At 37.6% G+C, this 119,283-nt stretch overlaps 3 protein-coding genes across 7 annotated transcripts; 2 read left to right on the forward strand and 1 right to left on the reverse strand.

Annotated features, from left to right (window-relative positions):
- Positions 1–1,005: 1,005 nt before the first annotated feature.
- Positions 1,006–10,635, reverse strand: LOC139117315 (ralA-binding protein 1-like). Of its 2 annotated transcripts, none has more exons than XM_070680322.1 (14): positions 10,429–10,635; positions 9,559–9,667; positions 8,396–8,682; positions 7,919–8,038; positions 7,180–7,383; positions 6,600–6,718; positions 5,975–6,105; positions 5,254–5,319; positions 4,848–4,929; positions 4,512–4,568; positions 3,448–3,748; positions 2,665–2,885; positions 1,888–1,950; positions 1,006–1,672 (listed from the first exon to the last, which is right to left on the reverse strand). In XM_070680322.1, the coding sequence occupies exons 1-14, from the start codon at positions 10,499–10,501 to the stop codon at positions 1,505–1,507; spliced, it is 2,001 nt and encodes a 666-aa protein (XP_070536423.1). In that variant the 5' UTR covers positions 10,502–10,635; the 3' UTR covers positions 1,006–1,504. The 2 variants fall into 2 exon arrangements, with proteins under 2 accessions (XP_070536423.1, XP_070536424.1); XM_070680323.1 differs by lacking the exon at positions 10,429–10,635 and adding an exon at positions 10,095–10,234.
- Positions 10,584–61,048, forward strand: LOC139117313 (centrosomal protein of 152 kDa-like). 4 transcript variants are annotated; one of them, XM_070680318.1, is made up of 26 exons: positions 10,584–10,725; positions 14,299–14,440; positions 31,847–31,968; positions 32,544–32,757; positions 38,133–38,934; positions 40,791–40,946; positions 42,607–42,746; positions 43,219–43,419; positions 44,548–44,695; positions 45,301–45,392; positions 46,633–46,796; positions 47,535–47,733; positions 48,099–48,367; positions 48,684–48,812; positions 49,188–49,323; positions 50,747–50,896; positions 51,465–51,612; positions 51,837–52,522; positions 52,984–53,139; positions 53,540–53,779; positions 54,130–54,279; positions 54,696–54,827; positions 55,366–55,857; positions 56,145–56,235; positions 56,666–56,828; positions 57,031–61,048. In XM_070680318.1, the coding sequence occupies exons 2-26, from the start codon at positions 14,342–14,344 to the stop codon at positions 58,751–58,753; spliced, it is 7,002 nt and encodes a 2,333-aa protein (XP_070536419.1). In that variant the 5' UTR covers positions 10,584–10,725; positions 14,299–14,341; the 3' UTR covers positions 58,754–61,048. The 4 variants fall into 4 exon arrangements, with proteins under 4 accessions (XP_070536419.1, XP_070536421.1, XP_070536420.1 ...); XM_070680320.1 differs by having other exon boundaries at positions 56,148–56,235; XM_070680319.1 differs by lacking the exon at positions 10,584–10,725 and adding an exon at positions 10,727–10,862.
- An 11,331-nt stretch (positions 61,049–72,379) lies between these two features.
- On the forward strand, positions 72,380–98,760 carry LOC139117317 (synaptic vesicle glycoprotein 2C-like). Its single transcript, XM_070680327.1, has 10 exons — positions 72,380–73,095; positions 86,810–86,990; positions 91,763–91,914; positions 92,432–92,565; positions 92,746–92,823; positions 93,577–93,684; positions 95,489–95,577; positions 96,062–96,564; positions 97,416–97,575; positions 98,058–98,760. Exons 1-10 carry the CDS (start codon positions 72,726–72,728, stop codon positions 98,239–98,241), a joined length of 1,959 nt encoding a protein of 652 aa, XP_070536428.1. The 5' UTR covers positions 72,380–72,725; the 3' UTR covers positions 98,242–98,760.
- The last annotated feature ends 20,523 nt before the right edge of the window (positions 98,761–119,283 follow it).

Below are 119,283 nucleotides of genomic sequence, written 5' to 3' on the forward strand. Positions count from 1 at the left end.
CCTCAGGGCACTTTAGGTGTAACATAGTATAAAAGCTAAACAATTGTCAACTAGAGAATGATTATTTCTTGTGAGACAAAGACAATCACTATTGCTATACTCACTGAAATACAGCCCATCTATTGGGAGTTTATATTCCAATATGAACACAACAGCATGGTTGGTTGATCAAAGAGGTCTTCTTTAAAATTCCAAAAAATCAAATGGTAGAGTATAAATGGAGCATGGAACAAAACCAAAGTTAACCAGTGAGGGCAGGCTAACAGAAAAGTACGATTACTCAAAACATTCTTTGCTATAATACACCTTTTAAGGGGCAATTTTGAAACCAAACAGACATGTTCAGCTTTCTGCCCATCAAGTGAACACAGAATGGTGGCTGGATTTCGAATGCCAGTGTTAGATGGCTTGTCTCTTGTTCACCAATTTGCACAGGGATTTCCCATCTAATATATTTTCTTGTTCTATACATGTATGGCATTGTGTACTACTGGTGAGTGATGGAAGAACATAGAATATTTCAACAGTTAACCCTTTGAGAGCCAAAGTCAATTTTTGCCACCTTTATAAATTACGTCCTAGTCAATTTTTTTTTCAGATTTCTGCCAAAATTTTGATAGGAAACTGCATGTAGTCAATGAAATGTTATGTCCATTTGGTCCAAAATTATCAAAAGAATCCAGAAAATTCATAAAAATTGGTAATATGTTACACTAAAATTTTGGTGCGAAAAATTACAGCACTCAAAGGGTGAATCAGATCAGAATTACTGGAACTCATACTGGGTACGAAAGACAACAATCAGTAGTACTGTGGTGTTCTTTTGGTCTAGTCTACCTTTCAAGTATGTTGAAATTTCAGCAAAAATAGTATGCCAAGTCTTCAATGCAAGTTTGTAGGGGTATACCGATTCAATACCAGATGACGGACTATGACCAGGATGAGAGTGACACTACCTGTCCAGCCATTCATGGCAGAAAACAGAACTCATCAAAAAACACAAAATGCAATACTGTTTCACTTTAATTTATTTAAACTTTGATAAAATAACATAACGAAGACAATACTTTAGTTATTAATTTTATGTCGCTATTACAGTTGGAGAAAATTTTTCATGCATATATAATACAGTAATGACATATATTTTGTGGAACAGCCATTTAAAACAAAATGATTTGACTGTGACAGCAATACTGTTAAGTAAATTGTCATTCCATTCAGCTTTGTGGATGTGTTTTATTTTATGCAAGAGGGTGATGCTGGCATTTGGTACGGTTCACAAGCCACAAAGACATTTTATTTCCAGCCGGGCAAGGTATGAGAAATGCTGAGATTGTACATAGAGGCTGGACATACACGTACACACCCACTGTCTGTAGATAACATAACGCAATGGGTGCCGGGCAGACATTTCTGTGAAGTAAGGGTTTTGCCTTGTCACACTGCAGTCTCTGCTATTTCTGGGTTGAGGAGTTTCATGCTGGCATTTTGATCTAGGGAAATATTATACAGTGGTCTCTGCTGTTTCTGGATGAGGAGTGCCATACTGTGGTGTCGTCTCCTCGACTTTCACGTCCAGCTGACTGCTCTGCGCCAGCTGTACCTGTGACTTGAGGCGTATGCAGTGAAGTCTCTCTTCATGTATTGCAATGCTCAGTTCATCGTTCTTAGCCTGTCGGTCAAAGGAAACTCAGATTGTGATGTGGAACTGTGACATAATAAATCAAAAACTTCATTGTACTGCATCACTCATGTTCACTACCTTGTTCAAACTCACTACAAGTGGAAAAAAGATTGCCTGAGTCAACTCTCCACTGTCCAGTTGCTTTAGTTCAAATTTCTTATTTTGTTGCACTGGTTTTTCAAAAAATGTCATTTCTGACTTACCTCCAGTTCTTCATTCTGTTTCAGCAAGTCATCCAGTATATTCTGAAGTTGTTCATCATTTTCCTGAATGCGTTGTCAAGGAAAAAGTTGGTCATACTGTAAATACTGGACTCACTATGAAGACACTCACATGAGTGTGTTGTCCCATAACACATAAATTATACCATGGAAGCACTCCTATTTGAGAATATTACATGTGCATGTACACACACATACCATACATTCATTCATATTCTCCCTCACCCCCCTTCCCACACCCTCTGTCTCTCTCTCTCTCTGTCTCTCTCTCTCTCTGTCTCTCTGTCTCTCTCTCTCTCTCTCTCTCTCTCTCTCTCTCTCTCTCTCTCTCTCTTCCCTCACCCCCTTCCCTCACCTCTCTCTCTCTCTCTCTCTCTCTCCTCTCTCTCTCTCTCTCTCTCTCTCTCTCTCTCTCTCTCTCTCTCTCTCTCAACTCTGAACTAAACCCTGGAGATCAATCATTGTTGTCAATAATTATCATAGGATTGACTCCAGGATGAACTTGAGCACACTGTATCACACAACTTAAGAGTGTTGTTTCCTACTAGTACATCACCAATCAAATACTATGATGTTAAAAAACACATCGCTAGCTACTAAAAAAATGTCTGCAAATAATTTTTTCACAACTAAGGCTGTTTTGTCCATCACACAAGTAAGCTATCATTTACCTTCTGATAGTTGGACCAGAGAAGGCAAGGGAATGTTAATAGACTAAGATGGATGCAAGGTGATTTCTTGTAACTCTTTAAAGGATACGCTCTCACTATCTGAAGACTCATCAGATTGTGATGCAACGTCTTCTGAGTTGCTAGGCGACTGGCGTCTCTCATCTTGGATTGTACTGATCTCTGCTTTCAGTCTGTCCACTTCGTTTCTTTCGTTCTCTATCCGTTTCATCAGTTCATTTTTCAGAACAATCAGTTCCTGTTCTTCCGTCAGGTACAAACTTTCAGTTGCCAGGAGACAGTCCAGAGAATCTGGAAATAGCGGTGATTACAAAAGTAAACCCATGTGCAATTTCCTCAGAAAGAGGTACTTTCAATTTTTTGAACTGATGAAATCGGCGACACAAAATCTTTGCTTCACATATCAGTGATGTCAACACTGCAACTACATTGGTCTCTTCAGCAGAAGGACTGTGCATTCAGGTTCACCACTTAATGGTTAGCCCTTACAGTGGGTAAATAAATCCCTGTGATCACTGCACAGAGAGAACGCCAGACCTTGACACTTGCATAAGCTTTATTTATACGAATTCCTCATTACAGTTAAATTCTTTTCATGATGAGTGTGATTTCCTAATGAAAATCAAACTGTCACAGTTTCAGATTTTCTCCGTTATTCCCCCTTTCAGTATAACTGGCTAATGAGATGACGATACCACAAAAGCGTTACCATACTTTTAGTTCCAATCCCCTGCACAAAAATCCTGTATGTTAACCTGTTAACCCCATTCCCTATAAGCAGGTCCAAAATTACCATTGGTTAACAATGGATTTGGGCAAAACTATAGTGATAAAAGGGTTGTAAATTCCATACCATCATCAGATTCAGATTCCACAACCTGGACTTCCTCATTTTCTTTCTTATCTTCTTCCTCTACTTTCACTTCCTCCGTCTTTTCAGAAACTGTTTCCTCCTTGCTTGGTTCTGCATCTTTTCCTTTACTCTCATCCTTCTCAAGATCTTTCTCTTTCTCTTTTTCTTTTTCTTTTTCCTTTGTTTTCTCTTTTTCTTTTTCCTTTGTTTTCTCTTTTTCTTTCTCCTTGTCCTTCTCTTCCATTTCCGGTATCTTTTCCGTTGTTGCTTTGGCTGCTTGCTGCTTTTTGCTTTGTCTGATCTGTGTGTATCAGAAGGTTGAGACATTAGAAAGCTGTCAGGCATTCAAAAAAACACCATTTCCTAATGACTGCAATATCACTCATTTAAAAAATGTACTCGTTTTGAACACTGATATTCACTCTGTATAAATTAACCCTTTGAGCGCTGTAATTTTTTCCCACCAAAATTTGAGTGCCACATTTTACCAATTTTTATGAAGTTTTCTGTTAATTTTGAACCAAATGGACATAAAATCTCATTGGCTACAGTTTTCTATCAAAATTTTGGTAAAATCTGAAAAAATTGACAGGGGTACATTTTATAAAGACGACAAAAATTGACTTTGGCGCTAAAAGGATTAATTGCAATGTTTAGAGCAAGAAGCCATGTGCCATGGTGTGGTCCCGTGGCAATGAGAAAATCGGGAAATGTTCATAAAGATTTCTGATAGTTGTGTGCCATTCAACTTGAAATGATAGCATTATAACATCCATTACACGATTCCACACCAAAATATGAAACTGTGCCCGCAATGTTCAATAAAATATTTTGATATGAAGGCACATGATGGAAACTTGTAATTTGAAAATAAAGCAATGCGTGATAAGTTACTGAATGCCATTGGCATAGAATTTTTTTTAAAAGTTTACCTCATTTATACAATTCAACATTTCCCAGCCTTTCTGGATTGTGACCATTGTCTTAAAAGCATTTTTTGTAATCTATATTGCTTACTCTGAAAAACTAAAAACTCTAGATGAAATGATAGCCATGTATCTCACCTTTCTCTTCAATGTTGTGACAATTCTCTGAACTTCCCACAATTTTTCTTCAGTTTCCTGCAGAAATGAAAGATGATTTGGACTCAATTGATTTTGCCTTTGTTTTATCTTGAAGTAATCTTTGTTCGCATTATGGTAGCTCAGTAAACTGAGATATATCTTGCTTAAAGAACTTTGACAGACTTTCCCAGCCATCTTATTTGTTTGATGGAGCTGCAGTAAGGAATATGGAAATACTGAACATTTATTTTAAATCCACTCTCAGCACTGCAAAGTCAGGTTTACTTCAAGACAATGTGCTTGTATTGGCCTTCCTGTTTATTACAAACCAATTACCTTATCACCGATACCACGGTTCATGTCTTCATGAAGCTTGGCAAGGATGGCTTCCTGTCTGGACAGCTCCTCCTCTAAACTCCTGTTATCATAGAAATGAAAAAAATTCAGGGTAAACGACAGTGGTTAACTTCATCACCTAACATTTCAGTATATTATCAATATTCTTATGGTGAAGATGAATATGACATTGAGATATATTGTGTACATTCAAGTTTACTTTCTGTCTTAGTATTCATGGCAACAGGATCACTAGTACCAAGGTTTGGAATACACATTTTGCTTTTATGTCGATTTCCTTTCATCCTAATTCTAAATGCATAATTTGCATAAGGGCTCCCTGGGCATTGGTAAATGAATCCACTATGGCACCCCTAGCATTGGTCAGAAAATCTCTGTCACTTACACTGCTGTATCACTTGGTAATTCCAGTGAGGTCCTTGAAGACTGCCATCTCAGTGGCTTGGTTGCTCTGAAATTGAAAATGCATGGGTCCATTGTCAACATTGTTGAAATGAAAAGACACGCATTTCTGTCCTCACTCCCTCAGATTCATTAGCTTCTTTCTTGGATACACTTTCAATGATGTTTCAGATTATCACAGATAAGTCTACATCTCTCTACTTCATTCTCACGAACACTGAAGGAAATCCATCAAACATACTTTCACTGGACAGTCAGAACACAAATAAAATACAGGATTAATTACACTGCCACAGTTCTTATTTCCAAACTTTACATTTTTCAGTCTTTGCCGACCATCGATTTCAACTCATGCAAGTGCTGTTTACACAGACGGTTCACGTGTAAAACTGTCAATATATGCCCAAGTATGAATTTTATCAATAGTAATTAACAGTTTCTTTCCATCCTGTCTTAATTAATTTCAATTCAATAATATGAATGAATGCCAAACTGCAGGATGCAGTATCCACTATCCATTATCTAGAGAAGCGATAAGGAGTAAAATGCCTTGCTATAGGGCAGAACACAAAAATCCAAAACTTGCCATTGTCCAATCATACTAACTACATGTATACCACATTGCCTATCGAAACGAAAACAGCCTCTACCAAGTGAAAACTGAACATAGTACATCAAAGTACAAACCACTGTTGAAAACTTACTTTTTCAGAGTGACATCCTTGAAGAATATCTTGCGATATTTGAAGAGAATGGACAAGACTCTGTGGTTGATATGCATTGTGGGGCTTAGCACAATGGCAACATTCTGCAAACTCATCTTGTTTTCTGGCTCCTGGGCATGAATACAATCATCATATCAACAGAGAGATGAGGAGGGGATAGAAAGAAAAAATAAACAGCATCTGCATTAGAAAGAAGTCTCATAAATTAGCATAACTTACTTCTTCAACTTAAAGAGTATTTTTTTGGTAGTTCAGCTGCTTTTGGAAAAACTCTTGAGTACATGCAGACAAAATTGGCCATGGTTCAATGACTCTACTTCACTAAACTGTCAAGAGCTATCGACAACGACATAATAAATACCACACATCACTGTGCGGGAAATGAGATTCTGGTTTGTATTATAGAAACATTTTTATGATGGGTCTGAGTCACAAAGTTTGAGCCATACACCTTGCTCTGTGGTGCCCTCTCATTAGATGAAAGATTGATGGTTTATATGCTATAAATGCATGACTGCCTACAAGACATCAGAATTAGGTCAGGAGGGTAGATCTATATGTTGTATCTGTCATAAAAACCTAGCCAATTTCCAATTCAACTTACTTTTTCAATGACATGTGACATGTGTACAAAGACCCACGTCAGTAAAGTTCTGTTACACTCTGGCAGTTCATTGAGTAACTTCTGAAATGCTTCAATCCTGGCTTTCTCATCTGTTATTGCTAAAATATGGAAAATGGGATAAAAATGCTCAAAAACTTCATTTCAAATTTTAAATCTAGATGACAATAAAACAGTTGAAATAGTTCTTTTTTAAACAACAGTACCATAAATTTGTGCAAATTGAGACCATTGCCATGTGATTTTGAAGATCAAGAAAAATTTTCATATTAGGGGAAATCTAATCAAGAGCTGCCCCATTACATGGATGTTTGCTATGTCTACTGACCCCTCAGTGACCAGGTATATCTGTCTGTCTGTCAGTCAGTCTGTCAGTCTGTCTGTCAGTCTGTCTGTCAGTCTGTCATCTGTCTCTACCGCCCCCTCTCTCTCTCCTCTCTCTCTCTCTCTCTCTCTCTCTCTCTCTCTCTCTCTCTCTCTCTCTCTCTCTCACACCACACACACACACACACACACACACACACACACACACACACACACAACATCAAAGTTCAAATCTTACTTGAAGCTTCTTCAAACTTAGGCATCAATGCTGTGGTAAGTACAGGCTCTGGTATCTCTCTCAGGAACTGTTTCAAGAGTGCAGCCACTGCATGGGGATCGTACTCCTCCAGGTTGACTGGCTGTTTTTTGTCATACTGCTGTCTGAGAAAGCTCACCTGTGATTTGACCGCGGATATTCTGTAGATACCTTGCACAGTGAGTGCTGACAAAAGCAATAGATATGGTCACTGTTACAGCATTCAACTGAATCAAATGTGTCCACACAACTCATTATCATGTACACTGATTGGATTATTCACTGGTATACTTGCCATGACAATGGATTCAAAGCAAGAAACATGAGATATGGATGATGTCAACAGACGATGAAAAGTCCAACGAAAAACATGAAGCTCCCTTCTGATTGCTGGGAAACATGCTGTCTATTTGTTTATCACATTCCAAAAATAAAGGCTCTAATCTTGCTTGTATGTTCATCTGAGAGTATGGTGCATTTGATGATAAATGTACAGACAGATAGCCTGAAGGATAACATTGTAGAAACACTATTCTACTATCCTGCATGTTCTTTATCAAGGATATCACAGAACAGTGCATCAGTCTCATTTGCACAGTATTGTAGAGTGGAGCAATCTGATGACTGCCCGTAATTCATGTATAATACATGTATACATACATATACAGGAATGGCATGCAGGTGCAAGTTCAAAGGTTAGAGTTCATCATTCTCTACTCACCATTTGATTCCACATAAGTGATGCAGTCTCTGACAACTGCAGGTAGCTCCACACCATCATAGAGTTTACTGTTCTCCACGGCAACTGCCAACGGCACGCCAAACACACCTTTTGACTTGCCTGCAATTAAGACAAAGTTGTAGAGTAGTGACATGGTTTATTTTCATCATCATGGTGTCAGATTTCTTTTGATACGGTATGAACAGAACTGCAATTGATCCTTCTGAACACATTAAATTCAAAGGAAAACTCAATGTTATTTGGTAAATTTGTAATGTCTTCATAGACATCTTCAATTATTTAATTTCTGTTATGCCCCATTTTGGATGCCACTAAACCATTAGAATGACCAAATTACATACTAGGATATCAGTATTGCAATGACATCTGAGAATAAGTCAATGGTGACTCGAATTTCAAATTTCACTGTACTTTTACCAAGCCAACATCTCCGGATCACACACATGTATTTTATACCTTTATCTTGTCTCGTTGAACCCTCCTCTGGCTGTTCAACACTTTGAGCTGATTTCTTTCTTGACTTTTCTTTCTCTTTTCTCTCAGCTTTGCTTTCTTTATCTTTCTCCTTCTTTTCCACCTTGGCTTCTCTTTCTTTTCTCTCCGTTTTGAAGTGTTTTTCTTTCTCCCTCTTCTCCGCTTTGCTGTCCTCTTTCTTCTTGGCCTTGCTGTCTTTCTCCTTCTCCTTCTCTTTGGTTTTTGCTAGACCTCGTCGAAAAAGCCCTTTTGTTCTTTTGGCTTTACCCCTTGGGAGCAGAGAATGTAAAGTATTTGTCAGGTTTTGCTCCAACTTTACTCTAACATTATTCAGTTATTGTTATATGTAAAGTGAGGTCACATTATTGCCTTAAAATATGTAAGGCCCCAAAAAGATTGTTTCTGGTCACCGCATGCGTCATTTCAGAACCTGTGCATCAAGGCCTTTTTGGGGGGGTTACATACTCATCAGTATAGCTATCCTTAATATTCCTGTTTGCATGTTTAAAAAATGCTAAAAAGAAAATGGAAGTATCATGCAGCCAGTGATAAAAGGCAATAACTGTAGCATCAACAGTACCAAACCAGCATTGTTAGGAATAAAAAAAAAAGAAACGAAAAAAAAAAAAAAAAGAAAACCACTTCACCGCATCATTTTTGCTGAATGTCAAGGACCAGAAACACACTTTTTTAGCCTAATATATGATTGTTGTTTGAAGTGACAGAGTGATGAACAATGTAAAGGGAAATTTACAAAATAACATCTGCAGTAATTACTGTAATTCTCACAGACAGCTACTCAAGAGTTCAAATTACCTGCCGCAATGATGGCAAGTTCACATAAAGCAAAATGGTGAAAATGTGAGTCATAGGTTACATGTATACTCTTCTGTATATGATATATTTTCTATGAGCCCTTGAAACCATCCTCAGATGTCCCATGGGAATCCTTTGAGACGAAATCCTACAGGAACCCAATGGACATTTGCAGGATTTAAGTGACAACGATTGAACATTCTCAATGCTGTCTGCTGTCTCATAGAAATGCCAAAGCAATCCTAAAAGGACAACTTTTAGTACCATAGTAATTTCATAGCATCCATATGGGATATTTTTGTAAAGATACATTCCATTATCTATCGCACCTCTCATCATCTTCTTCATAAACCTCGGCAGCCATTGTCTTGTAACCCTTGTCTTTTTTATGTTTGTCCTTCTTCTTCACTTTCAAGAAGTCCCTTTCTTCATCTGAATCTGACAGGCGTTGTTGGGAGGAAGTGACAACATGTTTGCAATTAGTACATTGTTGGGTAACAGTATACATTTATGGTAGGTCTTACCAGTACGGAAATGTTTAAACTAATGCATAAGTTCATCCACTCTTATCATATTTCAATAATAGCGAGGTAAAATAACAATCACATAAGTGACGATTTTTCAAGGATACGAAATTGAAAATAATCTGAACTGGAGACTCAACACCTAAAAATCTGCATCATTTCCTTACACTGTATACTTTCTTCCGAATACTAACACTGCAAAATGTAACCATGAATATCAGATATGACCCACAGGTGTCCCGGAGTTGCCGGTGTATACTACACGGCAACTCCAAGGACCTGTGATATGACCTGTAACCTACAAGGAACCTTATAAAGAAATTGGTTTAACTTTCCCCTACCGTAGATAATACACGATAAACCCCTGTACGCACCCAGCCGTACAGCTACAGGCCTGAAGGTGAAGCACTACTTGGTGTTTGTTGGAACATGCGTATTCACAGGTTTGTTCGCCTGAGGCAAGGAGTGATGACAGCTTCCGTATCATAAATCAAGAAAAATGAATTGTACACTTTGGTCACTTTTAATGTTCAGTTTCACATAATTCTTGGAGAATGTTGGAGTACTTCTCCATTTCGATGACAGGGGGAAGTGCATATTTGTTAGGGAAGCCCTTAGGGGCTAGTATATATCACATTTGCATAACCACGACCGATGTGATCTGGACATGTTTACCTTCGGTGTAGCTATCATTTTCTTCGTCTTGCAAACCTGGATAGTCAGGGTCTCTTTGACTATCAACACTCATCGTGAAAATTCTAATAAAACGAGGTTGGGTTAAATCATCCCTTGTCTGTTCGTGCGAAATCGGCGAAAAACCTGTGCAGTACTTGGAGTATTGGAGGTTTTTCACGCCCAGGGCGCTACCATTTTGACTAGTGCATGTCGGGTAATATTCAAGTCCGCTGTGCAGGTTGGGACACATTCAGTAATGGCGGTACCTTCAAAACAGTGAAGATCGATCGCTCCAAGGTACGTTACATTTCAAGCGCATTCTCTCTTGAAAACGCTGCATTTTGGAGCTAAGCGTTTTTTTCAGTCTTAAAGACCATTATTGTGTTATATGCAATCAACAGTAAGTCTTTGACACTCCGTAAAGCACAATTTTGGTGAGTACAAATTTTAGACTTCCGCCCTTGGCAAGTTTGACTTGTTTTCATAGCCTACACGCGGTTGTGCGGCTCAGGTTTAGTTTATCAGGCATCTACGAACCGCAACAACATTTCGACGTCCTTTCAGATCCATTATACTAATAGTATAATTAGCTGACAAGGCTGCACGACGTATGGATTGACATGTAAGATATCAACAATTTGGAAATTTGTGTGAACGGCGTGTAGTAGAGTCACTCCGTGTGACAGTGAAACGGTCGTTTTGTGATGTGATCGCGAGACACCCTGTTATTCGTCTGTTTAGGATCGGTGAGTTTATTGGATCAGTGAGTTTATATGCCAAGAAGAGTTTCTGTTAAAGCCCGTTTCCTAAACATCAATTCAAAGAGCATCCTGGAAAATTGTTGGTGTTTACTTTAAGTCTTATAAACCGCACAAGAAGCTCACATGTGGAGGCATTTGCAGACCTTGTGATTAAATCGAATGATTAAATGTGTATAGGGTATTTTAACACGACTAGCCTTCTCTGACGTACGTGTGACATTAGGAGGTTGGAAAATATTATAGCCCAATAGTTCGTGTCACTTTGTATTTTTTTTGGCATTTTGAAATTTTATCGCAAACACGCATGAGTAACTTAGATAAATGAGTACTTGGGCTCCTGTTGTTTACGTAAATTCCAACGCAATTCGTTTATCTGTTCCATTGTGCACAAGAATCGAACCAACTTTTATTAAGATGACATTGCTAGGATTTTATGGTCCTTTTATCAACTATAACTGTCCCCAGTCATTCATGTCGAAACAGAGTTTCTGAACAAGTATTCACAAATTTTACAACCCTAGTTCAAAATCATTCGTTTTTATCCAAAACTGCCATTGACATGGGCACTGAACATCCAGGCAAGGTATGTGTTAATCTCACAAAATTTTACCAAAAGCTGGGCTATATGTTATAAGCTGTAGTCCGTCGGTGACCGTTTCTGTTTTTATTATGATTCCATGATTTAATAGTTTCTGTTTTTGATCCTGCTGTGTAATACAGATGATGAAGTGAATGTTTTTATGCACGTCATTATTGTAAACCTGCACTGGCTCCAGTAGCAAGCTGCTTGCAAAGACAGAATTAGTGGATAGTTACTGTGTACTTGTAAAACCCCAGTTATCATGGAGACATCTGTACAGGGCTGATATTGAAATGATAGCTGGCAATACAATCTGTGAGATAAGATTAACTTCACCTATGCAAGGAATAGTTAATATTTGTTTCAGTCAATAAACATCTAAATCATATTTTGTTGTTATCCATCCAACTGTATTCACTGATTTTGATATTTTGCTTTTTTTATAAATGCTATTGCTGCGTTCTTTTTACATGTAATTAACATGTGTTATCTGATTGCAATAGTTTTCATTTTGTGGCCAATAATCAGATAACATTTGTGTTTCAGTGAAAATTTTGTGAAACTTGTAAGTAATTGTCCTGTCGTGTAAGTTTAGTTATTTCTTGAAAGTTAGGCTGATTTTTTTTTCTGTCCTGAGATCCGAATGCACACAACAGTTTTGGAGTTCATCTAGACCAAAGTGCAGCTGCCCTGTAAAGCCCTGCTGCTAGTGCTACTGAAGCGTGCGAAACAGTCAGTTATATTCACAATAACAAATGAGATCACATGGCAAAGTTGTATTTCATTTAAATTTATGGAATAACTGTGAAAGGAAATAGTGAGGTTGCCCAACTGAAAAAATAAGATGACACTGGACATGTTGAGATTTGTACCGTTCATTTTTTTGTCAATCAGACCTATAGTGATGTGTCATAGCTTTATGAATGAATGAAGTCTGAATGAAAGGGCTTTAGCCATTGTTGATATGTAAATAACCCTGGATATACGGGTGTCATAGTTACCTGGCAACATTGCTTGGGAATTTCAGATAGTGGCTCCAATACTACAATGCCTTTTATTTAGTCCATCACATCTCTTGGTTGCTAGGATTTCTCAACCAGTCTCCATGGCACCTCGCACTCAGTGCATGATTATAGGTCAACTTGTTCAGATGAGATGTTAAGCCCCTTGAGTACTTTCGGTGAAGAAGCCATTCACTTAAGTGGAAGGGTGTGCATGCATGGAACTTAATTTACGAAACAATATTATAATTTTCTCAAAGTTATTTTCTCTTGAAAGTCAGCCATAGCTGTTTTTCCTTTGACAAAACAAAGTATAACAGTTAAATATCCACTCTTTTCAATGGTCTTTTGGATTTGGTTAGATCCTGCTTGCATCTATATGGTTAACAGAAAAGTCCCATGACCCCTGCATTAGATAAAATTAAAATAGTTTTGTCTCTTGTGTCAAAGTTAAGGCAAGGGTTATTATGCGGCCAGTGGCAGGATTGTTCATGCTTTTGTAGAAGTGATTTCTCATTAGTATTTATTCAACAGGTAAATGTATGTGATGATACCAGTAGAGCTGACAGAAAACTGTGCTGTCAGAGATGAACACACCCAAACTTCCCAAAGTGCACAAAAGAGGCACATCCCAAGGACATGACTGGTCTTTGATATGTTAAAACATGCCAGGCTCTTTAAAACTTAACATTTCGCAGTGATGTGGTGTCTCTAACAGTTATAGTGCAACGTTTGAAGTTGCATGTACTTTTATGGATTGGTACCTCAAAATTTGATAGTGTCACTGGTAGTTCATTTTTTTGGGATTCATCAAATTAATAAAAAAATTATTTTTAACTTAAATTATTTTCCAACCTGTGTACTGTATATTTTTAATGAAACTGAGATATTCTGCATTTCAGACCGTAGGATTTGTCCTGTTGATTACCTACCATTTGTGTTCCACAATCTTCCACATTTTGCTATGTCTATCTGCATCTATGTCTAAAGTATGAACATTTATCAATCACTAGTTTAATTATTGCAGTTTTCTCATATTCAGGAATTTGCATTCTGAATATATGATTTACGGTTTTTATCTCAGTACCCTGGTTGATTTTGTTATCAAGTAATTTAAACAAAAATTTTTCATGAAACAACTCAAAGGGTAAACCATCTGATGAAAGATATGTGTTTTTAGCTGTGTTATTCTCTTGATATTGTGAAATCATTACTATGTCATGCTGATGTATGTGCCAATATGGGTTCCTAACATGTAAAAGGCATGTCAAAAATGACTAATCAAACTCATTCATTGACGGAAGTCTATTTGTTCTGGAGCTAACAACTAACAAGCCTAGACACACAATTCTATTTGTCATCTCAGCCATCTAGAGGCCAATGTGATTGTCTCCTTACTGCGTAAACCAGAATCATACATGTACTTACGAGCCTGCCTTTGTTCTCGGCTTCATTACTTAATTAACAGTCAATGTTGTTATTTTAATTTAAAAAAGCGCCGCATATTATAATGTGCTTTTCTTGGCAGACTGGATGTTTTTCCTTGTGGTGACAGATACTGTTAAGTCAAGATGATGAACCCAGGGACAAGCATGGACTTTGACGGCCAAGCGCTGGAACAGCAGGATGAAGAGGAATTGGAGAGAGAAGACCAAGAGAGGGAGAAGGAGGTGAGTGGTGTGGGGCTGTGCATTTGTCTGTGCATGTGTAGTGTGTCAGTGTCACTGTGTTTGTGATGTGTGTGAAAGGACATCAATGGTTGTGGCTGGGTAGAAGCAAATTGCATGTGAGAGAATGATTACTGTTGGTGCTAGAGGAGGAGGTTGAAAGCATGTAAAGTGTGTTTTGACCAAGCTATATTACGACTTACACGGTATGTTTATACTGAAATGCATTGTGTGTGAAAACATGTCTCAAATGAGCGAGTACCTCTGTATAGCGTGAATGGTCAGTATTAGTGCATGTACTGTGTTTTCTGTTTGCGTCTGTGTTAAATTGTTAAAGTATACATGCATGGGGGCTGAGCTATGGCATTTTCCACTTATGCACAACTATCTGTTGCTAAGATTTTGTAGTTATCACTGATACAGTGAATTACGTGTATTTATCCATGATCCTGGTTATATTGTCATCAACATTCTCAGCTGACTGTAACAGCTAAATACTCATTAAACTAAAGTTTAATCTGATAACTGTCAGCGGATTACAAGTGCCACATGCTGGATTCAAATCGGTGCAGGTACAGTTTACAGAGAACTTGCAGCCATGCCTGCCCAGTCAGATGTTACAAGGTCAGAACTTTGACCGAAGGTCATGCTCAGACATGCAAAATCAACCAAGCATGACCCATTGGCCCTTCATTCACACATGTGTGCCATACCAATTTACATTCTAGGCATAACAAAGGGCTGATCTCCCGACGCTCGTTGCCTCTACTTGTGTTGTCCGTCATGCACAGGCATGTTTTTGCAAGCGTGCTTGTCACCTGCTGAAGACAAACACAGTCTTTCTGTTGCTGTTAAATTACTGTGTTGAAAACCCTGAGATTTAAATTAAAAGGGCATTGTGGGAACTGTAGCATGTATTTTTTTTGAAGTACAGCATGTAACAGTCGTCAGGATTACTTATCTTTTCATTGTCATCTGTCCTGCTCTGTGTTCAAATCTTGACTGAATGAATGTTTTTAGGGTTTAATCTTTGTCATTCAGAGTTTCTGAGACGAAAGGTTTTGTTTGCCATCACCAATAGCAGAGTGCCAATCATCAGTATGGAAATCATTGAGTTACTAACAGAGTGATTCCTGTTTGTGTTGAATTGTTGTTCAGTTCCATCATGATTGAAAAGTTGTATCATGCACAAATCTATAGACGTATCATAGAAAATGCTTTTTACATACTTGTGAATTTTAATTTATCGAATGTTACATAATGATAATGCCAATATGGTCTACCGTAAATGTAATTATGATTACTGTCGTTGCTGTAATGTGGCATTCTAATCATTTGATGCTGGATTTGTTATTCTAAACCTACACTTAACTTGATATATGTCTGTTTTGTAAAGTCAACCTTTGAGCTCCCAGCTGATCTCTTTGATTTGTGAACATAAATCACATTCATGATAGTGGGATTGTGAACATGCTAGGAAAATTGAAGGCTTTATGCAAATAATGCGATACGTGATTTAAATTAAAGTGCATAATTGTCACAGATGTGCTACAGATGGAAAAATCTGTGCTACAGCTTTGCAATCTCTGAGCATTTTCCTGCTCACACTACGGCTAGTGTTTGCATCAGTAAAATCACCGATTAAACTGAAGATAATATAGTATGAGGTGTTGTAATCCTGTGTGTAGATACCGGTATTTGACAATAAGGTGTAGATGATCCAGGATAAAACCATTGTAAATGTGAAATCATAAAGTCAAGTATCTGGTGAGTATGATGTGCCAATTTCTTTCTTTGTTCAACTGGTCCACAAATGGTCACATTTAACTGTGCATCTTAAACCTAAAGCAAACCATTACAACAGAATCAATGTTTAGAAATGCCCACTTCTTCCAAATTATTATCCTAAACTCTAAAGTTCCCTTTCAGTGTATTTTTTATGCTTTCATTAATCTACATATCCCTCCTCACTGTATTTTTTTTAATTTCATGGTTGAAGAAGGTCACAGTCTCTTTTTTTTGGTTTTGCCATATGGAAAAATTTTACCGTTTGCATACACAATTCCAACCTGTTGATTTTACCACTGGTAGCTCTTGAAAGAAGAGTTGTTGATAAGCGTATTGTTAGATTTTAGTGGTATAACCTCAAGATCTATCAGAAGTCAGTTTCATAATCATGATGTGTTGAAGTTATCAACAATCTCAAATTGAAATTCGTTAAAATTTTTGTGAAATTTACCTTTTTATGTAATCCCATTACATGAAGAAAATGTTCTCTTTGCCATTATTCCTGTAACTCAGAGCGAATTGCTTTCAGTAGAATATTTCAACTGAATCACTCAGCCTTCATCAGCTGTTAAGTTAATGAAGGCTGAGTGGTTCAGTGGAAATATACTAGGAAGCTGACGAAGGCTGAGTGATTCAGTCGAAATATTCTACCTAAAGCAATTGCTCTGAGTTACAGGAATTACGACAAATAGAATATGATTCCAGAGCGAGAAAACACTATTTTTAACACTATTTTAGTGGTATGAAGAAATGGTTCATTGAGTTGGCTATACATTTGTGCATAGATATGCTATATCATTTATTGTTAGCAGTTCAGTATATCTTACCATCAGGTATCCCATCTTACCAGCAGTTGTCCTTGGGTCTCAAATCAGACTGATCTGTGTGCACAGTAACGTCAGACAAAGAGTCTCAGAAGCTTACAATGCGTTGAAAGATGAGTAGATTTCTCCAAACATCTTGCAAATTTTTGAGGCAGTTATTCTCTTGTCTTTGGCAATGGGTGTTGGCAAGGTCACGGATCCATAGAACTTGTGTAACTAAGCATGACATCGTACAGTCCAAAGATCCCAACATCTAATTACATGTATGATGTTGGGTCCAAAACTACTTGTGAACTCTTCTGGGTTTTTAACTATCATTTTTTCTGAAATTGTTCACACATACATGTACCACTGCTTTGTTGCAAATTGTCAACCCTTACATCTTGAGTTGTTTCCACAGCATCAATAGATCATAATAGCTTTTCAATATATAGTATGCATGAAGAATGAGACCCAAAATGCAACAGTGATCAAGCTTTTCCCTCATTTCTTATGACCATCATTCAGTTCTCAGCCTATCCTGGGTATCTACAGTATACATATGCCATCGGTTCCTCAAAGATTAAAGGGGCAGTTTTTATATCAGCTTTATCTCTGAACAAATTGATCCTCTTGAAAACAGCTTACAAAGGAGAAAGAACACAGGATTAAAATCACATACAGTACAGATTGTCAATGTCAACAAGCACTAATGCGAGAACCAGGGATTGAGGACTGTCACTTTACTTGTAAGCATAGGCAGTAGTTCATCATGAAAGAGCTCCCATAAGAAGTACAAAAAATGCACAACTTTAGAAAATCAAGGCAAGTTACAGATATGCCTTGAAATTGTATCACTGTCAGCTTTTGTTTTTATCAAATTTATCAGTATCATTCCTCAAAAGCCTGGAAAACTGCACTTGATCAACTGTGATGCTCAACTGTTCAAGTCATTTTCCACTCTGCAGTCATCTAGTGCTGCAGAAAGTGCATGCTCTGACTGAACTATTGAACTCAAAAACTGCTACCAACTGTGACCTTGACTGTTTTAATCTGCCCTTCCAGTCATGTGCAGTTCACTCAGGTCAGTTTCAAGCAGTTGTTGTCAAAAACCTGATCGGATCCTCTTTGTCATTCAGAATCTTGTAAACGTTCTTCTCTTTGTGCACTTGTATATAATCTAAAGAAAACATCACAGGCTCTCAAATATTTCTATCTGAATGCCACTTTTAGTAAAAAAATCTTTGGATAAACAAAAAACGGTTACCGTATTTTGACTATCTCTATCATACAGTTGTTTCAGTACTGTTGCACATTAGAAGAGAGATCTTATCAGTCATTTTAGCTCTGCCACTCTTATAAATTCTAGCTAACTTTGTTTCGTGCAAAATATGACCACTGTATCCTTTATAAATAAAATGAGTTTTGAAGCAGGAAAATTGAAAGTTATCTTCTTCTATATCGTCGATAATTATACCCAGACAAAAGCATCAAAACCACAGCTTTTGTGAAAATCAAGTTTATGAAATAAGACACATCAAGATGTAATCATAACTCTGAAGATCCATTATATTGAATGTACGTGTCAATGATTAAATCTTGGCAGGTAAATGAATCTATACCACAATAAAAACAAGCTTCAGTACAACACAAGTCAAATCTGCAATGAAGCCAAGGTGTGATAAAGAATTCTATCAACTTCTTGGCATTTATTGAGTAACTAGAAGCCCCATCAATATATTTTATCTATATCAAATTGTATAATAATGAAGGTTGCCATTAAAGGTATACAGTCACCTGTAATCTAAATATGCCCATATATGGTCAAAGGGGCGTTCTTTGGTATTAAAAATGCCCATGTGAGGGAGCTGTTTTTAAAAAGCGGCCACCCGCTTAAAATCTGTGATTGGTTAGACTTTCTCTTTCCATGGTAACTGTGGCAAAATTGGAACAGGTGACAGTATACCATTAATTTCTATACATACTGTAAATGGTACTATTTCAGTTCTAAGGGTGGTTATCATGCATCTGGTGATTTGCAGGTATAAACTATGAAGAAAGAATGTTTTAAAAGCTATTGTTTAATTTTTTGTGTTATGTTTACATGTTTATGTTTGCCAAGACACTTTGACTTCCTTTGAATAATAAACCAGGACAAGGAAACTAGTCATACATGCAGGAATCGTCTTCACTCAAAATTTGCATAAGTGATACATGTAGCTGTGCAGCATTCCTGTCCTTGTATGTCCAACTTTTAATCAGCATTCATATTCATATACTACTTCCATCTTTATTAAAAAGTCCATGTATCAGTGTAATTTTCTGTTGGTTTGAAGTTAATTACCATATGTCCACTCATACAAACAGATCCGAATCGTTGCAGTCAACATGCACCATAAAACTTGAACTCTAGTCTGAAAACTGAAGAGCTCTCAAAGAGTTGAAGAGTTTGGTGAAAGTCTTGACATTGAAAGTGACATTTCTGAAGTACATTTTTGTATTCCATGGTTACCGATCACCTAATTACACATCATTTTCCAATATTAAGAGTAAGACCATAAAACTATCCCTTTCATAAAGATAGGAGTGCAATCAAGTGTGATGGCTTTGTACTATGGTAGTTTGAAACCCGCTGAGCTTACTCATCACTAGTTTTCTGTGGTATAACCCTATCGTTTTCAATACTTTAGTTCAAACCATGCACAAGGAATAGGGATGTGGTAGATAATTTTTTACCACACATGCAAAAAGTGAACTTGTAATCCAGTGAGGAGTAACATAGTGACAATGCCTGACAATAGCATTGTCTGTCCTTCATTCATACATGCAATTGTCCTCCAGGTTATTTCATCGGGGATAGCCTGGCAACCTTGCAAGGTTCCGCTCTTCTCCCCTCCTTTTCCACTCATTTACTCTGAAAGCAAAGCGGACCGCAGAGACCTTCATGCCGCATTATCATCCATTATCTCCCTCACCCGTTGTGTTCAGCAAAGTGACTGGGTGTTTGTGATAGCGGGTAATCATCTATTGTCATACACATCATTTGGTGCACGGTTGGCTCACCTGTTTGTATCGTAAAGTAAACCCAAAGGTTGGTAGGAATTATCTGAACATTGATTGTCTGAAAAAAGGATTGTTCATATTGCCGTGCCTATCTTCATTCTATTTCACTAATCTTGGCAAAGTGATTTTTATTGATGATAATCCTCCATCATCAAGTAGGCATAAGTGTTTTGATGTCTACTCATATCAAGGTTTTATGCAGAAAAGTAATGCTCAAATCATTCTTAATGTTACATGTAAACTAAGTCTGATATAATTTCTTTCGTTTTTATAAGTCTACAAAGCAGTTTTTCCATGCTACTCGTTTATCAAATTTGACGCATATATCAAATAGAAGTGAACAAATTTCAGGGTCAAAAATGAGAATCTTCTGCACAGTGTTTCCAATAATATGTCACGTACAATAGTTTGCTGGATGTATCCAGCTCGCTCGGTACCCACCCTTTGAATCCATCGGTTCACAGCAAGGTCAACCTGGAGCTTTTGTTGACACTCCAAGTTCATGCTCCCATAGAGTGCCACAAATCACAACCTGTAGCTGCAGTGACCACATGTCCTAAAATTCTGCTGGTAAAAAGTTATTCTGAAAACCGTTCATGAAAAAGTCAAACTGCATAATTAGCAAATAACTTTGTGGAATGGTTTATCATAGTGATTATAACCCTCATATTAATTCTGTATGTATGTGGATGCAATGACAATACAAAGAATCTTCTATTGTAAATATTTACTTGGGAACCAAGGTAACTGTAATTACTTTTATTTGTTATTGTCAACGGCTTTCCTGTTTTATGAAAAAGTTCTTTGTACATTGTTACAAACTATCATGCTGTTGTTTTCAAGAAAAAAATGAATAGTACTTGAGGAGGAATGGTGCTTGAAAATTACTGCAGCTGACGTACTTGGCTTTTCTTATGTTAATCAAGATGACAGATGAAAGGACCACACTTGCACCATGGAGGTCTGGCACTGTCACCATGCTGGGTCCTATAATTTATCTTGTGTAAAAAATTTCTGAAGGGTTTTCTGTGTGAGTCTGCCCCCATCAAAACAATTTAGGAAATCTTCTGTTCTGGGTTCAAAACTTCACTTGACTAGACTCTGTAAACACAGAGCGATGGAATGCCAAGCTGACCTCACTGTATCCTCTGAGGACGGAGGACAAAAGTAAATTGTCTTCCTAGCAGGGAAGCTCAGCTTGAGAAATGTCCTAATCAGCTTCCTATTGAGGTATTTACAGAGTATACAGGCAAACACATACCATGGAACATTCAGAGATATTGTTCACCCCAGAATGCAATACCCACTGACTCATTAAATGTACCTGTTGGTAGAGTTGGTGTGGTATCTACTGGGTGATCAGATCCTCCTAGAGGTAGGTTAACCATCTCAGTGCTTGACAGTGGTTTGTACAAGTTCTTTCTCAAAGTTTTTGATCTCAGTTTCTATGATTGAAAATGCAGTGTTTGTGACCAAAGTTTCTGTTTCGGTAAGTCATAGCTTTGGACATGTTCTTTAAGTATGAATAGCAAACCATTATCATTTTACATCTTTTGCTGTGGATAATCTTATCTCTAGCGTTGTTAACAGTTTTGCTCTATATCCTAGTGCATCAAATCTTGATAGAAGATGCTGTTTGATCGTTGTCACGATACTGTGAGATTTGGGCTTTATATACAGCCTGTTATCCTTATTAATGCTGTTCACAATGTTTGAGAAGCTGTTTACTTATGAAGGAGGGGACTTTGTGGCTCATTCACACAAAATTGTGTGGCAATTGATACCTGAATGACAAAAAATGTTCAACTTTAGGTAGGATTGTTTCACCTTTGGGACAGATATGCAGACTGCTAAATTTGTTCAATACTTTATGATCTTCCGCTTGTTGGAGCTCATGTCAAAGCTCTTGGAGTAAGAAAGATTTTCACCGTCTTAGTTTTTGAAACTTGAACATTTTATTTTTCCCCATAGAGTTAAAACAGGAATAGTGGCCATTTTAATTTCAAATATTGATAACTGTTAAGTAATCGGTTTCTCTAGTTCCAAACTTTGCATTGTACCCCATGATTTTTATTCCAGATTGGGTAAGAGAATGGTTAGAATTTTCATTGAGGAGAGTTTGAGCAAAACTTTAAGTCTGTGAACTCTGGGGTACATTCAACCTTAACAAATGTTGACACATTGACTGTAACCGTGTGAATAAATCACAATAATAGTGAAGTTTGGCTACCCATCCTGCTTTACCAGTATTCTGATCAAATCTGGCAAGTTTATTGTAATGTTTTGATAAAGGCTGAATTAAAACCATGTACAATGATCAAGAATTTTTGAACTTATGCAGATGCTCAGTGCTCGATTTTTGAATAAATATGCAGTACCTTTTAAAGAAACCCATAGAATGTAGTGGGATTTCAGAAATGGAAGTGAAACTTAGGAACTGCCAGTACATTATCAATAAACAGAAAGTCAGGATTAAGAATGTCAATTAGTTTTACTTTTGAATATTTTAAGGCTTTGACTGAGCAGTGATACAGGTGCACTCATTAAACACTTGTCATGAGTAAAAGGGTTTCCATGTGTAGTTTTGTCAGACCAGACATACATGTATGGTAGGTTGTGAGTCATAAATCATAAATCAATAACATTGGAAAATGAAACAATTAGGAAATCATGTTACCTTTTAACAGGCACTGCAGGAAATATTGGGTGAAACACCACAATTGGGGAGAACTTTGAAAGAAAAAAACACCTGCTTTAAATTTGCTTTGTAGAGAGAGAGATACCACTGAGTAGACTGCAATATGATGCCATTAAGCGATATTTCCGATTATTAGTTGCCGCACTCTGTCGTCATGGAACACGCATGCATGCTTTTGAATGGCCGCGGTGAATCTAATGGTTCCTACAGAACTGCACCCTGGTTCACTGGAGTGGCAACCTGGCAGGGAGATTTGATTTCTTTCCCTTTGTCTGTTTGGATTGTATTTCACACAGAGAATGAAAAATTCTCTTGATGTGTAACCCAGTATAGATGAGTTAAGCCTACAAGAATCTTTCTAAGGAATGTTTTGGGTTTATTTTGAAGTTGTTATTCCCTTTGCAATCTACTGACAATGTCTATTGCCATCATGACAGGTAAGTTATTCTTATCTTTGCACAAGTTCTCTGTCTATTTATCTCTTTTATCTCCTTATTATTTGATTGCCATATGCATTACCAGTGTACTGTTTTCTAAAAAGCCATCCCATAACTCATAAGAATCCTATGGGATTACCATGGGATTGCAACCTCCCCCTTGACTAACATGGGATTTCTACAAAGACAGTGGGATGTACTTTACATGTATGTTGGATTCAGTTAAGAAATTGTACTGAGACCATGCAAATTTCTACTTACTAAAATAGCTCTGGGACTTAGACTCCATGGAATATAAATATATAAAGAATATAAACGTTCAGAATCCCCACATCTGAGAAGGAAAATTTTTACAGATTCATACATGTATCTGACCAAAGCTGGTTTGTGCCTACCGATACATGTGCAAGAAAAGAATTGGTGCTCTGAATACATTGTGAGGACCATACAGTTAAATATTATATAAATTCCTTATTATTTAACCATTTACCCTGCCAGACCTATTACTTCTTCCATCTAACGAGTCAGTAAAAAATGATATCAGCCAAACCCTATGTGTATTTTTGCCTACATGGCATGATAAAATACAGAATGTTGGATGTGTTCTTCCTTACTGGTTTTAAATGTCTTGACCTGATGGCAACTTTATGCATGAACTTGGCAAGATAAGGCTTAGTTGAGAAAAAATATTTTTGGTTTTCGGCTTGTATCTCAGTGTCAAATATAGATATCATCATTGACCAACTTTGTGTAGGTTGAGGTTATAAAGGTTAGACTGGGATCTGTCATCACAAAACTTTGTTTTGCCCTGGTAAAGTGGGGCACAGTGTATTGACCGTCATTGTTGTTGATACGATTAGATTCCATTCACAGAATTATTTCTTCTCAGAAGAATGACATAACAAATCGTACATCTTTAATGTCATTGACCTTTGCCTGATGTCATCGCAGAAAGAAAGGAAAGTCATCCATTGCCTTGAATAGTAGCATTGCAGGGTTTACAGCTTTCATTGATTGACCCCCAGTGTTTGACAATAGAGGAAGTTCACGTCAGCACACACTCAAGCACCGGTGTGCATCCTACCACAACAACAGCATTACTGGAAAATCAATACCAGCAAGAAACCTACCATGTACTCCCAGTAATTACCAGGATTAGCCAGGCTTTCAATGGGGATGTAAAAGTTTATTTGCTATGATGAAGGGAAATCTCTTTTTTGATGTTGAGATAGTGAAGACATCTTAAGTTGGCATGTATAATAATAGTGATAATAATAATTCTTTATTTTGAGAACTTGCCCATAAAATTAAAGAAAACAAAGATACAAATGATACACTGAAAAACCTCAAAAATAGACATACTTTTCACACAGAACACAAGTAATAAAGAAGTTTAAAAAATCTTGGTATGTTGAATTACATACAGTATAGCCTGGTTAGCAATAAGTTACACCATGATGAATATTTACAGAACAATTCAGACAAAATCAGGTATAGTTTCTTCTTTCCACCTTGTAGTGTACACATGTTTAAAAACTAAAGCCTTTCATTTAAGTCTGTTGAACTCTTGTCAAGTAAATGTTTCACCATTGGTGCTTTAATTTCAGTTCAAGGAATAGATTATTTTCCAAGAGTGAAGTTTTCAAAAGTTCATCCAAGATGAAGATATTCAACAAAAGTTCATTTTGCATCTGATGAAAAATTTGTTCATCAACTGTGTCAGTGTTACACAGTGTCAATAGGGATCGCACAAAGCAAATATTTATTTTGCTTGGATAATACCTCAACTCTGTTGAATGAGAAACAATAACAGCAAATGCTTTCTATTGTCGATGAAACCGGCTAGTTGCATCACAAAAACACGTGGTCCCTCTGACCGTGACAAAAATCAATCTGTGATGATAAAATCAATCTTGACATTACAACCGTATTAAACCAAAGCAAGGGTCGTGTGCGAGAACACGTGAGATTTTCAACACTGAAATCCCGCTTTGTGGCATGCCTCTTATTTCAATGGTGATTTTACAGAAACAAAATATACAATGGAATCAAATTGTTCTAATGTGATGCAATGCCTTCAGGAGATCACTGACCGAAGATTAAAAATTTTCAAAATAAATTTCATGAAAAAGGAAAGCATAAAGGCAAGAACACCAAGCTAATGACCCTGCCGAGTTCCTGTACCTCATCAAAGCATTGATAAACTTCTATTATGGCCACTTTTGGGATTAATTACCCATTATCTCTCTATATTTGCTTTGAGCTATTCCACAAGATGGGTAACCTTGGCAATACTATTGATGGATGCCTTTCATGGAATTAAATTTCAAAAGGATAGGTGTTTCTATCTCAGTTTACTTTTATCTCATTCCCAGTGAGTGTCACGTTTTAGAGTATGTGGCAGTCAAAAGAGCCATGGCATGCATTTATGGCATAATGGGACAGGCATTTTCCAATTGGCTGATACTTACATTTTCATACTGTAAGACTTCATTATTTAGTTGGAGTTCAGCTTGCTGGCAGTCAAACATTGGTGTACTCAGTGGTAAGTAAGAGAATTCCATTTTAGCTGTTTGCTAGATGTTCTTTTACAGTGTCAGATTTCCGTCATACTTACATGTACGTATATAAATGCAATTGTACAATTGCATGTCTGCGACACCATCACTCTTCCCTGCAAGCTGCAATTATTCCGGTTGTTTAGGACTGGGACTGCATACATGTAAATGTCAGATCACAGAATCACATTGGTGGCAATGTGACCTGGAGAAAATTACTGTTGGCCATCCTATGCATTATTTAGTAGGCACTTTGTTTTTGTCCATGTTAATTGATATCCAGTTCAGTATTGTGGGCAAAGGAACATGTACGATGCAATATTCTGGGTGTGATGAGCAGTGAAGATTGATTGTAATCTGAGGTGAAAAGCTGGAGGAGTATGGAGAAGTCTATGAAGTTGTCTTTCCTAAGTTTCTATCATGTACGTAGATTTTTTGTGTTCTTGCCTGAGTCTGTCTTTCACTTTGAAATATGCAGCAGCTCAACTGACGAGCGACACTCCTGCTATACTCTGCTTGTGTTATTGTTGACATGCTTGGTTGATTCTTGTTGAAAATGTGCCATCTGTTGGTAAAAGTGAATGCAAGTTTAGTCGTATCCTCTCTTAAGGTCTTCTGTAGTACTTGCATTTTATACTGTAATGGTATATTTATAAATCATGGCAAATTTATGATGAATCTCAATGTTGTATATTGTCCAAATTATGGTCCAGTCAAGGTATAATAATTAGAAAAAGTCCTTTTCAAAAGCAATGTGCCGGCTTTTATAATCATTATTATCTACTTATTATACCGGTAGAAGTGATTTTTCCTAACAAACACAAAATTGTCGAAAAAAAGCTAAAAACAATATAAAATTTTATATAATATTACATGTACATATGTAAGACATAATTTACAGCTTCAGGTAACATTCAAGGAACACAATATGATATGATTAATCCTGTATATAAAAATTCTATATACAGTAATTCTTGTTTGCGATCCTTTATCCTTCCAAGCAATATTCTCAAGATGCCACTTTAAAACTGCTATATTGCAGTGTAATTATGCATTGTTTAATACAATATGTTGACTGATATTGTATACACTGTTATATGTCCAACATAGCGTTACCATTCATTGTGTAGTGATAACATGATGAAACACCAATTGCCAAGTTACAACAATGGTGCTACAAGAATTTGTGGCCTCCCGAGACATCTGCGGGCTTGTAAATTAATTGCTTTAGACCTGTAATCCTCTCCCAAGGTAATTGTTTTGATGAAGTGCCAGTGTTGGAGGGACTGCATAATACTTTATAAGCTGTCAATTTAGTTTTTTGTCTACCAGTTTTGAACATCAATGTTAAAGTAAGCAAATATTTTTTTCTTAAGATTGTTGAAGAATATCTTTGGGACACTGTGTTGTTACAGATCTTACTGTACAACATGCAACATTTAGATAACTGCCTGATCAAAATACTTGAAGCAGTGCTTTGAGATTTAGTCATTCCATGTGTACAGTATAGATTACCTGCATGTACCTTACATGAAGGAACATTGTGAAGTTAAATTACATGTCCAACAAATGTACTGTCTAGTAAACTTGAAGTTATCCTGTAAAATTAATATTTCTATGGAAAAACAGTATTTCAGAATTTGTGCATCGTGATTGATAAATCTCACCAAAGGTTCAAAACTTCTTATAGGCTTGTGCTTCATAACGTTCGATTTAGCAGTTAGGAACTTAAAAATCAAAATCGTATCAGCTTACTGTACACATCTGCTCAAAGTCTGCCATAGCATCCAGAGATAGTAGGAGGGTAACTAAGGTAAAGTTTTGTTTATTTATTTTGTTTATTTAGAGGCACCTTTGTTTGTTGTGATCATTAGAGTGACGCAAGCAGTAGATCCTCAGAAGCCAATAAGTCAGAGGTACTTGACTGTACTTATGTACGCTGCAGTGAACAATAAAAAACAATAGTCATTCAATGATAAAAATTGAAGAGGATTTCCAGAGAAGCTATTGCGTAAGAGTCCATCATTGACATTTTGTACCTACTGCCCATTGGTAATTTCAAGTCAACGTAAAAGTTATTTATGACCAATAATATGCTTTCATGGTCTGCCACTGTCATATATAGCAGAGGCCTCTGTGTAAACAATGCATACTGCAGTCGGAGCTCCAGAGAGTTGCTGGACAGATTAACCTCAGAGTTTCCCATGTGAATCACTTTCTTTACGTTGGTGGTGGTCTTTTGTGACAATTGCGTCTGAAGATATGTAGTAAGTGTTTGTGTCACTTTTATATCTCTTACTGTCTGAGGTTTGAATGTGATTTAAATTTATTCGATCAAAACTGGTGTGCAGTGGCTGAGAATGTTGCTTTTCACGTATGATCTTTGTCATTGGACTTTAATCAAATATACGGTTGTTTTTGAATAAGCCAAAATTAATTGCTTGAAATTCATCTTCAAGAAATATGAAACTTGAAATTTTCAAAAAAAGATTGTCCAAGTTGTTGTTATTATTGAAGCATAGTAGTGCCACAAATGAGGATTTTTTACTCATGGACTGGTATTGTAACTAACATTCACTGCTCAACTTCATTTGGCAACTTGTTACCATATGTGAAAAAAATAATACTGGATTAGTTGCAGTATGATTTGAGTTTGCAGAAGCAAACATTTCTGAGAACTTCTGTGTATATGCAACATTTCTATGCAAAAGTCTGTTTACACATTGCAAAGAATTGTGGTTAACAGTAATAGCTGATAGAATTAACCTGTGCCTTTTAGTGTACCACGGAGTAACTAGTAATTCTTTGTTGTCTAATGAACTGACGATAGGAAGGTGTTGACAATGGTACAAAGGTGAACACCCACAGTGACATTGACATTCGACGTGATACTCCAACTAGCATAAATTGTTTCTCTGTGTTGTACATGTAGCTGTATAAGGTACCTGACCCATCGGGGTACAAACTGTCTCCAAAACAGTACACTGTACTTAGTGTATAACAATACAACTCAGAGTAGCTTGGTTCTTCAAGCCACAAGTCGTACATGTATCTGAAAGATTATTTCACCTGTAAACTAGAATACTAATATCACAAAATCGTCATCACCATATCAACTGTTGACATGGTAACATTTTTAAAGTGGCGCTTGTGAAATTTCAAAATTTTCTCTCCTAATGCCAATAGTCAATATTTGACCCTGAAATGATATTTAAAAATAGCAAAATAAAAGAAAAGGATGGTTTCTGGGCGTGAACTTGTCTGAATCCTATATTTCAAGATCTTGGTTTAGCAGATGTGATGGAAAGGTTGTTATTGTTATGATTAGTATGTAAAACTGTCGTAGCTAGGGAGTCAGCAAGAAGCAGTGTCTTCTACCATACTGCACCATACTGTACATGTACTTTGTTGAATGTATATGAATGAACTCCCTAACTCAGCTTACAGGAATGCTTGTCACTAATGTTCACTCTTTGGAAACTTAAATTTGCGGGGACTTCTCATTACAAACTTCTGAATGCGCAACTGCTTTTTATTGATTTTTGCAAGTTATCCAACCATTAGCACAAGATCAAATCTTGAGAATAAAAAGGAATAAAATGGTAATAGATGTGACATAAAGATAAGTGCACTTCAAACTCATTTTCTATGACCATACATTTATAGATTATGAGTTTGTTCTTTAATGATACTGATCAGTAATATGTTTTAGATCTGAAGATTATGATCTATTTGTACATGTTAGTGCTGTCAGTAACAGTTACCTACAGTAAGGTGTAATTCCTTCCCATGGGAACTTGATGTATCTCTGCCAAGGTTTTCCACACCTTTCAGCAACTTCAGGTAGATCTGGACATTTGCCAAGTCAGGCTGCTACAGCTCCCATTTTAATAGCTGTTCACTTTTCTGGCATTGATTTAATTGAGACAGGATGCATTTGGCCGTCCAGCCGCTGGTCAGTCAGCCTGTATGGGATGTAGCTTGAGTGAACGTTCAGGTAGAGTGCATTACATGTCTGGCAGAATCATTTGGAGGGTTGTTGGTAGCATTTTTGTACTGTATGTTGCTGACTCTAAGGAGTTCTTGGTTGTTACAGTGGTTGTATAATGCTATGTCAGCAGGATTGTACCCTGCAATCAGATGGTCCTTTAAGTTCACCGCATTACCGCCAGTACAAGTACTTGGCTTTATCACTGAGATGAACACATTGGAAAGTGAATGCAGTTAACTCTTCATCCAAGATACCAGTATCTGCCAATATCACTAACATGTGCCAAACTGGTTTAGTGGCATGGACCCTCACAACTCTCTCCAGTTATTGCTGATGCGACAGTATGGCTGTTGGTACATCGTACCATTCCATTAGGACATGAATGCTGATCAGTAAGGAAACCAAAACAATTAATTAAATGCTGATTTGCATATCATTAACGAAAACCCAAATTGTGTACCATAATGTGAATCAGGAATAGGTAATCAATACTTGATATCAACTGATCAATTATTATAATAGATATTTGATGCTAAATCATCTTGCAGATGATCACTCCTGGAAGATGCTTTAGGGAGTTTTTCTTTGTGCTGGTATTGAAAGAGGCATCGTAGAGCGTCCACCGGTACTTTCAGTGGGTGCATCATTGCTGTGTGTTGCTGAGTGCTATCAGGTGTGTGCAAATCTTGTAGCTGGAGATATGTTGTACGTGTAGAATATGGTGGATTATGAAAAGAAAGCACCTGTGCAAGATGTACATGAAATAGAAGCACTGCTCTATTCGGTAAGTATTCCATTGTGTAGCCTTCCTTGTAGTCATGGTGATGTGTCCATCAACCACAGGCCTGTCTTGAAATTGTATTTCAAAGCCAAGTATGCAAAGATGTGCTTCTTTTGTAGATTGTTGTATTGTCAAATAACTACATTTGTACAATGTATGCGGTGACAGCATACCGTAGAACTTTTATCAGCAGAAAAGTAATTTTTAGAACAGATATGAAGATATCATGTCTGAACATCTGTGATCAAGAAATCAATCTCAACTTTTTGGTCAATGAATTTCAGAAAAAGGTGTTCGGTGATCGGCCATTTGCCATTGAAAACATTTGTCATTTGTCAATTTGCATGTATAGAGATGGAAATACATACTATTACATTGTTCTTCCATTTGAAACTATTGCCATAGCTCAGTCCCAAAGTGTGTGTACGTGTGAAGGAATATATTTATGTGCATGTGTCAGTGCTATATGTATTAATGGTGAATAGAGTCACAGTATGTACATGTATGTTTGTCTATTTGTAACTTTATTCAGTGTACACGTTTTGAGTCTGTTCTCAATCTTTTGAAACAGTTGCTTGACCTTTGGTTGTAGTAGTTCTGTGAACTTTATGTTAAAGCATTTAAAAAAATATGCTATGTAATAAGATGTAAATTGAACAAGTGAAAAATTGAATATGTCAGCAAAGATAAATTTCTTGAATTCCACACAGAAAATGTTCTGTTGGAGTTGAGGTTATGGCAACCTTAGTAGGAAGTCTCTCCAAGGCTCATCAAAACAACCAAGGTAGCCATTTCAATAAACTACAAGAGATTGGTTCATTGTCACCTAGGTGTGATCTATCCATAGTGCAATTAGCCCCCACTCTGCCAGAAATTAGCAGTTCATATTCATTGTCAGGTCACTATATCAACTCTCAGGTAACACAAAAAATGCATCTCCTTGAAGGTTTGTTGGCTAGTACTTCTCCCTTTCTGTACAGAACAAAGAACTCTACTTGCGTTTGGTCTGTTTATATTTATACAGGCACAGAGCTGATCTGATTGTTATAGTTTCTCTATCTAGGCTGTTGCTTTTCCATACAGAGAGGCAGAAAGTTTAATATTTCAGATGTTCATAAACGTAGCGATTATCAACTTGGTGCTCTTTGATTTTAAGTAATTCAATTGTAATTGAGTTTTAAAATTTGCAATTTTGAACATAAAGGATTTTGTACAAGTACAGGGTAAATTATCAATATCATGTACACTGTACTGTATGTGGCTCATCAACACCATTATTCTCTCCTGTAGCTTCGTGAATTGCTTTCAAAAGCGCTCCCTGATGACTTGCTGGAAGATGACACAATATCACTGTCATCTCATGATTCATCACTAATGTCAGAGAAAGATCCAACATCACCAAAGACTGCAAGGTGAGAAATGTCTTCAAGGGTCTCTGAAGCCAAAACAAAGTCATTTTGTTCATCATTGGCACTACAATCTTAAGAGAAAGTTACAGGAGATGAAATCTCAGAAGATCAGAAAGTTTAATTTTGCATATCAGAAGACAGACTAAAGAAAGCTCATCTGAACACTCGTCACATACGCTCTGAAAGCACTCAGGCCATCAATATCAGGAAGAAAGTGATATTACATGATGGCAGGAAGAAAGTATAGTCAGGGCAGTTTGTTTTGTTTGTACAATATCTTCAAACAATGCGTAGTAACATGTTGATGTACATGTACATGTACCTGACTTTTACTGTATGGATTGGTATGTTTATACTGGCTGACTGCCAGTTACACTCATGATCTCAGGTGACAGCTTTTCTCATAAAATGTAGATCACTGTAGAGTTGTGCTCACTTTTATCCCAGTGCCAGAGCAAGATTGTCTTTTCCAATCAGACCAGTGTTCTGAGGATTCCGGTAGAAGTCTACTTTTGGATTGTACATGAAAATAATTGGATAATTTTTAAAGCCATGGCATCCTTCCCTCTCTCAAGCAGCAGTGCTGGCCAGTGGCAGCAGAACCAACAACAACAGCAGAATTCCAAGAAGAAAGGATGGCATGAGCAGATGGTGTCACACAAAGGCAGCCTGCAGCAGCAGACGTCTACACCAATAGACGGCAACAGCCCACCACCTCCTCTAGAGACACCAGGAGGTGTGGCTCAGCAGAACGGCTATGCCGACAAGCATTATGAACACAATGGATACCAGGTGAGTTGATGCGTACTACCCACACAGATGGTGTGTATGTTTATTGGTATTCCATGGATATAAATTCACTTGAGCTAGCAGGGAAGATATCATTGTTTATACTGCTTGAGAATTTATTAAATATTGCCAATTTGTTGTATACTGTTGATATACATTTGTGTCTAAGCATTGTTTACAGCTAAGTTCAATTGTTTTTTTGTTTTTATTCTAGTGAAACCATATTAGGCTGACCAATAATGTCACATCTATTATACAAATTATCATGATTTAATCATTTAAACTCTAGATTGAGTAGAAAAGCCTGATGTGTGATATTGAAATGAAATATAAAATATGAATTTAAGGCAATATTTTCTTGCCTGATAACACATAGAGATTAATTTTAGCTCCGGCTAAACCTATTTTTCATGTTTCCCTTTGATTAAACTTTGCACTTTCTGCAAAAACATGAGACGCTTAGTACACAGATGTACGTAATGTTAGAAACAAAGGATCAACCTCTGTGTAAAGTTTGTACTTTTTGAGAGTATCCATGACAGTGTTTGTGCAGTAAGTGTTGCTGGTAGTCACGTTACATAATGTAATCCCTTGTGTTAAAATAAAACCAAACAAAACACAACAAAAACAAAGCTAGTACTCAAGACAAACACAAAGACAGAGCTTAAACAGGATGCTAATCAAAATTTAGCATTTAACATTTCAGATTTATTCATTTTCAAAAGCACCTTTTCCATCATAATAGATGCATTCAAAAGCATGGTACAGATACCACCGATTAAAATTCAAAGTTATATTTTAAAAATACAGTAAAGTTCAGTGTGTATGCATTGTGATTACATTGTTAAATTATACTGCATGACTTCCTCTATTGCTCAAGGCTAAAGTGACTTGTCAAATGGGTTTAAAGGAATAGTCCACCCAAAATGTAATCTGCTTATACAGGTTCTATGTATGTCATAAAAGCATTTATCATTACTTTTTGCACAGAAACAGCGATTTGTGAAGTTATCTATGAAAATAAATATCAAAATCAGGCAATATGGAGACCTTTTTAGCCGACTGTGCGCGACCATATTGTCGACTTCCTCGCAAAGCATGTCGGGAGAAATGCCCGGATGATGACGTAAAGTTTTCGTGTTTTGGTGCATTGGCTAGGGGGTCTGATCTAGGGAGTCTCATAAATAGCTTATGCCTGCCTCTAAGTATTACGGATGTACCAATAATCGTGAGCGAGATTTCGATAAGGCATTCTGAATAATTCGAAACCCGAAGTGAAAACACCACCTCTAGAAATTGTTGCCGGTAAAGATTGCCACTGACGTAACTTTTCAAAATTATAAGTGTAGTGCATGTTTTTACGTATGCAAGGCCGTTTCCAAGAGAAGGACTTCGTCGGCAGTTTGACGACCCACAATCAAATTTGGATTAGGAAAAGACTTCAAGATGATGCTGTACCACAAACTTACACTGGAAAGCAAATGCATAGGTGAAAAGAGGACATACAAGGGCGATTGTGGGAGAGACTCTCCATAAAAGAAAAGAGGTTCATGGTTTAAATATTTATGATTTTTCTGAACCGCCGGAGAGTTTGTTGAGATCATCTTTCTTACAAAAAGTTTACTTATTATTCTTGTTATTTTTATGACATCGCATTGGTATTTAAAACATAATAAAGTTTGCGTGATCAATTGAAATCAGAAAGTTGTATTTTTGCTCGGGCATGTTTAACCACATCAACGCAACTACCGTATAGCATCCACGCATCAAGTCAACGGAAAAGATCCATATGTTGAAATGAGTTATCTGGAACCAAGAATAGGTTCAAAAGAGTTCGAGAAGAAGTAGACGCGTAGATGACAACTTTCATTGATGTCGGAAAAATTTCAGACATGTCTTTCCTTCCTTTTAGAAAAAAATAGGCACGTCAAAGTAAACTTTATTATCGGGCATCCATGCTGTAAGTTCAATGTTTCTACGATACCACGGCAGCGAGTCATATTTTTTGTGGCGTCGAAAAAAATAATGAGCAATTTTGCCACTAAATTGTAAATGAAAACAAGAAGCAGTAAGTGAAGTTCGTTACTGCGTTGCTAGTGCGGAATTACAAGGGATTTTCCCCAAATATATTATCACATGGATTTCAATAAATGGTCTAAAATGAACCACCGTTTCATATAAGCACGCTGCACGACCGGTCGTACGACCATGTTGCATTGTAGTGAAAACGAGGCTCTCTTTGTGTGGGTTTCTAGAAATTTCCATTCAACTACGCAAAGATTTGAGAGTATCGTATCGTAATTCAAAGACGCCACTCAACCTCAGCAAGCACATAGAATAACATCATTGAGCTAAAGCCTGAAAACTTTAAGTTCCAAAGTGAAAAAAACGGAATCAGATACTCAATATATGTGATCGAAATATTTAACGTTTCTCAGTCAGGCTATTCAGACACCATTGCTCTTGTAGCATCATAGAGTAACCGTGATTCAGATTTGTTTTCTCAGAGCTGTTTCTCTCCATATTGCTATATAATAGTACATGACTTTTTAATTTTGCCATCTTCCCGCTCCTGATCTGTCGAAGGGTAGTTTATTTCATTCCCTTTTTTCTGTAATTTTTCTCTACGACCAGTCGCGAGGTCGTGGGCTGTAACTTTAGTGTTGAATTTTTGCCGACATATTTCTCCAAGACCGGCCGCGAGGTCGTGGCTTTCAGGTTTATTTTTCGGTCGTTTCTCTCCACGACCTGTCGCCTGGACGTTGCTGTAAAGTATTGAATTTTTCCCAAAAGTTTTCCCAATGACTGGTCGTGAAGTCGTAGCTTTCAGATTTTGACCATTCTCAATTATTTTTTTCCAAGATTGCACCTAGTTGACAGCAGCAACGGCTACTAGGATTCGCGATATCTTCCCATGGCGGTTTCTAATTACCGGTAACTTACGTTTAAAGTTCAATGTGAGTTGTGAGAACAGGAAATTTTAGTGTGTTTTATGACTGTACGTTGAAAGGATAAATTGATACTTAGTACTCCTAAAACATGAAAGTGTGTTTGAAGTTTAATTTAGTGCCCCGGAGAATATGAAAGTGTGTATGTATAAATGTTGCTTGTTAGATGAGGGACATACCATTTAGAGTCGGACAGCTGAGCCGTTTCCGGTCGTCCGCTTTGTCTCTCCTCCTCCCCCATGGAGAACGGTGCTTGGAATTTTTTTCTCATTCGTTCATTCTTTTTCTATATGTAACTGAAAAACTAGCACTTTGAATTGGCAATTTTCGCTAATCATTCTTTGTTATAAAAAGAGTTAACCGTATTTTAAAACCAGCGTTGCAATGGCTAAACATGCGGAGCAATGTCGTCATACAGTTCTCTTTGGGAGTTTGAAATCTAACATCGTATTTTTCAAGTGATAACAGCTAGCTTGCAATGCTGATCAAAATGTTCTACCCAAAAGTACAACCATTGTGGGTAAGTTAGAGTTCGTTTCGTCACCAGGCGATATCGAAGATGTGTTCAGCCACGGTGGAGGGACCGTGGTTCAGCTCCAAACATGGCCACGTAACGGTGAGCTACCAAAAGAGCCATGCTTGTACAGCTTCCTTCGGTAACTGGTGGAGCCACGTGGCGTGCCCTTCTTTTACTTCTGAATTTATCGATGTGTCCGTCTTTTCGTCGGAAACACCAAGTTCGAAATCCTGGAGTTCGGAGTCGCTGAATTCCGGTTCAAAGTTATAAGGTTGAAGGCAAAGTGTATCCATGGGGCAGTAGCTCAATACAAACGTACGGTAGACCAGACCCCCTAGCGATACCCCCTAACTTCCTCAACCAAACACGAAAACTTTACGTCATCAAAAGTTAAGCCTCTCTGAGGAATTCCGATAGGTGGCGCTTCCATATCGCGAAAATGGCGTCATACACATCAGTTAATAAAACATTAATTTCTAGGATAATAAACAGCACATTTTTCATCTTTTCATCATCAATGTTACAAAAATAATCTTCTTCAACTTTTAAAGGCAGGTTGTTATTTGGGTGGACTATTCCTTTAATTGAAGCTCACTGAGTCAGTTGTTATTTGTGTGGTAATCCACAAAGCTACCAAAAACATCAACATCTGACCACTGCACAAACGCAGGATCTGAGACAACAACATGCTAACTGCATCCGGTCCAATCATTGACTTTCACAGTACGCGTACTGATGTAGTTAAAGTGACTGTAAACTTGAACATTGAATGTTGAATGACATTACAATACATGTACATGTATTAAAGTGTGATATTACATCTCACTGTTTTCTCAGTGCAATCATAATCACATTTTCCTTAAGAAATTATGCCAATTAAGATTTCATATCACAAGCTGAATATACCGGTATGTAAAAGCCATATGAGGACATTTTACATTCATGAATAAACTTTTAAAATGATTCTGGTCACTGGAAAGATAGGGACATTCCAAACCAATTACTGCCACACTGTGCTTTCACACCAGGCGAAACACTACAAATGTAAGTTACATTAGTACCTGCTTTTATGCTTCACAACACCTGGCACCTAACAAAGTACTTTCCTTGGTATTGATGATAAAAAATTTATGAACTTGTAGTTGTACATGTGTTTCTGCATGAATGCCAGGGTACAAAATTATAAATTGACAGATAAGCATTCTGAGCTAAAGGAGCATTACATCATCTCTCTGACGTGTGAATACCAGTATTTCTTGATCAATATTCAGACTGGGGGGTACCTGCATGTAGTCTTTCTTCAGCAAATTACATAAACAATTACTGCTGTCGTCATAGTCATTTGTTCCTTTGTTCAAATCAGTTTAAAGATGTCAGCTAGTGCATTAGTCCATTGTCTCATCGAACCTCATCAAGTGGTTCAGTGTTATGCTGTAAAGGTAACTGACCGGTGTTCTGGGAGCTGTACTGAAACACAGCATCTCCAGAATGATGTAAAGGAGTCTGTGTATCATCTTAATGATGGAAACCATTGGATAACGCCCTGTATTTATTTCCAAGATATTACTGGTGCTCTGTGTTCAAATATGTTAGAGTGCTTTAAAATGTTTCTGCTTGATGTTAGCTCTCAGTGACCACTACCTGTAGCATACCTGGAGGTATCTTAATGTACAACCAGTATTTGACTCTTCTGTCATGTACCACTTCAGATTGCATTATAGTAAGGAGGGATCCAACATGTGGCTTTTGTAGGTCTCTTCTTTCAATTTATAACCACTGACATTCATGCCAAGTCACCCCATGGCTATGTTCAGAGAAGTGATATTTTGAAATCATTAAATTTGTTTTCTAGATTTGGAGCTTGCCTTTATTTTTGATCGATTTTTTGATCGCAAGTCATCCTTTTTTTCCAGAATGGAGATGTGCATCGACATAATGGATACACTAATGGCTTTGATCGAGATTACGAGTACACTCATGGTAATGATGCAAATTACGAAAACCATGACTACAACCAGCATGCCCCAAATGGCTACACTGAAACCAATGGCTGGCATGGCCACAATGGCTACCATAATGGGAACCTGGATTATGACAGGCAGGTAGATGGCAACCTCGGAGATGAGGAACGCAAGCATGCCAACTACAACATGGGCAACAACAGTGGGGACGCATATAATGGTTACTACCCCCAGCATAATGGTTATGTCCAACAGTATGAAAATGGCATGGAGTACCATGAGATGAGTGATGGACACTACGACGGGTATGTGGAACAGCAAAATGGAAACGACTACATCAACTACAACGGTTCCACAGAGCAGCAGCAGAATGGAAATGAATATATTGACTACAGTGGGTCCACTGATGACCGTGCCAATGGCTCTCACGAACACAATGGCTACCATTACGATGGGTACAACGGACAGGAACACCATAGCCAGCCAGAGAACATGACAAACGGCTACCACAACCCAGGGGAGGGCTTCCATCCCAACATTGGCCCCAAGCAGACAAGCTCCATGCCAGAGTTGAACAAAGCCCATGAAGACTTTGAAAGCTACAAGGTTCAGTACAGGGCACATGTCATGAATGGTCACCCAGAGAATGGCACTGGGAGGCCAGGGGAGCAGTTTGTTCCACCCAAGAAGGTCCTTGTTCAGGACCAAAAAATGGAAGACTTTGAGAGACTACAAAAAGATTTTCTCTCCACCGGTAAGTTTCTCCAATGCAGTAATGTCTTTGCTACAAATTTACTCATTTTAGTTACATTAAAAGAGCCTTTGTTTAAGAATTAATATACATGTACACTGTATGCTATCCTGTCAACAGACCATAATTGGGCTTAATGAGGTCAACAATGAATGGTTAGAAAATATTCTCAAAGTGTGAAAAGTCATTTCGATTGAAAATGAAATTATTGTGTCTTTTGAATTAAAAATCCATATCTTTCTCAAAACTTTTCCTGATTAAATGTCAATAGTGCAAAGTTACCATCTAAAAGTGAAACTAGCATTCAATAATGTGGGACCAATAGTATGTCAAAGCCTGCAGAATATGGCTGGATGGATGATGTTGTTGATCAAAATATCACTGACATTTGTGTATAGATTAAACCCTTATCATAGTACCATGGTCTGGTCTGGTTTTTCCAGATCGCCATGTTGCAAAGACCACTCATGTCCAACCAATCAGATAGAGCTCATGTTTCACTGATCAAAGTTCCAGCCAATCAAAGCGCATGGCCGTTTACAGTGTTGTCAGCATCTTTGCCAAAGTACCAGTCACTCACCCTGCCCTTGAGTTCTTTGAAGTGGATTTTTGCCCCTGCCCTCATGATATCACTCGTTTGAAATTGTGCCTTATTGAGCTTATTGTTTCTTCATGGCCAACTTTTGTTGGGGTACCAATAGTTCATGACAAACTGTTTGCGCTGATCTCGTGGAACCCACAACAACATTCAGTGAAACCGATTGTCTGTATTCTTTCATATCTTTCATATCCTTGAAACAACAATGCTTTACTTAGGCATGGGTGAAATTCATCAATCATTTCTTATTGCCCACTGTGTATTGTCAGTCATTAGAGCTTGTTCATGTGTGCCTGATGTACCTAATGATATGTTTGTGCAAGCTAATGGAACGTATGAACTGTAATTCCATGACCTTCCATTGCTAAATGGCTACTACCGTAATAGCACTTTGCTTCGATAGATAAAAGGCTTGATTAAAATGGAAAGGTTCTATCCTTCTTGTAAAATGTAAATTGTGACGTAAAAAAACAAACAAAATTAAATGAAGTCGTGCTTGTCATGTTTGTTTATACTAAAAGTTGAATTTTGTGGAAAAATAGCTACAAACAGCTTGTGTAATTTTAACTTTTAAAAAATAAACATTCAAAAGCGGACTGGTAATGGGCATCAAAACAGATGGCATGTAAATTCAAATTGAACTTGTAGGAGATAGTTAGGCTATTGAACCCTGTAGCCGGTTGTTTTTGATCACTTACTGCTTTGCTGGGTGAGTAGGGAACATAGGATCTGAGTTGGAATCCAGTTGAAAAATTACTGACTTTGATCTTCAAGTTCGTAAATAGTTTCAGACTTTCTGTCTTGCAACTAAATTCAGTCCATTGAGCAATGAACTCTTGGAAAAAAGATAATTCTGTAAGCAATTAAAGCATACAGCTACTGTGTGCCTTACATGTACCATTACTTCATGCTGTCAACAGGTACAAACATTTGCACATGACAAGTCAGGTGATTAAAAGTGATTGATTATTAGATAAAATTTGATTTAATTCAGGCATAAAAAGTAAAGACCTACTTAAAATTTGGATTAATGGAATATGTAAATTACAATTTCATTGTAGCACTCTGCGTAACAGCAGAGCATTAGAATACATTTACGCCCATGTTTTTTTTTATTTTCCCATCTTTTTTAATGAAGTAACAAAGCACTTCTTGTATCTTCTTGAAAAATGACTTCAAATGAAGAATGATGAGACTAAATTATAATGACAGGGAACAATTAGTGTTTTAAATCGATATCTTTGCTTTGGTTTCTCACAAGGGGGCCTGGGAGATGCCCAGCAGCTTGCTCAGATACAGATCTTGTACAAGGCCAGAGGCAGGAGACTTGAGGAACTGACAAGTGAAGTGGAAATCCTGAAGGAGGAAAAAGGTCGGGAGATCAGAATTCTCAATCATAAACTAGCTGTATCGGAAGGTAGGTTTGCAACAAATGCATCTCTCTGTACTTCAAATTGTAATGGACGTTTGCATGTGGAATTAATATCTCTCCTTCATACCATACTTTGAAATTCTATCAGGGGTCTGTACTACAAAGGTATACAAGATGCAGAACGCTTTTCCTATTGAACTTTGGACTCCAGGTTCAACAATACACAATTAGAATGTTTGTTTTCATTCTTTACTGTTTGATTAGCCGTGATGATACAAACACTTGATAGACGTCAAACTGTTTATCAAAGTTTCAAGGACATTTCAAGTTTAACTATCCAGTGAAAGTAACCACTGGTCTTGCATATTTTTGAGTCTGATAAGTTAGTCGGAGTATCGACTCCAAACAAATTTCACTCTTGATTATGGCCATATGGATTACTATTTAATCTTTCTATTTATCAATAAGGTACTATGAGACCCTCTTCATTGTCATTAAATGAGGGGATTCAATCCAGAGTTAAGGCAGCCGCATTAGGACAGTGTATCAACTGCATGAAAAATTGGTTACAAAGTATTTCGTAGGAAACCGCCCCTGTGTATCGAAAGCAAGTAAATCAGGCCAAAGCCCATAACTCTGGTAATAAAACCCAAGTGTATCATTACCAGAAAATGGTGTATCTTTGTAAAGGTTCCCCTCAAGAATTCCTTTCCTTCTGTGCAACATTACAGTATACAGTGTACAAATCTAGAGGCTGTCTAAAGACAATTCTCTGATTCTTTGAAATTTAGAAAAAAATGATTGATTTTCAAAACAGTGTAATATATTCCAAGTACTGGAGGACTAAAAGTCTGCCTATAAGACTGTCTTGTGTTTCCAGTGAGTGTTCTTGTATACAAAGTCGGCATTCGTTTTATTTTAAAGATTGTGGGACGTTTTATGTCATGACATTGAGCCCAATGAGACACACAGCATATAATTACACCTGTTTACATGGCAACATCACCACTGAGGGAGCTATTCTGCTTTTGTCAATTCATTCCCACTACAATAGGACACAACGTAAACTTCCTCATATTCCCACACAACAAGAGATTGCATTTTCATTCAGGCACAATTCTTACCACTATGTTTTGGGTTGCTTAAAACTTGATATTCTTATTAAAACCTAACAAACCAACATCTTTACACACTACCTCCAGCCCTTCTCTGTCCATCCTTTGATATGCTATACTCTCCAAATTTGTTGGAAAAGAGTCCCCCAATTAAACTTTATGGAGGCATTTTGTCGTTGTAGGGGCAACCATTGTACCAGTGCTGCTAGTTGCCAGTGTTAACAAAGGGATGTCTTTGATATTGGCCCATAACGGCACCCCAGTAGTTAACTTATTGATGATTGTTGACAGAGGGATCAAGTGAAACAATGAACAAGGGATTCTGCAGATCTTTAAAACTTGAAGACATGGGCTTAGTTTTACATGCTGTCATTTTCTTCCATTGTAGTCCAACCACAGTTCATAGTGTAACGCAGCAGTTTGTCATGCTCATTGCAAGTGTCATTTGGCCGCTTGAAAGGTTTCCGTTGTACATTTTTCTATATGCTCCATTCTTATCTTCATTCCTGCCCTTTTGGTTTTCCTTTCTATTCTACAATCATAGGGTTACTTTAATCAGAAGTTTTTTACTGTTTTGTCAATGTTTGCAGGGGAGAGGCAAGGAATGGCCAGTGGTCTACAGCAAGTCAAGCAGCTACTTCAGAACTCAAAGCAGGAGACAGCACTCGTACAGACCAAACTGAATGCTGCTGAGGCACAGATTCATTCCTTGACATCCGCTAAGACAGAGGTAATTTGTAAATTGAATATTTATATCTTTTAATAAGGTCTGAATGGATGCTGGAATGTCCTTATTATAATGGTACATTCTTGTTCAGACACTTACCCTGGCTTATTACAGTAACGATCATTTTTAAAATGTCTCTCATGTTATTATTAATACATGTATTGTCTTACCTATTCCAATATACCTAAATTTTATTGCCATGTCATCAATACTGAAGCTATGTGGATCTTGTCATTTGAAGCTATAATGTAAATTGACTGACCAGTTTTTGTCCATTGAATGTGCAACCTGTGAAGAAACTATAGAGATCTATTGTGTGTCAGTTGGTTTTGACTTTCTTATATTGATGATTACCATTAATCACGAAGATACCTGCAACCTGTGTAAAAATCCAACATTATTTACATGTTAGATACATTTCAAAAATCACTTCAGCCTTTCATCGTTGTTGTTCATCATGACATTTTGGTTTCAGATACTTGGCAAACTTCAATTGGCGGAGGCAACCATAGAGAGTTTGAATCACCAGCTGATGGAACTCGGCAAGTCAGAGTCACTGTCCAGGGCCAGGGATCAGCATGATGCAGTGGTTGCTAGCATGCAGAGGAAATATGAATATGACCTGTGTGAGGTCAGAGAGAAACTAGACCAAGTGAAAGCTGAACTTGAGCAACAGGTATTAGATTTATTCCCAATAATCCTTTCTCCCAAGTTGTATTTATTTCTATGGTTTGTCTATGGAGCCTGGCGAAGAGGATTAATTCTCATTGATAACGATTGGCAAATTTCTTATTTTAGTGATGAAATTTCTAACATACTAATATCTTATATAACAGTCACAATTTACCGTCGCAATTATTTATCAATATTACCTTCTGAAAAAACCATGTTTGGTCATTTCAATTTCAGAGAATTTTGTCTTAAATTTGTCATGTATGCTCGTATTGCTATTTCAGTCATTGTGTTGGTATTATTTAGGTGAGTGACAGAGATCTGCAGATGTTATATTCATGTATATGAAGCAAAACAGTTTGACCACAGAATTGTTATAGGAACTTCAAATTTTTAAAATTTAAGGCGATACCGAAGGATTCAAATTGCTAAGCAACGGTTGCTAAGGGCAATTTCAAAAATCAATCAAAATACGAAGTTTTCATGGTTTTCTTTGCATAATAAAGATTTACAGAACCATACGATTCCAAAAGACGCAGGTTTGTCGCGCGATTGGTCAGTGACGTCTCACATATGCAAATTTTCACAGCTCTAATTTAAATCGTTTCAGCTCCTACAAATTTGCACCAAATATTCTCAAATTTAAGAATGTAACACATGAGAGACCTGTTTAGAGCCCCTAGCATGGATTAGGTTATCTGTTCAAGTACAAACGATTTTTGAACAGGAAAATATCTACTGTGTCATTTTGTGAAATTTTGAAGGGTTTTACGGCGATATCTCAGAAACGGTACGGAATTTTTAGAAACGCATGCTTATCTATATTCTCATGTATGACTTCAATAATCCTGCCAAAAGTCAGCTAAATTGGTTTACAATTGAGAGCGTTGAAAGATTTTGAGCATTTTCAAAATACCGGGAGTCGAAAATCCGTAGAAAACAACGGAACGGTAAGATTTTGCACGTGCAAAAGTGCGCGTTTGGAACGTTGCCAGCGATAGCAACAAACGCGCGCTTTGAATCCTTCGGTATCGCCTTAAAAGATTTCACCCCCATGGCCAAAAACTATGTGTAATTCTTACCATTCTGAGCTCTGTTATATACAATCATATATATACAATCCCAATTGCAGGTTGAGGATAATGGATTATTGAAGAAACAACTGTCAGAGGTAGCCAGAGCCTCAGAAAAATCCCAAATTGATCACACTGAAACTATCAACAAACTGACCAAGAACCTTGAAGACAGTCAAAAACAATGCAGGGAGTTACTGGAAACAGGTGGGTCAACCCTCTATTCAAGCAATGCCTGTGAATTGATGAAATGAACAAGATGAGAATACACTGTGATGATTATTGTGAATTTTAAACCTTATCATTCCTGTCATGGTAAATGAAATTATTGTTTGCATGACTGTGCCTCTACAAGTCTTCAACTTTGAGATTTCAGTTTCTTTACATGAAAATGATCAGTCAAATAGCATGTTTACATCTGTCCAGAAATTAGCAATATACCCAGTCCAGATATTGCTAGTCAATTGCAAATGCTGCAGTTAAGATAGGATGACTCCGTATTGGCTTGTCATCCAAGTCATTTCCATGTAGAGGATATATCAGCAAACATTCAACAAATCATGAAAATGTTTTTAAAATAAAGAAATTTAATCAAATCAAAAAAAGTTGTTTGCAGTTCTGCCTTAGTGTCTACTTTACACTAATCACTGTACATTCCACCAGAACATTCATTACAAAAATATTATTCACCATGAATTGTTTACAACCGGGGTGTAGGAAATGAAGTCTCCTTTTAACTGTGTTGTACATGCACAATCAAACACATAATCTGATGTAAAGATGTAATGCAAACCATGCTTTGTGGATTACAGGCTCTGTTCAAGAGATAAGCCAGCTGAAGATTCAACTACAACAAGCCAACACAGCCAGGAACATCAGTGAGGGAATGTACCAGGCTTTACAGGTAACCTAATTTACATCTAACTGCATTTCATTTCATGTCATTGCATGTCCAGCAGGGCTGTGTTTGATTTCCACTGCATTGTGTCACTGTTTAATCATCAATATATCACTGCCATGTCTCCATTCAGTTCCAAAGCTTCCTCTCTTACCACCTCTTAGCGGTGACAAAAGTCATCAAATGCTTCCCTTGTCCACCCAACTACTGTCTACTTAACACACTGTGTTTGTGGCTCAATTGCAATTCAAGTAAATTACATTACTGTTGTGACTGTTCGATGCCACATTCCCCAGGGTTATTGGTGTAATTAAAGAGAAGACAAAGCCAAAATTAACCCTCGTTTAGACATGACGTCATTACTCCAGAAGAAGACTCAAAAGTCACCTTTCAAAGTAGGATTGACTGCTTTTACATCGCTGCTCACCAACTTTAATGATAAACCAAATTCCTCAGTCCATGAGTGGTGTTTTTTGTTTTAAATTCATCCAAATGGCTTGTTTACATTGACCACCAAGGTTGAATGTAGGCTGTCCAAGTTGCTGTATAAGCCACTTCATCCCTGTCATTAGGTGTACACATCCAATGAGGTTGAACCAAATAGGGATGATGTTTTCAGGAAAGTCAGAAAATGCAGTGTGCCCTCTTTCTTTATTGTTTACCAACCCTTTTAGGATATTCTCTGGTTTACAAAATGTTTTTTATGGCATTGAAGATTATGTATTTAGTGGGTTCTCATGGTACACGTGTATTTATGTTAAAAGTACAAAAATCCAATACACAAGTTTCAATTCTCACATTCCATTTTCTACACAACTATTTATAAATGTTTTTTCAGCAAAGATTGGTCACAAAAAAGGCTCAAATACCTTCAGCTAGCTCATCCCTTATCACCCATTTTCCTCACTGTACAGAACCAGCCAACCCATGGCTGATGTAGCCTGGCTCAGAGAGTTGACATAGCCAGCTTGTAGTCTCACTTTGCTTGGCTCAGTAGTGAAAATATCAGCCAGTGAGGATTGTGAGAGCATGTCTGAAAGAGTTTTAGAACACAACCTGAGTTTCACAAAAATGTTATTGTGCAAGAAATGAGCCCAAAGTTGCAGTGCAAAATACAAGTACTAACCCATCTTAAGATTCTCAGGGAATCTACCCTGTCACCCCCACTACTCTAGTGAAATATTCCATGGCAAACAACAGGATGGCACGAAAACCTGATTGAATACATTAAAATGTATATTTTCAGGATGAACTCTCAGATCTGAAGGAACAGTTACAGCTTTATGAATCAGCAGCCCAGCTAGGTGTGTACAGCAACAACACAGACGAAGGCCTGTCTGATTCCTTTGCTCATCTTAACATTAAACAGAAAGATAACAAGAGTGACTGGAAGACACCTAAACTTCACAGGTGAGTTTTGTCGGATCCATTTAACATTCCTATCCACACCTGTCATTTTAACTAATGCTCCAGGACAAAAAGTGAACTGCTTATTTAGTTTTCTAAATGGCATATCTTCATGTTTGTTCTATGCAGAAATTTTAATCCCAAAGGGTTACATTTGAAATGGGCTATATTTAATAATTTCACTTTATATTTACAATGAACTATATATTAAAACCCATTTTAAACACAAACATTTTTGGATATAATTTATTTCCATTCTTTCCTTCCACATGGGGATTTATTACAATATATTTCATCAAAAACTATAAGTTGATTGAATGAAAAATATGTATGAAAATCAAATCGCGCAAGTAGTAAATTTTTGCTGCTATTGTGCAATCAGCAGATCACCAAATAGAGTGCCCATTGCATTTGGCATAAATGCATGTGCACTACAATATTGAAATATTTCTGTATATTCTGTATCATAGTATGGAGTGCAATAACATTGATTGAACAACAAAACCAATGAATCAATGTGGAACGCTTTTTCACAAGATAGCTCTGCAAGGAATATTCTATGGTAACATCTTTCCCTGGGAGCCAATATTTGGGAACAGAAATCTTCAGAATTCAAATTGTTTACTCTTCCACTTGCAAATATTTTCATCAAGTACCCTGGCTTCTGTTTGTAAAGATCAAGTTTCATGAACACCAAATATAAAGCTCATTCCCCTTTATTTATTTGTTGTCACTGTCCAGGATGAACAACAGTGAAGACATGTCATCAGACGACTTGATAAACGGCTTGAAGACAGAGTTGGAGAGGTCACTCAGCACCATCAGGTCCAAGAGGGGACAGGTGACGCGTCTACAGAATGAAATCAAAACAGCCAGGGCAGAGACTGAAGAACTTAAGAACAAATCTGAGAAATCAGAGAAGCTTGCCAAAGACTGTGAGGTATGGACCCCATCAGCACCCTATCAGCATTGTTTCAAATGGCTACACTAGACTTGTTTACAGAGAAATACCTTGAAAGGCCGGGGTTGAAAAGTAATGTTATACTTTGTAAACATGATACGCTTTGTTCAAAACTTCTTTCAAACAACGCACAGCTACCCTTTAATTACAGTAACAGATGGCATTAGCTACGTACAAATTTTTCTGATTACTAAATGTGTATTCAAATTTATATCTTACACGCTGTCATGGTGCGTTTTCTTCAAAACAATATGAAAAACATCCAAAATCAATCAAAATTTCAAAAACTGTTTCTAGATATCTTGTTTCACACTTATGGTTTGAATCTTTTATGTTTTTTGTAGGTTAAGCTCAGGGCACTTGAAAAAGAAGTTGAGCTGCTGAAACCGGCACCAGGGGTGCTCAGCGAAAAGGAAAGAGAGTTCAAGAAAGAAAGCGACCGCTTAACACAGGTCTACGAGCAACTGAAGAGAGAGCATCAAGAACTGCAGCAGAGATTCAAGGAACTGAGAGACAGCGAAGAGAAACTAAATGAGTTGAATACTGAACTGAAAAAAGAAATGGCTCAGATGGTATCAGAGTATGACGAAGATAAGAGAGTTGCACTAGAAAGGTATGTGTGCCTCTTTCTGACGTGACCACTTTCTCTCACCTGTGGATTTTGATGGCATTATTTTGTTCTGACTGGCTTATTTACTTGTGTAAGATGTGAAAAGGCAATTCTCATACACAGTATATTGAGTATTTCCATCATAAGATGATACATTTGTTTTTTCCAAGCATCACCCTTCCTATCAAATTACTTTGTTCTCGCATATTTACAAGTATAATTGTGATACTTATCAAAGAAGTAGACTCTAAAAGGCAATGTTTTTCTTTTTTGATAATTTTACCCACGTCACATCATGTGTGTAACTATTTTTTTTCAGATGCCAGAATGCATGCCTACAACTCCATGAAGATTCAACTCACAAAATGAGGGAAGAACTGCAGGCACAGCTTGAAAATGAGAAAATGAGCATGCAGGAAACCCATCAGCAACAAGTCACTCACCTCCAGTAAGTCATCTTCATATGCCTACCTCTTGAAAAGCTAAATCTTTCTGCTCTTTCTGCTCCTAAAATGTGAACTCTCTTCGCAAACCATTCTCCTATCTGTCCTTACCTTTTTTTAGCCAGTCACTTAGAATATACACAAAGTTTCCTGCCCATATATTGTATGGACACCAAAGGCCTGACAAATAGAATATCAAGGGATAAGGTTTTAGCTTAAAAACTTTCACTTGATTGTAAATCTTTCTGAGTGCAAATTAAAACTGCATTTTCCCCTAAATTGTAGTTAAGCTTTACACACATGTACATGCAAGATGGTGTTGAAAAATTCATTTGGGATAGACCTGTGAAAAGTGAATTTTAATTTTTTTTTATTGTCAGGTCTGAACTTGAGAATGCCATGAAAGAAGTTGATGATGTCAAGCAGCTTTATATCAACATCTGTGAAGAGAAGACCAAAGTTGAACTCAAACTCAGGGATGAACTGGCAGCTGAACAACAGGAAAAGCTTGCACAGGTAAACACTGCATTGAGTCCCTGTGTGCCTGTATTTGCATCAGCAAAGTCCTCTTGATGTTACATCTACAGGTTTAGCTGTACCATAGAGTGCATGGAAAGTTGCAAGATCAAATCAAATCAAGGCTATTAAAAATCATTTATTCCTTAAACCTTTTGGTGCCAAGTTGAACTTGTTGGAAAGTCTAATTTGACCCTATGACGTGTGACTATGAAAAATTCAAATTGAAAAGAGCTGCTAATACATGTAAGTTGTGTAATTTTGATAATTCAAAAATGATATTCGTGTTCATGTCCAAACAGTTGATGGACATTGAACAGATTACATATCAAATTAAATTAAACATTTAGAAAATGGTTTGATTAGCAAGAAAAATTTGGCAAAGTGTCAAGTAAATTCAAACTGGTAATTGTGAACTTTTTTCTCTTGGAGAAGATGTGCTAAAAGAATGCAAGTTTTCACAAGCCATGATTTTCAATTGACATGCACTCATCCGACCATTGAGTCACAACAATCTGACGCAGATTTCATGACTGTAAATATTTCTTAGTGTCACATCAATATTACATAGGGCTCTACTCTGAAATGAAACGGCTGCCCTGTCTGCCTTTCTTGTAGAAGAAAACCTCTGTAATGTGTTGTTATCAGTCACTTACCCATTAGGTGTGAGCTGTATAATGTACACATCTTTCAGCTGGGATTCGAGTGTCATGTGTATTTGCTTTGGATGACTTAAAGTATTTGCTGTAAATCAATGAAATTACTATTTACGGAGAAGGCTACGGTAGATAGAAGATAATGTGATGTGAGATGTGCTAACAAAATATTTGCTGGTGATTGAAAACTATACCTGTGAAATTCAGTAAAAAGGCAATACTCCAATTGTACTTTCATAATATTGTGAAAGTGAAAAATAAAATGTTTCATTAGTTTTTAAGGTGATTTAAAATGAGACTTCATTTCGCATAGAAGAAGAAACCATACCAGAGTTTCCCAACCCATTACATCTACTGGTGTATTGATTAGTTCACTACCCCAAGCTAAAGCACCATGCAAATGATGCTTGCACCACTACATCACAGCCAGTGCCCCTAGAGATAAATTTTGTTTACCATTCACAAAGACTATACACTATTTATACTGTTAAAGGTATTGTTCATAAGAATTCAAACAAGACTTGTCATATCACTGATGTATTAAGGTTTGCTATTTCAAATATTCCATTGTAATGTATTCAATGAAGAATAATGATATCAGTAAAAATCAAAGCTATACTGAGAAAAAACAAATCCATAAAGTTTCAAACCTGAGGCTGTAATACACACTACATGATACACAGAATGCTTAGATCATTTGAAGTAAATTTTCCCCAGTGGATTGTAAATTTCCTTTATTCTGAGTTGTGTGTCTCTGTTTTTTGCAGGCCAAAGATAAGTTACAGAAGGAGAAAGAGGACGCCCTGGAACAGCTTAGGCAGTCACTTCAAGAAAGCCACAAAGCAGAAATGAAGATAGCAGAAGAGAAATGGCAAGATGATAACAAGGATGAACTTCAGAGACAGCTTGATGCTAAGGTACAGTGTGGCCATATCAATCATAATAATGATTGTTTTTGTAATTGTTAGTGTTTTTGTGTCAAATCAAGATAGGAATCAACATGTTATGGAAATTGAAACTTTTGGTATTGTAGCTTTCATTATAGACCAGTAAAACTGATGTAAATTGTATTTTTATTTGGCATTGTTCCAGTATTTGTTTTGTTTTGATATATTTAATTTTTTAATCACCGGCACATCTCTGAAGAGTTCCAGTTTGCATTCAGCTGCATAGACTAACTATCATGAGAGGGCTTCTATTCCATTTCATGGCAGACAATGACATTTATTTCAGACATGACAGACATGTCATCCAGGATCATTCAGTTATCTTTTGGGGTTTTATTTCTGTCGTTATTGGAGAATAATATTCCGTGCATTCAGTCTTTGCAAATTGTATCAGTATCCCATCATTTTACATATACCAACTATAAATTTGAAATTTGAGTGTCTGTTGTGATACTTTCCAGAGTCTGTACATTCAAGGCTGTGCATCTACCTTTTGACTTACTCACATGCAGACTAATGTCACATGCATTTTTTTCAGGTTGCTTTGGCTAAAGTGGAGTGGCTTGAGGAACACAATCAGCTGAGACAGACTGCAGCAGACAACGCAGTGTCAGTTGCTGAAAGGGAATGGAAAGCCAAACTGGAAACTCAGATTGAGGAAGGAGTACAGAAGAAACTACAGCTGAGTAAGTTGTTGAAGATTGAAAATCACCAGATTGGACTCATACTGAAAGTAGAGTTAAAATGTTGAATTTCTTGTGAACAGATTTTTACACCATTCACCACCGCATTCAGGAAGCAACAGAGTTTTATCAAAATACATTGGTAGTAGGGGAGGCAGGCTACTCTTTACCCTGCTTTTTTGTGACTTTTGAAAAAAATTAAGAATATGCTTTTATTTTTATTACAGTGAAAGAAAATGGTAAGAATGGATTTGACAAAGAGCATCTGATGAGGGCCCTGGATGCTGAGAAGGAGAAAATGAAAACGTCATTTGATGAGGAGAAAAAGAAAGCGGTGGAGACGGCTGTTGCTCTGGCTGAGGTGGAGTGGATGGCCAAGCATCAAGCCAGCGGAAAGCAGCAGCTTGAGTGTGCTCTGAAAGCTGCCAAGGAAAGCTGGAAAGCAGAGAGTGAGAAAGATCTGGTGAGTCGGATTGAGGAAGAAAGAAAGAGGTGGAAAGCTGAACAAGACAAGCTGGCCAGGGACTGTGAAGTGAACGTGAATGAAGATGAAGTGAGAGCTAGAATTGATAGTGCCGTGTCGGCAGCCAAGGACCATTGGAGAAAGACCCATGAACAAGTGTTGAGACTGAAAGCAGAGGAGGCAGTCAGAAAAGCAAAGAATGAATGGAGGATGCAAGGTGTGGAAGACATGAGCACCAAGATCAAGGATGCCCTGAAGGAGGCCAGGGAGAGATGGCATGCCCAAAGCAAGGCAGAGGTGATGGCCAAGATTGATGATGCTGTGAGAAGGGCAAAACTTGAGTGGGAATTAAACAGCAGTACCGATGACAGTGGTATTGATTTGAAAGCTGCTATTGATAAGGCACGACAGGACTGGGATGGAGTAAAACAAACTGATGTCGAAAAACAGGTTTGTGTTTCCTTCTGTGTGTAATAAAACCCCAGTGTCCATGTCTGTATGTGTTTTATCTTTCGAAGGATATGATCCAATTTGACTCTCACTGGCTCTGAATCACATCTAGCAATGTAAGTCAGCTGTATCAGGTTTGGCATGTCCACCATGTGGTGACCTTAGGAGCCATGAAAATACAAGGCAAATTCAAATTCCGACTACCATTTTAATAGTGTTCCGATAAGAACAACTGTGCTTTGATCACATTGTAGCTGCCCAAAACAATACACTTTATTGCAGTGTTGGTCAGTGAATAGAGAATTATATGTATGAAATTAGTTTCCCTGATTGATAAATCAGTTCAGTGGCTTTTCTGAATGTTCCAGGTTTCCGGAGTTAGATTTGAACAAACAATGGTACCCAAAATCGTATATTAAAATGCAGAAATATCTTCACTTATTTCCATTTTACCATTGCAGATTGAGACCGCTGTACAGCAGTGCAGAGAAACTCTAAATAGAGAACACCATGATGAGCTAACCAGGGCAATCTCTGAAGCCAAGGCATCCGTATGGAAAGAAGTGAAATCTACCTCAGATAATAGTCTGAAGACAGCCATGGCTGATCTACAGCAGGTATTGTCACTCTGTGCTATGACTTTCAACTGGGCAATATGTTCTGTGGAATAACAACTCTCTCAAAAAAAGTGTGATGCTTTAACACAAGTTCTACACAAGTATTGGTGATGGAGAGAATAAAAGTGCATTTACGTGTTTATTTGAATGATAAATTTTAGGTTTTGTTTAGTGTTTGAAATTACTGGTACACATTCTATAAACACATACAGACACAGGGAATATAGTTACAGCGGTAGAAAAAAAAGTACATGCATTGATGCACATAAAAGTATGCATATTTATCTGACCTTGAATGCATGTGCTTTCGTTAATACCAACATACGAGTTTCAAATACTTTTGAGAAGAGACGCTGAGTGATGAATACTGTAGTAGAGTGAAATTTTCTATTCTTGACAGGAAATACATCAACTAAGAAACAACCAGGAACACCTGGTGAACAAGAGAGTAACTGAACTCAAGACAAGACTAGAAGAAGAAAAAGCTAACCTCATTGAAGAGAAAAACAGAGAAAAGAAAGATGCTTTGAAGAGAATGCAGGAAAAATGTGATGCGGAGTACTCTGTCTTCTTAGAAGAACATAAAGAAACCTTGAAGAAAACCATCAAGAGATGTAAGGAAGAATTTGAAAAAGAAAAGGTGAGAATTCAGTCACTCTGTTTGTATGTGAAGCCATCATTGCGTCATTGTTAAATTCTCATTCAGAAATAAATAACTAAAATCAGGTTATTTTCAGATAAGATGTAATGCTGAAATCAGAAAAATGTTAATAATTTCTCTTTAAACAAGAATCAATGTTTTCTTCATGCAATCTGTTAACTTCAACTCAGACTGAGGTAGTGATTTATTGCCCACCAGTGTATCGCTATTTCTTTTGTTTCCCTAAATTTATAATGCTACCATTCACTTTTTTATGCGTTCATGGAATAAACTCAAAGTCAGCGCTTGAGTTTCTATATTTTATCAAGTGTTTCCTGTTACTTGTACAGATGGAGTTGCTGCAGCAGAAGGATGCCGATATCAAGGCATTTTTGACAGAGAAAGAGAAGAGGTGGAAAGGAGACTACAGCTCCTTCCTTGAGAAACACAGAAGTATACTGGATGAAACGTTAGACAGCGCTCGCAAAGAGTGGGAGAAAGTGAGTTGATAAAATCCTTTGTTAACTGTAATATTGTGAATGAATCCTTTTCATACTGAGTCCCCATCAGATTAAAAAAAAATATGGCAAATTAAAATTCAATATATCTGCCAGTGCTTTTGTAAATTTTATACTTCAAAAAAAATTTGTGTTCAGACTGTTGATGGGTATTTAATGGATGACACATCAAATCATACTGAACTTGTAATGAGATAGTTTGATTTGGAAGTTTGCCAGAAATTGACCAAACTTTTGTCATAGACATTGTTTCCTCACAGTGAACTGCACCCCACCTTGGAGAAAAAAAGTGATAGTATATATCTGAAATTTGAATTCTCTGTCTATAGAAAGATCAGCAGTAAAGTACACTAATGATGCATCTCCTGAACATTTTCTCAATCTCATTTGTATCACAGGAAACACAGGGTTTGAAGAAGAAGCACAAGGCAGATCTGCAAGCTTTACAGGGAGAATACGATGACAGGAAGAAAACACTTGAAAAGAAATTTGCAGAAAAAATATCAGTTATGAAAGAAGAATTGAATAAGGTAACAGAAATGTAAAGTTTGTCATTTCATATGTTAGGCTCTGTGACACCGAAAGTTGTTGATGGAAGGTTAAAGTCAGTACAGGAACTGTACTGACAACACAAGAAAGTCCATACGTGTTGCACTTTTTCCATCATTGCTTGAAGATTTTTTAGACCCTGAATATATTTAATTTCTGAAAGAATCACCGAGTATTAAACATGTTTACTTCTATTGTGTTGAAGAAACTTCTAATGAATTGGAGAATCAGTAATATTAAATGTTTGCTTTGCCTCTTACACAGTTTAAAAGACTCATAATAGGATCTGAGGAACTCATTCAAATCTTGGGAAGGACATTAGGCAATCCAAGCAAGACAAATTGCATCTGCTTTTAAGATATCAAGATGGTTACCCCTGGACTTTACGGTCCAGACTTTTCCCACTCACCAATTTGGGCTAGGGTAAAAGATAGGTGTAGGGTATTAAAATGTCCAACAGGTTACTGTCTTAGGACCAGTTCTATGTTTTATTAAGGCTTGATAATTGAATTATTTCAGGGTTATGAAGCCAAAGTGAAAAAGACTTGCGATGAGATGATGAAGAAGAAGGAATCACAGTGGCAAGAGGAACGACTTGAACTGCTGAAACAGCTACAGGAGACAGAACAGGAACTGAGAGAGGTAGAAAAACAGCTAAAGGGTGACCTAGACAACCTGAGATACAAACTAGACACTGAACAGTCTCTGTCCCTCTCTGTGGAAGCGTACGAGAAGGAGAGATCCGAACTGAAAGGCAGGCTTGAAAAGGCCAACAGGGAACTTCGGTGCTCTGACGAGAATCTCAGACTAGAGTTGAGTCAGCTACGGGAAAGACTTGAGAAGGAACACAAAGCAGCTGTCAGGAGATTGGAATCCAAACTGGCTGAACAAGAGAGAAAACACACACAGACTGTAGAGGCCCTCACTCAGCAGCTACTCAAAGCCAAGCAGCTTGTAGATAGCATGGAAGAAAAGGAGAGAGATAGACGAACCTCAACTATATCAACTCAGGTTAGCCACACTATCAGTATTGTAAAATTACCCCATTAGAATATAAAGTGAAATGGATCAGAGGTATTTATGCAATCATTCTATAGCTGTAGCTTGGCAGTATGTCTGTCATTGTGCCATGTGAAGCAGTGATTCCTTGAAATTGCTCTTCATTTGTACTAGTGCTCTGCCCTCTGTATATTCAACTATAACATAGGGTCTGTTGATCCCCCTATGCCTGTTTTCACATTCATTATGATTGGCAATGTCAGCGTTTGATTATGGTTTCCATTTGTTTCCATTGTCAGCAGACTGATCAGAAAGACATGCTAGGGATCCATGGAGATGGTCTGCAGGAACTGAGAGAACACTACATTGCAGCTGTCAATAAAATAAGATGTAAGTCCATGCTTGTCAAAATAAAACATGCACACACTATATATATCACTCGCATTATTTGATCTGATGTGTTCAAGGATGCATTCTGTAAGCTGTTCAGTATTATACACAGCACCAGTACACATCCAACATAATCAGATACACTGAATACATACATCACACAAGCTTCTATGGATGTATTTGATGTATATTCATTGGTAGGTTTACATTTACACACAAACTTACACATACAGACATCTATTCCTCACACTGCCATGTAAGCAGAAACTCACCTTACACTTGCTGTTCAGCAGTCAGTCAATACAACATCACATTGTTAAATCTCAAAAATGCACCTAAAGTTGTATGGTTAAATGTTGTACCGTACGTGATGTTCTTGAAATACATGTTAAAACTCATTCTCATTTCCATCTTGCCGTTTTTATCACAGCCGACGTCATCCTATACATTAATGAAAGTCGGGACAGATGTGCAGAGACTGTGCGATCTGAAGTCGTCAAAGAGAGACATTGCACTGCCAAGAAACTCAGGAAATATTATCTCCAATGTCTTCACCAGTTACTTGAAGAGGAGAAAAATGGAGATGCAGACAGGTAAGAATTTTTATCAGTCTGTCTTCAAGCAAGTAATGAAGATTTGGCTAGTACTGCAAATGACATCAGTACAAGTATATACAAAGTTCTATATTTATTATAATAGTGTGTGTGTGTACATATAAATATCATCAATCTTGGCTGTCAGATCAAGCATAGCACTGTTCTTCAACACACCAACTGTGTACTTTCATTGTTACAGGGACTTTGACAACGTGAGTGCATCTCAGAAACTAGCCATAATGGCCAAAGCACTGGAGGTCACACCAGAGTGCATCGTTGAAAAGAAGAAACCTAACAACCGAAGCAGGACAAGCACTGGTCGCAGTGGGAGCACTGGTAGAAACAGCCGCAGCAGCTCCACAAACAACAGCGGCAAGTCACAGCACTCCACAGGTTCCTCAAAACGAAGTGGAAGCGCGGGCAGCAAGCCGATCGCAAGGAGAAGAAATCTCTCAGACGAATTTGATAAATTTGACAACAAGAATAGCTCCGAGAGATTCTTGCCACCTAGCTCTGAAGACAGAAACAGCAGCAACATAAGAAATTCATCAAATAAAGGAGGCAGCGCTTTGCAGTCTGTGAACAGTTTTGAAACACCATTGTCTTCATACACCAGGAATTCTGACACATATTCAGGAAAGTACATCTCCTCCAGTGACAAAATCAAAGACTATGAACTTTCAAACAGAAGCCAGTCAACAGACTACCATTCCAACAAAGAAAACATACAGTACTCTCCCCTGACAAAACCCAAAATCTGTGTGACGGACAAACCTGTCAACAGGCCGTACGACATGTCCAAAGAGAACAGTGTTTCTTCCCTGCTTGAGAAATACAGAGTTGATCCCGTCACTGGAAATATTTCAATTAGTGAAGCTCCACAGAAGCTCAACAATGGCTATTCCGGATCCCATTACGACAGTGTCATGAGCCTTCCGCAAGAACCCAGGGAATTCAACCCGCTTCCGGAGAAGCTGACTCCCGACTCCAAAGAACCGTCTCCCAAGGACCGCTCCTACAATACCTCACCTGCCACTATCACCCTGAGACCAAGAAGCTCATCCCGGACACCTGCTGACCTGCCTGTCAGGTCTCGGAGCAGACCCAGCTCACCTGTAGATGTGTACCGACCAGGCAGAAGTCGCGAGAGAATCGCCACCCCAGCAAGGTCAAGCAGCAGCGATGCCTACCTCAACTTCAACCGCGGATCTTGCTGCAGGGACACCCCAGCCAGCAGTGTAACAAGCAGGTACAACAGGGAGAATTCTCCAATGAGGGTCCTGGAGGCTCATTACTACAGCTCATCTGAGATGGCCACTCCTGTCCAGACCAGCAAGAACGGACACAACGAACCCACCAAACTCACATCGGGCAGCTCTGAAGAAAGAAGTTCCACCTACCTCATACGGCCCATCCGGGACCAAAACGGTCCACCAGACGGCCAATCGAACAACTCAAGGCAAGCACACAGGTCATCATCTCGCGAAAACCACTCATCTTTCTCTGAAACTCCCAAGATGCCAAAGCCAGTTCCCATGGTGACTCGTGAAACGCAAGCACCATCCCCAGCACCAACGAACCTCTCCTTTGTTTCTGTGGACACATATAATGACTTGCCAGCGAATTTAGAGTCTGCAGCTTATAAAGTGCTTCAGGATAGACCAAGCAATGGCAGGTCATATGAACACCATAGCTCAGACAGGGCACCACTGAGACACCACCCTTCCTCTAATTACAGTACTCCATCATCCAGAATCACCTCAAATGGACAGACAAGCAGAAACACAATTCAGACGCTGCCATCGCGACCTCAGATCAGTACCCAAGCAAAGCAAACAGACGGTAAAATGAATGACTCTGGTAAAACAAATAACGAAAAATATTCCTCGTTTCATCCTGTAAGGCCAAGTAAAACACATTAAAAGAACTGATATCAGACTTATTCAAGGGGAAAGATGTTATGTTTGGAAAAAGTTTATCGAAGGATCCTGAGAGATATTCAAATAGCAAATCTGGGTGAGAAGGAAAAAAGGGCAAATATATGTTTTTCTGATACTTTGAGACAGTGAATCATGACTTGTAAGGCTATCTTATGTGTAGCTTTATTTTCTGAAACTAAAATTCCAAAGAATATATATACTAACCGTTTATTTGTAAATCATTGTCTCCTTGGAAATTTTATTGTATAAATTATGCCAGTAAATATACTTAAAAGCTTTAAATACCCTAACATATTTAAACCTAACCATGACTTGTGCAGCAGACCCAAGCCATAATAATGTTACTGTTAGAAAGCCAATAGGGAATATTTACTTACCATCCATGATCCATCCAACTATTGCACAACCAAAATTGTCTGCCTTGAGCCATCCTCTCTGAAAAGAATAAATTGTAATTTTTTTCTGCAGCTGTAAATATTCCTGTACATCTTGGACATGTTTCAGAACTTTTCTAATTCAGAAATGTTGAATTCCACGAGAGAAAAGTGTATTTCCACTTGCGGCGAAGAGATTGGCACTTCGTAAAGCGAAGGCTAAATGAAGTTGGTAGAGTATCAAGTGCTGGTTGTGATGGATTTGTAGATTATATCTATTGCTAAAACTAGTGTCAATACTTTGGGTAGGGCTGTATTTACCCAGCTCCTCTCTCATTTCACACTACAAGTTCAAACCAAAAACTTTGCAGTATCAAGGTCAAGTTAGGTCTGTGGACCAGACTTTGTAGTCCTGCTGTACTCTTTAGTTTGTCATTATGAATGCAAAGACATTAACTCAGGTATTTTGTATATTCTCCCCTCTTCTGCTGAAATACAATGTTGGATGCTTTCCCAGAAAACCTATTATGGTTTTACATGTTCAATACTGTAGTTTCCATGCTTGCCATTTGCTACAAGTTTCGTATGTTTTCTGTGTTCGCAGAATTGAGCATTTTTGAACAAAAATACCTCAGAGTGAAAGAAATCTTAATTTTGACAGCTAATATCTCATGGCAGTCTATCTTTCTCATACTTATTATCGATTTTGCAGTTATAGAATGTTTGAGGTAGTGTAGTCACAAGAGAACTGAATTTACTCTCTCATTTCATTATTGGTATGCAAAGTGTGACATTATGAAATTCTCTTTTAATGACAGTCCAGAGTTCAGTACACATGTTAAATTGGAACTTTATTTTCACTGCACTTCCTGTCTTTACAGAAAAGTTGACACAAACAAGTGTCTGTGTGCATCACATTCCTGTTCATTTATCCACTATTTATAAAACACTGTCCACAGTTTTGTTTTCTTAAGAAATGACAAATGAGAATGGTAAAATGGAGGGTAAACAAACTTTACAGACTGTCTTTATAGTTTTACAAAAGAAGAATGATAAATATGTATAGGTAGTGACGGATGGATGAAATTATTACACTTGTTACATTGTGTTTGGATATAGAAAGTCGCGATACCACATTAGGTAGTTTTATTCAATTCTGCCAGCAGTCACATTGCACTGTCTCATTAACTTCCTGTCAGTAATTTACTAGTATCATAGTCTAATGTTCCTAAGGCTTGCTATTCTTTTACACCGACCAAAATTAAATCTTTTTTGCATTCGCCTAGCCCAGCAGTTGAGTTCACTGCAACATTTACCGAATGTGTGATTCAAACACAGGTCATATGCGTACATCTAATGTAATAATTGTTTTGGTTGTGGGAAAGTGAATTTGTGAAAATCATAACCTGACACATGAATGGACAGAAATTATCAAAACGGGGTGAAAGGTCGCCTCATGAAGGCACATATTAACTTCTTTGACACCTGAAATCATCAGCATTGGGGTTAAAGGTCACATCATGAAGGAACATGCTCCTCTCGTAATTTATACCTACTTACCCTATATGTTTTCCCAGTTTTGTTTCACCTAGCTGTCAATTGAGTGTACTGTTCAAACATAAATGAAATGGAATTCACAGGGTGTACATTCACTACTTTGTGGACTTTTTATGTGTGTGTGTGCATGGGTGGTGGATGAAGTTGTCCCTTGTCGTCCTGTCTTCGATGTCAAGTGTGGCTACCATTGTATTAATATTATTACTCATATACTTAGATAAATGCATATTTTACCTGAGTTTAATGAATTATTGATGAAATCAGTATATCAAAAAGAATTTATGCAGTTTTGATAATTTTTTTATTGAGAAATGATTGAAAATAAAGTATAACAATACATATAAAACTACTGGTATGCTAGAATTATTTATGCGTGTATTTGTCATATTATGTTTCCAGGTGTAAGGGAGCATTCAAAATGAAACATATTATTGACTACAGTTTCCTAGTAATTTGAAATAGACATTTCCAAATGTATATTCGTTTCATTTCATGTTGATTGTGTAGGATTTTTATGATTCAGGCCAAATCAAAAAATAGTTTTGTTCTGGCTACCCAACCTCTGTCCCTGTATTGACTTCCCACAATAAACCCATAATCTGCTTCCATTACTATTCAACATGGTATTGTAGACAGACCAAACCTTTAGTATGGAACGTGTGTTGGCATAGCGTAGCATACTTAGGGAGATGTTTGTAGAAAAATGTGTTTGCAATCAATTTTTTGCAAGCAGTCGTTTCATATAAAGTGGCATGGGCAATATTTTACATCAGGAGAAAGGCAATTTGATTCTCTCGCTCAGCAGATAACTTTCTTACATGTAAAATCCAAGCAAGCAGGCAGGGAGTAGAGTTCTTTCGTTTTCTAGGTATTGTCAACAGAGGGACAAGTGAAGGAGAGGGCTAGAGGGAACTTTCCATAGTTGGGGCAGGATAAGCAAAAACTAAAAGGAAGGACATTGAAGGAAAGCGAATGACAGTGAAGGACGAATAAAAAACCCAATTAAGCGAAGAAACAATATTTTCTGTATATAATAATATGTAATTAGGCGAAGGACCTTTTCAGTAAAGAAAAAGATGAAGAATTGTATTATCATATGCTGACGGACAGTATAATGTTCTACAGAATGATGCTAAGGACAGCAGGTCAAGGTAATTTCACCTCAGATATGATTGCGAATATATTGACCTAATAAAATTGACTGAAGGACGGTATTTTCACCTCGGAATAGGGCGAAGGACGGAATTTCACCCCAGAATAGAGCGAAGGATGGTATGTTTACAAAAGAACGGCATTTTCATCGCTATATCGGACGAAGGAAGATATTTTCACTTCTGAATTGGTCGAAGGACGGCATTCTCACCCTAGAATTGAGCGAAGGACGACATTTTGACCTCTGATTTTGGACGAAGGACGGTATTGTCACCTCAGAATTGAAAGGGAAAGTATTTCCACCTCAGAATAGGGCGAAGGATGGTATGTTCACTTCTGAATTGAGCGAAGGACAGTATTTGACCTCAGAATAGGGCGAAGGATGGTATTTTCATCTGAGAATGAGGTGAATGACAAAAACGGATGGAATCTGAGGACAACATTTTCACTACAGAATGTGGTGAAGGATAGTATTTTTCGCCATAGAATAAATTAATTGCAATGCGGAATATTTAGGGACACCTTATGTTTACGGAAAGTTGATTTAGATCTCTGAATTCGAAATAGGTTGGCTAAAAGTGTGAGAAAATCTGCAGAGTAAAAAATCTATTCAAAAGTTGAGAAATGCCGTTCCTGGAACATACCAGTCACATTAAATATTGTGTCAACTTTGAGAATAACCACGTGTAAGGCGAAGGACAACGTTAGGAGTGCAGAATGTGGTGAAAGACAGTGGTTTTTCTACAGAATAGGGTGAAGGGTAGGTTTTGACAACGGAATAATTGGAAAATTGGCCAAACTTGCTGCTTTGACTCTGGGAACATTTGAATACTGGTTAGAAGTTTGCAAATATTTCAGTAGTTATTATACTCAGCATCAACTTGAGTGCTTCACGTAAACTTTTCATTATTTGGAACAACATTTTAACGTTATTATATCGTTTGGATTTTGATGATTCCCAATCTATGCATCTAATATTTTATTAAAATAACATCAAAATTTGACAATTTTTCCCTCCCATGAAAGCAATCCTTAACAATCATGCAAACATTGATAGAACTGATTATGCTTTGTCATTATGGAATCATATTGTACGTCCTGCATAAAAATATGTGGGAGAAATATTGATACTTAGCACAACTGACATTCATAGAAAGTCTTCAAAGCGCTCAGTGGGTAAATTCATCCTAAAAGGCATGCAGACATACAACAAATGAAGCAATTCTTGGTGACCTTGGTTGGAATACTATGAGAAGTAAGCTTAATATCATGAAACTTAAATATTTTAAGATACACTGTGATATGGATAATTCACGGTGGACAAAACTTGTCTTTAATCACCTAAAGTTAATCAACGATAGGGCCAATCACATCCTAAAAAGTTGTTTGTAATTGGACAAAATCTGCCAATGACATAATGATAAATTTAAGCATAACGAACATTGAACACTTCACTGATCAAAATATTAAACAAATTGTCCTTGACAGTGATGAAAGCGAATTGACTGAAAATGTGACCAAAAAATCTACCCAAACTCAGTATCAAAGATTTAAAATCAAGCTGTGAAGATAATCTATCAATGATTTCAGGGGTGCTCAATTAATGTTCAACGCAAGACCATATACTCTTGGTCTGAAATATGAAAAGAGAAGGTGGGAAAACAACGAAGATGATTGCACATGTCCTTGCTGTGGAAAAGAAGATGAGACATTGGAACATTTTCTTTTTTGTGATCAATTCACAACAGAAAGACAAAAATGAATGACTGATACTGAAGAAATGCTGTTGCATAATAGCGAATTGAACTTACTAAAGGATTTCAGAGAAAGAAAGGAGTTGATATGTTTTTCCTGGGTAATTCTACAAAGAATTACAAGAAAGATCTGTACAAAGAAATTGACAACTTTTTCAGACGTTTCTTTGACTTACTTCAGTGAATCTCAGAAACTGCAGGGCCTGCAGGTTTCGTTTCTCGTGAATATTGCGAGGCTTCCGACGAAATTGCTTCTAGCGATGATCACGACATTAGAAATATAGGGGCAATTCGAAAAACTGTAGTCCTTAGCATTTTAAAGCCATATGAAGGAGGGAATGAAAACTTAAAAATTGCATAAACTGTTACGGATTTATAGGTTATGGAAACGGCGTTTTCGGGTACCTTTTATATAAATTGCTGCGGATTTATGAACAATTTTGAAATTATTATCGGTATGCATATGATACATTTTGCAGCCGGATTTATCCAAGTTTTGCATGTGACAATCTTTGTGTGAATCAGCCTTAAATATTGGTGTTCATCATAATGATTGTTCCATTACGGACGTCTGGCGGTAGTAGCTTTCGTGAAAAGTATGGTGACATAATTTCCAGACTCTAATATTGAAATTTGGCATGCAGCCTTGATTTCTATATGCGACTTTCATATTGGTTTTTACCCGACCTATATCTTGCATCCCGCCAGCCAGACACTGAATTGGCAAAAATTGCATTGTTCTTTTTTGATACAAAAAAATAAAGCGTGCTATTTCTTTGATGTGATATCTAATATAGACAATAATGTCTTTACTGAGACAGCAGAGATGAATTGTCGTCATTGACGTATAGATATTCCTACTGAGGAACAAAGACTTTACCTAGTATGTGGCATTTTGTCCAAGTCGTAATTTTTATTTTCAGTTAATTAGAAATAAGGCTGGCTGATCAAGAGGGACCGTGAGCCAAGTAGATGTGTCAATTATGTTTACTAACATTTCGAAACTTCAAATGATTACGTTACTACATGTTGATTGCCCACGTCTTTACAACTGTGTTTGATTTTTTGACCAGTCACACTTAGTTCGATCGGAAATGTCTAAACCGTACAGCGGTATATGAGAAAGTAGTTGATGCAAGAGCTTCAAGATTTGCGCTACAATTATCGTGAAGTTGCTCATGTTATAGCCAATCACACAATTAAGCGGCATCCATGTGCAAATATCCATTGTGACCTACAGTCTTTGTCGCGTACTTCCAGGCTGATATCATATATATATATATATACTGGGTTAAAGTGTTTGTTAGCTGTTGTTTTAAGTCAAATTTGTAGACCGATATCAGCAACCAGGTTGTAGAATCACATGGGGTTATATAGAGTCACATGGGGTTATGTAGAGTCACATGGCTTTATGTAGAGTCACATGGTTTGGCCCAAAGCTATTGTTGTAAATGGTGCCTGGATTGTGGACCTCTTTACAGGGAATTAGAGTGAGCAGGTTAAAATTTTCTTTCAGCTCACATGTATTCACAGTCATATAATTTCAAAATATTGCTTTTTAATAGGTATTACAATGTAACTGTCTAGATGTTGTTATGCAAAACTTTTACATTTGCAAAGTTTGGTTTTGTTCTCTCATAGCATTGTAGTTTTGTGCACCATTCTCATCTCTTGTATCATGGCCTCATGTGTCAAGTAACGTCTTGTGTCATGCAAATGACCTCTTGTGTCATGCAAATGACCTCTTTTATCATGAAAATGACCACTAGGTCTGAGATTTGCAGTCTTGCAAGTAATTGCAAATGTCAGGTAATGTTCTCATTGAGAATATCACATAGACACTTTTCTCACTGTTTGCTATGAATGTCTCTTGTCTATCTATTCTGGACCCTACTTTCTTGCAAGGTCATGACCCCACTGTCTGCAAGATCATAGCGGTATTTGTGTATTGATATATGCATTGCATAATCCAATTTGAAAGTTTTACTCTTTCCTTTATAGGATTGACAATGTGTCATAATTTACCAAGACACATGTTTGGATATATACAGAGTAAACTTTTCCCAAAGTACTTCTTCATCAGTTCAATATCATCAGTTGTTACCATGGTTACATTCCTGAGAGTTCATTCTCTTGGATCAATAGACAATACCCAAACCAAGATTCAGGTATGTCAGCTGATAGAACATATTGTTACCAGGGTCTTTGTATTCCTTTGAAAGTCTGTGAATTTCAAAGCCTGTTTGGAGGTCCTTGAAAAGTCACTGAAAATTAAATTGAGTCTTGGAAAGTCTCAAAATTGATAGGCCACTCATGATTTTCAAAAATCATGAAAAAATTGGTCATGATACCATAATTAATTTCCTTAGACTTCTTCAATTAGAAATATTGTCTGTGAAATGCTGAATATATGTAATGGGCTGTTCAAATCAAAGCAGTTGACTATTAATAAGTGTATGTATTTTGTCTATTTCAGTTTGCCTCTCTACTGACTTCCACACTGTGTACCATTGGCAATATAACTGTCACACCAATCATGGTCAAGTACATGAATGAAAGAAATGTGATTTGAAAATCATTTTTTTGGTCACCTGGACAGCAAACACTTTGCTGGAGATACCAAGTATAAAGAATTATCATCCAAGTTTCTGTTGTATCATGGCATAAAGGCAGTTCTGAATATTGTCGCCATGTGTTTAAATATGGTAAATCTCTATATTCTGTCATCAAAATTGAAGATGTAAATATGATATTTATCTGCTCATATCATTTGTGCCATTTTTAGCCTTTTACTGAAATGAAGCATATCAGATGTAGTTGTATCACCTATGTATGTATCATGTGTGTTCCAGTTGTAAGATGCTACAGTGTATACCTGCATTTTGTATGTTGTTGTTGTTGCCATCAAGTAAATTAGATATAACTCACAGTATATATAAGTATTACCAAACTATATGACACTGTGAATAGTATTTCTCAATTTTTGCAACAAATAACTCATATGGATACGATGCAGTATTTCCGGTCAAAATTTAATGATAAAAGTTTGTGTCAATCTTTCAAAGTGTGTCTGGTGTTTTTTTTTAATTTGTCCTACCATTTATGTTACATATATTTAAGTAAGTCGTTCTGTGGTACAATAACACTCAAATTAAATATTAATGGACCCTAGGTTGTCGTCAGATTTTACTAACAACCCCCTTGCAAGGGACTTAACCAAATACTGACAAGTTATCGTGACATGCTTCAGCATGAAGGCGGGAGTTCCTAGACGTCGGGAAAATCAGGCTAGTTTTCAAGACTGAAACAAGGAAAACGATGAACGTTCGTCCTGGGAAATATTGTGTGGTTGTAAAAAGTCACCACAATGTCTTTTCCTCTGTAGGCCTGCAAATATATACGTGCTATTTACAAGCTTTGCAATCGACTAGCCTATATCTTTGTTATTTATTTTTTTACATTTACTGGGTCCATTTGCGCTCCCCTTACTAATAAAAATTACCCCGGTCCCCAGGCCAATCAACCGATATCTGCCCTGCCCGACAAAAAAGCTAAATTCCGCTCCCTGACAGCTTAAAATATGTCCCCTGCCCAAGCAAAATTAAAATTTCCCCTGCCCTCAACATTGCTCCCGGAATAGCTTTTTCGATGAATAGCTCCGTTGGCTGCACCTGAAGCAGATTGGACTTTGGAATTTCACCAAAATGTTGATTCACTATACATTGGAGTCTATGAGAAAAATATGAATATTTTTTTACAATGCTTAACTAACTAAATCTGTGCTTTAATAGGTGTTTGATAATTGATACAAATGTACTCGATTCAAAAAGGGTATTTTAAAGTTCAGATGTTGACAACAATTACGATATTGGAATTTATGGCCATCGTCTGGGCTAATGTCGGTCAAAATGCTCAAAAAATCTAATTTTATTTTTTTCCTTCATTGTCACCCTCGACATGTATACTTTCAAATAAGCTATATCATTCTTCAAAAAATATTAACTAAAATCGAGAAAATCGCGTTTTTTCCCACTGACCCCTGGTCAAATTTTATTTAGTCTAATTATATATTCAAAACAGGTAAATCGCTATTTTTGGTTGCCTAAAAACTTTGTTGAGTTATGGCATCATGTATGAAGTAGTGACCATTTGCTTGCTTATTGAAGCAGCTTTTTCAGAGGTAAAAATATGGCGTTGTGGAAATTGTGAGTTTGAGACTAATTGCAGTCTAAAAAAGCCAGATCAATGAGTAATCGGGAAGAAATTTGCAACAAATGATTCTGTTTTATATTTTGTGTGGATATTACTGTAAGGCATATGAAGATTTTCATTCAGGTATAGCAATTAAACCAGAAAACAAACCATATTAGACGTTATGGTGTCCATATACATAACAAGTAAAGAATCTCACATGAATTTCATTATCATGCTGATTATAAAATCAATGTTTTTTTGATAATTAACAGTTCATTTTTCACTTAGAAAGCAATTACAACCAGGCTTTTGTAAATAGAATTCTAACTGACAATTTAAACTTGTCCAATACCCTATTTTGAGGTCGTAAACTTTGCATGAAGTATGAGTATCACCTTTATGTTGTAAACATTTCAATCCAATACTCCTAACAATTGTGTTTTGTACTGCATTCGTTTCTTGTGGCAGTAATAACTCTTGAAAGAATGGTTGGAATGCAATGAAAATCAGCCAACATATGTGAAATTAAATACTTTACAAAATAAACTTCAAAAAACAAGGTCATCCAATCATGTCATAGTAGAAACTTGACGGAAAGTTGTGAAATTTATTAATTTTTCAATCTTACCGAGATGACTATGATTTAATTTATATTGACATCTTATACAGTCATAGATTTAGGTTTATATTGTAATACATATACATCTGAATGCTACAGAAAAAATTCGGTTGTTGTATGACTTTTCGTTCAATAGATATCTTTGCCACAAATTTCCTCATATTTTTAACCCTGAAATTGTCGCCATGGCAATCGAATATCCGGTTTTCCCCCTGCACTGCATTTTACCATCTACTGCAACAAAAAGATGACAAACTCTGAAAACAAGGTACTACACGGTTAGTGTTTTAAAATAGCCCAGACAATAGCCTTAACCTAAAAGTATAATTCACTTTTCATGGTACTAGTAGTGTACAGGTAACTGTTAAATAATTTCCTTGACAAAACTTGCTATATCTCTAATATGTAAGTAATAGGAATTGTTCATTGCCCTCAGTGAGCTTGATTTCCAATAAGATAAGCCTCAGAGTTCCCTAGTCAAGATGTTCATGTGACAGATAATTATACTTTTGTTCAGATTTACAGTTAAATGACTTCAGAGAATGAAATCATGCAGCGAATAATTTTTATCTATCAGAATATTTTTGAACACTGAAACTGCTTTTTGACGGGACGGATACTTATGAAAATTTAGTGACCCCTCTCAGTGCTGTTTGAAAAATACATGACCCCCCCTTGCAGATTTCAAATTTAAGGTGACCCCCTGGATTTTGCCGGCCCACCCCTGGCCATAATAACTGAACAGTCCCTTAGTTTGGCATTTTACAAAGTTTAATAACGATGCCGTTTCTGAGTCGCAGTTTAAACCGTTTGCATTAACGTACAGCAAAATCACGTATTTTTTACGCCGAAGTCATTGCTCACCTTTCACCCGCACTCGGCCTAGGGCGCACTTCAAAGTACGCCTTGTAAATCACGGAATGTACTCAGAGAACACTTTTATGCAATCAATATCTGTTCAGTGTGCCTGTACCATTTCATTCTAACATCCCTAATGATTACACTTCAGCATTCTTCATTGGAATTATCCTTCTCTATTTGATAACAGAGGTATTGTCCTCTTTAATCAATAAGAGAAACAACACCACTTTCACAATTGCCTACAAATAAAAGAGAGATGCTCTTTGGTAGAGGCATATTCTTTGAAGTCACAAATCGGAATAATCATGCTTTTCAAAGCTCGAGGGTAAAACGTTGTAGTTGGACAGATTGTACAAAATGCATTGCGTTGTCAGGGCTGATACAATGTGTTTCAGCGTATTTTAGGAACACGAATTTTGTTTTATTCAACTAAAATAATGAAAATATCAATAATGGCTACAGCCACTGTCCATTTAAAACATAAAAGATTAAACCACGCTCCATATCAAAGCCATTGCGTAAAGTTAAGCACTAGGGGAATACCCCGCAAATTGCAAGTATGTTCCACAGCACTGAGCATGGCTTACATCGTATTACATAAATGGGGTCAAGCGATGGAAAGGTTACTGGTGTTCGATTGCACCATCTTAAGAGAGTAAGGATAAGACGTAAGAAAAAATGCGTGTTTCCGTTAACAAGTCCCGATGAAATTGGGTAGGTTGGTCGGGAACTTTTTTATTTTTCATTTTTAAAACAGATCAAAAACAGACAAATCCAACAAAATCATGCGTAATTTTAAAAAAATTAGAAAAATGTTTAGGGTCGGTTGGTTTTAAAAGGGGTAGGTCGGGTTACACACATATTTTTTTATTTGGCGTAACAGGATAAGTTCGCTGATATGTTTGAGAGTATGTTTCAATAACCCTTGGGTACATTCTTCCATTCCTGGTCATATATATAAATGTATGAACAAATGTATAAGTAAGTAAGTAAGTAATTAAGTAAGTAATTAAGTAAGTAATTAAGTAAGTAAGTAAATAAGTAAGTAAGTAAGTAAGTAAGTAAGTAAGTAAGTAAGTAAGTAAGTAAGTAAGTAAGTAAGTAAGTAAGTAAGTAAGTAAGTAAGTAAATAAGTAAATAAGTAAGTAAGTAAGTAAGTAAGTAAGGAAGGAATGAATGAATGTATGTATGAATGAATGAATGATGAATAAACTTTAATATAGCTGGCATTTATGGTCAATGATATGCAAGAGACTTCAGTGTCTTATTCTCTCAAGATTTAACGAAGAGTCAAAGATGGCAGTGTTGAATATTAGGGTTCCTTTGCTAGAAGAATGTCTACAGATCCATACCGATCTCGAGTTCTTCAAACATAATCTAACCTTTTTAGACTTTCAGAGGGCACGAACTGCTATGCCATCGGTTTAGGTCTGAGAAGTCACGTTACAGATTTCTTGTCACTGCGTGCACCTGTCAGGATCATCTGCAAATGCTCATCGATACCCATAAGCCAATATTGACCCATGCTCTAATAAAGTGAACCAGTGTAAATATAAAGGGGTTGCTGAAAGCCGTGATGTGAAACGTTGAGCAGAGAATTTGATATCATTGAGAAGTATTGAATTTGATGGATTTACACACAGAGGATTGGCTTTGTGTTTACACAATTTACCGCTTCGTGTAGCACTCACGTATCGAGCAAATAACATTACTGAGAACAGAAACGATCCTTTATAGGGTAACTAAGGCAAAAATCAAAGTATACTGTGTCATATTTGTTTTTCATTTCACGTGTCTTGCAATACTGATTTTTTTATGTTGTTTTACTTTTTGAGTTATTGACATACATTCGGTGAAAAAACGATCACATGACAGGTCAACTTCCTTGCTTAGAACGTTGATACATTTGAACGTCTTGTGGAAGTTGGGGGCGCACCATCATTTTAAAGGTAGTTTGCGCCTCGAAATCGGAAGATTTAGACTCGTTCAAACTTTCCTCATGCAAACTTTCAGTCATTCTCTTTCATAACCGAGGGGGTAAATTTTTGTTCAAGAGAAACAAATTGCCAATTATTTACCAATATTTGACATTCAAAATGGCCGCCATCTCCATGGGGGAAAATCCTGATTTTCACAAAACTAAGCTGATGCAAACTTTATTTGCTCCATAAGCTTCAAAATAAGTTGTTTGGTAAGCCAAAATAATATTGTGAAGGTTGGAGAGTCGAATATCTGTCTCCTAGGTGCATTCTACATTAACATTTAATGTTTCTAAGCGAATATGGAACAAAGGCTTGCGTAGGTGGGATGAGAAACATAGCATTTCCTATGTTTCACCCGAAGTCTGTCCGTCTTTCCCAAAAGCTCTCACTGTGCCACTACAGAAACCGATCAGTTGCCAGCTAAAACGCAAAACTAATTAGTTAATAGCCTCATTATATTTGTTTCTTGTTGACTGTGCTGAGTACGGATGTAATTAATGTAATTCTCAAAGATGGAAGGAAATTAGATGCTCAATGGCACGTGACAATGTGCCGTTCTGGGTCAGTGCAATTTTGTGAACGTCTTGCGGAAGCTGTTTCGTTATTTTCATTGTTTCGTAAAATTCTGTAGAAATGATAACAAAAACAAGCACGCCCATACATACACATATAAACGTACACATACATACATACATACATACATACATACATACATACATACATACATACATACATACAAAACGTGTGTCTGTGTCTGTGTTTATATTCATCTATACTGAAGCTAACAGGTGTCTTCTCACGAAAATAATGAGGTAGACGCAAAATGGAGAGCGGTTTAAACAGAAAAATGTGTGTGTGTCCGAGTATTTCATTGATATTGAATAAAAAAGAAGAAACAGAGCTAAGGCTTTTATAGTCAGGTGCAGATGATGGGATAGGAATTTGAAAAAAAATGGACACATCAAACAAAAGGCTCTTAAATTGAATAATAAATGAAAATTCCGAGTCGATAACAAAGTCGATTTGACAAGACGGGAATCGCCATGGAAACGAAGAATTGAAATGTCAGTGTCAGTGTAAGGTAACGTCGATGACACAGTATGACCCCCTTTTCCATTAATAATAATAGTCTATCGACTACGGCTGTCGAACAGCTCCGACCTTCGACAACATCGTTCCCGTTATTAGCATAATTGATATTCTGGAACATGACATGTAGTAAGTGAAACGCAGATATTCTAAGCTCAGTTTTCAAAATTGGGTCGAAGGACAAATAATTTTAGAAACCGTCATCGGTTCCTGCTTACAATTCTGCGCGAGACTTGTGCTGGATGTCCGCATTTCATTCGTTCAGTCGGCCCCCTCAGCGTCGGTGTTTCCATTCCGACTCATCTCAGGTGAAACACTAGCCCGACCTCATTCCGTCGCGGAGAGCTAAATCGCGTCTAACTTGCTGGCAAGATGGCGGAGGGGACCGCTGAAGATTTGCAGCTGATCGAGAAAGGCGATCGTCCTGCGAAAACCTACTCCACGGAGGAGGGCTTCGAGCTTCCAGAGAGCCCCGATCCCGAAGATGGCGGTCCGACTGGCGCAGAGCCGTTCGGGTCCAAGGAAATACTGAGCACTCAAAAGGTCCACGGTGACATAGCTCTCGCCGAGGCGTACGAGAAAGCCATCGACGAAGTCGGCTTCGGGAAGTATCAGATCGCCCTGTATTTTGCGATTGGGTTCGGACTTATGGCTGACGGCGCAGAAATCTTCATCGTTGGCTTCATCATACCGAGCGCAGAACGGGACCTGTGTCTCAACGACCGGGAAAAAGGATGGCTTGGTGAGCAGACTCAATCTTTCCACCAGTCTAGTTTAAATTCCTGCACGTTATGCCTCTTTACAGCATAAACAATGCCCCAAACCACATATCAAACCATAATATTATTTCATTATAATCCTACACTTTTTATTTACATGAACTGAACCACCAAACTAAGTTTTAAATATTTATTACTTTATAATGGTCACATAGTGGCCTCATTCCCACTGGTCGCGGTCTTTTCCTTCGATGAACGATGTCTTCCCGCAACAAACACAACATTTACTTGGCATCAGAATCTATTTAAATCAATTTTAGATCTTTCAAAGATATCTGTCAGCGGATAGCTAGCTGGAATCAGAAACTTAATATGTTGACTACATCTAGTATTAAAGTCTAAAATACAGCTTTAAATGCAAAATAGTACATACCTTACGAGCAGTTCCGGTAAATTTAGTCGTGTGTATGTCAGTCTATTAAAGGTAGAGTCGGCTATTTAAAGCGACAAAGTCGCTGTCTTTTCATATTATTTTGATCACCATGGGAGAAGTTATCAATGTTGTTTTGTTCACTGAAAAATGTTGCATTAGCAATCTTTAGAGCTCCATACATACCTTGAGTATATTCAGGTAAATATGCTGATGAAATATTATATATATATATATATATATATATATATATATATATATATATATATATATATATATATATATATATATATATATAATTTTTAACACTGAATTTTTCTCCATACTGGTGTAATTTCTATTCTGACCGGTACCCTCTCAGGTCACTGTGCACTGAATCCATGACCTGTGTAGGTGAGGTCAATGTTACATCACTGAATAATTTATCTATTATTGAAATATAGTAATACATCTCTTTAATTAACAATTGATTGATGAGTAATAAAATATTTCTATCCGTTTTTGTGTTATCTTTGTAGCTTTTGATCATGGCTTCATTTGATTTCTCAGATTATCCGCTCTACTCTGCGATTTTGACACAAATTTCTCACTGAAAAAGGAGCCCCGTGCACGTAAAATCCTCGGACTAGTTGCTTTCCACTCGGCCATCTATTTCTCGCTCACGTGACATCATACATCATATCTAGGTACTGAATTTCGTTGCAGAGTGACTCGACTCCTGTTGGACCATGGCTGCTATCTGAGAAATGCATCTTTTTCTTTAAATGCGAATTTGTCTTGCAAAAAGTTGAGCGCTGTGTCGATGTGGGAAATCCCAGAATTTCGCAAGGCAGAGAGATCTAGGCCTGTTATGTAAACCCAAAGTTAGCTTAACAGCGCGTTCTGATAAACATCGATGCAACCTGCAACACTCGCGTTTCAATTTTCCTAAGAAGAAATTGAAAGTCGTGCCGTGTCGCTGTTTCAGTTGTTTATAGCATGGTCAGCCTGAGAGAGTCACTTTTCACCGACAAGAATGAAAAACACGTTCTGTACTAAAGATTAAAAACGCTCTATAAACATTGCTTTTTCGCTACAAATGCCTTCTGGAAGCCTGCCAATGCTCTGGTTTTACTCAGTTTGTAACTGTTCGAAAATCAACTGTCGACGAGAGAGACTCATTCTCCTGTATCATAAAATTACCTGCAATTACTTTTAATAGTCACGACAGAACCATCCAGTGGCACGTACCCGCTCGACTCCATCGCTATAGATCTATTCTTAGGTATTAATTTAAACATGTCAAAATGTCCCCGTCAATTATTATTGTTAGTACTAAATTTAATGCCTACATATACGGTGTCATACCAGATAATTATCCTGTTCAGTCTCATGTTCAGCCATATACAAGCAGGAATTATTACTGCAGAAGAAAGGCAGGTATCGAAGTCGGAATGATCTCGGGCTTATCGTTGTTTAAATTCTAATTCTAGTTTAAAGTACAGGCAGTCCGTGTATGATTTAGTTTAACTTATCGTTAGTCGTACTGTAGGAATTATTAAAGTTTTGTTTCGCCCCCTGGTCCCACACACAGATCATGTAAAATCCAGGAAAGATTCTGTTTACTCTACAACAGTATATTAAGGCTGACGTCATACCAGGATGATAAATGAGAAAATTAAGCGAAGACGCCGCACGAGGGCATTGAGACTTATTGACAGGCCAGCTGACTCTGAACACGATGAATTGAAAAGTGCAACATCTGCTAGCGAATGCTTGATTAACCATCAGAAGTGAATATATAAGACCTTTCTGTCGTGTTTTTGTCAACTTCAGTTCTACACTTTTTTCTATCGACGCCATGCTCGCCACGGATTGGAGTAACACGTGAGCTTATGATCCACACGAATATTTGATACAGTAAGGCGAAAGTGCTCGCGATCGACCGGCGAATGAGGACACGCGCGTCCAATTGTCACGTGATTAATGTCACGCTGGATTGTGATGTAATAAATTGTATTCATATTTCAGAGAATAAAACAATTAAAACAGGAGCTTGATGTTAATATGGACATGTCACTCGTCTTTTCGCGCCGGATTTGTGTCATCTCTCAGGCAGGTATTTGATGGATAAAGTTATTTTTGAAATAAACAACCCGAAGACGTAATTTAGCGGGAGAAAAGGATGGCAAAAGAACGAGATTTTAAGAGAGTTCATGGTGACGATAATGGCAACAAATTACGACGCGCAGCAATAAGAATAGCGTGTTTCCATGGTAACACTGGCGTTGAGGTTTGGTTTGTTGATCGACTCTCGGAACGCCTATTAAGAGAACAACTGCGAGATGCGTGCGTGCTCTATTCAAATATATGACCGAAAGTCTGAAGCATTGAGGGAGACACCGTAGAGAAGGTGAAGAGGTCACGTGAATTGAACGTGTAATTGCATGACTCAAAGAAATAAATGTTGAATTTTGTGGCTATTAAAATTCCCTTGTGCGATGTCAATAATTGTAGGAATTCCTGAGAATCGCATCACATATGCGGGCAACAAAAAACTGAAAAGGTTAAAGTGTGCGCAGTGGAATTTTTTTCGTCAAACCAAAGCATTTTTTATAGAGCTACATTCAGTCCTTATAAATTTGCTAATTGACAGCGTCGCGTCACTTGCATCATACGTCCCCGTCTTTACTTTACATCCGTAGAGATGCGATCAGCATAGCTAAACAAACGCTGAAGAAGTGTCTAGTTATTATACATTGCACCCAGCAGATCAGTGAGTGAAAAATTGTCGGCCTGGCGCGGTTTTTTGTACCATCGGAGACATGTAAATTTCCCCTGATAATGAAAGTGGGCGTCGATGTCAGTTCTCTAGATTACGTTTACAGGCGCGGTGCCTAGGCGAGAGACTGTAACATGCTGACAACGCATCCATTTAAAGTCGACAGAAAAAGAAAAACCGGAAAGTCACATGCACAAGCCGTGACTGGATCATAAAAATTGTTCATTAGTGTTATTCCTTTCAGCAATTTATTAATGTATTAATACATTCATGGTTTTTTCTCTAGTCTTTACTGTCAAATGTATTTTATCTTCTCCGTATGATATATTCATGCACATAAAAAACATTGAATATTCCTTTTATCTTTCCAAAATAACATTTTTCAGGAAAGCTCATCGACCTACAGATATGGGAGAATGGGCCATCATATCTTATTTCCTAAATGAATGTATTCATTTTATGCAAATTTTCCAACCATGACTCATTATTGATTTAGAATATTCATCAGCCTAAATCGTGCACTATCTGCCATTGATATCATGTCAGTCATTCTGGTGGAAGTGAGCTTTTCGATATGCAAATTAGCCGTGATTAAAAATAACGGAGTTTTGACAACTAGGTCATCTCTGGAGAAAACAGCAAACAGAGGAGAGAGAAAAGAGGTCGAAATCTTTTTACGGCAATGGGATTAATGGACCCTGGAATTGTCTGATTGAAGGCTTTGTTGGAGTGGAGAACAAGAAGCAACGGTTCTGTAGAATCAAGCGATAACAGCCGTGAAATATCGATGGAAAGACCCGAAGCAGTGTGGCGCACTGCTCCCCTGTGACTTAAAACTCCAATCTTTCCAGAAAAACACCATTAAAGCGCGTTGATGATCTCTCTGTCAATTTCCACCCCTCCAATTATACCATGCACGCGATTTATGAGATTAAGGAACAGGTATACTAGGTTCCCCGTAGGAACACGACTGTTGCTCTAATCTCCTATAGGGCTTAGCGATTCCTACGTGTGGGCAGCAATCAGAATTCATGAATATTGTCCTCGTTCGCCGGACGATTTGACCTTATCAGTCGTTGCTGATGAGTTACTTGGGCACTGTACAGCTAAAACAGCTTGGTTTGACATGGACATCAAAAAGCTATGAATCAGAAATATATTACAGAGCAAAATCACCACAGCCATGATCGACCGGACGTCACTTTGAAATCGATTAGTCTGAGAGTCTGAATCGAAAAACATATCTGCTCACGCGTCGCAGTTCAAATTTGCATTCTTTCAGTCCTATTCTGTTCAAATTGAGTGTCTATACCGTTAAAATCAGAGTTCCGTCGATCAAAAGTCCATGCACGTTTTTAATGATGTTTTATGAAAGACATGACTTGTTTTTATACAAATATCATTTTCCTGGCTTTTGTAATCGCTTTTCTAATGTAAAATGCGCCCCGCTGTTGACGTTTAAAAAGAGGCATTGCTACTGATATACGCAGCAAATAGACTTAAATTGGCAAATAAGAAAGACAGTCGTCGACAATTCAGAAAGCGTTATATTTTCCCGTTCCCCGTTTTCAGAATATCCGTGCTGTCAAACTGTCAAAATTGATAGAAAGTTAGTTGACCCGTCTGATAAGGTTTCGCCATCGTCAAAGGAAAAGAGTAATGGACTCGGATAATTCCTCTGCGAAAGGGTTTCAAGCTTAACTTTTAGCAAAACACCGGAGAAAATGGGGACGCTTGAAGTACTTGAGAAATCGTAACCGTACACTATATCACTGCTATTTCTGTGTCCTTTGACACAGATGTGCCGTTAAATATGTCACAGTCTGCCTGCGTTATTGATGACTTTCTCTCAGAGCGGCACTGTTAACCCAGTTCGTGTTAATTTCCGTTCGCCTAAAAAGACGGATGACGTGGGCCTGTGAAGTTTCCATTATAATATCGTACAGACAAAGTACAGGCTGTTTATTAAACTGCTGTCCATTCTATTATAAAAGCTGCCCGCTATGAACGCGAATCTTCAGGGACATTGAATGACGGGATAGATTTTCTTCTCTGCATTGAAGACGAGAAATGTGCGATACACAATATTATTATCCAGAAAGGGAAGACTCTTGAGAATCGTTCATTTTGTTGCACTCATCTGTCTTGAAGGTGAACCTGAGTTACTTATAATACAGCTTACCTTGTCCTCACCCATCAATACAAGACCTTGGGGTTTAAAGCGTTCGATTTGACAAATAATATATATTTCAGGCATTCTGTTATGAAGGTATTGTCGTAGCTCTCTTTCACCGAAGCATTTCCGAGCGTTGGGATTTTTAACGTGATATTTATGATATCTCAGGGAAAGTCACCCACCTGCCAGCGATATGATACGACATTCAAGGAGATTTAACACGCTAAAAATTTGTATCTTCTCTTTAGTCAGGATAGAGTGGAAACTTGTGGAAATACACAGCAACAAACCCGTTGTGTATACTATCAGTCATTTGCTTGTATTCTCCATTTATTCCTTACTTACTAATATGCTAATTGGTTTTGTTAGATTAATGATGATCTGCCGTGTTATTGGTACCAACTAATGGTTGTGGCGTACTTCATGTTTAAGTATTTTGGGACAAAATAGTGATTTAGTTATGGATAATTGTACTTCTAGCGGAACGATGAAAATGAAAAACAGAAAAACCATCATGATATGTTCTTACTACAAGTTAAACACAACTTTCACCTAAAATATGAGATCACTATGAAAAGTAGATAAACTAGAGACACATGTCATTGTTGTAAATTGATTAACACACTACCAACAATTACAGATAATTGAGAACCATTCTGTTACTGAACACATTTATGAAAATCACTGTAACCTTTCGTGACACTTACTGACAAAAGCCCCTAATAAAAATAACTGTGATAATCTTCCAACAAAATTTAATACAATTTTACTCTCTGTTTTCCAAAAACATAATTACTCGGAGCAGAACAAAATTGCACCAGATTGTTCTACAAGAAGCGAACTTTGACCTGGTCATTAGCAAAGCCTTTAATTGTCGTATACACTATTACTATGCGTGTGATGCATATAGGACAGAGTGATCCTCTTAAAAAACACCGTTTATGTTTTTATTTTAGAGCGCTTTCCGGCTTCAGTTCCCGAACAGATAACCCGAGTCTAAAATTTATGGTTCAATTACAGTGTAAGTGTGATCGCAGGTCTCTATCACGACCTTATAACGACGTTTGAATGTGTTCTGACGATGCTTATCTAGGTATTGAAGCATTAAGAATCGCAAAGTGAACTCTCAAAGGGCGGTCACTCGCTTTCATGGCGTGCAGAAATCCCAGTAGGCTTTGCGAACATCCTTGTACTAATCTGCCGTCGACGTGTTCCACACAACTGTTTTAGGTTCACAGGGAGAAATTAAAGCAAGGAGACTGAAGTAATCCAATTATTCGTTAAAGTGATCCGTTAAATTCACATTCATTAAAGTATAATAATTTTATTTTCCCGAATTAACCTATCACTGTCTACGTAGAAAATGTAGAGTTTTGAGCAAAGTATTCTGCCAAAAAAATGTTTTTAGCTTCCCCTATGTAAGGGAACATTGTATGACTTTGTACAGTCCCTTTGTAGTTTGGGACTGCCCAGGGGTACACCCGTACACAACCCGTACCCATCGGCAAACTCCCGAAAACAGCCCAATCAAACTCGGATTATTGAAAGTGCATATGTGTGCAAGAAATTTTTATCAAATGTCATCTCAAAGTCAATGTCCCCTATACAAAACTAGCTATTGGCAATCCATATGAATGTACTTGACTAGATAAGAGTGGTTAGAAGTGCATATTAGTACAACAAATATTTCACTAAAAATGTCAGCTCCCTATACAAGGGCGTCTATGGGGAAAACAAATGACATAATTATTTTACCAATAAAAAACTAGCTATATCTGTGCATTTCTATATGCTTGAACATCGATATGAATGCACTAAATTAGACTTAGGTTGTTAGAATTGCATATAGGCCTAATTATAATATTTGAATTTCACCCCACAATGTCAGTTCTCTATGCACGGGTTTCTGGGGAAGCTAAAAACATTTTTTACTATACTTAACAAACTATATCTTCTATAGATATATGCATATTGTTGATATGAATATACTTGACTTGACTTTGTGAGGATACTCGTATGAGCCCACTGTGTACAATAAATGATATTTACAGGATTTCACTGGTAAATATCATTTCACTCACATAGAAGAGGGACACACACACACACATATTTACACGTAAACACGTAGCGTGTTTTCAATATGGGTTTTCAATATGAGTAGTGTCTTTCAGGTGACAGTAATGCCCAGTGCGTTGTAAATATGAAAATCGAGGTCAAATTCCAAAGAATAAGCAAATTATAGGGACATAAATAAATGGGTGTGAACGTAGGTTGCTCATGGAAGTCTTTTTGGCGAAGCGGTTTCGGGTAAGGTCGAGCTTTCAAATTCGGAACGGGGAGGGGTCACTTTTTCACGACGGAGCACCCTTGTCCGCTGTAAAATACAACAAAATGCCCTCCGCTCGCTGACTAAAAGCTCCTTGTACTAAAGCTAGTATGTTGGCTGCCTTAGCAAAAACATTAATTTCGTTATATGCCGTTTACTTGTCCCACTGAATTGCCCTAGACTCGGCGGCTTGCCACGGTACGCGGCTAAGATTCAGCAAATGTTTCATGCCAAGATCCGCTCGTTGTAGTCGTGCTATGAACGGCAATTAGCCATCGCCCACAAACTTTAAGCCCCTCGTTCGTCATCGCCATCTTACATGTCAGAACACACAAAAAATAAAGCAAATGACGAAATGGAGAATGATAATTACAATACAGAGCAAATGTCTATAACCCCCTGAATATCTTCCACTTTTCAAACACCGAGAGGTATGTTATACAGATCACAGTTTCAATTTTATACACTCAAAGATCTGGGTTTCGTTACATAATTCCAACTCCACACTCACTTAATCTATCAAGTACAAGTTTGTTTTGAAATTCGTGGGCGAGTAAATATCTCAGATCGCTGTCTTTTTCACCTACTCACAGCCGCTTAGGGCCGTGCACTTTGCACCATAGTAATTTGTCCCTTTTGGAGGTGAAATAATCTCCCGGGATTCGCCATATCAGACACAAGAGACGCTTGCCTTCGGCTGGATGGCTGCTTCTAGTTGTATGGCGAAGTACAGGCTTCAGGGACTGTCGCCAGAAAGAGATATGATTAGCGACATACAAGCTGTGCGCTACTTTAAATGAAATGTTATGCAAAGACGATTCTCATACGTGGTTGGCATTGGGTTTATCGAAGGTACGCCTGACTGCATTGATGTTATGACATCGTGTATATGTAAAGCTCCTTGATTAAGGGATGGGCCATTTAATATCCGGGAAGGGGTCTGGAAGATTGATAAGGTAGCATTATTTTTTACTAGATCCATTGTACATTATTTTGTCTCACACGAGCCGCAGGCGAGTTGAGACAAAATATCCCCATCGAGTGTGAGAAATCTGATACCAGGTCCTTGGTGTGTGAGATTCTTTTTCTCACATGACCACAAAATGCATTAAATTAATATTCTCATTAGACACGTACAACATTATCCAAAATCGTGACAACTCTGTCGTCTGCCACTGTACTCTGACCGACTTACTTTGTAGTTCCGGTCCGTGTGTTACTCGTGGTGCCATTGGATAACATTTTGCGCGTGGAACGAAACAGACTGTTTATCATCCATTCAGAGCTTGTATTATATTTAGTGCAGAGTGTGGAACGATTTCTTAGAGTGTGGGATCAATTTTTCCCACACCGTCGATCCCGCACTCCAAGCGGCCAGGAATGTGAGAAATAATATACATGTGGATATGTTCAAATGTTTATGCCTCGGGAACTGAGTGTAATTCTGGTGATAAAATAAATGCTCAGGATTTAAGGAAAGATGACACATCTGCATCCTATAGGTATCTCTACCTATTGAACATCACAAAACAACAATTTCAAAAATGATATCAGCTGAATTTACCACAGAATAATTCCAATAAATACCCTCTTCAAAAGCAATTTTTGATCTTGTCTCTGGATGGCCTGATTACAATGCCCTTAAATATTCAAAGCTGTATTAAATATTGAAATGTAAGTTTCTTAAGTCCTGTTTACAGTTTCTCTTGATTGTGAACTACGCCCATCACAGTATGTTTTAAGTGAAATCCCACCATCGAGATCAACAGTTGTCAGTGAAAGTGAAAGCCTGTATGAGGCGAAAGAAATAAGCAACGGGATTGTAGACAGTATTTGTTACAAAGAAGAATTTGATATTTTTGTGAGGGACATTGTTGACAGTATTGTTGACAGTATACCAATTGGCAAAGAGTCAGATATGATTGTGCGAGACATTATAAACAGTATTGTTGACAGTATCTGAAAAAAAAATTTACATATTGTAAATAGTGATGTTCAATCTTTGAAAAGTTATTTAAGATATTAAAGTTAATTTATCATTAAGTTATCAAAGTTCATTCAGCCTGTAAACCCGTAATTTTGAATCCTACGGCCGGAAGTGGGTCCCCCGGTCTGCCTATCTCTGTTGGCGCAAGGTTCGATCAGTTGTGCCTATGTACTACAACCGAAATGTCCAGTGTTTTGTCAAAAGCACCATTCGATAGATATTCAGTCTAACCCAAACAGTGTCTTTCCTCCAGTTGCCACAATGCAACGTACCATATACATCATAACGACTTATACAACCAATTCACACTATGGCGCCAAGTAATATTGCTTTTGTCTCTTGTTGTCTGCAAGTATAATATTGATGCTGTCATATGAGGTTATCCCACGATATCAGCGCTTGGTTGGGACGTATTGCCACGAGTGAGGGTGCGAGCCGCATCACACGAGTCGAAGACGAGTGTGATGCGGCGCGCACCCTCACGAGTGGCAATACGTCCCAACCAAGTGCTGATATCGTGGGATATAACCGATTTATCATATGCCCATGACCGTATGTTTATGTAAATGGTAATTAAAATGAAGAAATTTTATTAGTTTTTGTCAGTCTTTCGAAGGGACTATGTTTTTATATTCTGCCGCTGGTCTGAGCGCATTGATACATGTTTGTTTACAACAGTTGATCAAGTCATCGATCGCATTGTTTCGAGTGTATACCGTCTAAACAGGATTATTTCAGCGCAATTTACCTCAGTTAAGAAAAGGAATGGAGCCAATTTACTTATTCTGGTCACCGTCCCGGTGTTCTGGTGGATAATTATTACACGGACAATATTGTAAGTTTGAATTCACTTTAATAACTCTTGCTGAAACATGGCTGACGTGAACAGGAACGACGAAGTAGCGCGAAATACAACAGATTGTAAACATCAACTTTTAATTTTCTACAACAACCTGTCCTGTAACTCTCTTTAGATGTGAAATAAAGGAACGTTAAATTCATATGTACTAGTAATATGTTTCGTTTTATATTGAAAGATGGATTTGATTGTTAAATGCAAGATGAACATCATAACATCAAAATCGGAAATAAACAACAATTGATGACGTATAACGTGCCGTATCAGACTGATGTTTTACGTTCCACGTCACGACGCGTCAGAGGAGACACGGATACGGTCATGGGTATATGATAATGTTGCGTATAGTCTGTCGTTAGTTAGATTTTCTATTAGACGACAAAAAATTTAAGATTAATGGACAACCCTTCTGTTGACTGTTGTTCTGCGATGATAAACACTTCAAGCTTCTTAATTGATTTTTGCCTGATTCTTGTCCAGGAAAAACAATCTTTGCGAACGCAAGGTTGATAATTGGGTAATTGGTGTGGGAATATTGCGGGACACAGTTAATGAATTGTCCGTTAACCCCTAAAGGCGAGTTGCCAGCTGTCGTGATAATGTTTTCGGGCACTCCTGAATCGTTGTCGTAAACAGAGAAAATGAAAACATCCTTTCCTTTGATGTGGATATTGAATAATATGCAACTTCTCTCAATAGAAATAACCCAGCAAGACTGATACAGTTCAATACGATAGACTGACGAACACATTCACCTGTTCAGCGCAAACATCGAATAAGGAACAACACCTGTCGTTGATGTTCTAATAATACACGATCGCGTGACCTAAAGATTAGTTATGCTGGAATTCTCTTCCGGAAAAGGGAGTGCTTATTCATACAGGAGAAAATGAATTATAGTTATGTTAAGAATTAAAAAAATTGTTTTCAACATGGCTTCTCCTGTTAAATTTAAATATGCCAATATATATATATATATATATATATATATATATATATATATATATATATATAGCATACGTGGCAATATCTAAGTCATATAATACACGCACATGTATATAGAGCATACGAATATTTAAGTCATATAATACACACAGAGATGCATTTAGACCCTATGTGGCAATATTTAAGTCATATAATACTCACATACATGCATTTAGACCCTATGTGGCAATATCTAAGCCATATAATACACTCACACACATGTATATAGAACATACGAATATTTAAGTCATATGATACACACAGAGATGCATTTAGACCCTATGTGGCAATATCTAAGTCATATAATACTCACATACATGCATTTAGACCCTATGTGGCAATATCTAAGTCATATAATACTCACATACATGCATTTAGACCCTATGTGGCAATATCTAAGTCATATAATACACTCACACACATGTATATAGAGCATACGAGGCAATATCTAAGTCATATAATACACACATGTATATAGAACATTCGTGGCAATATCTAAGTCATAATTCATAGCGGGAGGTGAGACTTTTCTAATATCGCTTCATTAATGATATAAATGCTTCAAAATAAGAGGGCCAGTGGCGTTTTGACGCTGCTTGTTGTTTAATTTTTTATGTTTCAGAAACGTTTCTTGTTTGACTCCCAATAGATGTGAAAACACTGTGTCTCTGACATCAAAAACCTAGAATGTATCGAATTTGTTAATATCGTTAATAATTAAGTCTACGCTCCCATTTCTTTTGATAATATGATGGTATTTAATATTTACAAAGTGCAAACACTGCTCAAAGCTATCGATCTTTTCATCGTGTTCGAGATAAGACATACACAGTACAACGATGAAAGAAAATCGGCAGAAAAATATGATAATATAATGTTCCACTCTTTTTAATGCCCCCTAAGGTATATGCACCGCTGTATTTTACTCACGGAAATTAAGTTCGTGAAAATTTAACGTGTTTTGACAAAGAGAGAGAAACGCGATACTGGAGAGCACGCCGTCTGTTTTGTCCAGGGACTCCGCACACAGAGGGTTTTATCTTTGCGCAAAATGTGAAGCATATGCAACGTCTTAAGATGGCGGTCATGTCTTCTTTTTCGACAACCAGACGTTTTAATAAGTGGCCTAAGGTGCTATTGCTATCGTCAGGGTCTTATCTCTATGCGTGTCTACATGGGATTGCGTATATGTCTGTTCGTGACGACATTTACAAGCAAGTTTGACAGGTTCCAGGGGAGCTTTTCGGGTATAATATGATAATAATTAGGATATCGGTGATTTTTAATACTTACAGGGATCTAACCTATACTTAACCTGATACTCAGAACACTGTATCCTCAGCAGTCAAACATGCATTTTTCCTTGTGTATTTATGGCTGTTATTTCCTTTCATTTCTCACTTCTATAAGATAAACTTTTGATGACAAAAGAGCTCGTTATCATGTAAATAAATTGTATGTCATAGACGAGCTGTAAGTTTTAATGATTCCATGCCTTTTTTCTCTTGTATGCCAACTGCAAGTTCTCGTTATACTCCCAAAAGCACATTGAAGCACCTGCTATTATATTACGACTTGTCGAGGCAGCGTCCCTAAGTATGAAATGCTTAAATGTTATCGTTGACGTTCGAAGTCTAATCCGGACAAACATTCACTTGTAAACAATAACAATGCTGTCTACTGGCTTTCTACAAGCTTAAGTGTACCTCAACATGCTTTTAGAAGTAGAATATGAAACTGTATAGTTGACAGTAAAGACAAAAAATAGTTTTAAAACCCACCAAAAACAGCTTCTGCCCCTGTTTTCCAGTCATTTGTGTATCATTCGGTATATAATTATTTGTTCATCCTAGAAAGTTGCCTGGATGTCGCTTAAAGGATTCGACAACTATTTGTTGTAGCTAAATAATTGATTTTAAATTGGCTGACCAAGCAAAATAAGTGCGCCACCACTACTACATACAGCCACTGCCGTTCCATGAGTAACATGAGTAAACATGGCCATTACAATATATGTGCAATGGATATATACAAATTTGTCGTGATCAAAGATTTTCAGCCCTTCTGTGACTGATAAAGTTTTTCAAAATGTGACAAGATGGTCCGGCGGTCTTCATAATCCCTATAAGACAGGCACAAAATATTTGCTATCATGGTATATTTATAGAAAAAGCTGTTAAATTTACTCTATTTTATCGTTTTGTTTATTTGCAGGTGGTATCGTCTTCGTTGGTATGCTGCTTGGCGCTCTCATATGGGGAGTTCTGTCCGACAAACATGGACGTAGGAAGTGCCTACTGACGGCTCTCAGTGTCAACGCACTTTTCGCCATCATCTCTGCCTTCGTGAAAAACTACGGCTTCTTTCTGTTCTGTCGACTTGCATGTGGAGTCGGGTAAGAATCTGAATTTAGCATGGCAAAATGAACCTTTCTGTTGGGGATAAAACAATTATACCAGCCTCAAACCCGTCCGTGCTAGATTCGTCAAGCTATGAAGTCATCAGCTGGCATGGGGTCCATAAAGATTTTTCCGGCAGACAGGTTCAGGGATCCGATCCAGTACGGCTGTTAGGAAAATTCAGCGCAAGCAGAACGTTATAGTTTTTAATCTATTCATCAGAGTACCGATGTAAACTGTTGTCAACGCTTGTTCCTCTGCTTTCTTCTAGATCTGAAGTTCGTTTAAAGCCCCGATAGCTGCGAATTTTATGCATTGTTTTCATGATTTTATTTTCAAGCCAAAGTTGGTTCGTGTATATGTGCTAACTGCAGGACATGTATAGAAGTATCACTGCTCGCTGATTTGGACTCGGACCATGCCTACACGTTTTAACAGGTTAAATAATAAACGAGTGCATGCTGCAATCATAAAATGACGCCCCCACGGAAAGTATTTCCTCCACATAGACATCGTGATCATAAAATAAACAAACATGATGCCATTTACTTGAATGCACAACACACATTGACCAACATTTTCTTGTTGTAATCTTTATTTTCTCTGTCACATGATTATTTAAAATAATGTCAAAACGTTTTGCGTGACACTATCGACACGGCAGTGTTATTTCAGTTTCTAATGGGTCTTATTCAAAGAAAAATCTTGGAAAACTGGGGTTATTTTAAGATCGATTCATTGCACATACGCAGCTATTGGAGCTTTAAGTCTGGTATTTATGGCCTTTGTGAAAATCCGTTTAATGCTCGGAGTGCTTTTAAGAAACAAATACTAGTATACGTCCTTGATAACATGTAGACATCGGTTTAATGGACAAACGATTATATTTTCTCTAAGTGGAGTTCAGCTATACGCGATTGCGCAAAATGAATAAATTAAAAACGTACCAAAGCTTAGCGTCATTAAACATTAAAATAATTCTTTTTGAACTTTAATTTTAGTTGACCTTTAGAGTTGAACTGTCTTGCTACTAAAATCGCCAGTACACGACTTGAGCACCGACTCTCATATTTAAACTTAAATTTTGTAAAAAACAAACATCTTCTGCCTGGCAAAATACGAAGTACAATTAAATATTGACATTTTTTATCTCGTGTAGCCTTATTTCCCCTGGGTTGTTCTTATCTGTTTACCATTCTTGTGTTTTTTGATCAATTTAATGGCCGATTTTTGAATAATCATCGGACAGTGTTTAAGGTCTCTGCTGGGATTAATGGGTATAGATTGCTGCGTGAATATTTATGTATTATGCGTTCTGTCGTGCATCCTAAGGCTATTTTGCGCAACATGAGATCACCAGGGTAGAAATACACGGCATAAACTATCGTCATTAATTGCAAATCTTGCTGCGGGGAGCTCTCAAAACAAATGTCGTTTTGAACAGCAATTGTGTCATTTAAAATCGCCTTTCAAGGGGCCAGTTATATGAACACACAGATAAAAAACACTATTTGAACATGACACGTTAGCACAGTGTGGAAGCCCGGTTTGGAAATGGAACCAATACTTTTGGGAATACCCTCGGCGTGTTTTTTCTTAAGGAAAACATTCCATGTTACTCCTGGGTAATAGTTTCATTTATTTGGGCAGAATAAAGCGCTAGACTTGCATTGATTGAACGATTCCCGAGGCGAGCGCTTAATTGGGCATTGGCAAACCGTCTGTATTTTACAGAATATCTTTACTTAAGATTTCGGGCGAGGAAGAGTAGGAATGTATAACTTTTGTTTTTTGGCTTTCAAATGTGAAATTCTCACATACACGAAAATGTACAACGCCAAAGAAATCATCAAAATTATACTAAACCAACGTGAAATGATCAGAAGAAAAATTGGGTGTACACAGATATAAAGTGATAAATAGTCGCCATATGCCGGTATGATAGCATCGATCGCTGACTTATCAAAAGATGCTATAGGATAAGACAGTGCCAAATACATCCGGTTTTCCCGATAACTGCTGCTAGCATCTATGATAAATAAAGAAAGGCATGATAAAAAATTTATTTTCAATTTTGCATTTTCTTCTCTTGTTGCAAAAAAATGATATTTAAATGTCACCGCGCAGTGCCGATTGACTTGATATGACGGAGAAAACCTCACCACGCACACATCGATTTTCCTCTACGATTTCACCGCTTTCGTGTCAACAATTTCTATTCATACAATGAGATATCGTTGTAGACATTCTCAACCTTGCAGATCAGACTTGCGTCACAAGTTGTGTTTTGCGTGTCTTTTTTTTGTTGCTCAGTAACAAAAGTGAAACTGACAATGGCTCTTTTTTGTTTAGTTTTTGAAGGAATGCCTTTATCTCCAGCGGATATGCAATACATATATTCAGGCTTTGAATTCAATCCCACTGACCATGTTCCGTCACGGGCATGTTTTTTACTAATCGCTTTTAGTGCGAAAAGTTTGATGAGATCATACAGTGTCAGCTGACATACCACTGAAGTTACGTCGGCCAATGAACACCTTTCACGGTACATTTTGTAAGGATTACCCGGATGTTGATACTTGTGCTTTTAGAGTGCATTGTGAGACGATCACGCTAACAACGTGTGGTGCGATTTGACGAGGCTGAGACTCAACAAATATCGATTTACATAAAAGGTGCTTTCAAATTCCTATCTTTGGTTTGTAGTCAGCTTGTCTGTTGCAGTGCGTACAAAGGAAATGGAAGAAAACATTTTCCATCATCAAGATGGAAGGGCTTCCCAGTACGTCACTTTACCGGGAAATAATCATGCTAGACCTGATTCTCCATATACATACATACATACATACATACATACATACATACATACATACATACATATATATATATATATATATATATATATATATATATATATATATATATATATATATATATATATATATATATATATATATATATATATATATATACACGCACACATATATTATCAATATATGGGTGTGTGTGTGTGTGTGTTCAAACTTTCTCAGAAAAGAAATACACTTGGTGTAATCGAATGTACGAAAATCGTTCTTAATTTTCATGTAAAGCATTTCCCAGAGGAATCTAAACTGAATAAGATGTTTTGACGAAAATAACGTTACAGCGAGCCACAGCTGCATGGAGAGGCATCGCTATTATTATCAAATCAAGCATATCATATCATCCAGTGTAGAGCAGAAACGCCAAACGTTCCAAATGCTGAACGTAATCGCAAGGAAAAAATCTAAAACCACCCGCTCCATAGGTTTTTCATTGCTAATCATGTGCAATCTTTGTCAAAAAAAATCTGGAAACTAGAATTGAGCTTTCTTAATATTTCTTGAACCTTAAGGTAGAACGCGCCTCGGGGACAGATAGTCGGACTCTCAAATTTCTATATTCTTTTGTGATCTACTGCTTGTTTGGGCTCATTTTAAAGCTCTTGGAGAAAGAAAAACGTTTATTGTCTTAATTCTTCAAAAGTCCAAAATTTTATTTTTCTCTCATAGAGTTAACACAGGAATGGCGGCCATTTTGAAGTTCAAATATCGCAAAATGTTGGGTAATTTGTTTCACTAGTTCCAAACTTTGCACGGTGACACTCGATTGTTATTGTTGATTTGGTAAGAGAATGGTTGAAAGTTTCATTCAGGAATGCTTGAGCAAAACTTTAAGCCTTTCACTTTTGAGGTGCATACTACCTTAAATCTCCCAAAACTTCTCTGGTATCAACATGTAGTATTATCTCCTCGATGTATTTCTGATGCGGCAAAAACATAGCGCGGCAACATTTCCCCATTACAACTGTATTCATTAAAATGTTGAATTCCAGTAGTGCATGTCTATACGTTTGGGCATTTTTCCTGGTCACAGTCACATATCTTTATAAACGAAAGAGAAATCATTGCTTGAATCAGATATCTTACAACGTCCGAAGAAATATTAATCCTGCCTTTAGATGGATTTTATCGAGAAAAGCAAAAAGAAAATACAGAAACTAAAGCAACATATGTCATAATGAGATGAGAAAAGAAATATCTAGAGGTATGTTGACGTAAGCAGGTGTATTTCTTCCCTGGTTTGATCTATAGATTGCCCTGCAGCGAAGGAGTCGCTTTCGCTTGCATAGCATACAATTTGAATCCTAGAACGGGAGATTAATTTCTTTGTGCGGCTCTGCTTTGCGGCGCGGTAAAGCAGGAATCACGTTATATGCCATTTAAGGCTGTCTCCGTGTAGCGCCAGCACTCTGTCACGCGTTCACAGAGATTGTAATCAGAGCTGTTAACAGAGAGTTTCCTTTTAAGTCGTGACTCAAAATTTGACATCTTCGAAGATGGAATCACGTTAAGAACCGAAATAGCGAGGGAATGGGGAAATGCAACCACGACTCAAAGTATCGTGATATTTCATTACAAATATATCGATATAGTGGCTATGAGGTAAATGTTAAACGGCATTCGAGAATTGAACGTCATAACACCTGACTGTGTGCGGGTGTGTACGTATGTATGTATGTATGTATGTATGTATGTATGTATGTATGTATGTATGTATGTATGTATGTATGTATGTATGTATGTATGTATGTATGTATGTATGTATGTATGTATGTATGTATGTATGTATGTATGTACTGGCGGACGGATTATAGCACTTTCTTTTTCCCGTTGGCAGGTTTCCATGTTGTTATTTCTTTCCTGGCGATAACACTCACTCTACCCTTACTTGTTTTGCACTACAGGATCGGTGGATCAATTCCTATCACGTTTGCCTACTACAGCGAGTTTGTCGCTAAAAGTAGTCGTGGAGCGAATGTCACCTGGCTGTTGTTTCTGTGGACGTGTGGGGGCGTCTACGTTTCTCTGATTGGATGGGGTATTATTCCAAGAACAGGTAACCATGGTGATAAAATTCCAATCACTTCCAATATCACATTCTATTGTGTAGACAATTACAATATTCTTACATCTGTTGATGTCTAAGGACCACTTTCATTTTATCAATGAAATTTACAGTTTTGAGTTCCGCAAAACTCGTCACACTATAAACTGCTAGGTGATAAACTCGAATGACTGAACGAAACAGGAAAGTATTACGGCTGAAGTAGAAAGAGAGTGCACACAGATGCAAATAGTAGGCCCTACAAGTACAGACAGCGCAAAAGTAACGAACAGAGACAGAGGGAGACTCATAGCCATGATAGATTCGGACAAGAAGCCAAAACAAAGAAAGAAACACGGAATTTATTGAACTACCAGAAGAGTCTAAGAAAAGTCGTACGATATTTTCCAATAAGAGAATGGTGGATGTGCGAAATCTAAACACTTTTAAGGATCTTTCCACAGATACTACAATCGCTAAGGTCGATATTCAAAGTGAAATTTTCACCGCAGCTCTTTTACTTCGACAGAAATCAGCTTCACGTTGTCGCCGGAATTTACCGTCCATAGCTGGAGGATCTTTGTTCTGCTCGGTTCCTTGCCGTGTCTAGTTGCCATAGCGATGCTGTTCTGCATGGAAGAGAGCCCACGCTATTTGCTCGAGGTCAGTTTCCCAAATCGCATGCCAGTGTTGACTCCAGGAGTGTAATAATATTGAGGGGCGCTTTTATAAAAACCAAATGTCTTTGGACGAGCCATCCAGGCATTCACCTTTCTCAAAATAACCGATTTTGCTCATCTCGTTGTACTGTGCTTTCAACGCCAGTTTTACTATTTCCGTTAGGTTGGAAGACACGATGAAGCCATGGAAATCCTGAAAAAAGTGTACAAGATAAACCACGGTGGACGAGACGATTTCTCGGTAGGAAATGTTTGCCTCGCTTTGATTGTTGGTGCAGCCTGCTGCAGGATTTTCACTCTGACGCCGGTCAGGGAAGACAATTATACGAAGTACGAATTCAAAAGCTTATCAAAATGTATGGAATAAATTATCTTCAAAGAATGCTGGTTTCCTGAACATTTGAAGGGAATTCATTTCATGACCATTTCATTATTTATATCTGCAAAGAATTTGTGTCCTTCTTTTAATCTTCACGCGGGAATTTAAGTCCACTTTCCCGTCCTCTAATATCTTATTTTTGTCATATTCTACTAACAAGTCGTTTTGACATTGACAGCATTAGTATAGTAAGAACGCGCCTTGATACAAAAAGAACAATTCTAACTCTGCTCAAAATATCCCAAGGAATGTTTAAACCATTCTCTTCATTAAAAAGGGTTCAAAGGTTATCGTGCAAAGTTTGTGATTACAGAAACAAATACTTTATGCTGTGATAGCACTATGGCGACCACAGACTAGAACATTACCGAAAGAAGTTGAGTCTACCAAAAACCGTCGCAGAGGCGCATTTTATCCTTCCGATGGTAACATTGATGAATAATTTAGAACAGAATTTAGCCTTTGGACTTTAAACATTTTGATATATCCTGTATGTTTCTGAACAAACTATGTCCCAAAGGAGACAGTTGTCTTTTATGATCATATATTGAATTGTTTCAGTAAAAAGGACGACAGGGTGAAAAATAATCACAAATTTTCATCTTTCTCCTGTAGGTGACAGAAATCAGAGTGCCCACTCGACCACAGGAATTTGCCGACATCGACAAAGACGACTCGGCCGTGAAACGGTTCTTCGTTAAGCTCGCCTTCAAAATCAGACAGGTAAAATGGACGACGAAAGCTGTGTTCCTATAAATGAGATTAAATTCTTAATTAAAAAGCTTAAAGTTGATAAAAATCTAACTAAACGACTGATCAATCAATAATGATACTTTTTGGACCAATGAGACAACAGGGATGGAATGATTAAAACATTTTGCTACATTTAGAATACCATGAAATTCTCTATCACCAAACGTCTGCATGGCTGAAGAATTCAAGGACAATGTCAACCTGGTAGTACAATTCAACGTTATCTTAGGGGGACTGTGTACTTTATACACTATTAAGGGGCCTGGATGACTTTTACAATTATGCTTTGTTTTTAGTGTCAACCATAATTCCATAATTTCTTGTTCTGCCCCTCAAAGCATGTTGAGGTACACAGCATTCAGCTTGTCTAATTAGCCTACACATGCGTAAACTGCGTTGTTATTGTTGACAAGTGAATACTGGTCCGGACTAAAATTCAAATGTAAACAATAACAGAGCATTTCACACATATAGATGCTATTTTGACAAATTAAATGGTGGATGTTTTGACATTCTTTTGGAGTATAATAAGCACTTGCGACTGACATACGTGCAATGCATACATTTCAAGCATGTCTCTTATAGGCTTCCACACAGCAAAACACTACCGATCATCTTAAAGTGGCACTCCCACTTGGTAACATTTTTAAAGCACATTTTTTTAATGCCAACGGGCGATATTTGACGTGGCGACTGCGCGCGGATCATGAGATATCGATAAAAACATGTCCTCAAAAAAGTAAAAGTTTGAATTCCGGTGGCCCACCTAAATTCAGCTTCCGAACATCGAACGTTCGGCACTGGGGCCATTGTTAACTAAGCTATGGAGTACGAGTCTACGCTAACGCTGCTGTACGCCACAGTACCACTCGCGTCGGTGATAAGTCATGCCCCTTGCGGGAAAGTTACTGACTCGGAGAAAAAAACGGAAAACAAAGTTTGCTGATTCCACCAGAATTCGCATAGGTCACTAGCACAGATACGTGCGGTTGATACATTGCGGCCGCCGCGTGGTATGCATAGACGCTTACCGCGCGTGCAGCGTACTGTGTGGCAGACGACAAATGTAGTCATCGGAGGCGGCTAATATTTGACACCTAAAAACTGATGTTTATGTGATATTGGTTAAAAATATAGTACAACTGATTTAGAATAATGAAAACGACAAAAACTAAGGAGAAGTTTTACTTAGAATAATGAAAACGACAAAAACTAAGGAGAAGTTTTACAAAACTTACCTGAGGTAATGGCATAATGCTGTATATAAAGTCTTTGCAGTGGGAAGTAAATTAATTTCGTCGTTCGCACTTATTGTAGACTCCATAGAATATCGTCAATCAGCACAACAACAAACCTTCGGGGGATTTCGGGTCAAAATCAGAAACGATCTTAAAACTTCAGGATGTGAAAAATACGCTCGGGAAATGACATATTTTTATCGAAATCTCACGATCCGCGCGCAGTCGCCACGTCAAATATCGACCGTTGGCATTAAAAAATGTGTTTTAAAAATGTTACCAAGTGGGAGTGCCTCTTTAAGTGTCATTTCATGACAAATGGTTACGAGATGAACATATTCATTTACAGTAACTTTGAACAAAAGTTTGCGATTAGCCCTTCTCAATAAATCAAATCAAAACAAAACATAACAAGACAAAATACACAACAAAATCCAAGTGAACGAAGAAAATATGGAGACATGTTTATCCATGAAATAACATTGCAAGTGCAAAGTATGGCTGGAGATATGTTTATTTTCTCTCTATTCACGCAGGGCTGGGTAAACTTCACTGAGTTGTTGGAACCACCCTTTGTAGGGATAACTTCAATTCTATTGGTCTGCTGGTTTTGTACGTCATTCGGGTGAGCGATATCGTATTTTTAACATGTTAAAGTTTCAATAATACGATCCCAAAATCGCGAAAGACACAGGAATTTATGAACTTTAGGAAAGGTGCAGTGACACGCAGTCCTATCATAATATTTTTACTTAAAATTCACAGAGATTTTTTCTGCTACCTTAAACAACTCTTTTGATGTGATTTTTTTATCGCCATGTTAGAATTCAACCCAATGACATCTACGTGTATAGGACTTACACACGTCTTCACTCACTGACCAGCTTAAAGCAAAACAAGCATATTTAGTACTCAGAGAATGGCAGACAATACATGGTGATTTCTGTGAGATACAAATACATGCTGCAGATAGCTTTCAGCATGAATGTAAAACTGTCGTACAATTCAAGTTAAAGGTGGAGAAAAACTTCCCATTTGATAGCCATTTCTCTGGAAACTACAAATGAAAGAACTTTTTAGAATATCTAGATTGTTCTCCTTCGTTACAGCTATTACGGGCTGACATTGTGGTTCCCAGAGTACATCAAACGTCTTGAAACCCTGCAGTACCTGACTGCCATCGAAACCACCGAGAACTGCAGCGTCAGCGACATGACGTACGTGGGTCGTCTTGAGAACAGGCACTACATCAACTGCAATTTCACCGACGTCGCCTTCGCCCAGGTGGCCATGAACCACGTGACCTTCGACAATTGCTTGTTCCGCGATACGGCGTTCCAGGACGTCACGACCATGCAGACTTACTTTGTCAGCTCAACATTGGTGGACTGCGTATTCAACTACACCGACTTCTATGATTTCAAATTTCGCCAGTGTACACTGGAAAATACCAGATTTTACAATCTCGAGGACAAGTGTCGTATTGACTTTAGTCTAGATTATAATCCGCACACGGTATATTTTGAAAGTTTTATCAGCTCGTTGTGTGGATTACCCGGCTGTATTGTCACAGCATTGGTTATAGACAGGATAGGGGCTACCAGCATTTACGGTAAGATATATATAATATTTTACATTATAAAGTTCATTGGTGACATTGTCTGTCAACATGCAGACTGTAGCTTCTGTCTCCCTTTATATCTCCCTGGTTATCTATTCACTTATCCATTCATTCATTTATTCATTTTGTTCGTGAGTTATCTATCTATCTATCTATCTATCTATCTATCTATCTATCTATCTATCTATCTATCTATCTATCTATCTATCTATCTATCTATCTATCTAGTGCGACTCTGTATCAATCTACCTATCTACCTATCTGTCTGTCTATCTATCTATCTATCTATGTCTGTCTGTCTATCTACCTACCTACCTACCTATCTATCTATCTATCTATCTATCTATCTATCTATCTATCTATCTATCTATCTATCTATCTATCTATCTATCTATCTGTCTGTCTGTCTGACTGTCTATCTATCTGTCTATCTATCTATCTGTCTATCTATCTATCTATCTATCTATCTATCTATCTATCTATCTATCTATCTATCTATCTATCTATCTATCTATCTATCTATCTATCTATCTATCTATCTATCTATCTATCTATCTATCTATCTATCTATCTATCTATCTGTCTATCTATATCTATCTATCTATCTATCTATCTATCTATCTATCTATCTATCTATCTATCTATCGTTATTGAGCCAACACACTCCGTCCATCTCATAGCGAAATTCTTTGAGGACTAATTCGGCGTATATTTTATTATTCTTATTCCGCTGATTATTATTAACTGAACCAATTTACATATTCGCTAGTCTCGCTGTCTCATTTATTGAGGCTGAATATACACTATTCATGTTCTGCATTTTGTTTATATCCTTCCTGCAGCAACCTTCACTATAATGTGTGGTGTGGGGGCGTTCTTCATATGGTGGGTTGATACTGAAATTAGCGCCGTAGCCTTGTCCTGTATAATCCAGTTCATGAGCCTTTGTAATTGGAGTGCCATCGACGTTGCGTCTACCTTACTCTACCCTACAAGTAAACGGTGAGGGCGCTTCAAAGTTTTCCTGGAATAAGCCTAAATGATAAAGTGTTGTCCACAGAATTTTATTATGCTTTTTCCATGTTCGAATTCAATGTGTTATCCTCGTGGTTAAGAGACCGTGTGCAATGTACAATATGTAAATAATGCGATAACGTAATTTCTGGTACGTAACAAAAATAAGTGATAGAAGTATTTACTTATCATATTAAATATTGTTTATGCAGAGATTCTTTCGGCAGGGATTCTGATAGTTATTTAAAAGGAACTTCAAAGGTCAGACAGAAAGGAACACAAATCCCACTAAAAGTACAAATAATCGAAACAAGCTAATTTATATTCGAATCTACATACAGTACATATCTGCATATATAATATACCAAGCTTTATCATCGATCAAATCAACTAATGCCAAGATTCCGACAATTAGTTCTGTTGTAGCATCACTGAAACAAATCTTTCCAACAACATCTTGTGTATTTCAGGGCCACAGCGTTTGGACTACTGTCTGCCTTCTCGCGTGTCGGTGGCGTCCTGGGCAACGTGTCCTTCGGTAACTTCCTGCACGTCAGCCGTGCGATCCCGGTCCTCCTGGCGGCGGCCGTCTTCGCAGTCGGCGGTTTTCTGTCTCTCAAGCTACCGGATACGAGGAAAACGATAATGGTTTAGATAGAGCCGCTCACTGATTAAAACATGAGTATATATAATTTTGCTTTGCTCAGAGTGCACCAGACTCGCCGTACAGTGAGCACCCTAAACGCTCGACCAATCTCGGAACAGATGTACGTACTTCTATCTTAAACGACAGCATACAATTCTGAGTAGTGAGAGGGCGAACTGACGCTTGTCCTGTCTGATTTTACATGCGGATGGCTCCACTGGGAAGAGCTGGTACAAATGATTGTGAAAGCTGCGTAGCAACAAGGATGTTTTTTTTGTGATAAAAGAAAATAAGTAAAAGAAACTATGGACATCAATACCGGCTAACTTATCGGTCCACGTCAATATCGGCTGACCTTTGGTTCTCGCCAACACGATGGCTAAATTTTCATTCCTAAATGGTTCCCTTCTATCTTCTAAACATTTGTGTGATGACGAAACATGGTGAAATATTTCCCAATGTTGCTTGTGAATATGATGTAAAGAGATGCTTTATCAATAAATGTAAATGTTGAAATTGTGAGATAACCATGTTGTCGTTGTGGTTGTTGGTCACGTTTATGTTCCCTGACAATGATGAAAATCTACAGAACAGAGAAAGCTTAATATCACACACAAAAAACCCAAACAGTTGCTCCGATGGAAAAAAAAGAATAATGCGAAAGGAAAGAAAAGGAAGAAACAGGGAAGTAACACAGAGAGAAAAGAACGGGAGAAAGAAGAAGAGTGACAAATGGGATTACAACAAAAGTAAAATTTCCTTTTGGAGTTGCATGTTGAATTGAACTTCCTTATGCGATTGTATGTTTTGAGGCTATGAACGCACATGTTGACGTAATAGTCTGCGCTGTAATGTCCGTATTTAACGGTACATGCTATCTTTAAGTCCCTAATCTGGCAATGCCGCGTTTTCGGTCCCAGTGATTGGATTTGTCTCTTTCCCAATGGACAAGACATGGCAAATTTGTGAAATTATCGCATTATCTTCTTTATGTAAATGCTAAATAAGAAAACGACAATTTTGTTTGTCAATGAAGTTGTTACATTTTGAATAAGAGTCATTTCAATATTTGCTTCAGGGAGAACGCGCCCCGGGGACAGATATTTGGACTCTCAAACTTTTACAATTCCTTTCTGATATACCACATGTGGGGGTTCATTTTAAAGCTCTTGGTGTAAGAAAACTTTTCACCTACTTAGTTTTTCGAAATTCAAAAATTTCATTTTTCTCAATAGAGTTAACACAGGCCATTTTGAAGTTTAAATATCCGTAAATCTTATTTGTTTCCTAGTACCAAACTTTGCACGGTGACCCAATCTTGATTTTGAAAGAGAATGGTTGAAAGATTCCTCAGGGAAATTTTGCGCAAAAGTTTAAGTCTTTCACTTTCGAGGTGCGAACTAACTTAATACGATTTTCATCACTATTTTGAATGTCTTCTGCCCTTGCCATTAAAGAATTAGAATAGATAATGCAGAAGAAAATTGTCGTTTTTCTACATTACCCTAGTTTCAAATGAGTACCCCTTCATCCTTCGAGTAAACTATTACTAAATACTAACCTTTAGATTCTCTGCTTTTTGAAAATATATAGTATGAGTGTTTTTTTGTCACCTTTGATAAGAAATATTGCTTGGGAAAAAGTGTGATGGTCAAGTCAGTATTATGTTCCTACCTAGGGGTACCAGCTGTTATCAACTGTGTGCAATGCCATGTTTCTGGAGCAGGCAATCATGTTGAAACCAGACCGAGAGATTCAAACAAACAAACAAACAAACAAGTAAACAAATCCAGACATAAGCAAAGCGTAAATCCTTAACTTTGCCTTGATGCCAATCTAGGAAAACAATAATGATATCGAGATTTAATGGTTGTTCAGCCAGACTGCAGAATATCAGGTTCACTCTGCAGTGCATATACAATTCAACATTATCTTAGGGGGTATACCCCGGTACTTTCGTATTTATTTATTTACCACGAAAGAAACCCTCAGTTTCAGCATTTATTTCTGTTGTGAGAAGGATGCGATAATGTTTTTTTCCCTCTGGTGTGCCAATTCATGTTGTAATTGGTCGCACTTAGTCTCTGCAAGAAGATGACCCTTTTTGTCTAATAAATAATATTTCGTCCCGTTTTCGCCACAATTTTTGTTCAATTTAGTTTTGCCGGCCTGCTTGATGATCGCTACTCTGTGATTGTAGTGAGGTTCTTTGCCTTCCTACAATATACCTATTTCACTCGATACATTTCTGTCGCCAATTCAACGCTTCTGTTGCCAATTTAAAGTGCTTTTGTATTTACTGTTCTATTCGTATGGAAACGTAAAGGCTAAATCTTGTCCTATCATGTCGCACAATTCATCACTTTTGCGGAGCTAAATTTTACTCGGCGCTTTCATTATATTATATCGTGAGTTCCCGCCTGTATTACCCCTATTTGTAACAATCAACCCTATTTGTAACAAAATTTAATTTTCAAAAAAACTTTGCCGTATATGTTGAAATATTAATAAAATATGCATATTTGTATGTTTGAGGGCAATTTTCTTTTTTTTTCCTTGTCAAAACTCATTTTTCCGAAACTGCTTTTGTTACAAATTGGGTTGATTGTTACAAATAGGGGTGACATATGTCAACCCTATTTGTAACAATCAACCCTATTTGTAACAAAACCTAAATTTCAAAGAAACTTGGCCGTATTTGATGAAATCTTGATGAAATATACATATTAGTATGTTCGGGGGCAATTTTCTTTGTTTTCCTTGTTGAAACTCATTTTTCCGAAAATGCTCGTGAGATTAAATTTCGTTGTGCAGGTTCCTAGGGATAAGAGCCCTACTCGTAAGATATAATCAAGTCGTGCAAATACATGCCAAAGGTTTGTTTTGGGGCAATTTTCACCATTTTCGGTCAAAAATGTTAAAAATCTTGTTTTCTGACCGAAATCATACTAAACCTATATTGGGTTAACTTTTGTTACAAATTGGGTTGATTGTTACAAATAGGGTTGACGTGTCAACCCTATTTGTAACAATCAACCCTATTTGTAACAAAATTTAATTTTCAAAAAAACTTTGCCGTATATGTTGAAATATTAATAAAATATGCATATTAGTATGTTTTGGGGCAATTTTCTTTTTTTTCCTTGTCAAAACTCATTTTTCCGAAACTGCTTTTGTTACAAATTGGGTTGATTGTTACAAATAGGGGTGACATGTGTCAACCCTATTTGTAACAATCAACCCTATTTGTAACAAAACCTAAATTTCAAAGAAACTTGGCCGTATTTGATGAAATCTTGATGAAATATACATATTAGTATGTTCGGGGGCAATTTTCTTTGTTTTCCTTGTTGAAACTCATTTTTCCGAAAATGCTCGTGAGATTAAATTTCGTTGTGCAGGTTCCTAGGGATAAGAGCCCTACTCGTAAGATATAATCAAGTCGTGCAGATACATGCCAAAGGTTTGTTTTGGGGCAATTTTAACCATTTTCGGTCAAAAATGTGAAAATCTTGTTTTCTGACCGAAATCATACTAAACCTATATGGGGTTAACTTTTGTTACAAATTGGGTTGATTGTTACAAATAGGGGTGACATGTGTCAACCCTATTTGTAACAATCAACCCTATTTGTAACAAAATTTAACTAACTTGAAACAAAACTTAATTTTCTACAAAACTTGGCCGTATTTGATGAAATCTTGATGAAATGTACATATTAGTATGTTTTTGGCAATTTTTATTTTTTCCTTGTCGAAACTCATTTTTTCTGAAAATGCTCGTTAGATTAACTTTCGTTGTGCAGGTTGCCTAGTATAAGAGGCCTACTCGTAAGATATAATCGAGTTGTGCAGATAGGTTTGTTTTGGGGCAATTTTCACCAATTTCGGTCAAAAATGTTAAAAATCTTGTTTTCTGACCGAAATCATACTAAACCTATATTGGGTTAACTTTTGTTACAAATTGGGTTAATTGTTACAAATAGGGTTGACACACCCTATTTGTAACAATCACCCTATTTGTAACAAACAACCCTATTTGTAACAAAAGTTAACCAACTTGAAACAAAACCTAATTTTCAAAAAAAAACTTGGCCGTATTTGATGAAATCTTGATGACATATACATATTAGTATGATTTGGGGCAATTTTTATTTTTCCTTGTCCAAACTCATTTTCCCGAAAATGCTCGTTAGATTAACTTTCGTTGTGCAGGTGGCCTAGTATAAGAGGCCTACTCGTAAGATATAATCGAGTTGTTCAGATACATGCCAAAGGTTTGTTTCGGGACAATTTTCACCATTTTCGGTCAAAAATGTTAAAAATCTTGTTTTTTGACCGAAATCATACTAAACCTATATGGGGTTAACTTTTGTTACAAATTGGGTTGATTGTTACAAATAGGGGTGACATGTATCAACCCTATTTGTAACAATCAACCCTATTTGTAACAAAACCTAAATTTCAAAGAAACTTGGCCGTATTTGATGAAATCTTGATGAAATATGCGTATATAGGTCTATATTTTGGGGGAATATGTCGTTTTTCAAAAAAATATGTTTTCTAAAATTGCGAGGTGGTTTGTTTTGAAATTTGGTATACAGGTTTCTGGAGATAATTCCTTCAAGACGTATTGAATTGTGCTGATCTATGCACGACTCTTTTTTGGCAATTTCGTCATTTTTGCTAAAAAACAGGTCAAAAATCTTCTTCTTAGAATCTACTCGTCCTATTGCTTTGACATTTTGTATGAAGGTTCCTTGTGGTGACGTTTTACCTAATTTTCAGATAACTCATCACAGATACGGCCTTGGCATTTTTTTGGATTCATTTGAACCCTCAATGCCGCTGCTTTAATTTATACACTTGTTTTTATTGTAGGCTCTTGTTGGTTGTTTCGGCAAAAGGGTTTTTATTGCTTCCCACTTATCAAGTTCTTCCAAATACTTTGACGGGCTTTCTTTTTTATCCTTTGTTTTGATATGTGTTGAGCCTAAATGTTGTTGTGAAGATCAAGTCATTTTATGTTGTGAATGTTTGTTTGTTTGTTTTTTCTATTTACGTTTTTGAGTATGGTTTCTGTTTTGTTTATGTTGCCGTGCATTCTCTGTCTATTAATTTGCTTGTGAAGAATTCTACTTTTTTCTTGAAATCGATTGGGTATTGCATGTAGGCGAGTATCTAAGAATTTCGCCTTTGATGGGTCCCTTAAAAGTTGTTTTTGGGTGATCCTCTGAGCAGGCATTGGAACGTTCAGGTTGGTTTTGTATTTGTTTTAATATCAAGAATAATTTCTTAGTTTTGCTTTGAGCCCTGAAATATTTTTATTTCTAAATTCTAGTGAAATCCTGTGTATACTAAGTGCGTGCCTGTCCAGGATAAATTACAAGAAACTGACATAACGCTTTTGTTCTTCTTACACCTCGATTTCAGCCTTGATCTCTGTTGGCCACGTAATAGTACGGATGTTGCTTTGCGCGTTCTAGAATTCTGCAGGTAAACAAATGACGTCATTATGTATGTCAATCCGCGATGGGAAGCGGCCATAGCATTTACGAAAAACTGACACAAATGGCGATGAATAGTTGATATCGCACGCATTTTTTCTCCTAAACAATGTTGAATATTATGTAAACTACATATTTATCATTCCATGAGGTATATGATAAAATCTTTACGGCCCTGATACGGCTTTTATTACACCTCACGTATTATTCAGGTACTGTGATTGGCTGAGACTCACTCACGTGATATAGAACAAAAAGTGATAGAACATGGCTTAGGTGATATAGCCCTGTCGCGTGCGCTGATATAGCCCTGTCGCGTGCAGTGATATAGCCCGCTACCACGTTCTGGAATACCGCGCGTCCTTTCTGCGCGTACCACATTATCGCGTACATTTGCTTGGTATTTTCAGTAAAGCAATGGCTTTTGAAAAGGTACAAGAAATTAGCTCGACCTGAAGTACACGACGACGTTTAGTACATTAAACGAGAAAACCTTGAACAACACTGTCTTCGTTTTTAGACGTTAATTCAACTTCATGTAGCAGTGCGATCGAGCAACAAATAGAACGTTTCACTGTGACGAGTCTCGATCGACACTTGACTGCATTCTTAGCAAAGTTTCGAAAACAAGTGTTTGTTCGGTGTAATAAAATTAATAACACACGCCAGGAAGGGCAAGATCACGATCTTGCCATTGCTGGCGTGTGTTATTATTTAATTGCGGCCCTTGGTCGTATTGCGTAAGGGCCCTCGCACGCTCGGCCCCTTCCGCCGTACGACTTCGGGCCGCAAAAGCCGTATCAGGGCCGCAAAGATTAATATTTATAGCCCTTTCTTTGACTTTCCAATGCAGTTGTGTGTACCACAAGAGGTTCAATGTCCATGGAGTGTATATTTAGATGTAAAAAAATAACCACTGAGAATAACATCTCTCCATGGGTAATTGCAGACCCTGGACAATAGTTTTCCTTGAAAATGTCTCTGGTGGAGAAATTTCCAAGACTCAAGAGAAAAAAACATAAAACTTATGCTTATCGTAAGGGGTGGATAATTTAATAAGCTGGGATCCGGACGATTTTGTAAAAAATTCCCCAGCAGACATCAGTAAAAAAATCTGTGGCAGGTAACTTGACATTATATATATATATATATATATATATATATATATAGATATAAGAGAGAGAGAGAGAGAGAGAGAGAGAGAGAGAGAGAGAGAGAGAGAGAGAGAGAGAGAGAGAGAGAGAGAGAGAGAGAGAGAGAGAGAGAGAGAGAGAGAGAGAGAGAGAGAGAGAGAGAGAGAGAGAGAGAGAGAGAGAGAGCGTGGTGTAAATTTATTGCATGAAAAAATTCTTCCCGACATCTCTGTATACCAATGGTCCACCTAAGTAACATGTACACTTGTGAAAAAGGCCATTATATATTCCTCAAATTAATAATAACAATCATCATCATCATCATCATCATCATCATCATCATCATTACCCATACTCATGTTAATATTACAATTCAGTAATGAATGTACATCTGATTTGTGCTGTGATAAAGGGTAAACAGAAACAGAAAATAGCAATGCTAGTCAAGTCCGTTCCCGAAGCCATTTGATGTTAAGAAAGAAAAAGAAGAAGAAACAATAAAACTGAAGTATATCGAGGGTAGTGTAACACGAAAGTAGCTGGACTGCAAGGTAACCTAATTGTAACAAAGTAACTAAGTGAATAAAAGAACAACTACATAAATAAATATTACGAGTAAGTAGAAATACATAAAACAGAAAACCATAGAAAAACGTATAGAAAATAAATATATACATTTAAATATGATATACATATATGTAAAGTTGAATGTAACTCTTCATCACTTAAAACACTAATCGTGTAAGAGTAGACTTGAAAGTGCTAAGTAATAATTAACCGTTAATAAATAGCCCTTGGGAAATAACCCTTTGGGCTCCATTTATGCTAGATTAAAACTTGAACTTCCTGCCTAGACTTAATGTGACGTAGGTCACTGGACTCCCTATGTTACTTAGTTATACTCCTTATGCGTCTGTCCACGCTCATTAGAGTACGACAGTTAGGAAGTGACAATTTCCCCAAACTACTAGAGGAACCGCCAGGTGCAAAAACAACCAGAAATATAGCTGCAAGCAGCAATGCCGGGGCCAAAGCAATCTTAAGTGGGAAAAAGAAGGCAAATGTCATCAGAGAGGGCAAAGGTCATCACAGTTACACGTCTTTTTTACAACAAAACTTTCGTTCCTTATGTTACATCTGTCAACCAAAAATCAGAACACTAGGTTTATTGGCTAGCTCAAAATTAGATATGTGCATAATTAATAAGGTAGAGGATGTGGCGTCATAAGGTCTCTCATCATGCCAAATATGAACGGTGTAGCACTAGTGGTTACTGAGTTAAGGACAAATATGTATCTTTGAGGTCGAAGGTCATCGAGGTCAAGTGACATTTTGTGAAAATAATTGTTTTCCATACTTAGCCCTATATACCAAAAATCAGACCTCTAGCTCTATTGCCTAGCCCAGAATTAGATATGTGCATAATTAATGAGGTAGAGGATGTGCTGGTCATGTGACATTTTGTAAAAAAACCTCAAAACTGATACTTGTCCCTGTGTGCCAAAAATCAGAACTCCAGCTCTAGTTTGAAGGCTGGAATTAGATATGTGCATTATCAATAAGGTATAGAAACATGCTAGGGTCATAGGTCAAGTTCATCCTCAAAATTTGGTGTGCAGTTTGGTCCCTGTTTGTTATTGTTCAGTAGTCACCGGCCCCATTGAACTCTTACGTAGGCCAGAATAAGCCATTGGTATAGCTTAGCTGCAGAGGTATAGGGAAGGTCAAAGGTCATTGAAAAATCAGAAAAATAATACTTTAAAAATCTTCTTCTCAAAAACGGCATGGTGAAAATTCTTGAAATTTGGTATGTAGCATCTAGGTAGTATGATCTAAAAAGTTTCTATTCAGATTTTCGATTTTTCAATTTTTATGCAAATGAGATGTAATTAAAATTTTTAATAATTAATAACAGTCAGGTCATGTGACCAATCAATATATGAAGGGTCAGGTGCACCAGTACTCAGTATGCCTAATAAGCCCTGCAAGTTTGAAAAGGCTACGCGCAACGGTTTTGGAGATCTAGCTTTACAAAGAATTTACGGAACAAGAAGAAGAAGAAGTGATCCAGAGTAAATACAATAGGGGACAAGCCCCATAGGGCTTTGTCCCCTAAAAACGGTTAACCAATAATTAATATCAAGGCTAGGTTCTAAATGATTTAAGATTTTAACTTCACACGCACATGTAATCGCACGATTATCACTAATGTCTTAAGATAACTTTTATTTGTGCGATGTTGCGCATGTGCGGATTTGACCTGAATGTGAATCTGATTCTTGATTTGTGATTCACTAATTACACAAACCCTGATGTGAAGATTACTTCCGATACCCCTTCGTTGGATTCATCTACTGCAAAATGTCCACAGCAAATATGTTCTGTTTACTGATTTTAATTTTCGGCATCTGTGTTTCCACCTTCGAAACGCGACATTCCCAAATGTCGGCAGTGGATGATGAAACGTATGATACCCTCTTGAAACTTACAAAGGGGGAGTTCTTGATTCCTGTTGCCGACAGATCAGCCAAACAGAACGCGGCTCGAGTGCGCTTTTGGAGAAACAGGGAGAAATTTCGTATCCAAGTAGTAAACGGAGAAGAAAAGCTGTACTATAATGGTAAAATGATTTTAAAGAAATCTGAATTTGGAAAACTTGTCGCAACGGAATTCAAACATTGTAAAGGCATAGGTTCGAGGAAAATGAAGTTCCGGTTGATGTCTGCCTACCAAGGCGCTACAGAAAGGGAAATACAGAAGATTTTGTCAAGAAGTGAACTTAATCAAAAGCTCAACGCTAGATTCCTGAACAAAGCAATCGTTCGTCCAATACGTGCTCGTGCTGTTCAGGTAAGCAAATATTTAATTTTTTTGTGACCGGCTACGATTATCGCACGAGTTCAACAAATAGAATTCGTTCGATTAGGGGATGGGGTCGGGGGAGGGGTTTGCGGTCAATTCGTTTATAGTGAACTTCAATTTCGCATATTTCATTGTTATGACCGAAACTTTCATTTTATTTTTTCATTTTTGCAAAACCTAATACCAACGAATTCATCCACGTGTTGCGACTGGCTTTGTATAATGCTACAAACACATGCTATGTAAACAATGCCGCGGCAAACAGTACTGTAATCCTATTCTAATAAAAAGATGAGGTTAAAAGAATGCTACAATTTCCTTTAGGACCCGTCGATACAAAAAAACTAACGCACGACAAACATAATTCTTTTGTTTTGGGAGGGGGAATTGGTAAGAGTTTATTTTATTTTGTGTGCGTCAAAATCGCATAGAAATTTTTAGATTGTTTTCTAAACCATGACCACTTGCACTTGCCAGTGTGGATGACTGAATTCACTTTAGAGCCGTGGAGTAAAAGAAGTTGAAGAACAAATTACAAAAGAAATACTGTTGTAATTTTACTTTTGAATTGAAATCGATAAAAAGGTCTGTGTCGACCAGTGCAGTGAAACGTGCGGTGCAGTCAACCAAAATTTTGAGTGTCAAAGAGTGAGACAAAAATGAACCGCTGGCCAGTTTACTATTTAGGGGTGGACCATTTGATATCCTGAGGGGGGTCTGGAAGATTTTTGGGGGGCATTTTTTTTTCAAAAAGTGGCTGACCTCCCCCCCATTCCAACTTTCGAAAACAGGGTGACCCCCCTGCGCACGACAAAGGTAAAACAAAAAGTGGAATATAAATTGAATAATTCAGTATATATATATATATATATATATATATATATATATATATATATATATATATGTGTGTGTGTGTGTGTGTGTGTGTGTGTGTGTTGTGTGTGTGTGTGTGTGTGAGTGTGTGTGTAATTTTTGGAGTATATTTTAAACATTCAGTCATTCAGTGTTTTAATGAAATTGTTGTCATGTCAGTTGTAAGATAGGAACTTAAAAGTGTCAATTCTAAAGTTTGAATACAGTATTTTGAACGAGCTGTGAATGTACTCCACTTTTTTATGCACAACCAGATGTTCAGAACTATTGTAATAAAAATTGATTGTGAAATATTGGTGCATGTTGCTTTCTAATACTGAATTCTCATAGAGGAAACAGAACAGTATCAGTATCATGATTTTTTTTTCTTCCGCATGAGCTTGCCAGTTTTTTTATCATTAAGTCATCTAAGGCAGAATTTTTTTCCCTTGTATCTGCTGGGAATTTTTTTTTCAAAAATCTTCCAGACCCCCCCCCCCCAGGATATCAAATGGTCCACCTCCTATTGAGCCAACTTGACACTGACAGATATTGTTTGTACAAAACAAAACCAGCTCTATCTGGGGCTGTAAATGAGAGTTTACGATTGGCACCCTGTGGTCAAGATTGAGATTACCATGCACTTTTCCACATATAAGTCGTGTTTATTTCTATTTCCCCAGACATACTGTCTCCATGGGACACATGCTTGCTTGATGCTGTGGCAGTGATCTGATAAAAGTGTGTTGCCTAAAAAATTACTCATTTAGAGGCTTTTAATGAATGGAAGTGGTATCTTGTGTCTAAATTTTAACACAGGGTATCAATCGTTAGCTTTAACTTACAACCCTTTGCAGGATCTTTTTTGACTCAATACAAGCAGAATTTCTGACTGTGTCAAGCAGATATGATCAACAGTAAAGTGGCCACGGGTGTGAGACAAAACATAACGATTTGCCGAAAAGAAGTGTGAAATAAGAACTGGAATGCTATTGAAAAGTGAAACCTGCACGTAAAACGTGAGAAATACATCAAATATTCTGTACCCTAAAAGTGAAACGCGTATAGTGGGAATTAATTAATGTGCACTTCCGGTGTGTTTTGTATATGGAAATGTATGGGCCGTGGATAATTAAAATACGCGCTCGGTAAACTAAACTTCTGTGTTGGGGGGAGTCTGGCTGTATTTCGATTACCCTGCGCAAAATTCGCTCTAGAAGTTTTTTTATATCGCAACATCTCTCTACACATTATCATGTATCGCTAAATATCGCGCTATATTACTTCGCTCAGGCCCCCTATACCAGGCCAGTACGGCACAGGCGCTACACCAGCATTCTTTTGACATATATGTGTGCAATAAAAATAACGTAAAATAACGTAACAATCAGTTTGGAGACAATATTTCATTTCATTCTATTGGTTGCGTCATCGTTGAGTTGGCGCTGAACATATATTGATTTTAAAGGGAGTATGCGAGAGGGGGGGGATTGTCGGTAACGTATGCGTGATATAGTGACGTAATTACCGATTGTTGGTATGTAGATACTGAAGGGGGCTTGGTTTGATTTTCGCACTTCCAAACTTTCGTTTAGGGGACGGTGAGGGGGTTGAGGCCAAACGCAATTAGTTTCTTTTACCTTGCGCATGTTTTGCGCATGGATAGGTAGATAGATAGGTAGATAGATAGATAGATAGATACAACACAGGCAGATACCGGTAGGTGGGTACCTTTGTATACGCACGTACGTAATACACAGATACATACATACATACATCCATACATACATAAATCCATAAATCCATCCATCCATCCATCCATCCATCCATCCATCCGTACGTACGTACGTACATACATACATACATACATACATACATACATACATACATACATACATACATACATACATACATACATACATACATACATACGTACGTACGTACGTACGTACATACGTGCATACGTGCATATGTACAGACAGACAGACAGACAGACAGACAGACAGACAGACAGACAGACATGCGGACGAACGCACTCACGCGTGCGTGCAGACAGACAGACAGACAGAGACTATGTGCGAATTTAATTTACTTTTTTCTTTCTTTATTGAAGGTACGGCACCAAGTTGATATCGTCGATATGCAACGTTCTGCTGTTCATGTGAACGGTGAAACTTTCAAGTACATTTTATCTGTTCAGGACGTCTTTAGTAGATATCTATGGTTGCGACCTTTAACTGGAAAGTCAAGCAAGCTTGTGTCTCGAGAACTGCAAAATCTATACTATGAAGTCGGCCCACCAAGGATTTTGCAATGTGACAATGGTGGGGAGTTCAAAAAAACGGTAGAACAATTGTGCAAAAAACTAGAAATAAAGATAATTAGAGGATCCCCATATCACCCACAATCTCAAGGGAAAGTAGAAAGGTCACACCGGTCACTTCACAAAAAAATCATGTATGACTTCATACGAATGTCGAGAAGGGGAGTCAACTGGGCAAAGTCGCTCAAAGTCTATCAAAAGCTTCAAAATGAAGAACCGATGCAGGCCCTTGGTAACCGTTCCCCTTTTCAAGTTTTTTACGGCAGAGTATCCAACGCTGTATCACAACGACATCCAGGTGGCTTGATGTGTGAGGAAAATCGACGAAGAAGGGAATCTGATGTACGCCCAAATGAAAATGATGTAGAAAAACATTGTGCACGTATGTCTAGAATGCGAGCCAAAACAAAGTCTGTAGAAAAAATATGGGCCCAAAGATATATCAATAGAAAAATGAACAATAAACCACCTTCAGTATACCGTGTAGGTGAAATAGTGTTGATCCGTTTCCCATTTTCGAGAACCAGTAGAAGCGCACCCAGGCGTCGCTTTGTGATGGAGGCGGTGATAATGAAAAGAAATATAAGGATATCGAAATATAAGGTGTTGTACGAAGACCCTGTCAAACACGAGGAGAAAATGTCATGGATATCCGTACAAAATATAACGAGTTTGACTGTTGAAAAAGAGAAGCAGAAGAGAGATAATGTGGGAAAAAAGACTAGAATATGTAAACGAAATATAGCGCATACGTCACTGCATCGTAAGGACTTTTACATTCCACTACTCAGAGACGATAATTACCAAGTTTTTACTGACAACGGCTATTGTGTGACATACGACCCTGATGGAGATGGAAATTGCCAATTCGCGGCATTAGCCTACTGTTTACAGAACATGGGTATCCACAGGTCTCACCAAACTCTGAGAACTGAAATTGTTGAACATCTCATGCACAATCCCAACGCCGTAGATGGAAGCCCTCTCGGGCTATTTGTAGATATGCCCTGGTCCGAATATCTCAGAAGTATGTCAACCAATTCAACGTATGGAGACCATTTAACTTTACAAACGGCAGCTAATCTCTATCAAGTGGAAATTATAGTTATATCAACAGTGTCTCCCGATACACATACTACTATCAGTCCCCAGTTTTCGGAAGCCATTGGTCGGTTATATCTCGGGCATTTTTCCGAAGACGACGGAATCCACTACGTGAGCTTGTCCCTAAATAATCCCAATAATGCGCCAACACTTTGTCAGTTGCAAAACTTTGAACAAAGAGCCGACGTCCCCGAAACAATGCAAACTGATACTGAAAATGAGGCAGGGTGCTTTCATGGAAATGGAAATCATTCTGGAAGTGATGGGGAAGGAAAGGGATATACCTCTGAAAGTTCCGACACAGGTGCTTCGGGAAACGGAACAACGTCTGATAATCATGGCCATGACCAGAGACAGCCCGATGAAAGTGGAGTAGTTAGTCTAGAAACAATGCCAGAAGAAATTCTAAATTTAATCGTAGACTTTGCCTTAACGGGAACATACCGCAGTGTCGTAGACACTTTCAATGCATTGTTTGACGTTAATTCTAGGTTTCAACGGATAACGTCGTCGTACATTGAAGAAAGATTACCCAAAATTTACTATGATAGGGATACCTTTGCTGGTTTTCACAGCATGCGGCAGATAAACAGAGACTTTGGTCAAGGGAGTGGCATTGTTTTATCCTTACGTAACATCATAGACAGTAAAAAGTGGATCAATGCCTGGGTTAATCTTTTGTTTACAAATAATGGATCATGGATGTATGTCCGTCAGATAATTTGGAGAGACGGAAAAAAGTATTGAGTTTCGCAAGTACTTTAAGGCATTGCTACGTGGTTTAAGTTTGCTTATTTTGATCAATATTTTGTCTCTTTATAACGAAAACTCAGATGAAAGTCGAATTATTACAGACTTTGATTTTTGTTAAACTTTAACTTTGGTGTTGACAAAATTTGCATATGACCAGTTACGTGATCCGATTGCCACCATTTGGATGCAAAACTTTAATCCCGATATCCAACCAGTAAATAATGCCACACTTCGGTTTTTGCACTGAATATGGAAGAATGGAAGTATGTTTGAAAAATTGCATGCTTGAAAAACTTAAAAATCATTTCCGTAAGCTATATATGAGGACAAATTGAGAGAGTCTCATAGATAAACTGTGTTGCAGCCGTCATATGGAGCTTATTGAAATAAATTTTAAGTTTAAACATAATTCAATTTTTCCATATTAACTGCAAAAAAATGCACCATAGTTTGCAAGTTGGATATTGGGATCAATTTTCTATATCCCTAAATGGCGGCATTCTGGCAACGTGACTAGTCATAGGTAAATTTCTAACACTTTACTTTAAGTTTTACAGACATCAAAGTCTGTACCGACTTTGGCTTTCATCTGAGTTTTCGTTTCCAAGAAGCATGGTATTTTGCCAAAGAAAAAAATTGTGCTGTTCCGATAATCCGACCTACCCTGTCCTTTTGCCTGCCGACCCTAAACTTTTTAGAGCTATGTAAACACGGAAGTAAAAAAAGAAAGAAAAAACCTGTAAAATCACGTGTTCGTTACCTGGCATTTGATTTTTGCTTGAACGAGGATGTCTTTTATGTTTTTATTCCTTTATATGTATGATACGTTTTTCTTGAAATGTGGTGGCCAGTGTTTTTATCGCCCTGAACCCGTTAAAAGTGCATATTTAAAAATAAAAACTATTTTGAAAAAAAATCCCGCCGACCTACCTACCAACCCTATTTTGAAACCCATGTTAACGGAACAGTACAATTATTTTTTGGCTTAAGCTTCAACTCGGCATGAGTTGGTTGTAAATCATGTATATGGAAATGGAATAATTGTATTTTGATGATTGTCGCGCTGCCATCGCCTATATATAATTCATGGACGCCCATTATGAACATGACTTTAGTCGTACTTGTACTCACGTTAGAAACGGTGGATGTTGGATCAGGGACGATTTATCAGATCCCAAGTCTAAACGCAGGGGAACTACCAATCGCTATTGCTCCTTGAATTAAACCGGACGTTTCGAGGTACGATAACAAGCGAAAACCTACTGCATTGCCCAGACGGTAAATTACTGTTTAAAACAAGCCTACATGTATGACGGGACTTAGCAATCAAAATGCTGTAAACGATAAGCCTTCCTTTCCCGATGGATTGGAAAGAAAACTATTGTGTTTACCTGCGTAATGTAATCGTCGTCAACAAATCTAATCGCCGTAATTGCTGAAACTGTTTTAGATATTACCACTGGGAATCACAAACTTTTCGACTTAAAACATCTTCAGGAATAGTAAGATGACTAATAACTAAACTATGACACAGGTAAAAGAAGCTGGAATCAGTGCGTGAAACCAGAGTAGTGCCCGCCCCGTTCTTTCATTCTTGCTGTCATTGTTAGTCCCGTCAGAGGGATATTTACATCTTCAATAGTCACGTACCATCACATCAAGAATAAGTACTCAATGAATAAATGGGCACCATTCGTAACATATTGTGAAGTAATTGCCAACAGTCGATATTGCCGGTCCACTCCTCTCTGTACTTTAAGTTTTAAACATTTTATGATGTCGTCATGCTAGCCCGATTTCATGTTTAAAATATCAAGAATGTAAACGTCGAAATATCGACCACGGCACATAGGTGGAGGGACTGTGTATTAGTGACATCATTTCTCTCTTCATCATTTGTTGCTCGAAAAAGGCAGATCACCAGCACTGCGGATGCCATGGTTCGACTGCTGCCCGCTGGCTTTATTAGATTTGTATTCATTTGACCAGGTAGGCGGTACGCATGGATGATACCTTGTACATGTAGGGTCGCCTTTAATTCAGTCTTTTAGCCCATGACGGTTTTTATGGAAGGACAGTGAGCCTCTACATGCGAGGTACCGCAAGATCGCACCTTATTTCGGTCGCATCGTGGAACTTGTCCCACGATGCTGTTCGACCGTGTAGTGCGCAGTTCTTATAAAATTGGCCGCGTCATAAATTTTCGTAGCTCTCAACCTAGTGGTAGGGTAACCACATACTTTTAATACATGTGTGTGCGCGCGCGCGCGCGCGCGCGCGCGCGCGTGTGTGTGTGTGTGTGTGTGTGTGTGTGTGTGTGTAAATGCGTGGCAAATATTTCAGTCAACTTCCTTGTGAAATTAAAACCACTTACGATGCGCAGTTTGGTACAGCACATCGAGAACGTCGTGTCGTTGTATATAAATCAACTGGTCCTCAAGGACTTACACGGTGCTGCCATTTCCCTTACTAAACCACAAATCGAGCATTATCTCGCCGACAAGTTTACCTTCTTTCCTACCCTCCAAGCGAATCAGCGTGATCTCATCGTTGTCAAGCCCGATCTAGAGCCTCCGCTAATACAACCCAGTCATTATCTACCGTGTAACTGTCGGATAGGTACATTCCGATTTCCCTCTTTACGTTGGTTTTTAACTTTGAATAAGGCGTTTTCCTAAACTTGGGCCACTTTGGAGCCGCTATAGTTCGAGGTTATCCTGTACCTGCCGCGAACCGCTCGCCATTGAAACTTTTGAAGGGTGGTGCGACCTCATCGAACGCTCCTTTATTGACCTAAGGTCACAAGTGCATAATTTCGATAGCAAATATCAAGCGGAAATATTAAAAAGTAATGTTAGACAGGTTCGTTGGACTAGCCGACAGTTATTTGTTTTTATTCATATATGCCATTCAATAAGAAAAGTATGAGAACTATGTAATGCAGAAATGATCACCGTCTTAAATTTCTTAATATGGGAGATTGCCTATAGTTTTTTTTTTTTTGTGAAACATTGGAATTCATGATGAAACTAATTGTTATTATCAAAGCACTGAGCAAAACATTCGCTATTGTGCAAACTATGATACATTTTGTTGCTGTAACTCATAATCGCCTTATATGCGTTGTTGTGACTTATTAACATTAACGGTAAGAAGACCTGTACAACATTCCTGCTACACCCTTTCCCCTGAAACCTTTCGAACAAATTAAAACTATTACTACCCCTTGGGGATAATTCTGCTTATTTTTTAATCTCTGTGTATTCCAAACGCCAGTGTACGTACTCAGACAGGCCCCAGCCCGAATAATCGCAGCGAGGCTGGCCACAGGGAAAAGAGTAATCTTGTTTTTTAATGTTGTGTTTGCCGTACGGTTGTTTACTTTGTTATTGGTAATAAAATTGAAGAACACTAGTATTTTCTGTTGTTGATTCGTTTGTACCATTAACCTTCTAAATAACTGTCACGAGAAATAACAATAATAGAGCTCGAGCTTCCAAGGCTTTGAGTTGTCAACAAGATAGTAGAGTACAGTGCCAGTGTCCGTGTGTATCTAGGAAAGAATTGAAGTGGCATGGTAAACTATAATTCTGTATTTCGGATATGGCCAAAGGTAAAACAACATTTTTGTTCCCAAGGTCGATGACCGGCATTCATACTCTATCAGTGCAACATAAAGTAGAATCTTTTACCATTGACAACCAACAGGTTGAAATAGTATCATCATTTCCATATCTAGGAGCCATTGTAGACCAGAAGTTAAGTTTCAAAGAGAATGCAGAAAAAATTATAATAAAGTTCACCAACGGATATTTATTCTTAGGAAGCTAAAGAGTTTCAATGTTAACGGTCACATCCTTGTTTCTATGTATCACAGTGCTCTATTGAAAGCATTCTATCTTTCAACATTGTCACATGGTTTGGTCATATCTCTGTTAAAGAGAGAATGCGACTAATGAAAATTGTAAACATGTGTAGTCGACTTGTCGGGACAAAGTTAAAAGATGTTGGAGAAATGTACACTCCTGCCCTTCGTTTATCCCTTCTTGATGATAAATCTCACCCATTAAATGACAAGTTTCAATATCTGCCTCCGGGACGCCGTCTACTTGTGCCCAGGGCTACGATGAATCTTTTCAAGAAGTCATTTATACCGTCAGCAGTTGCTGTTTTAAATATGAATATGTCTGATTCAGTCCGAAGAACCAGAGCAAACACCATTATTAGTAGGAACTTTTAATCTAGCGCTGTGTTTGTCTGTAACTATTGTATTGTATTGTATTGTATTGTATTGTATTGTATTGTATTGTATTGTATTGTATTGTATTGTATTGTATTGTATTGTATTGTATTGTGTTGTGTTGTGTTGTATTGTGTTGTGTTGTGTTGTATTGTGTTGTGTTGTCCGTATTTGGTAGTTTTATGGATGTCCTGATGTTTAAAGATAATTTTCCCCGTTTTTATGGACAATAAAGTACATCTACTCTACTCATATGGCGATTACCAAGTTTCCATCCACAGGCGACAACCGACAACATACTCTATCAATGCCCTGAACTAAAACAGTATTGACTTAAGTCGATTATAACCGACAGAGACCATTGCATCGCTGATAACATAAACCTGGGCAAATAATTTATCATTGTGGACGGCTGCACTACGTATACCGCCATCCTTCACTGATCTTAGTAGCACGCCATCCCTTGTGTAATTAATTACACCTCTCCAGTTTCATGAAATTCAATTAATATCTGTAAAGCTACGGGTATCAATAGAAAAGTAGACTTTATCCTTTACATACTCAACTTCAGCCATGTTAATTTCACAATAATTTTATTCACGATCCCCTAAAAGGTACCAATACAGAAAGAGATTCAATGAATGGATTTACGAACAGTTCTTTACTTCCCATGCTACAACGTGGAACAGTGGCATTTTCATTGATAATTGAGTCCGGCTTATTAAATGGGTTGTTCTCAGTAGTGCACTTGATCGTACAGAAAACTTTTACAATTCTTTTATTGCCCGGCTGCGTCACTTGCCAGTGTCAGTAGTGTCATGAAATCTACCACCATTTTAATATTCAAATTGAATATTCGTCAGTTTGTATAACCTGATGTAGGGAGATTTTCACTGACAATTAACTGGGAGACAGAGACACAAGGGTAATTTCCCACTCGATGTTGCTGCCGAGCTCTGATGGATAAGTAACCCTATGACCTTTGATGAAGGGATGAGTCAAGTGCATGGCATATTTCGTATCATAAACCTCAAGAGGTAGACTATCATTCAATAAAATTATGATTACTCAGATCGAGAAGTATCTGTCCCTCGAATTCTAAAACAATGCACTTGATGATACTTTTTGTGATATTCTGAACTACTCGGTTATTTGGGTGAACGATGCTATAAGGTCAAACGCCAGATCGAAGGTATCTGGAACATAAACGACTCCACTCTCTAACTTTGGACACCGTATGTGTAGTGTCTCACCTATCTGTGCCTGGCTTGGGTTATGAGCAACTACATGATGGGTCCTTTCTGCCTTAATTCCATATGGTTTTCGGCAGCTGAAGCTTGATAAAATTATCGAATTTACGGCATTGTCATTGCTGTACGGCATTATTAGTGGAGTAATACAGAGAAAAATACGACTGAAGGAGGAAAAAAATATAGAACTCCAGGGCGACGTGATTGAAAGTTTTTAAAATTTAAAGTTTGATGATGATTTAAGTTACTATGAAGCATCCTTTACAGAGGCCGACCAAAGTCTCGGTGGCCTGCAGATGGATAGGATAGGCAAAAGATGAAAGTTGTCCTGTTCCGATAACCCGGCCTACCCTATTTTTTAGACTGCGACCCTAAACTTTTTAGCAACGTAAACACGGAAGAAACAAAAAGACAGAAAACCCCCGTAAAATCACGTGTTCGTCACCTGATATTTGATTTTTGCTTGGGACGTCGACGTCTTTTATGTAATTAGTCCTTTAATATGTATGATACGCTTTTTCTGGAAATGTTGTGGTAAGTGTTAGATCGCCCTGAACCCCTGAAAAGTGCATATTTAAAAAAAAAATATTGGGGAAAAGAAAACCAGCCGACCTAACTACCCTATTTTGAAACCATGTTATTGGAAGAGCAAAATTTATTTTTTTAGTTTTAAGTGTTACAAATAGCGTTAACTTTTGATACAAATAGGGTTAGTATGACTTCTGTCAGAAAAGAAGATTTGTTTTGCATTTTAGACCAAAATTAGTGACTGATGCCCCAACCAAATTTTGGCATGTATCTGAAAAACATGATTACCTCTTAGATGGAGGCCTTTTATCCCTAGAAACCTGCACGCCGAAATTTTATCTAATGAGTAGTTTAAGAAAAAATGAGTTTCGACAAGGAAAAAACAAGGAAAATTGCCCCCGAACATACTAATATGTATACTTCATCAAGATTTCATCAAATACGGCCAAGTTTGTTTGAAATTTAGGTTTTGTTACAAATAGGGTTGATTGTTACAAAT

This window comes from Ptychodera flava, chromosome 18, assembly GCF_041260155.1.
Source record: "Ptychodera flava strain L36383 chromosome 18, AS_Pfla_20210202, whole genome shotgun sequence".
Classification (NCBI taxonomy): Eukaryota; Metazoa; Hemichordata; class Enteropneusta; family Ptychoderidae; genus Ptychodera; species Ptychodera flava.

Coding starts and splice junctions, on each gene's coding strand:
- LOC139117315 (XM_070680322.1), bottom strand. CDS start 10,501: ATGAGTGTTGATAGTCAAAGAGACCCTGACTATCCAGGTTTGCAAGAC. Junction 6,719..7,179: donor TAAGTTTGAAGAAGCTTCAA/GTAAGATTTGAA, acceptor TCCATATTTTAG/CAATAACAGATGAGAAAGCC. Junction 1,951..2,664: donor AGTCTTCAGATAGTGAGAGC/GTATCCTTTAAA, acceptor CAACGCATTCAG/GAAAATGATGAACAACTTCA.
- LOC139117313 (XM_070680318.1), top strand. CDS start 14,342: ATGATGAACCCAGGGACAAGCATGGACTTTGACGGCCAAGCGCTGGAA. Junction 45,393..46,632: donor GAATGTACCAGGCTTTACAG/GTAACCTAATTT, acceptor GTATATTTTCAG/GATGAACTCTCAGATCTGAA. Junction 47,734..48,098: donor AGCTTGCCAAAGACTGTGAG/GTATGGACCCCA, acceptor TGTTTTTTGTAG/GTTAAGCTCAGGGCACTTGA.
- LOC139117317 (XM_070680327.1), top strand. CDS start 72,726: ATGGCGGAGGGGACCGCTGAAGATTTGCAGCTGATCGAGAAAGGCGAT. Junction 73,096..86,809: donor CCGGGAAAAAGGATGGCTTG/GTGAGCAGACTC, acceptor GTTTATTTGCAG/GTGGTATCGTCTTCGTTGGT. Junction 91,915..92,431: donor GGGTATTATTCCAAGAACAG/GTAACCATGGTG, acceptor TTACTTCGACAG/AAATCAGCTTCACGTTGTCG.